The sequence below is a fragment of the Caretta caretta genome, chromosome 3, assembly GCF_965140235.1.
Source record: "Caretta caretta isolate rCarCar2 chromosome 3, rCarCar1.hap1, whole genome shotgun sequence".
Lineage (NCBI taxonomy): Eukaryota > Metazoa > Chordata > Testudines > Cheloniidae > Caretta > Caretta caretta.
This window is the reverse complement of record NC_134208.1, coordinates 205,138,581-205,260,476: the sequence shown is the minus strand read 5'-3', so window position 1 is coordinate 205,260,476 and position 121,896 is coordinate 205,138,581. Positions and strand designations below refer to the sequence as shown.

The window sequence follows — 121,896 nt, the reverse complement described above, 5'->3', positions numbered from 1 at the left end:
GCAGAGGGGCATTGCTGGCACATGATGGCATATATCACATTGGTGGATGGGCAGGTGAACGAGCCTCTGATAGTGTGGCTGATGTTATTAGGCCCTGTGATGGTGTCCCCTGAATAGATATGTGGGCACAGTTGGCAACGGGCTTTGTTGCAAGGATAAGATCCTGGGTTAGTGGTTCTGTTGTGTGGTATGTGGTTGTTGGTGAGTATTTGCTTCAGGTTGCGGGGCTGTCTGTAGGCAAGGACTGGCCTGTCTCCCAAGATTTGTGAGAGTGTTGGGTCATCCTTTAGGATAGGTTGTAGATCCTTACATTGGTCAAACTGGACAGTCTCTACGTAAAAGAATAAATGGACACAAATCAGATGTCAAGAATTATAACATTCATAAACCAGTCGGAGAACACTTCAATCTCTCTGGTCACGCAATCACAGACATGAAGGTCGCGATCTTAAAACAAAAAAACTTCAAATCCAGACTCCAGCGAGAAACTGCTGAATTGGAATTCATTTGCAAATTGGATACTATTAATTTAGGCTTAAATAGAGACTGGAAGTGGCTAAGTCATTATGCAAGGTAGCCTATTTCCCCTTGTTTTTTCCTACCCCCCCCCCCCCCCGACGTTCTGGTTAAACTTGGATTTAAACTTGGAGAGTGGTCAGTTTGGATGAGCTATTGCCAGCAGGAGAGTGAGTTTGTGTGTGTATGGGGGTGGGGGGGGGGTGAGAAAACCTGGATTTGTGCTGGAAATGGCCCACCTTGATTATCATGCACATTGTAGGGAGAGTGGTCACTTTGGATGAGCTATTACCAGCAGGATAGTGAGTTTGTGTGTGTGGTTTTTGGAGGGGGGTGAGGGGGTGAGAGAACCTGGATTTGTGCAGGAAATGGCCCACCTTGATTATCATGCACATTGTGTAGAGAGTGGTCACTTTGGATGGGCTATTACCAGCAGGAGAGTGAGTTTGTGTGTGTGGGGGGGTGGAGGGTGAGAAAACCTGGATTTGTGCTGGAAATGGCCCAACTTGATGATCACTTTAGATAAGCTATTACCAGCAGGACAGTGGGGTGGGAGGAGGTATTGTTTCATATTCTCTGCGTGTATATAAAGTCTGCTGCAGTATCCACGGTATGCATCCAATGAAGTGAGCTGTAGCTCACGAAAGCTCATGCTCAAATAAATTGGTTAGTCTCTAAGGTGCCACAAGTACTCCTTTTCTTTTTATATTTCCATAGTTTGCTTATGAGAAGGTCATGTGAGACAGCATCAAAAGCCTTACTAAAACAGATATCACATCCACTGCTTCCCCTGCCTCCATAAGGCTTGTTACCCTGTCAAAGAATGTGGTTAGGTTGGTTTGTTATGATTTGTTCTTGACTGTTACTTATCACCCTATTATCTTATAGGTGCTTACAAATTGATTGATGGAGCAAATAATTAATTATCTTTCCGGGTACCAAAGGTAAGAGGACTGATCTATAATTCCCTAGGTTGTCCTTATTCCCTTTTTTATAGATAGGAAGGAACTATATTTGCCTTTTTTCCAGTCCTCTGGAATCTCTCCATCCTCCATAAGTTCTCAAAGATAATTGTTAGTGGCTTAGTGATCCCTTCAGACAATCCCCTAAGTATTCTAGGATGTATTTTATCAGGCCCTGCTGACTCGAAGATGTCTAACTAAATTCTTGTTCTTTTCCTATGTTAGCCTCAAATCCTACCCCATTTATACTCATGTATGTTCACTGTGTTAGTCTGAGCAAATTCACTGCTAACCTTTTTGGTGGGGAAAATAAAAAAGCAAACACACACACCCCTCTCCCCCCAAGGCATTTAACACTTTGGCCATTGCTTCTTTTCAGTTATTATCTCTCTCTTGCCCCTGAATAATGGGTCCACCCTCCCTGGTCTTCCTCTTGTTTCTAATGTATTTGTAAAATGTTTTCTTGTTACCCTTTGTGTACCTAGCATGTTTAATCTCCTTTTATGCGTTGGCCTTTCTAATTTTGTCCCTATTTGCATGTGTTAGCTTTTTATATCCATCCTTTGTAATTTGACCTAGTGTCCACTTTTTGTATGACTTTTGAGTCATTGAAGATCTCCTGGCTAAGCCAGGTGGCCTCTTACCATACTTCCTATCTTTCCTACACTTTGGGATAGCTTGCTCACGCCCTTAGTAACATCTCTTTAAAAAACTACCAACTCTCCTTACCTCGTTTTCCCCCTTAGACTTGCTTGCCACAGGAACTTACCTACTAATTCTGAGTTTGCTAAAGTCTGCCCTCTTGAAGTCCATTGTCTTTACTTTGCTGTTTTCCCTCTTACCATTCCTTAGAATCATGAACTCATCATTTTATGATCACTTTCACCCATGCTGCCTTCCACTTTCAAATTCTCAACCAGTTCCTCCCTATTTGTCAGAATCAAATCTAGAACAGCCTCTCCCCTACTCGCTTTCTCCACCTTCTGTAATAAAAAATGAACTTGTTGGATAATCTGTGCCCTGCTGTATTGTTTTCCCAACTGAGGTCTGGGTAATTGAAGTCCCCCATCATCACCAAGTCCTGTGCTTTAAATGATTGTTAGTTTAATAAAAGCCTCGTCCACCTCTTCTTCCTGCTTAGGTGGTCTATAGTAGACCCCTACAATGACATCACCCTTGTTTTTTACCCCCTTTGGTCATGATCCAGACTTTCAATAGGTCTGCCTCCCACTTCTGTCTCGGCCTCAGGGCAAGTGCCTTGTATACCTTTAAGTTCCTTTTATCCCCTGCCTATCCTTCCTCAACAAGCTGTACCCTTCTAGATATTCCAGTCATGTAAATTATACCAGCAAATCTCTGATGCCAACTATGTCATAATTGTGATTATTCACTAGTATTTCTAGTTCTTCCTGTTTAATCCCCTTACTTCTTGCATTAGTATACAGACCTTTAAGATGTTCATTAGATTTCCCCTCTGTATTCCCTCTAGACTCTCCTTTGTCCCGGCTTTGATTGCCCATGTTCCCCAGATTCCAATCCTTCACCCAGGTATCCATGTTACAGACTCACCTGTGGGCTTTTGTCTGCTGCCCCACTAGATTAGCAGATCTGCATCTAAAGATACTCTTCCCTTTCCTTGATAGGTGGACTCCATCTTTGTTAAGCAGTCCTTCTCAGAACAGCATCCTGCGGTCAAGGAAGCCAGTCATCCTGGCAACACCATCTGTGGAGCCATATGTTCACCACCAGGGTGTGAATGTCTGTGCCTGGGCCCCTCCCCTTGGCCAAAAGGATCGATGAGAACACCATCTGCACCCCCATCTCCCTCGCCCCTATGTAAAGATCAGAAACAAAGCCATCATGACAACATCTCTAAAGAAGTTAGAAAAGTTTCTTTACTGAATAGCTGGCCAATTGTGAGTATTCCATGGCTCTCTCAATCTTCGGTTCGTGATTTGGGTGAAGAGCTGGATCATTTGCAATGGGTGTCATTGGCGAAGGAAAAGATCTTATCTTATTTCTAGTTCTGTCCCAATCCCACAGAGAAGCCTTTGCTAAAGGATGTGTGTAAATTTCTGGAGGATGTGATTTTACATTAATCCATGGTAACCCAGCGATGTGAAACACTCTCCTACCTGTAAGACTAGATGGTGGAGATTTTTTAAAATCTCACTGTTATTCTATTCAAAGACTTTGCCTTATCTCTCAGTTATGTGATTTTAATCCCCAGAATGCACTTACAAAGATTAACAATCTATCTCTCTGGCTGTTCGTTGAGTGAAATGAAAATCTTAAATGACCCTCAATCCTGGGTACCCACAGCCAGGTTCTACTATAGAATCATAGGGCTAGAAGGGACCACAAGAGTCATCTAGTCTAACCCCCAGTCAAGATGCAGGATTTGGTGTGTCTAAATCATCCGAGACAGATGGCGATTCAGCCTCCTTTTGAAAACCTCCAGTGAAGAAGCTTCCACAACCTCCCGAGGCAGTCTGTTCCATTGTCCTACTGTAATAGAAGTAATGAAGACAACAAAGACCAAATATACCTGTTGATATTAAAATAGCGTTTTATTTATAACACTAGAGAAGGAGAAGGAAGAATCAATGAGTGATGCTTTCCAATGTCCTCGAGCCTTTGTTATGCAACAGTTGTCTCCAACCAGACTTTTGTTACCACTGGAGTAAGGTGCTGCCTTTAGGACTGCGCTCTCTGCTCGGTATTACCACTTTGAACATCAGAGTTCTTTGTAAAGATCAGAGCTAGCGACTTCTTTTCTCATGTTCAAAATATAACCTTCAGTACAGAGCTATACATAACTCTCCAAGATTTTCTATTACATCCCACTCCTGTTGTCATGTTTGTCAAGTCACTATGCCTTTTTGGTGCGAGAATGAGGATAGGTTGCCATCAATGACCTGACCTCAAGTAGTGCATCACTTTTGGTCCATTATCAGGATTGCTAACAAACCAATGTGTTGCTTCTCTGCATGTAATTAAAAAAAATTAACGTCATGTCCTGAAGTCGCTCACAAAAAATCCCGAGTCCACGATTAAAAAGCCAATTGGTTCATCAAGGTAGGCTGCAAAGAGTGGTACAATCCATGGTTCTTATCTTGCCATCAAAATTCTAGCCACTCTGCCATATAAATGCAGTTTGATGGAGAAATCTCACCACCTTCATGGCAGTCATCAAAGACCTGTGGTAAAATGAAACCAGGTGTAAGACTTCCTTACATGTGGTGAGCACAACACAATTGGAAGTAAAAAACTGAACTGTTTGCTCCATGGAGGAGTAAAATGAACACAAGACTGGGATCCAGGAGATCATCTAATCCCAACCCTGATAGAGATTATTATTTATATTACACTAGCACCAGAGGCCCTCACTCAGGATCAGGGCCCCACTGTCCTAGGGACTGTACACACAGTGATTGACTGTCCCGGCCTTGGACAGTTTATAAATTAGCAGACAAGACAAAGGGTTACAAAGAGGTGAAATAACTTGCCCAAGGGCATACAACAGGGGAACAGCGCTGGGATTAGAACCCGTTTTATGACTCCCCATTCAGTTCCGTATCCACTAGGCAAGACCACAGTGCCATCGCAAAGAACAGGAATAATCAACAGCTATGCTGGGGCTTTGATGTGCAAGAAATCATTACATCAATACAAACAGCCCATTGTAAAAACTCCATTCACACATTATACTAATAAATGAGTTGGATGAGGGTAAAGATGTTAAAAATGAGAGAGGGGCTTGAAAAAAGCTAAATGGACATTGTCCAGTTAAAACCCTGGTTTGAAAACATTTCCTACTCACGTTTTCAACGCCTTTGATTATTACAGCTAAAGAGTGTTAGAACCATTTAGTGTTTATTTCTGCTTTCTTATTGCAAGGCTTTTTGTATTTCTGATCTTGGACAATGAAAATAAACCAGGTAGTATCTCTTTTTGGTTCCCATGCATTATAACAATGCAACAATGTTTGGGCTGTCACTCAGCTGGGACATGTGCTTGTATAAACTTCCCATTGAAACTAAAAATCCAACAAAACAAAAAATTATTAAAACAGTTTCTACTGGTCTTAGATCTCCCAGACATTTGTTTATAAAAAGACTACATTTTGGAGCATGTTTGACTTAACAGTGTCCTTTTACCATGCGATCAAGGGATGAGATGCAGTGTTTAAATAGGAAACATCATGGCCTAAATAAAAGTATCGGTCTTTTATTTACTCCATAGCCAAGGCATGTGTGACCTCCACTGACTTTTTGAAGTCAATGGGACTACTCCTGTGTGTAACGTTAAGCATGTGACTAAGTGTTTGCCGGACCCGGGTCTACATTAGTAAGTACTTCTTCCTCCACATACACAATCAGTAACTTACTGGGCAGAGTCCACAGGGTGTTCGGATTAACCCAGTGGGTTGGATGATAGGATTGACAGATCTGTACAATTTCATGTGTCCATCCACACTGCCAACTGTCCCTTCTTTTGCAGCAATGATGGTCATCTCCACCTTTCCATCGTATATTAGTGTGTTTAAAATAGTTTCGATATCCTCCATTGACAATTCGACCTAAAGGCAATTTTGTAAAAATATAACAAAAGATATTGGTAACAACTAGAGAAAAGGTGTAGCAATAACTCCTGCAAAAAGGAAAATAAACTCTCATTTATGAATGATGACATTCATCCCTCATTCCTAAGGCTTTAGAGGTCTGGCGTAGCCTTGATACAGGCACAGAATTCACTGAATCATGGATACTGAATGGCAGTTATGCGGAAAAGGGGAGAGCAAAGAGAGTGAGGTTTTCACTGTTTTTCTTACAGTTCTTTTAAAATAATGCTGGGCTTTCAGATACATTTGCCAAGTGGAATTCACCCATACTCCTCAAGTGTCTGCAACAATTCAGATACAATGCAATAACCCTCTGATGATTTGGGATATCTAAGCACAGGTTATGAATTCTGTTTGAGATTATGAACTAATGTTCAATCATAATGTTTAAGCCCTTATGATTATCATTGTGATGTTCGTGCCTCTAAGGAAACAGGGAGGAGTGCCAAGTCTCTATTGCTGACTAGGATGGCCTTTAGAGACCATCAACACCTGAATATAATCTTGCCCAAACAGAACAGGATGGCTGTATCCTCAGAGAAACAATTTTTCTCACTTGTCTGCATACAGTTAAGGTTTCAAGGAGCGGAAAATCCCCAGAAAGGGGACAAAGAGAGGTATCAGGGCAGAAGCTTAAAAACACAAGGGTGAGAAGTTGAAGGAGGACTTAGAGGGAGACAGAGGAATAAAGGGCCAGGTGTCATAAGCTAGAGGGAATATTGTTGACTGTCAGATCAGCTGGAGCTGAAGGACACTGATTGAAGGGGAGAGAGAGAAACACACACACCATGGTTTAGAGAAGCCTTGAGCTGGAGGATTGCAGTTCAACAGAGAGCACTTGGACCCTGAAAAGACACTGATCCAAATCCCATAGAACTCTCAAGAGTGGTGAGGAAACTGAGGCAGGGAATGGCACACAGGCATTTGTTGTTGTTATGGGTCTGTATATTCCATGCTGTCTAAAGCAGAACGACTGTTTTTAGAAGTCCTTTTACAAAGTCTGTGTCTAGTCGCTTCAACTATCATGTGTCCCTGAAGGTGACACCTGTAAACTAGAGTGTTCACAAAGCAAAAGCTCTGGGAATGGGCATGCTAAAGCAACTGAGATATCTCGGGGGTCAGCACCGGTCCTAGGGCCAGGACAGCAGGGCCCTGGGGTCCCACTTCCAGAAAGGGCACCAGACAGAGTCTGCAGCCAGGAAGGGTGCCAGAGAGGCCACAGCCAGAGAGCGCGGCTAAACCAGAGCCTACCCAGTGAGCAATGGGAGCTTTAGAGCAGATATATCCAGCATGAGTCCGAACACAGCAGCCTGGTGAGTGGCCAGCAGGGGAAGCTTGACCAGGGCTGTGCCAGATCTTCACTTAACAGGGAACCCATGGCTGTTTTCTTGCTCTTACATATTATGATGGAGCTTTTCGAAGGCAGCTAGGAATTTGTTACACATCTTCCATTAAAACTGTGTGGCTAAATTCCTAGCTGACTTCAAGAATCTCAGTTTATGTTCATAGGGAAATTCCAACAGAGCAATTATAAAACTCCCTATGGCTGGGATTGCCAAAAGAAAATGGGTCCCAACTCGCATTGACTGGGCACTGGATGCCTAACTCCCTTAGGTGCCTTTGGAAATCCCAGACTATATTGGCTCTGGGCTGTAATGCAGCACAAACCCCCTACTTCATACACACTGCAATATAAGACCCCAATGTGCAAACTTGGATGCATCAAGTCAGGCACCAAAATTAGGACTTAGGGCCCAATTCCAAATGCTAGCCATTCAGCACCAACTTGAAAGGTGGTAAGTTAAACGCCATTCTGACCTTACTGATGCCCAGCTCGCAAATGTATTTCCACACCTCATGGGATGATGCAAACGAACTGTTTCTCTGTATCATAGGGTTCTGTTTGCTGTCGCGAGCTGCTTCTGCCTGGGGAAGCATGGAGGGGAGAGAGTGACAAACGCAGTCAGTGCTCCCTGTGAAAAGAATGTCTCTAGGTATACAACAAGCTGCTTTTAAACCATTGTAGAGGCAATTTCCAGACAATCTCTCCCAAGTTTTAAGCCAGGGTGGGAATCTGGCCCCCTGCTTAATTTCATCCAGCCCGTGGCAAGTCTTGGCGCCATGGGCAAGAAACCCTGAGCCTCCACACTGCCCCGCGGGGCTGGACCTGCGAGCACCGGCTCACCCCGCTGCGGGGGGAAACTAGGGTTGCCAGGCCATTAAAAGTCCAGTCAGTGGCACAGCAGGGCTAAGGCAGGCTTCCCGCCGGTCCTGGCTCCGCACATCTCCCGAAGCGGACGGCATGTCCCTAGGCGCAGGGGTGATCAGGGAAGCTCCGTGTGCTGCCCCCACCCCCAGTGCTGGCTCCGCAGCTCCCATTGGCCAGGAACCGCGGCCAGCGGGAGCTGCGGGGTCACTGCCTGCAGTGCACACTGCACAGAGCCACCTGGCTGCGCCTCTGTCTAGGGGCTGGACACAGCAGCTGCTTCCAGGAGCAGCGCGGAGCCAGGACAGGCAGGGGGCCTGCCTTAGACCTGCTGCGCCGCCGACCAGGAGCTGCCTGAAGCAAGCACTGCCTGACTGGAGCCCGCGCCCCAAACCCCTGCCCCAACGCTGAGCCCGCTCCTGCACTCCAAACCACCTGTCCCCATCCCAGAGCCCCTCTCACACCCTGAACCCCTCATTTCTGGCCCCACCCCAGAGCCCGCACCTCCAGCTGGAGACCTCACCCCCACCCGCATTCCAATCCCCTACCCCAGCCCAGTGAAAATGAGGGTGGAGGAGAGTGGGCAACTGAGGGAGGGGGGCTTCAGTGAGTGTAGGGCGGGGTCTAAAAGAAGTGCGGGGGGTGTTCGGTTTTGTGCAATTAAGAAAGTTGGCAACCCTAGGGGAAGCCCAGAGCCTCTGCGCCCACCTTCCCCACCACCGGCGGGGCTGTGTGTGGCCCACAATTGATTTTTTCTGGGGATCAATGGCCCCTGATAGGAAAAAGGTTCCCCACTGCTGTTTTAAGCAGGTGATTATCAACAAATGGAATAATCCTAGATATATATTGCACAGTGAACAGTAAGTGGCAAATTACAAGTTAACACTATATACAGTAACATGAAACACCATATTGACATGAGGAGTTAGAACGTAGGCACCATCATTCTGAGTTTCCTGACTATGGAAAAACCTCAGCCATAGCCAGTGGCCTGTAATATATATTTTGGAGGGAAAGGGAAATTGACACGATCTGACTAGGACTCAGAGGATGGAGGTTGGGCTTTCCCTGTAGCATGGATAGGGAGTAACACTTTCTAGGCACAGTCCACAATAATCAGGGCTGACAACCTTTTTTGCACAGCTGAAGTAGTATGGGAAAGCTGACCTTTCCTCATTTGTTCCTACATTCTTCAATACTCAGTTTGAGATATGAATCTGGGGGAATGATGCTTCTTTTCTTTTAAAAGTACAAATTATGGGTTTATTAAGGTGAATGATCCATTGCATGCATTTGCAGCTACAATTAAATTAGAAAAATGCCAATAAAGAATTATGGTCCAGCAACTACATAACAAAGTCCACCTATTTTTATATTAACAACTGTATACAAACTTTTCTTCCACCAGTTTTTAAAGGAAAAGCAATTACTTGTAAAAACAATCAAAGATGGGTTAATCTGTAGCAATCCCTCACCTTAGTCTGTAAGAATTTACAACACTGTTGGTTCAACACCTCCACAAATTCAGATTCAAAGTCTTGGTCGCTGTACCAGGCCCCACCAGTCACGGACCGGTCAGGCTGCAGGTTATATAACATGTACACCTTCTTCTTTGAGGCCTATTGAACAATACACACTTTTTTTTTAATAGCTGAAGATCTTCCATGAAAGGAAAATTTCATTTAAACAAGCATAGGAACGATCCATGTAGTGCCATGTGCCCCGAAAGATGGGAAGTGCATAGCTGCAGCAAACCATTAGAAGCACTATCTGCACTCCAAGAATACCGGGGTTAAAGAGGAGGTCGTATTTTTGGATTCTGACTCTCAGACTTGTTTTATGGAGCAGGGTTGGAAAAGGGAAACAAAACTACACAAAGATAAAGGGCTTTAAAGAAAATGGGACAGATTCAGGCTCGGGTGCGAATCGCTACAGCTTCATTTCAATGAAGCTGCAAAAGATCTGAATTTAGCCTGTTATCTGATGTCCTTCCAAGTTCTGAGCCTGGTTTTGGCCCTCCTTCAGGTCAGAATGTGGTTCAGCTATCCCTCCTATAACAGTATGATGATTAAGCATGCCTGATGACCTAGTCTAAAGGGGATGAGAAACCGCTTTTAAAATTGTTTAATGCAGAACTAGTCCTAGACATAGCCAAAATGCCTGCTATAAACATTTCCCAGTTAAATCAGCTTCCATTTTAAAATAACTTCTGAGAGTTTACTCTTTGTGGAAAGGACACTCATTATTCTGCTTTTTGACTCATGGCAGCTACAACAGGACATTGTCTGAGATGAAATACAGAGTCAGGTGACTTTACACATACAATACAGTGGGGCTATGAAACTTCAGAGGGTTAACTTCTGAAGTTATACAATGGCATCTTTAAATTAGAGAAGTTAATCTTAAGATTTTTAAATATAAACGTGTATCTTTAGCCGTAAATTATAAATCTTGCTCTGGTAATTCCAGAACGATGTATTATGCTGTAGGCAATAAGCGGTACCCAAGCTTTTGCACAGGATGGTGAACATGAATTCAGTACTATGAACAGGAAAAGGGTTTTATTACATTAAACAAGTTAGAAAGACAAGGTAGGTTAGGTAATATATTTTACTGGACTAACTTCTGGTGGCGAGAGAGAGACGCTTTCAAGCTACACAGAGCTCTGCTTCAGTCACAGACCTCACGTAGAGCTCTGTGTAGCTTGAAAGCGTCTCTCTCTCTCTCTCACCAACAAAAGTTGGTCCAGTAAAATGTATTACCTAACCCACCTTGTCTCTCTAATATCCTGGGACTGACACGAAGGCTGTAGCAACACTGCACTAAAACACAAGTGCCTAATGAACACATTTGAAAGTGAGCCTTTCTGAAGCTTCATTAACTATGGCAAGAGATGAAAAAAGCTCAGAACATGCAGCAGCCCCCCAATAAAGCCCCTGGATTCTGCAATAAATGAAGGATGAAGACACTTCACAAAGCCATCTCATAAATGGCTTACATATTCCAAATCAAGTATTTATAAACTGGGTTAGATGCTTTTTCAACTCCATTGAAGTCATGTTATTAGTATAGGCTTTGATTCAGGAAAGCACTTAGGCATGTCTTTTAAGTTTGTCCTGAATAGGAATGTTTTCCTGAATCACAGTTATAATAATCAGCAGGTTAAAAACTCTCCCCCACTTAAGAGAAATTACGTCCAAAGAAAATTCTGGCTGTGGGATAGCCTGGAAAGAGCAAAGCACAGAAGTTTTAATTTGGCCTAAGCAGTTCACTCCTAATAGCAGAAGAGACAATTGTGATAAGGGTTATTATGATTCCTACTGTTTTGAATAAAGGATACCAGCAACTCTTTGCTAAAGTTATTGCACCTCTACCCTTCTCTAATATTTGCACTTAGATAGTGCCTTATGTCTGAGACCATCAGTGCTTTACAATGTAGTTAAAGTATTGGCTCCATTTTATAGAGGAGCAAACTGAGGTACAGAGAAGTTAAGTGATCTTCTCAAGGTGCCAGAGAGTCAGTGACATAGCTGGGAGAATAACCCAAGTTTCTTGACTGCCAGTCACCTGCTCTAACAAACATGCTTTGCAGTATATACAGTATTTCAAGTATTTAAAACTATAGATTACTCACTGCCACAGACTTAACAGCTTTAATAAGTTTCTTGCTCTCCAAGTTTTTCAGTATCTTGTTGATCTCTGTTAAAGGTAGATTACTTTTGTATCTAATATCCCTGCTCCAAATACCTGTTTAAAATGAAAAAAGGAAAGCTGAATTCAAATGAATATGAACAGAGCATGACAAGTCTCAGGCACATTACATTTGTTCTTATGTTCCAAGCCAAGTCTCGAGCTGTTCCTTTCCGATTCAGAATTCGCATCACAATGTTGCTTGAGCGCTACCTAAATAGAATGCACATACTTAACATAGTATATACATACTTAAGCCAAAAATTTCAGATTGTGCATACACACTAAAGATCCCAAACCTCCTGCCAAGTGCCAAGCGCCGTCAACTCCCAGTTAATTCAGGGGGATTTAAGGGCACTCACTGTATCACTACCACAGTTAGCACCATGTGCAACATGCAACACGTCTGTATTATTCCAACATCTCCCTACAGTTGTTATAACACAAACTTGCCTGCTCTGAGAGCTCATACAGGTGAGTTCTCTTTTGTCAACAGACTTGGCCAAAAAATGGGGAAAACATTTTTTCTGAGGGCCCCTTGGTTCTGGAACTCTCATCCCTTCACTCCTCAGTCTGACAGAATCCCAGTTTCTTGGCCTTCATATGCTGCAAGGCTCATCTGATTTCCTAGGCTCTCTCAGAGAGTTTGGGATATGAAACAGTCCGGCAGGGGAGGGTATTTTATAGGGAATTTGTACTTTTTAGTCACAGAAGGAGCTGGGAGAGGAATTGACTCAAGTCCTCATGTGGATACAGATACTTTACTTGTTTATTTTTAGTGATTAGTTAAGCATGTAATACCTCAAACAGATGCTTTTAAAACAACTATAGTAAAGAAGCTAGAGTTAATAATGCTTTGGTAGTTTATTACCATGCTTTTAATTCTTGAGTATTGAGAAATAGTACACACTGTTTTCCCCAAATACATGCTAAGCAACGAGTCATGAATAAAATTATAATAGCCCTTGAATAAGTCACCTTTGTTGGCTGCATCCTCTATAATTTGATAGACCAGCTTCTCTTGATTGTCAGATCCCTTCATTTTACTGTAAAGGACAGATTACAAAAGGGAAAGGAGTTAGTTATTGTGAATGTCCAGCAGGTTGGATAGAAGTAAACTAGATTTGTTTTAAACTGTGGAAAGCAAAACTATAAAATGAATTCAATTACACAAAAAGAAAGCAGCTGGCACTAGCTGGTTACTGCAGTTCCTTGTTATTACAGACAGCTTTTATCATTTCTTACATGTCATGGCAAGTCAGCCAAAGTAACTGTCAGCATTTTGTTGGTGCAGTACTCCAGTTTCCCCACCACTACCATGACCACCAATTGCTCACCTACAACTGCAGTAGCTCAATCCTGAATAAAATCTTACCCAAAATAAGCAGCCCCCGGATGGAACATCTGGGAAGGTGCAGCAAAGTGCTCTCAGCTCTGAAGTTTGCTTTCCCCACTGGTCTAAGACAGCCTGATTCTGCCAAGCTCCAGGCCACAGTGGGAGGTTCATCTCTTTTTTGAAGCATTTGAGAGTGGTGGTGGAGGAGTGGGGAGGACTGTTAGGTTTGGGGGATTTTCCTTCTTTGAAGCAAACAGAGTATGTCTTTACTCAGTTTTGTACAGGCACATTTTATGAACCAAATAAAACTTCCATTTAGTATACAGAGTAATATACTTGGGGTTGGATGACTGTTACAAATATAGGGCCTGATCCTGCACTCTGCTCCATCTAGGCAGACCCCTGGACCCACAGCAGAGCTCCACTGATTTCAGTGGGACTCCACTTGGGCATACAGGTCTGCCTGCATGGATCAGATCACCTGATGGGGGGCTTTACTACCAGCAATAGTGCTTCCCACACCATGTAATCCCACTTCAATGCAACTATTCACAGTGGGAAGCATGACCTCCAAGAGCATTTACAAGATGGGGCCCAAAGTAAGTAAATGAATGAATGGGTGAATAACACTTGATGATTACTACCATCGCCATGATTGCACTGGGAGAGTGCATGAGAACTATGATCAAATGACTGTCCCTTCAACAAAATAAAGCTTACCCAGCATTTTGAGACTCTTTGATCCTGTAGAGAAGGCCAGTGTTGCTCCTGAGAAGGTCTAGCTGTCCCTGAAAGAGACAGGCATAAATACTATTATTAAGAGCTTGACACTTACCTTTTAAACATGAAATCTCATTTAATTTTGCCTAAATAAAAAACAGACCAAAATACATTTTCATCCTTTGGAAACACTAGGACATTTTAGACAGCTCTGCTCAGGAAATATTCTGTTCATTTATCATCGAGCTGCTAGAGGTTATTGACATTGCTCCTGGTCTCTTTCTGCAACACGTGTCATTAACTAAAATGTAGAAATCTACTCTTTCATCTTCCAACACGGCACAAAAGATGTAAAGCTCCAGCATGCACCTCTCTCAGCCTGCAGTAACATGTCCATTGAATCGTTTTTTTAATTGCTCATTTACATAGCCAACAGTTAGCTTGAAAACATAAGTCAACGTAAAAAAAAATTACTTTGGCTCAGCTCAGGTAAGATGGAGGTGATACATATGGTATGAGAAAGCATTCTAAACTGCAGTAAAAATTGTGACAGTTCCTTCAGTTGAGTGAATTTACCCACCTACTGTCAGAATAATTCACATTCTCAGGATGCTGCTAGATTCTCCTCCTTATCATTCCCAGACTCCCACATAACAGCTGTGAGTAAGAACACATTCTTTCATCTTCAGCTGGCCAAGAGATGGTGGCAGGCTTTGCCATGATTACCTATGTCTGTTACCTCTAGGCAGGAAAAGTGCAACATGGTCTAACTTGGACTAACTTTGAAGATCTACCTTTTTAGATAGGGCAAACTGACAGAAGCAAACTATGCCAGTGCATAATTTTCTACATTGCCTGCCAATTAATTTACAGGTGGAAACCCTAAATACTCTATGCTCCCAGTTATCTCAAAGAATGCTCTTCCCATGTACCACATAACTGTGCTCAGAGGGAACACTTGCTATCTATGCCAAGCGTGAAACATGTGAGAGATGAGTGCAGAGTATTCTCAGTGGTGGCTTCTTGCATCTGGAGTTCAATTCTGACACATACATCTATATCAGGACTCAGGTCTGGTCACTTTTAGAACAAGATTCAAGATGTCTTGTTATTAAGGCTTTAACTATAACAGCAAGGCTTGGACTTTCCTGATGGTCTGCTAAATTGTTAAACACCACTTCAAATCCTTACAGGGAAGCTGAGTATCCTACTGTAGAGAAATGCAGGAAACATTGTCGCCATTTTGGGCAATATGTTGGTTGGTTCCATGCTCGCATATGAATGGCACTCAGTTATATTGGTTACATGTGTCTTATAATAATAAGTGCAACTAAAACTACAGTAAGTCAAAAGGTATGAGATAATCCCAGACACTTTGACCTAAAAGCTGGAATCTAGTAAACATTGGGTGAAATCCTGGCTCCACTGTAGTCAATGGCAAAACTTCCTTTGACTTCCATGGGGCCAGGATGTCACCCTCCCTCTAAAAGCAGATACCAACAGGATTCAATAACGGTAGGTAAATCTATGGCTCTTTCAGGTTATCCCTATATTACATAACAATACCAATGAGGTTTGAGATGCAGTTACAGTCGTTAACAGAAACGCACTCATATTGCTTTGCTAGATCGCAGAAGATTAATACACAAGGCCCAACTCTGCAGCTGCTCTATGTTGGTAATGGCTGATGAAGTCCATGGCGTGCATGCATATGAAAGGGCGGTGCGATCCCTCCGGCACCGCAGAACGGGCTGTCCTGATGGGGAGGTGAACCCTACCACGGAAAGCAGCCTGTTGATAGCCATGGCCCGCTGCTGGGGTTCCATGTGGGGCATGTCATTCTGGATCACTTGGTCGGTGATGCCGTGAGGGAACTGGTGGCAGAGCTCGATGATCCTGGAGGCGAGGAGAAGAGGAGCAGAGTCAGATCACAACACACAGACACAGCCCCACCACGACCCCTCTCAGGCCTAACCCCAACCCCAGCTGCGCTCCAGCCCTGCCCCCATCTCAGCCCACCCCGCTACCGTCTCCGCCCCCCAGCTCTGTCCCAGGCCACTCCCCAGGCGCTGCGGGCCCGCACCCCACCCAGACAGACCGGCCCCAGCCCCGGCCTCTCAGCCGCACCTGTTCTCTATCTCCAGCGGGTCCGGGACCTCCGGCTTCACCTTCACCTCGGCCATGGCAGCCGGGACCCGGGCGGAGGGGGGAGGGGGGGGCAGCCCGCAGTGACGCGGGGCAATACCCTGCCCCGGCGGCGCAAACCCCAGCCAGGTCCCCCAACGCCGGGGCGCGGGGAGATGACGTCACAGAGGGGACCCGGTTGCCATGGAGCAGCCGGAGGCGGGCCAATCCGGGGCCGCCTTCTTGCCGGTGTTACAGCGTCTCTAGTGACGGGGACGGGGACGGGTGAGTAACGGGGAGGGAGCCGCGTGAGGGGTGACTGGAGTCTGGGGTGGGAGCCCGGAGTGGGGCGGGAGCAGCCTCATGGGGGCGGGGTCCAGAGCCTGGAGTGGGGCAGGAGCCTGATGCGGGGGGGGGGGGATCCAGAGCCCGGGGCGGGGCGGGGCGGGCGCAGTTTGGGGGGGGGGTCCGGAGCCCGGGGAACCTGATGCGGGGCGGGGGGATCCAGAGCCCGGGGAACCTGATGCGGGGGGGGGGGGGATCCAGAGCCCGGGGCGGGGCGGGCGCAGTTTGGGGGGGGGGTCCGGAGCCCGGGGAACCTGATGCGGGGCGGGGGGATCCAGAGCCCGGGGAACCTGATGCGGGGCGTGGGGAGCCGTGTAGAACAACCAGAGCCAGGGGCTGGGGGTGGCTGCCCGGCTTTGGCATTTATTCTGAATGCGGTAAAATAACCTACTCGGTGCACCAACAGAATTACCATTTTTGGTTCTGCCTCCCGCAGGTGCATAAGAGCCATCCAGCTTCTCAAATAAACCGGCGTGGTCAGCTGGCCACCTGAGGGTGGTAGAAAACCAATCGGAATGGTTCTGCCATCTGTTAATCCTGCGCTCGAGGTGGCAGATTCTGGCAAATGTGCTGCACCAGGGCGTATCTGGTGGGAGGAGTAAAGGCACTGCTGGAAATTGCTCTCACAGTGCTTGCTGTCTGTACAGGCAATACAGAAGTTCAGACTGACACTATAGTTACCCTTGATCAGAACAAGTGCAATCCCAGCGTTCTCATGAATGAATGCCTGTCTCTGCAGAGTGGGTAGTAGTTTTATGTGTGACATGTTACAGACATGTTGGGGGGTTGGGAAGTTGATTGTAAAACCAGAACTTGCTAGTGTAGACAAGGCCTTCGGCTGTGAACATAACCACCCAAGACCTACATTAGGGGCTTGTCTATATTATACACTTTTATCATCTCTAAGCACAGTTGTTCACAATTAAGTTCATTGACACAGTGCTGGCCATTGTAAACCAGGACAAAATCATGTTCAGCATCATTTGTCCTAATATACTGCAGGCGAGACACCACTCAGGAATACCAGAGAGTGCCTTATTTTAGTCCTGTTCAGCAAATAATCTTGGGTTCCATGTAGGCACTCATATAGACATAGTGAAATAAGTAGCTGATTTCTCTTACATGAGATATTAGATGGATGGAGCCACATCTATTATAAACAAGGCCAACACTCTTCGTGATTATCTCATGAACTGTCACTCAGATCCAGCATGTATCACTGACACCTCATGGACAGGGCTGACCTTGGCAAAGCTGGTTTCAGCTGTGTATGCAGAGATCAATTAAACTCGTGCAATGAAGATCAGATTGGAATGAAAGTAGTGGTACTTTTCTCACACTCTGTCCAAAATTGCAGAGTTTCAGAACTGGTCAAAATTTTGATTAGCTTTTAGCATGCTCAGATGGGTTCAATAGGAAAAAATGTTCAATGGACAGCAAAACAAATAAGAATGTTATTGTTATAAGGATTAACAATTTACTGCATCTCATGTTCTCTTTTTTCAGGGAGGTGGAATAGGGGTGTGAAATTGCATGAAGATTCATTTCTGCTTTACTCTTACATTTTAAAAGAAACATTTGCTATTTTTTCAGATCACTACAAAGAAAAATGACTGCTGGTTCAGTGTCAGTGCCTCAGATTATACCACTTCGACTCCCTCTGCCAGGGAAGGCTAAACATGAAATAGACACAAATACACATGTAGAAATAAAATCAGGTATAAACAACAGCTTTAAATCTGTTCTATAAACCCTGTTCTTTTTATTTTGTCATTTGACTCTCACTTTTTGATACTGTGTTTGCGTTCACATTTTATCGTGATTTTGATGAGAATCTATTTTCATAAATACCTTGCATAAATTAATCCTTTACATCTCTATCCTGCAAACGTGCACATGCTTAATTTCGTTCATGTGACTAGTCCCGTTGAAGCTAATAGGGCTACTCGTGTGTAACGTAACTCAAATTTTTCAGTGTTTGCAGGATCTGGGCCTTATATTTCTGTGCTATTGTGTCTGTTCCATAGTCACAATGAAATATGAAAACCTTAGAATTTGATAATTTTGTGTTTTGTGATTTTGCAAAACTGGTACTTGAAAATAGCATGGGTCCGTTTCACTGAAAAGGCCCTATCTGTTAGCAAGAGTCTCAGTTTTTGAAATTCCAACTTTTATATTTCAACCATGATCATTTTTCATATCCGAACATGCCACATGTAGAACCTGTGCATATTTTCACATATCCTTTTTGCAACTTTTTTGTGAGAAGATGACTGGCCTGTAATGAAATTGTGATTATTTTGTCACCAAATTTTGTGAGGAGAGAGGGAAAGGGAAAAAACCAAAACACACATTATGGCCCTAATCTTGCAATCCCTTACTCACATCCTTATGTTGCTCATGTGAGTAAATTAAGCATGTGTGTAAGCATTTACAGGAGTGAGGCTTATTTTTGAACAGCTCTAATACAATTTTGGTAATTATCTTATTCATGTCTTTCAGATACTCCTGATGTCACTATATATTACACTTTAGATGGAAGTAAACCAGAACTCGTTAGGAGACCTGGCTATGGAGAACATAACACTTTTAAGTATAAGGGACCTATCAGATTACCTGATGGGAAAATAACAGTAAAAGCTTTGGCAGTCACCAAGTAAGTAGCAACTGTCTATATTGCATTATAATTATGGTAATTTATTTGCATTACTGTAGTGCCTAGGAGTCCCCGTCATGGGCCAGAACCCCATTGTGTTAGGTGCTGTATAAACACAGAACAAAAAGACAGCCCGTACTCCAAAGAGCTTACAGTCTAATTAATATTCATGTATTCCTCTGTATGGACATCAGTATCTTCTATGCCAGAACATTTATTATTATTATTATATAGTAATTACTTGTATTGCAGTGGTGCTTAGGGCCCCAACCATGGATCAGGGACAAACTGCCTTTGCTCATACGTGTCCTGGAGTGAAACTACCGTGTATTCCCTGGGCAAGGACTTGCAGAATCAAGGCTTATATATAGTTCTTGGTATCGCTGTCCAGACCATACATTATTTTTTATTGTTGTGATTGTGAAAAGACACATTCTCAGCTCTTCATCCCCTGCTAAATGAATGGCATGGACAGTGAATGTGTGTGGTATCAAATGTCAGCAATGACATATAATGAATGGTATGGAATGGCAAGCTGAATGTGGTTCAGCTTTGGAGGTAAGGGCTCCCATTCCATGTGGCATTATGTATAATGTGGAGCATATCACCTTTTCGCCCCCACAAGGGAGTTGTACAGTAACAAGGACAGAAAGAGGACATGGATTAAGGTATATCAGGAATTTCTTATATGAAAGGGAACCAGGTATTAAAATTATCCATATTTTCATCATTTTAAACTGGTAATTTTTTATCATACATAGAATTCCTGTCGTTTTTTAAAAACACTGATTGATTGGGAGTATGAAGGGATCATGGCAGCTTGCTGAAATAGTAATCTGGCTAGCAGGAGGAGTTTCAATAAACGACCCATTTTCACCACTGATTTCCTTTCTAATAATACCCATAATTTTGTGCTCTAGCTATCTGTATCCTTTTGATTATTAACTTTCAGAGACTGCAGGGAGAGTGCCATTGTAACAAAGGTATTTCTGGTAGAATATGAGCCACCAAACATACTCTTTGCTGATGAAGATAATGATGAGAATTTTCTGAAAGACCTCTCCAACCAGGCAAGTTACAGCAATGGTGAATCCCTGTTTGACCATAACATTTTGTATTCTATTACAGAGAGACAAAATCCAGGTAGCTGTAGAGTTTCATTACTTTTATTTCTTTATCTGCCCATCTTTGTTGTTTTCAATCTTTTCTGGTATTGAAATCTATGAAAGTTCAAATGGTTGGTTCTTTATTGGGACAACCAATTGAAACTATTGTGATACATCTCTTTTACTTATGAGCTGCTGACATTATGCAAGAATGGTTTCGTTTCAGTTTCTAGTAACTTACAACATTTACCATTCATCGTGCTCAGGGAATGTTGTGTTTAACTGAAAGGTTTATACAGAGACTTCGTTTGGAAATAACACTTCAACGTGTCCTGTAATGTTTTCTCTGGGATTGTTCTGATCTCATTAGAAAAATTAACCATCTGAAAACGAGAAGTCCAGAAAGGGCCAAATCTTGAAATTCTTACTCAGAGCCTGGTTGTGCCCTGCTGCTTGGGTGTGCAAGGGGGGAATGTGCACAAGAAATCTGGTCCCACTTGTACACCACCACCACCAAGTGCAACTGCCTGGCACTACTATAGTTCTTGCACTCCACCACATGCTGAGATTGCACCCACTTTCTATCTCCACGGGGTACAAATCTCATTGGTAAAGAAGAAATTTATATTATGAGGGTGGTCTGGTAGTGCAGTGACAATCCTCCTCCTTCCATACTTTTCCTTTCCCAACCCAAAGACCTGGACACCTCATAAGTCCCTTCAGGGGAGTTTCCATGTAGTTAGGGTAAGGGAAGGATGATCATTTTAGCATCTGTGTTTTAGGCTATGTCTACACAGTTTTGTTGGTAAAACTTTTGTCGGTCATGGGTGTGAAAAAAACACCTCCTGACTGACAGAAGTTTCCCTGACAAAAGCTGTCGGCGGGACACGTTCTCTTGCTAACATAGCTAGTGCCACTTAATGGGGGTGGTTTAATTAAGCCGACTGGAGACCTCTCTCCCATCAGCATAGAGCAGCTACATGAGAGACCTTACAATAGCGCTGTAGTGTAGACATACCCTAAGGCATACTGGAGGGAAATGATATTGTTATCAGGGAAGCCGAAGGAGATGAGGCAACAATAATTGAGGCGAGTGATGACTAGACTGAGCACAGGCATGTGTTTGAATTCAGTGTTCTACGGAGTGTGCATGTGTGACTATAGACAGGTAATCTTTGTATTCGTAGGAGCTGGAAAGTGGACTGTCTGTCACAAAATTAAAAAAGAAAGGAGTGAAAGTGGAAAGCAAATCCAGCTGGAATGATACAGCCCAAGAGTTTCAAGGTATGACTGTATTAAAGCCAAATTGGACCTTAACCCCACTGAAAGTAGTTGGTAGGAGTGTATTTTTCTGTTCTCTGCAGGAAACTGCAGATAATTTCACAGATATCTCAGAGACTGAGCATTCTCTGTGAGTTCCCATGTGCTGTAGAACCCCTTATGCTTAACAATCTGTCCCGATTTGTATTTAGCTTAGACACTCTGGTTACCTTCCCCAGACCTGAAGAAGAACTCTTTGAAGCTTGAAAGTTTGTACTGTCCACCAACAGAAGTTGGTCCAATGATAGTTATCACCTCACCTGTCTTGTCTCGTACCATCTCATATCCTGGGACCAACACAGCCACAACAACACTACAAACATTTAAGTTAATGGGAGTTTCAGATGTCTTAGACACAATTGTGTCGAGGGCCTTCAGAGTTTTGCCTGCATAAGGAGTGCAGGATTATACCACAAGGCAAAAATGAAAACTTAGCTCAGATTTTGATTCATGCTATAAATAAAGCTGATTGTTCCATAGCTATGATAAATGAGCCTGCTTAAGAGCATAAGATCCTAATGCCATCGCTCACTAATTTACTTTTGGGTGGAGGTTTTAGGAGAGGAGAAAATCTTAATTTAGGGGAAAATGCAAAAGGAAACCCTTCATTCGTGAGGAACTTGTGATAGATTTCCACTACCAGAAAACTGTTTGCCAAATAACCTTTTCGAAAATGGCGAGAACTGTTCTTAGATGTTGGGATGTGATCCTGGGATTACATGTGTCATAATGTTAATCAAATCTCATGTTTTTCTGAAGTGCATGATAGAGGAATGATGGGATGAAATTTGCCTGTAATTTTAGACTTGGAGTTAGAGAGAAGAACTGTCCACAAGTCTTTGAAAGGGCCACGGTTCGTGAATGGTCATTTGGAAACACAAGGTTATGGAGAAAAGTCCATCTCATCACCACCAACACACCAGTTCCAGGTAAGTTAAACAGTTACTGGGGGAAACAATAAGGGCCAGGCTGAGAGTTGACTCTCAGCCCAGTGTGAGGGAATAGCTCCAGAAAGGAGCTGTGAGTCAGAGAGAGGCCTATGAATCACAGTTCCTCCAGCGCTCCTGCCTTGCACCCAGTTGGAGGCAGGGGAATTTGGTTGGGTTGGCCCATTTCCAGAACCAGCATGGTTGCTGGCTGGTGTATAAAGGGTGCAGGTTGAGGGCCCTTCCTGCTCCCCATGCACTAGCTTGGTGGGGTCAATATCAGGTCTATGGGCTTTACTGTTCCGCCAGATCATGATTTATGATGAGTGAGTCCTGCAGGGTGGTCTGAGATCCCTTTACTCTCCTGCACAACCATGCAGGACTGGATGAGAACTGAGCCCTAAACAATTAAAAATATTTGAAGCTTTCGTAGTCATCCTCATTCCTTTTTCCATCTAGTTCACTTCTCTGCCTATACTGTACAGTACTGATTTAAACAAGCTGGTGGTGACAGGCCTGTAATACATAATTCAAGGACCGTCCAAAGCAGAACTCAGCCATCAGTAAAGACTGATGAGGCAGAGCAAATAATTGATGACTGACTCTTACTGTTTCTCTTTCTAACTCGATAGTGATTGATAGACCTGCAGCAGTAGTAGTTTGTTTGTTAAATACAGGTGAAATTGTTAAAATGTAGGATCTGATCCTGCTCTCATTAAAGTAAATAGTAAGACTCACATTTATTTTATCAGGAGCTGGAGGTCCTTATTGTGGATCACAGATGAAATTCACTGGTTTAGCAGGCCTTACCTGAAGCCTCTGAATTGCAGTGAGTTTTACCTTGAACAATAAGCATTCATATGGGGATGTAGCTGGGTCAACCTAACTTTTCAGTGTAGACCAGCCCTTGTTCTACACTGAAAAGTTAGGTGGACATAGCTACATGGTCAGGGGTGTGGAAAAGACATACTCAGACATAGCTATGCTAACCTATACTCAAGCGCAGACTCAGCTATGTCAATGGAAAAATACCTCCATCAACATACTTAATTTAGTTCAGGGAGGTGGACTTCCTACACTGATGGGGAAAAAACCCCTTCATTGGAGTAGGCTGCATCTACACTTTGGGGTTATGCTGGCATAGTCTCTAAACTGTAAATGTACTTGGAGACTAATGCAGCGTACACACAGCCTGGACTGAGAGAAGGGGTTTTCTGTCAGTGTCGGAATGCCACCTCCCCAAACGAAGTCAGCTGTGTTGACAGCTCTCTTCCACTGCCATAGCTGCATCTATTCTGCGGGTTAGGTTGGCTTAGCTACAGTGGTCAGGGATGTGGTTTCTTACATCCCTTGCCAAAGTAGCTATGCCAATCTAACTTTTCAGTGTAGATCAGCCTATAGGTAATGTCATTTATAATCAAATTAATATTTTTACCGTGCATGTTTCACTATCTTAAAGAACCATCTTTATTTCAGTTCATTAGTTCCGCAGTGTCTAGCAGGAAAAGTCTAACAAGCACCCAGACAATGAGAATCCAGAGGGAAACAGACTTCCTCAAGTAAGGTGTTTTTTTCCCCCGTGCTGTTTGTGGTAGGGGAATCACAGAGAAATTGCTTTAACAATTGAAGGGACAATGCTGTTAAATTAAACTAAAATGAGGAAGGTAAGTGTGGACATTGGTTAATAAAAGGGGATTGCTGTTGTCATATTGTTTTAATGTTACAGTATCTTACTGATAATGTCTTATTATAGTGAGATGTCAACTTAATTAGTGATCTGACATCCCAAAGAATGGGGAGGGGGAGGAATTGGGTTTAAAATTCCAGTATGTAGCCCTTTCTCGTGTTGGTGAGCATTTGCCCAGGAGTAGTCCCAGACAGTGAGTGTGAGTAAGTGCTCACCAGTCTAGGCTCTTTGATTCCCTGCGCTGGGTTTCACTACAGGAGGTTGCAGGATTTAGCAGCACAAATTGAGAACAAGTTCAACCAGTTTGCTGTTATTTCTAGGTGTGCACATTGCTTAGCTCCTCGCCCATCTGATCCCTTTGCTCGCTTCTGTCAAGAATGTGGTTCTCCTATCCTGCCAGTGCCAGGGTATCACCTTCCACCCCCTGAAGGAACTCAGGTCAGCAAAAAAATTGTAACCAACTCCCTCCTATTTTGAGAATCAGCCTCCACAAATTATATACGTTACTGCTGAGGGAACTGTGTTTTCATCACACTTTCCGTTGGAAAATCCTTCTCTCTGCAATTCTTCATATCGGTCAGTAACTTTGACAGGAGGGACAATAATAATTCTTTCTGGTTTGTTTTGCCTGTGGCTTTCAGCTGACCAGGGCAAGTTTCTAATGGGATCTGTTATTGTAAGCATATTCTGGAAAAATAAATTATTTTCTCTTCATCTGTGCCAGAAAAGAGCAAAAATATAGATTCCCATTAGAGCTGCAGTGACCAACAAATCTTCAGAAACTGTAAAGTTACGAATACTTACATTTCTACTGGCTTCACTGAGAGCAGTGTCAGGCTCTGATTGGAAAATAAATTGCTTTTGCAACTAACACTTTTGCTCCTTCTGTCTCATACAGGAGGCGGTATCCAATCATGAGCTGGTCAGGCCAACAAACAATGTAACTTCCACAAGAACGTATCTGCACCCAGGATTGTACTCTTGGGTTCTGCAGAAATCTGACTGAATTAGCAAAACCAATTTCAGATTTTGCTTATTCATGAGTTTTTTTTGCCTCAGTGAGCAATGTATAGGGTTAAATACCATGGGAAGAGTAGGTCTTGTTTATTTCAGCTCCATAAATGGCTCCTACTTGAAAAGCAAATGCAATTACTAGAGTCCACACATAAATCTATCAGCAACCTGATACTGAAAGGGGAATGGTATAGGATCAGTTGTAACCCTTCCCTTGTGCTCATGATGGGGAACAAGAGTCAGTGGGACTGGACAAGGGAGTGTGACTTAACTAGAGAGCAACGGATCTTCATCACGCTCCCGCTATGCCCAAGAAACCCCTCTTCAGGTACTGTCTTGGGTTTTGACCTCTGCAGGTCTCAAGGTAATATATCAGGCAGGAGGAGCTAAAATGGAGGATCAGCTACTGTACAGTTCCCACTGAGCCCAGCGGATTTCTTAGGATAAATAAACCTGGGAGTTAATGCTGATCCATTTTAATACAATACAAAATACAGTGTGATACAAAGTATAGTGTAGCCCCCTTCCTTTAGAATTTTGTGAGCTTGTTATTTTTTTTAAAATATTAAAAATGGACCAAACATGCGCGTGCTGTTAGGTGGTTATAACTCAGCCAGGGTCACTGAGTTGCAAGAATAATGTTATCATGGCAAAAGTGTATTTTTTTTACTCTTTTAGTTCTCAGAACTGTTGCTTAACTTTCTGCCTTCAGGCAGAGACGGGATCTGGACAATTTCAGCCTGAAAAGTGAAAGTTTGAGACAGTTGTCAGTAATTAAGGAACAGCCTTTAAAATGGAACTACTTCGGTAACTTTAACTATAGCTGGAGCACACCCCATTAGCGATAGTTAGGTTTTGACATTGCCGCAGTATCATTAATGTTGAACTTGTTGCAGTTGGAAATGAATATTATTCTTTTGATGGACTGCATGTATAGTTTAATTATTTCTCTGATGGGGCACACACTTCTCCCATCCTCTTTGCATAAGCTGCTCAGAGAGTCATAAGATAGGCCATACTGGGAGAGACCAAAGGTCCATCTAGCCCAGTATCCTATCTTCTGACAGTAGCCATTGCCAGGTGCCCCAGAAGGAATGAACAGAACAGGTAATCATCAAGTGATCCATCCCCTGTCGCCCATTCCCAGCTTCTGGCAAACAGAGGTGAGGGACACCATGTAGATACCACCGTACAGTTCATTTATAGTGTTTTACTCCACCACCTTCTGTATACTAGTGCAGTCACAGTATTTTATGTTATCCAGCTTTACTAGCCCTGTTACAAAGGGTAGGGGAGAAGTTGTCTCCCTCCTCCCAGAGGGCTCCTCCTTCTGCACTCTTCCTCTCCTTCTCTTTCTTGCTTTGCTTTTTCCTTTGCTTCCTTTCTGTGCTCTTTTATCCAGTCTCCGTAATGTGCTAATTAGCTCATTAGCTCCCCAGCCCCAATCAGAACATCAGGAACTCCTCTTCTTAATCCCCTAGGCCTAATTGATTAAACAGTGACCATAGTGCTTCAATAGGTGCTGATTCCTAGCACTCTGTCACAGTTTTAGGATTTTGCTCACACATATAATAGTCACAATAACACAATGAGGCTGATTTAGATGCACAATTCCCATTGGAATTAATGGGAATTGTGTGTCTAAATCCACTAGGTGGCTTTGAAAATCTTAGCCTAGAGCTCTGTATAGCTCTATTTCTTATCTATTAAGCATAATCAGGATGTTTGATCCTCTACAAAACACAGAGATAGTCATTGCCACAAGTAATAGTCTAAGTCTCTGATCCTGAAAACACTCAAGTAATTTCACACATGTAAGCAGTCCCATTGATTTCAATGAGACTGGTCACATACTTAAAGCTACTTAGGTGTGTGTTTGCAATATTGAGGCCATAAATGCAGACACATGCCAGATGACGGACAAAGTGTAGATTTCACTTTCTTTTAAATGTTACATTAGACACTTAGCATGAACTCCTGGCCCCACTGAGATCAGTGAGAGTTTGGCCATTGACTTCAATGGGGCCAGGATTTGACCCTTATTACTTTGTGGTGGAGATGATTTGATGAAGAAGAGGGAGTTCCAAGCACAAGGGGAAGCATAGAAGACAGTGCAAAGACAAAGGTGTGAGGACATACAGGGACATTTTGTGGGAGATAAGAGTAGAGATGTAGGCAGTGCCCAGCTTGAATGAAGGGAAAGATGCGAAGTTTGAATCTGACATGAATGCGAGTGGAAAGCCAGTGAAAGGGGTGGTATGGTCAGAGTGACAGGAGAAGAACAAGTTTGGCAGTGGCATTTTGAATAGACTGTAGGGGTTGAAATAAGAAACAGTGAGAACAGGAAATAGGAGGTTATATCAGATGAGAGCTGACCAAGGCCTGGACAAGAGTTACAGTAGTAGGAAAGAGAAGAACTTTAGGGACCTTGAATAATATGGTATATCTATGGAATAAGTACACCATAATTACATGGGTAACATTGATTCTGCTGTGTTAAGACTGCATGGATCAAAATAGGTAATGTTGTGGGATTCAAATCACTTGTCCCATTATCCTAAAAAATGATTCATGGCAGGGTAATGCTGAATGACAGACACAGAAAAGCAACAGGTATTTTCTGGTAAGAACCCATCCTGTAATCTCTGAGATCACATATGAGGAGAGAGAGATTGTTTGAAACAAATGAGAATATTCTCCCTCAAATACTGTCTTACATGTCAGTACAGTACTCGTGTTGGACTTGTGTCAAGGTTCCTCCCCCACTCTGAACTCTAGGGTACAGATGTGGGGACCTGCATGAAAAACCTCCTAAGCTTATCTTTACCAGCTTAGGTCAAAACTTCCCCAAGGTACAAAATATTACACCCGTTATCCTTGGAATGGCCGCTACCACCACCAAACTAATACTGGTTACTGGGGAAGAGCTGTTTGGACGCGTCCTTCCCCCCAAAATACTTCCCAAAACCTTGCACCCCACTTCCTGGACAAGGTTTGGTAAAAAGCCTCACCAATTTGCCTAGGTGACTACAGACCCAGACCCTTGGATCTTAAGAACAATGAACAATCCTCCCAACACTTGCACCCCCCCTTTCCTGGGAAATGTTGGATAAAAAGCCTCACCAATTTGCATAGGTGACCACAGACCCAAACCCTTGGATCTGAGAACAATGAAAAAGCATTCAGTTTTTACAAGAAGACTTTTAATAAAAAAATAGAAGTAAATAGAAATAAAGAAATCCCCCCTGTAAAATCAGGATGGTAAATATCTTACAGGGTAATTAGATTCAAAAACATAGAGAACCCCTCTAGGCAAAACCTTAAGTTACAAAAAAGATGCACAGACAGAAATAGTTATTCTATTCAGCACAATGCTTTTCTCAGCCATTTAAAGGAATCATAATCTAACACATACCTAGCTAGATTACTTACTAAAAGTTCTAAGACTCCATTCCTGTTCTGTCTCTGGCAAGAGCAGCATACAGACAGACACAGACCCTTTGTTCCTCTCCCTCCTCCCAGCTTTTGAAAGTATCTTGTCTCCTCATTGGTCATTTTGGTCAGGTGCCAGCGAGGTTACCTTTAGCTTCTTAACCCTTTACAGGTGAGAGGAGCTTTCCCCTGGCCAGGAGGGATTTCAAAGGGGTTTACCCTTCCCTTTATATTTATGACACTTCTGGTAAGAACCCATCCTGTAATCTCTGAGATCACATATGAGGAGAGAGAGATTGTTTGAAACAAATGAGAATATTCTCCCTCAAATACTGTCTTACATGTCAGTACAGTACTCGTGTTGGACTTGTTTTCCTCTAATAATAGTAAATAAACACCAGGCCTTCAGAACAGCAGCAGCCTCCTTATTTAATCTGCTGAGCTGGGTATCTAGATGAGAATGTGGATTGACTTGTTTTTGAATGGCAGCATTACTCTGGAATTAACTCTTATAATGGCAACATTAGAGGTCATCATTAATTCCAATGAAACCACTATTTTGAGGGGGGTAAAATTTAGCTCTAAAATGTGTATAAATGGGTTGACAAATGAAGTTACAAATTTCCACTCAGGCATCTATTTTTTGAGCAAAACTTACCTTGTATGAGTTTGTCCTTTGTTTTTGTTTTCTTAGTTTTACGGGACTCTGAAAAACCGTCCCTGCCCTGGTTTCCAGTCTCTACTTTGTCTCCCCTTTCCCCCAGCTAAAGTAACAGTAATCTTTATTATTTGCATTGCAGTGGTGCCAGAGGGCTTGATCAGGACTTTGTGCTAGGTGCTTTGTGCTAGGCATAGGAAGACCAGCCTCTGCCCCAAGGAGCTTAGAATCCACTTTTTAGCAGAGCACTTGTCTAATGGGAATAGTTCCTTTTGACAGTTATAGTTCATGACACTTTTTAGTATTCACTGTGTATTATACACTGGTTATTTTGATTATTGAGGAAAATCTTGCCCCATCTATTGCATGGCTGTAGAAAGTTCTGGAACTCGCATGGTTCCTTGTATGGTGGGTGGATTGCAGCAGATCCTGTTTGGCACAGGGCCCATTCCTACGAGGCTCATGGGGGAGGTGTAATTTATGGGCATGGCAAGAGCAGCTGATGTGTGGAAGTATGCACATACAACTGTTATTCTCCTTGTGCAAGTGGCCCTTGGGCACATATCATCTCCCTGGCCTACTGGAACCTTAAAGCAGCAATAAGTGCTGCAGAATGGCACTCTGCAGCCTGGAGGGAAGATTCTTTTCCCTTCTCCTGAAGCACCCATAGATGTCCTAGGTATACCCCTGTGCAATGTAAACTCCAGCTGGGGCCGGGGGGGGCGGCTTAAGTGAGGGTGAGGTCAGAGGTCCCTGATGTTCCCTTCCTCCTCCCTTTCCCCACTGTGTTACTGTTGCAGCCATAAGAGCAGCTGTGAAGCTTCCCTACAGAGGCAGGATGTTGTCAGGGGAAAGGAATCCTTCCCCACCACAACCACGAGGGCTACTCCAAGCATAGCCTAAGGTTTATCTACTCAGGGCATAGCCCAGGATTTAGGTGTTTAGGAAGCAATTGCCAGAAGTTGGGAATGGGCGACCAGGGATGGATCACTTGATGATTCCCTGTTCCGTTCATTCTCTCTGGGGCACCTGGCACTGGCCACTGTCAGGAGACAGGATACTGGGCTAGAGGGACCATTGGTCTGAACCAGTGTGGTTGTTCTTAATTTCATTCCACTTTCCTGCAGTGTGAATTGCCATAGATATTTCATTGTAATGCTCCGTGTGCTGCAGTGTGTACTTTCCTTAGCATTCCCTGACACCCTATCTCAGAGGAAAGGAGCCAGTCCTTTGTGAGTGTGTTATGACTCAATGCTGAGTAAATGTCCCACTGGAATCAGTGTGAGGCTTTTTTCCTGAGTAAAGACTAAGGATTACAGGATTTGTCTTATAAAGAACCCTAGTAATGACAACATCTTACCGTTTGTAGCAGGAATAATATATAGGGTAGGTGCTTCCTAATATCAGGTCCCTGTACCTACTGCTTTACCCTCTGCTAAGTGATAATATTGTGAAGTCTGATATTAACTTTCGTGATAGTGTAATTTTCCATTATAAAGAAACATCATGTTGTCTTTTGTACAGATGGGACTATGTGTAGAATGCAGAACTATGGTACCAATGAACACACCAACTTGTATTGTATGTGAGGCCCCTATAGCTCCACAGCTGCAGCCCCAGGCCAGCATCTGCTTAAAGGTAATGAAGAATCAATGTAACCAATAAGTAAATTACCTAGAGCTTTGTATGTTTCCTATAGACGATTTTTTGTCACAGATGTTTTGATTCCATTTGGCTTTGGGTCTTTACCTTGCCGCAACTTTGAGTTAGTAGGATTTAAAATATTTATTGAACAGTAGCTGTCATTAAAGATAGACCTCAGTAGCATGACAAAGCATGTTGTACAAGAGCACAATATGTCAGTAATATCTATTTGAGTGAGGTAGGGATACATTTCTTCTGCACAGTATAGAGTATGTTAATTTGATCTGTCTAGGCATTTATACCTTACTCATAGCTATTTTAACTCTAATAAATCTGTCCTCACAATTCTATTTGCCTCTTTTGATTGTGAAATATTACTTATTCTATGAGAATGGCACAGCTGGAGCAGTTACTGGAGATGGGGTGAGGGGGAGACAGGTTCCGGGGGGTTCCTGTGGGATGTAGAATGCAGTCTCAGCTGGTGATTCTCAGCTAGCTTGTTATCATGGGGTATGATGGGCTGGGGAGGCATTTCTGGGAAAGGGAGGAGGCTGCTGAAGGAAGAACTGTGGGAATGGGGATTGTCAGAAAGTGAACTGAGGATGTTCACTGGCTGAGGACTCCTCGTTGTTGTTTTTACATTTGTCATAGACGTCAGCCCACGCTTTAAATGGTTTAGAGCAGCCCTAATGTAGGTAGAGAGCGGCAATCCTAAACCAGTTGAGCATGGCTAGTGTGGACACGCTTGTCGACACTAGAATTTGTCATACTCATAATTCCTAGCACTGGTGGAAACTCACACTCCGTAGCAGTAACCAGGGCTGACCAGTGAGATCTCCCCAGGAAGAGTAGCCCAAAGGTAAAGGTGGCTTTCTTTTGATTTTCCCTGCAAATAATAGACTGTTTGCAAGGAACTGTGTGTATAACTAAGCAAATTGGCACTAGTGTATAAACAGCCTGAAGGGAACACTGATGTTGGAGCCCCTGAGGCAAATGTATTGCCAATTCAACAACACTGCCATCAGCTGCAGATCTGCATGGCAGCTGGGCATGGTAGCTTAACTTTATTAAGGAGTTATTTGAGCACTGTGTGTGCACACTTGAGGGAGTTCCTCCATCTGTAGGACTAAGCTACGCGTACCTCTGCAGGCTCAAATCCCTGTTGAGCAGATGGTTTATCCTTACCATTCTGTTGGCTGCAATTTAAAATTATCCGGTGATTAGTCTGTTTTTTCTGTATTTTAAAGGGCAAAGTAATCTGTCGGGTGTGTGGCACAGGAAATCCTATTCACATAAAACACTGTGTGACCTGTGAAAGCAGACTGCCTGAAATACAGACGGTAAGGTTCATGTACAAAACAGTCACACTTGGTTACATGAGATCAGTGAATGAACTTAGTTTTCTTATTCTTGAAAACATGGGGCCAAATCTGGTCCTGTGCTGGGGACTGTGCTTTCTCTTGCATAGCCTAGGACAGAATTCTGGCACCTAGCAGCTCTCCCTTTGAAATATCCTGCTCCGAGCTCTGCAAGAATACTGGAAATCCCATCATACACCTTCTTGTATCTCTTGCGGGAGCCACAATTGTACAGTGCTGCTGTCTCTGCCAAAAGGTGCTTTGAAAATGTCTGTTAAAGGTGATGGTCTTGACTCAAAGTTTCCTTAATTTAGTGAAGCTTGTGTATGTTCAGTTCTCTTTTAAATTGCAATTAAAAACTATAAATCTTGACAACAATGATGGGTATTTGCAGCAGGAAAGACCACTCTTATCAATTTAAAATTTTGTGTGTATTCGTGATCTTTTAATTATTTTTATTATGTCCACTTCCTGCATTCCCTATCAGCGTACAACTACTATGCTTGTTTTTGGCAGTGACTCTGTCCAGAGGTGAGAGAAACAACAGTGAATTTTCCCTCTAAGATTGCTGTCTGTGTCATCTTCCAGTTTAGCTGTGTTCATTTGGCTGGGTGGAGTAGTTATTAATTTCTACCCCTTAGGCAAAATCTCTTCTAAATGCCCAAGAAGAGATTTTCTTTTGCTAAGCAGGGAGAGATACAGAGATGAGAGAAGACAGTAATAATTTGGATCTCATTGCCTACTGGTCACTATGACAACAATGCTAGATCTTAGCTAAAACTACCAGGACCTGGGTGTAGAGGTTTCCTGGACAATCCCTGTAATCTTGAAACTTCAGTGGGACTACTCACAAGCTTTAAATTAAGCACATTGTGCACTCTCACTGGTTCATTGTAGTAGGGTTACACTGAGGAGCTGGCTTGCTGGCAGTGAAACAACTATAGAAGATGAGGGCTCAAAATAAATGTGAAACAAGTGATCTAATCCCCCCAGCCCTCCACTCACGCCAACATTTTCAGATGTACATGAATCTTGCAAACAAATAAGAAAAATATTGGTCAAATTTTCTATTGTGGAATGTAGTTTTTTCAACATAGCCTGTTTTAATTTCAGATTTTCCTTATGCCGCCATGTTTCTAGGTAAATAATTGCACTATTAAGAAAGGACAAAATATGTTAGGAAATAAGGTTTTGTGGTCAGATTTCTCAGAGGATGAATAATGGAAAGTTAGAAGCACAAAAAACTATTTAAAAACATATCTTATTGTATCCTTTTAATGAGAAAATTCCACATTAGATCAGAGTAAACCCAGTGTTAATTCACTGCTGAAAGAATAGCTTTAGTCTGAGCATTCCCTTAGATTGAACATTGCTTTGTGCTTTCAAATTGGCTTGCTTTCGCACTCCCCTTATTTCCTGTTTGGTTTTCTTTTACTGTAGCCTATGAAATTCTTGTTTTGCTTTACTAGCTTGCACTCAGTGGAGATACACCCCCACCTTTATCTAGTCATCTAGGGAGAACAATATCCTGCTCAAAATGTGGCCGTGATAACCACTGTGATGCTCGTTTCTGTGACTGGTGTGGAGCCAAGGTATGCTTTTAGGCTCAGGCTTCTGTAAAGACTGTTTTCTCTTTCTGTTTCATTGGCATTTGGTGTTTGTGTTGACAAGCCTGGTTTTACTCATCTGTGACCTGAAGCAATTACATAGCTCCATTTCCAAAAATCTTGTGGGTTAGGGCATGTTTTTATATTGTTATTATTTAATGTTTGTATAAAGTGCTATAGATGTGCAGAGCTCAGTAAAGAGAAATTAAAGACATAGGATGAAATTGTGATCCCATTAAAGTTAATGGCCAAACTCCCATTGCCTTCCAGAGGGCCAGAATTTCACCCATGTTCCCTGACCAGAGGAGTTTTTACCTAAAATAGTCAATGTAAAGATGTCCCCATGTAATGTATTTCTGCAACCATATTTCTATGTATTTCTACAACTTCTTGTGCTAGATTCACCCCCACCAGGATAGGGAAGTTCAAACTGTATCTTCTAGGGCCACATACAAATTAGACAGGTTTCAGAGTGGTAGCCGTGTTACATAAGCTTACACAAGCTTATGCCCAAATAAATGTGTTAGTCTCTAAGGTGCCACAAGGACTCCTCGTTGTTTTTTTATAAAAATTAGAAACTTTGCTATATATGCCAGTGAAATCATGCTTCAGAGGGGTAGCCATGTTAGTCTGGATCTGTAAAAGCGGCAAAGAGTCCTGTGGCACCTTATAGACTAACAGACGTATTGGAGCATGAGCTTTCGTGGGTGAATACCCACTTCGTCGGATGCAAGGTGAAAGTGAAATCATGGGTCTTCATAGAGAGAGGGCCTGGGGAGGAATACCATTGAACAGAATATTAACTGAGATGCTTTGACGTTCCAGAGCTCCACAGTACTGATGACAGGGTTTCCAAGAGGAGAATAATATTTTAAAAGTGCATTTGATATCAATAATTTAAGGTTGGTAGGCCTAAAAATTAACCTATGTAGTTGCTGATTCCATCTGCAAAACCCTACCTCTGCATGGCCTGGTTCAGCCACAGTTGACGGTGATGAGCTGTATATTTGGTCTGGCTTTTGTCAGGGTGTGAGCCTGGTTTAGAACTGGCAACCAAGTCACCAGTCTAACAATTGTAACCACTATTACTCTAGTTTCTCTAAATTCATACTGGTTGGTCTGATTGGTAGTTTATTTCTGGGAGTACAAGAAGATAGATCTCCATTGTGCTATATATTTATGTGCTCCTATGGTGACAACAGTTCCATTGTACTTTTCAGCCAGGTCCTCCTCCAAGCTACTTCACTTGCTTCAAGTGTGGTGCAAGCAACCACCCATATGCTAGATTCTGTGGATCTTGTGGTGTTTATATTGAGCCTCCATCAAGACTGGGCTCTCAGAATAGCATGCTATTGGGTGCTGGAGATACCTTTGTGTTTTCTGAGGTAAGTCACATAACGTCACAAACGAGGCTGAGCCCACAGTAGAGAGACTGGTATCCTCAACTGGTATAAATTGGTGTAACTCCATAGACTTCTTCCATCTGAGGATACCATGTTCTGCTTGCAAGCATTCTGTGAGCAGAAAAAGAGTTTACATACGTTCACTGAGGGAATTGTTTACTGTGGATATTTATTCATCCCTAATCATTATTACGTATAGCAAAATGAGAAGCAATCCATCTCTCCTTAAAGTGTTTGCTCTTTAAGTACTTTTATCTGGTTCTGACACAACCACTCACAAATTATATCTGGCTAATTTAAGGTTTTCTTTGATTAATGCATATGCCACGTTGTTTTAAAAAAATATATTTTAAGAGAAGACCGTAATACTTAGCAAGCACAAATGTAAGGTATTAGAACATAAGTCCATTTCTGTTTACAAGAAATAGGTTGCATGGATTTTTCTGAGTATTTCTGATATGTGAGGGTGGCATTTTTCCCAAATGTTAACTGTAATTGGGCATTATTAAAATTCTTCCTTTAAACAGTTTGCATCTCTGATTACTTTTTTTCATTCTAGGGTTGTTTTTACAGACATAGTTTCTTTCCTTTTTTGGTGATTTTTTTTTCTTGTATAAAGTTATATAGCTATTAATTACACTTTATTATCACTTTTATCATCTGGGCACTGATCGTTCCCAATAGGATAAAGGATTACAGACTCGAGCTGCCTGGGAGCCTCTGGTTGTTTCATTACCAAAGTCAAGGCTAGATATAACAGAAAGAAAAGACAAAGGAACCCAGACCATTGGCCTGTTCTACCCATCCAGCACACTCTTGGAGAAGAAGGAACTTGAGCTGATTTCTCAAAAAGAAAAACAGGATAAGATGAGTGATCGCAAGCCCCTGCTCACAGCCATTAGTCCTGGAAGAGGTTAGAAATAGTTCATGATTGCACATGGTCAGCAAGGAAAACTTCCTCTGGTTCTGAAACAAAACTACAGTACTTTACCTTGTATTGTTTTAAAACGGGTCCTCTGTGGAATAATCCCTTGAAAAGCCACTCTTTTACATCATTACTCTGGTCTCTCTTCCCACTAATAACTGTATACCCTGTGTCTGGTGCTTTGATCTGAGACTGCAGCCATTCTCTAAAGCACAGCAAGCCTTCACAGAATGCACGAGAATTATATTATAAGGCCTTTGTGCAGCTTTACTATTTGACTGTGATGTCATCAAATCTCACAAGCGAAGTGTCAGACTTGGTCAGTATTTGGATTGGAGACTACCAAGGAAAACTCAGGTTTTGTCTGAAAGTGATGTTCATATAATCAGTGTTCTTAGTCTTTCTGGCAATAGTGGCATTTAGTGCTGCTGGAGGCGCTGTCTTTTGGAAAATATATAAGGGAGGACAGGAGCATTGACCTGAATAGTTATTGCAGAATAAACTGTGGAAACAAATTAAACGAAAAAGGCACTGTTATTCCAGAATAAAGTGTCCACACAGGGAGCTCTTCTGGAATAACTATTGCAGAATAGATTATTCTGCAATAACTATTCTGGTCAATTTTCCTGTATAGACAAGCTTAAACCCAACATCTTGACAGTTTGTGGTCATTAAAAATCCTTTACTGTTAGGGATCGTAGCCCCAGTGTCCTGGCAAAATTCCAGTTTAGGGCCAAAAGAAGCCTTAAGATAGACTCCTATAGCTATATTTGAGCACCTAAATAAGTGGCTTAATTTTCAAAAGTGCTGAACACCCAGCAGCTCCCACTGACCTCATTAATCTCATGATGTGTTCCAGTCTGTCAGCCCAGAGGATATTTTAACTTTTAAAGAGCTAGAGCCTCAATACAACTAATTGTATTGTTTTATTGTAGGGCAGTGGTTCGGTGGGTTGATTTTTGACCCAGCTGGCTCACCCATCTGTAGCTATTCTCCCATTCAGTAGAGTACCTAACTCTTAGAACACTGGTGTTTTTCAGTGTGCCAACCAAAGGACTGGTTAGAATGATGTATATGTCTGTAGTGTAAAAAAAGGGGTTAATGCATCTTTCAGGCCTTCCTAAATTTTTTGTAAACATCTAGGTGAGGCTTTTTTATTTTTAACCTATTACAGTACTTGGGGAATAACTCTTTACACTGCCTTGCAATGAGGAATCTCCTCATAGTTCCATCACTGCAGTGAATAGAGTACTTGACTCAACATGTGAAAGAAGTTATCAGATAAAGGTAAGGGATTGGCCCAAAATAGGGCTGAGAAAATATTTAACTCTAAAGACTTTTGTGTCTGTGCATCGGAAGTGCAGCTTTCACCATGTGAAAGAGAACTCCCTTCACGGGCAAGTTGAGGAGAAGCTTTGAATTGCTTTGTATTACAGTTGAACCTCATCAGCTGACATAGAGTTAGAGTCCCCAGAGGCCTTTGCTGAATATAGAGCAGGGGTGGCTGGCAGGTTGTTCTCCATTAGAATCCCCTAGGCTTTGTCCCACACATCCATAACAGTTTGTTTGTTAGCCCACAGGACTCGCCTTCCACATCATCACCCTTGCTTCATGCTAAGCTACGTAGGCCAGAGACACTTGTACTAACCACAGCCATTCAGTGACACCCAGGCCACATACATACATCATTTCTTCAATGCAACTGTATTTGATTTATGACATTATTGCTAAATTAAAAAGCCAAATAATTAAGGTAATTGTTTCCTCCCTAAACAAATAAGCCTCCTGCACTAAATAGACAATCATGCTTCCAGGGGAAAAATGTACAAGTATAGGACAATTTAGAGAGAGAGAAATAACAAAACAGAAGTTTCAGTTTTCTGATCTGAACTCTGTTTTTTCTGTTGTATTTTCAGTTGGTTTTGAACAGTAGCCAAAAGCATTTGCAAAGTAAATATCACAGAGAAGCCATCCCTTTATTTACTGTAATATACAGAGAAGCCATCCCTTTATTTACTGTAATATACAGTAAATCGGTCCGATCTAGGTGTAACCGGTTAATGACAACATGAGTTCAGATATTCAGTCAAGGCTGCCAGAAATCCTTTAAGATACATAACGAACATAAGTAGCGTGAAGCCAAGCACGCACAAGTGTATTTCTGGCGTCCTGGTTTTACATCTTGATTTTTATGGCATGGGCTCCTGGCCCAATTTAACCCTGGCTTTACCTAGTGCAACTATCACTGACTTCACTGGGCATTGCATCCACAAAGTAGTAGCCCAGTTGTAACGTTTAGTTGTTACTTTAAATTAGTATTTATTGCAGTCTGTGATTTAGTTTAAAGCAAAATGCCTCTGCTTTGGAAGCCATTAGGGGAACAATTTTGGGTCCTGTAGAGATGAGTACCCCTTCTTAGTTTGTTTCTTTAAAGCTTATCTTGATGATCAATCAGTCTGTCTTTTTGCTTTACCATAGTTTCTACATGGCCAACCTTTGAACTTGTTGATTTTTCTTCTAAGCTTCCTTACCTTGATTTCCTCAAGGGCAAAGATGTTTAGAGAATCATTTCTTTGTTTATACTTTGACCTTTTATATATATATAAAATAAAATAACATTTATATGGCAGTAGTGTCCAGAGGCCCCCGTTGGGTTGGGCCCCATTGTACATCCTGATATTAAATCAGGGATGACTGTTTTTATCTACGTATATAACAGCTTATTTTACTCTCTGTACTCTCCACAGTTTATTTACTCTCTGTACTTTCTATAAGTGCACTCTACAGTAAAGTTGGCTGGATCCTAATACACAGCCACTTAAGGTTTAAAACAAGTCCTTCCATCCTTTTGTCCACTAAACACAGAATATTGCCTTGGAATTAATGGATTCAGATTGCAAAAGAATTTAAAATAAATCCTACTCTGACTTCTTATTAATTATTTAGATTGTGGCGGCACCCAGAATGTGCTAGATGTTGTTCACCCCTACCTCAAAGAGCTTGTAGTCTGATAGACGAAGAGCAGACAGAAAGAGATACAGTATACCAGGGGTGGCTAACCTGAGCCTGAGAAGGAGCCAGAATTTACCAATGTACATTGCCAAAGAGCCACAGTAATAGGTCAGCAGTCCTCCATCAGCTCCCCCACCGCTCCCAGTGCCTCCTGGGGGAGGGGGTGGAAAGGGGTGGAGTGGGGGCAGGGCCTGTGGCAGAGCCAGGGGTTGAGCAGTGAGCACCCCCCAGCACATTGGAAAGTTGGTGCCTGTAGCTCCAGCCCCGGAGTCAATATGCTGGGGGTGCTCACTGCTCAATCCCCTGAGCCTGCCGTGCCCTCGCTTCTCCCCTCTCCCCTCCAGAGCCTGCTGCACACCATGAAACAGCTGATCGGGAGGTGCAGGGAGGTGCTGATCAGCAGGGCTGCTGGTGGGCAGGAGGCACTGGGAGCAGGGTGGGGGAGCTGATGCGGGACTGCTGATGTATTACTGTGGCTCTTTGGCAATGTACATTGGTAAATGCTGGCTCCTTCTCAGGCTCAGGTTAGCCACCCCTGGTATACTGTATCTCTTTCCCCAGTTTTCTGTCTGCTCTTCGTCTATCAGACTACAAGCTTTTTGAGGTAGGGATGAATAATATCTAGCGCTGGAGGGGAGGGGGGAGAAGCGAGGGCACAGCAGGCTCAGGGGAGGGGGTGGAAAGGGGTGGAGTGGGGGCAGGGCCTGTGGCAGAGCCAGGGATTGAGCAGTGAGCACCCCCCAGCACACTGGAAAGTTGGCACCTGTAGCTCCAGCCCCGGAGTCGGTGCTTATACATGGAGCCGCATGTTAACTTCTGAAGAGCCACACGTGGCTCCGGAGCCCCAGGTTGGCCACCCCTGCAATATACAAGCAGAGAGATCAGTGTTAGGACTGGAACATCTAATGGCAGCTCCACACTATATGCATAAACTGTCTCCAGTTACCCCCTAGATGCTACCTAGCAATTGGCTAATGTCTCGTAGGTGTTGTCTCAGAAGTGGGTCTGGAAAAAGGCTCTGAAAGATGAGAAGGCAATTGTCAGTTGTATCAGCTCAGTCCATTTCAAGTGGAGGGGCCCCTATGGAAGGAAATACAGAGACAGTTCATCTGGAGTTAATGAGCCAATATTGATTTGTTAGAACTCCTCCCATTCCCAACAAATTGCATGTCAAAACTCATCCTTATCTGTACTTCCTTCTGTTTATGCCTTAAAATATACTTTGTCTTTAGGAAATTATAAAGTATTTGTCCAATAATACAGTTTATAATACAAACTGGAAACCCTTATACGCTGTTACAGTGTATGCAGTTTTCAGACCTGGCTTCATTTTTACTCTCTGTGAGATCTACAAAGCAAGCCAAATTTCCTGAAAATCAGTTCAGTCATGCCTGATAACTCCGGCTTAATATTGCACTAATGCAAACTTTTTTTCCCCTAAAATTGTTTTACATTCTCTGTCACACGGGGCTAACGTGAGTCTTTAGACTCAACACTGAATATGGGCCAGCACATAGCTTTTCCATCCCAAGAGGAGCACTGGGAAGGAATGACTCAGTGCTCCACTTTTGATCTGAGAGGAAGAGTATTATTTCACCCCTTTATGGGGTGCAGCTTGCTTCTCTTCCTCCTCCGTGGTAAACTGGATTTGCTACAGAAAAACGCAGTGTTCTTTGTCCTGGTCAAAATCTACAATTCTTTACTTACTCCACCACATCAGTGGAAGCGTTATTGATGACAATTACAGGGTATTTTCATTTTCATAACTCCTACTTTTTAGGGTACTGGAGAAAACAGTTAGATCATGTCTGCGCTCACCTTAGAAGCTATGCTCAGAACAACCCAGAGTTCAGGGCTTTGATTGGAGAACCTCGAATGGGAAAGGTAAGAAATAGCTTGTGCACCTAACATTTTTCTTGTGATTGAACAATTGAAGAGCAAATAAATCTTATCAAAATACTTTTTTATTTTCTAGAAAATTAGCCCCTTAGGCCGTGTCTACACTAGGAGCGCTTTACCAGTATAGGAATACCAGTGCACTATACCAGCACAGTGCTCCTAGTGTGGATGCAGCCATACCAACAAAGCAGCGCTTTGTACGGGTATAGTAAAACCACCCCCATGAATGAAACAAGTGACGCCGGTTAAAGTGCAGCCTTGCTAGTGGAGCTATATCTACCTTAGGGGGTTCTGCTGGCATAGCTGTGTTGTTCAGGGATCAGACACCTCTTCCTGCCCTGACTGACATAGCTACACAGCAGAAGTCTGTAGTATAGACCTGGCCTAAATAACTGTGCCAATTATTGTCTTGATTCATCTACCTGTGTTTTATTTCTGTCCTACTTTTTTTCCTGCTTGCTCTTTCTAATCCCATTTTGTTCTCTCTTTCTCACTTCTTTCATTCTATTGTGTTTTTTTCTTCTTAGTTTGCTGTTGAGCTCTTTCTGCTTTCTCTCTAGTTATAATTTCCTTCCTTCTCTCACATATTCTCTTTGGAACCACCCCTGAAGTTAGGGGAGATGGTCACAACAACCTTAAAGGCCTTGCTGACCTATCAGAGCAGAGGTGTTATTCAACTGATTTTATTATAGCCCAGAGCAGATGTTCACCCCTGTGCCTTGGGTCAGCACAAGGCCAATGCACTATTTAAGTCCTACTTATAAGTAGTGCATTTGCCTTGGGCTGGCCCTCTGCACAGGGATGAATTTCCCCAGTAGACAGCAGCAGGTCACTTTGTGTCATACACTTTATTTCTGCCACAAACTATGCCATTATTGGAACAATGTGTTTTTACCTCAGGCACTTGGCTTGTGCATATTAGGGATATTAGCTGACTTAATGTCACCAGCCAACACTAAAAAATGGTTAGCTGGGGCTGTATTGATGGCTAAAATGGTCATACTGGGGAGATGGAAATTTGAGGTTCCTTCTACGTGCTGTGACTGCTCTCAATGGCACAAATGCAAAAATCATACCAAACAGAAACAGTTGAAAATGCAGGTGGCTGGCAGCAGGAATGGCATAGCCATATGCCACTCTTTGGAGGTGTGGCATCCCATCACGTCCTTATTACCTCTCTGACATTGCGCAGGGTCCTGCATGTGAGTGGTGTCTATTTTAAAGCCTTTTTACACTGCCAGAAGGTGTAAAGTGACTTTAGTGAAATGAGAATCAGGTCCATTGCAATTTGTTTTCTTTGAGAGAAGGTTCAGGCATATGCAGTTTGGAAAGATATGGAAAACATCTCCAGGAGGGATATTTCCTGCAATTTCTAGGCCTCTATCATCCTACTGTAATGAAACCTCTGCCAAGAAAAGTATCAGTGTTGATTCAAGGCAAATGCCATTATTTGGTCTTTATTAATGCTTTTTCATGTTTCATGAAGAATATATCTACAGATATAGATAAAGTTCTTAGCCTGCAGTGATGCCAACCTGCATTGTTATCTTATCAGCTTTCATAAGCCAACCAGCTATGTGCCACTTGTCTAAAGTCTCAATTTTATAAATAACACCATTTCTCCTCTTGAAATCACTTTCATAGAGTGTTTATATGGTGTGGCTGCCACAGAATGGTGCCGTTTCCTCTCCACAGCAGGCTGCATTTCAGTAGCGGGTGACGTTAGCCCCCCTGTATATACAGCACTCTGCTCATGTGCTGGCACAAACTGGCACAACCCAGGTGGCAATTGTCCGACGGTGATAAGTCTTCCTGGAGCAGGGTGGCACAAGCTGCCCATAACTCATGCTCCACTGCGGCTCTGTAGCCATATGGTGCAGCCCAAAAGTAAGTGGGAGAGAGGCCAGGTCAGCTGAGAAATATGCTTACTTAGCACCAGCCCTCCTTCATGGTAAAGCATCTCTATTTATCATATCCGTTGCATCTACTGTATTTATGGAGCACTGTGCACCGTAGTATTTGCCAGTAGCTGCCCCTCTGGGTGCAGGGTGTGTGTGTGTAAATGCCATCCCTCTGCAGCCCTGGGTGTGAATCTGTTTCATGGCATGTACAACATTTTGGGATAAGAGTATGAGGAATCATTAATATCATTTTTAGACATTTGGCATTTTCAGTCATTCAGGTTTCTCTACTTATCTCAAAATATCACCTGTTATAAATTCTTACCCCTTCACTCAGTTACAGTGGAAAGATTATTAGTTAATGTGCGTACAGTGCTGTAAAGAAGTAAAGTGTGAATTATTAATTATTATTATTACTGTATTATTTATTTATGAATGTACTGGTTCAGTTGATAAATACTTTCAGCCCACATCAGGACTACTTAGCATTACTGAAACTGTCTTCCTGTACTTTTATAAGAAGAGATGCTAACTTGTGCTTTTTTCCTTATAGATTATTTCTGCTACAGTCCATGAGGATGGTTATGAAGTCAGTCTCAGATTAAATTATACTCTTTCCATAAACAAGGTCAGTTTACGGGACTAGGCTAATCATTGGAGAAGTTGACCTACTGAGCCAATAGCCATTGTTTGACAGCTCAGCACTAATATGTATCTCTAACCCTATTCCAGAATGTCTCTTGTTGGGAGGGTGTTATTCCTTTCTAAAGTGAAAGTCTTTTCTTTTTCTGTTTGAGCTAAGTAAACAGGAATCCCTATTGATCAAACCAGACTTCATGGTCATGTTGCTGTTATCTTGTATTCATTGCCAAGGCATCTTATAAAGTATGCTATTCATATTAACATTCTTCTTTCAACTGAGAAGATTTTTAATAGCCTTAATACCACTTTCCTCCTGCTCTCAAATCTTCCTACTCTCCAGACTGCAACTGGTTGTCTTGTGGCACAGGTTTTCTAATTCCAAATACAGGTCAGAGGCAGCACATGCCAGAGCTTTTTCTAATTTTGCTCTGAGGCTCTGCGTGTTCCTGCAATATTACCTTGTTTACCCACATTCCCAATCCTTCCAAGGAATCCAGCTCAACTCAGAGATTATGTCTTTTGGAGGGCACCCTGATGAAAGCTGTTTCAGAAGGTGTATCATTTGGCTTCTTAGTGCTGTATCTCATTTGACAAGCAATATGTTAAGAGGTTTTCTTAATCGATATATATATATAATGGTTTTCCTTGGATGTGTGTCTTCATTTCACAATATTGAGGTGGTGATCAAATTTTTGCATTAAAACAAGTCTTGAATAGTGAGGTGCTTTAAAAACTTGTTTCCTTTGCCTGTGTTGAAACAGGATTAACTAAGATTGAAGAGTTTAAATAGCTGTATATCTTTTCTCATATATAACTTCCTCCCATTTCATGCCACTGAGGATATTACTGAATTATGTGATCATCTGATTAAATGTCCACATGTTATGATTCCCCAGGATATTCTCACTGGTAAACCAATGAAGTTTGACAATCGTTATCTGAGCACTGTGACAGAAGGCAGAAATGGATGGTATGATAGTCAGGCTAGTTTGGGTGAGTTTTCCTATATCTTTATAATCTGACCTAACTACAGCAGTCAAGAATAGGAATCTGAATAACATATTAGATGCTCAAACAGGGAAATTTATCACTGTGCAGACAGCCTGCAACATTTAAAACCTCAAAATAGGGTGTAAGTGGGATTTAGAGGTGGGATGCACAGAGGGACTTAAGCATTGCGGCACCTACTTCTTAGGTGCCTAGAAAAAATCAAAAGAACAACAACGGACTCCCTAAAGCCTAGTTAGGTGCCTAGGAATGGGAAGAGAGCAGTGTCTTAGAATGCAATCCACAAAATCCAGCATGAAGCAGGGAGCCAATGGGAGATGCCAACGAGAGGGGGCTGTGCTAAATTCCATCCCTCTCAAAGATGTAGGCACCTAAATCTGGGCTGCAGAGAAGCGCCTGTCTTTACTTAGTGGTGCACGACCAGGAACCTCTCTCCTGGAGTCAGGTGGCTTAGGCTCCTGAAGCGTTTCTTGAGGGAATGAGTTAGGCCTGCCTTTCTCCACACAAAATACCTGGAGAAGGAGGTGGTGCTGCTGGTACCCACCGTATAACTTTTATCCTAATGATTAGAGCACTCCGGTGAGATGTGGGAGACCCAGGTTCAATTCCCGCCTCTCACAGGAATGCTATAATCCCTGAGCTCTCACGTTGGAGCTGTTCCACTGTGGATAAATACTTAAATAGCCACTGGGCCACAGAGGGAATGACTCTGTGGTCCAGTGGTTAGGGCATCCACCTGGGAGGTGTGTTACCCAGAGTCCAGCCTCCGTGCTCCACTCACTCTTTCATTATTTATTCACAGAGGAAGAGCTTCAGCAGGACAGACTGAGGGACCCTACCCTCCTCAGAATAGCCACAGCTCAGTGGTTAGCGCACTCTCCTGAGAGGTGGGAGACCTTTGTTCAAATCCTCTTTCCCCCATCCCAGGCAAGCTCTTTGACCGCTGGACTAAAAGTTATAAGGCAGGCACCGCTCCCACCCACCCTAGTTTTTGAATGGGACCTGATCCAGTCAGGGGCCTCTGAGTATGCCTACTTGATTGAGCCCTGCATGCAGGTCAGGCGTCCATACCCCTATCTTGTGACTCACTCTAGGGCTTAAGTGGAGAGACAGGAGTCTGAACACCTAACAGGATGCAGCAGTGTGCATGCCCAGAGGGTGAAACATCGGCACCAAACAAGTCTGGGGTTTAGGTGCTTCAGTATCTTTGTGGATCTGGGCCTAAGTGGTTTATAGGCATTGTGCAGGCTGTGTTGAGTGCTCACAGACACTGAATTACATCAGTGGAGTTAACCCATTTTCAATGCTATTCAAATCCGAAACACTCCAATTGAAGTTCATTTCCAGTGCAAATGGCCAGTACAAGGGGCCACTTAAATGGGGTGTAGGCTTCATGCTGGTGCTCTGGATAGGGGTTGATTTCACGCTGCTACAACAATGTATGAATGTATGTACCACATATGGCTCCTGAGTTCTTGCTACACCACTAATATGACTTTTAGTTTTAACTCTGGATTCTCCCATTTTAGTGTGTGAAGAGGGTCACAGCATCACAAGCCCCAGAGAAAAAGTAAAAAGAACAAAGAAGACAAGAAAATTGTTAGAAAAAGATAAGTTATCTGTATGTATATGTACAATCTGTGAGTGTAGGAAGGATAGTGGGACTGCCAAAGTGCTAATGCTAATCGACACATCCAATGGAAAAACTGGGCTGCTTTATTTTTTAACACCTTCTAAATGCATTGGTCTAGGAGAACATTTTGGAAGGGAAAGGTGGAACATAGTCAAATTTGGTTTAAAAAATGGCTCTCTTTCTAAATAGGCATGGTTGGTTGGCATGTGTATATTTTTGTAGAAGTTGGATTTAACCAAATTTTCCCCTACTCCCTGAAAAAGTTTTTTTTTAACTAGATAGCTTTCATTTTTTAACGAAAGCATTACTGTCTGGACAGTATGCAAGTAGCTTAATTAAAGTATTTTGGACCCATTCTTCTCCCTTTGAAGTGAATGGTAGCACTCCCATTAGAACAGGATCAGGTCCAGAATCTTTGTCACTGTTACTAATTGGGAGTGTTAATGCTACAGAAAATGTGTTATGGAAACCTTTAAAGGCAACCTACCATGGACGTGGTTACATCATTTATCCAGTGGGGACAAGAGGAGACTTGCTATGTTACATTGTAAGAAATATAACACAAGTACCTGAATTTTCACAGCTTTTAAAAAAATAAACAAACAAAAAAACAGAGAACTGATTTTCAGTGCAAAAATAAAAACACTTCCAGTGAATTACACCCCAAATAAAAGATCACATTTCTGCAAGCCATACTTCACAAGAACCTCTGTGTGGCAATGTGATGGGGCCACTGTATGTGTTTTACATGCTGAAGTGCTTCCCTCACTCCTTGCTATTTTATAGTCTCTCCTGGGCTTAGCACATATTTAGGCTCAGCCGAAAGCCACTGGGCCATAGATCTAGGGAACTGTGGGGTGAAAATGTTTGTATAGGCTAATCCCGCCATTGGCTCGAGTTTGCATGCCATAGAGTGACTCTGAGGCCTAGTAGGATTTCCCACCTCTTTCTGTCCTCGTGTCACCGATGTGCAGCCCAGATTTTCAGGCTGGATGCTGGAGTTTGGCTTAAGTGAACAAACACAATTAAAAAGCAATGCTAGCAAATCACAAAGTGTATTTTGTTAAAGTGCTTTGGCAATTGGAGTTTAGTTTTATTTGATAAAACTTCATAGTATGCTAGTAAATATTATGCAGTGTATTTTGTAAAAACAGGAAGTCGAAGGCCCTGAATTCTCAAAGATATATATGTGCTTAACCTTATTATCTTGTGTTTTATTTTATTTCAATAGGATTACTCATGGTAGTAATGTTAAGCTCGTGTATAAGTGATTACAGGATTGGGACCTTAGTAATATGACCATTGACGATAGCATCCTGCTGTTCAATATTTGCTCAGAAGTAGGGCGAGACAGCCTTTTTTTGTAGAAATTGTGTGTGGATTAGTGAAGTTCAAATACCTAACATACATAAGACCAAATTCTGCCCTCAGCTACATTTACGCTACTCTGCCAGTGTGAGTTCCCTATGATCATATTTCTACTCTGTGAAATGTTATCGAGTGTTGTTGATTTCTGTATTTTCACAGCCTGAGGCTAGACAGCTCCTGAAAGAAGTGGGTCCAGAAGGGGAAGGAAAAATTTCATTGGTAGAACAATTGCTTGATGAAGTAAGTTCATGAAGTAAATGGGCCTGGATCTGTGTCTTGAAAACCTGAACTAGAAATTACTCTTTTTTAAAACTTTAGTCCTGCCTTCATGACTTTTAATAAGAAAAATAATAAACATAACCCAACACGATTGTTCCCAGGGCAATCGCTGCAGTAGAGCTTTTAGGCCTAGATCCTCAAAAGTACTTAGACTTCTAACTTCCACTGATTTCAATGGAAATTAGGAGCCTAAGGGAACCTCTACACTAGAAATGCTACAGCAGCTGTGCCACTGTAGCATAGGCACTTACGACAGCCACGGAAGGGGTTCTTCTGTCAGTGTAGTGAATCCACCTCTCCAGGACGCTGTCGCTAAGACGACAGATTAATTCTTCCATCATCCAAGCAGTGATACACTGGGGTTTAGAGCAGCTTAATTACATTACACATGGCATGATGTTTTACACAGCCCTGAACGATGTAGTTAAGTCAGCCTAACTGTGTACTATAGACCAGCCCTAAATATTTTTGAGGCTCTGGGCCTTGCTGCCCCCAGTATTAAAGAAAATGAAGTTTAAATAAAAAGAAACAGGAAAATCTATTTGCATATATCCTAGTTCAATCCTCGAGGGGGCCATTTAGGGATCTGGGGCAAAAATTGGGGATTGGTCCTGCTTTGAGCAAGGGGTTGGACTAGATGACCTGCTGAGGTCTCTTCCATCCCTGATATTCTATGATTCTTCCAAAATTGATAATGAACAGATACATGAGAAGTTTGCCCCGCTTCCACCAACAGCATGGTAGTAAGGAAAAAAGTAACCTTTTCTGTAACCATTTTATGGGTTAAGGTCAAATCCTTAGAAGAACTGCCACAAGCCTGCCCTAAAGTGGGGCATACACCTTAACTGCATGGTGATATACTGCACAGTAGAACGCAAGAAGAGCGAGAGCTCTGAGGTGAAAGCAGGTTGGGGAGTCCTCCATTGGCCAAATCCATCATCACAACACTACCGCCACCTCTGCCTGGAGTTGTGGCCACAAAGCAGCTGCAATGTCTCTCCTCCAAATGGGTGGGGAAGCCTTTGACCCTCTCTCCCTCCCATGTGATTACTCTGGTTTTGTGCTAGGCACAACTACAAGGGCTTGACCGAAAAAAGACAAACACATGAAAGTTGAATTTTCCAGGTTTGGCTGTTTCTTTAGTGTTTTGAATGTTAAAGCAGATTTGAGAGAGACTGTGACAGTACATGTGACAACTAAAGCTGAATTTGTTATATTAAATCAGGGAGGCAAGTTGAAACATGTATAGCTTGTAATAAGCTAGTCCTTTTCTGCACATTCCAGGGAGCTGACCCAAACTGCACCAACAGTGAAGACCGACCTGCTTTAACAGTTGCTGTCCTAAACAGACATGATGAAGTGGTTCCAGTTCTTGTCCAGAAAGGTGCTGATATTGACCAGCAGTCAGGACCGTAAGTGAGCAATTTCTAACAAGAATCCTCTCTAGAGTTTGACCAGCAGGGGGACTTGAGACTTACATTTCACCAAAAGGGACTAAAATCTCCTAAAGTGACCATGAATCAAATTTTCAAAACCAAACACACACAGCTGCAAACTGGTCAATCAACAGACAACTACCCCTTTTATTGCTTCACTTTAATTGGCCAGCTTTAAAAATGTGGCCCCATATTTTAGCTCTACAAAACCTCAATCCTCCTCCTAAACCCTTCCCCTCAATCTTCCCATCACTGGTACCTTCCTTGTCGTCGCCCCCCCCCCCCCCCGTCTTCTCCTCACCTACACCATTTCTCCCTATCAAAAAGGAGAAGATAGCCACCTCACCGGAGACTACATTTGTTGGTCCTTGATTTTCCCACCTAGTTTGAGGCAGTTGATATACTAGTAGAGATAAAACATTCCTTTAAATAAAGTCATGACTTTCTTTTTAAATAATATAAATTATTTGAGTACACCCTGTTTTCCACCTATACAGGCATAACACCACTGCTCTTCATGAGGCAGTTTTGCTTGGATTAGAGGGAAAGAAATGCATCAAAGTCTTGTTAGGGTAAGTTCTGCTGTTGTGGCATCCAGTGCAACTCTGGGCTACATGTAATCAGTAACAGGTATGGGCTTCATCCAGCAAGGAGCTGAGTGCCCGCAACTTAATATTGTGCTGTACATGTACAACAGAACCCAGGGCCAAACTCAGATATCATCACTTACATTGTAACACGAGTAAGCATCAGAATCTGACTGTGATTTACTTTTGAGTTGTAGTGAATTGAAACAGATTCCTTTTCTAAATTAGCTTAAGCAGCCTGTTCTTTATTTACAGCTGTAATGCAAACATTAAAAAGAAGAATGGAAAAGGCTTATCAGCATATGACTTGGCACTGAAGACTGGGAATGAAGAAATAATTTCATTGTTTGCTAGTAAACTTGGACAGGGAATGCTGGACAAACTGACCAAGCCCAAGAATATCAGTCTGGCCATGGCTTGATTGGAGCTTTCTTATCCAAGGCAGAGCTGGATGCTGTGTGTATGTGTGTGTGTGAGGAAGAAAGTGGGTTTTTTTGGTTTTTAAAAGACAGCACGCCTTGGTGATGCATTTTTTTTTTTTTAAACTGACTAAGGGACTTTGAATCAAGCAAGTAGCTGACACCTTTTGATAGCACAATCATAAGTAATCTTCTTATACTTGTAAGAACTACAGGATTGAGCCCAAGGAGAGTAATTGTGCCTTAAAGATTAGGGTGCTGTTGGAAATATCTTAAATGGATCATTCACCACTTTTGCAGTGGTGCCCTTAAGACAGCAGTTACTGTGATTAACTTACATTTTAAAATAAAAAGAATGCATGTGAACTATTCTAATAGGAGAGATTGATACACTTCACTAGAGAATACTCAGTTTGAGCAGTTAAATAAATCATTGTGCGTTGTTTCCTTGAGACATTTATTTATGTGTCAACATGAGACAAAATAATTTCAAAGGAGGTTTGCAGAGTCATGTAAGAGATTTAGGAACACAAACGTCAATGGTAGTTGCAGTCCTAAATGCCTTAGATGATTTTGAAAATCTCCCCCTTTGTTTCTAAGTATACATCCCTTTGATCCTTGCATGAAAGGGACGTGAGCTATGACCACCACGCAGGCACAAAGAGGCAACTCTAGAGAACATATATACAAGTCAAACACTGCACACAGGCAAGTCGCAGGGGCCTAGGAGACCAGCTTCTCAATATCACGACGTGCACGCTCTGATTCTTCCTTAAACTCCGTCACTTTCTGAGAGATTTGCTTTTTCTGGAAAGATCAAAAATAAAATTCCTTCAGCTTAGTACAGGCAGTATCATACTCAGCTTGGTGGAAAAGGACAAGGTACTGCAGCTCAGCACTCCCCCCCAGGGCAAAGGGAGGGAACTTCAAGGTGACATGCTGGCTGACCCAACAGGTCCTAGGACTGGAGGCTACCTTAGCCTTTTGGAATAGAGGCCTAACACACACCCCAATTCTGAGCTGTACGTACAATCACGTTTCTTGTTCGTTCCTTGTCCAGTTTCAGGAACTCCTGCAGTGTCAGGTCAACAGGGTTCTTACGGAGGGAGAGAAAAGCGCAGCCAGAGGAGTGTTTCCTGTGCTCATCCCTAGGAAAGGGAGACCAGGCTCATGTTAAAGGCACAAATAGTTACTTGCTTTCACCCCATCCTCCACCACAAGAGTTCTCAAATTGGGGTCCTTAGAGACTGCACATGGGCTCCACAAAATGTTATGAGCAGAGGCGATGTCCGGGGGGCCATGTGGGGTCCTGTTTGTGGAGTCAATGGTGTGGGGCAACCCCTTCTGATGGCAGGGGGAGCCATCAAAATGTTCATGGGCCCAGGGAGGGAGTGCCACCTCCACCTCACCTGTCACGCAACTAAAAATTGCAGTGTGTCACTGCAGAAGAGAGATCTCCCCCTGCCATCAGAAGGAGTTGCCTCACAACTACTGACTGCATGAGCAGGCAGCAGCTAGCCAAGGAGAGACACCACTGTTTGGCCCTGCTACATCAGCTCTTCAGGTAGCAGGGCCAAAAGGAAGACAGAAATCTGGCAGGGCACATCTGCGTGCACACACACATCCATTGCCTCTGGATAGAGGCTGCAGAAAGAAGCAGGCACACCCATCTCACAGATATCTCTTACACTCTTTCTTAAAGCATTACTAACAGTATATGTTTATATGAAGTATACATACTTTTGTCAATCAGTTTATCAGTTGGGAGTTTGTGATTAACATTACATTTGAAAAGGGGTCTGTCAACAAAAAGTTTGAGAACCTCTGCTCTACCATATGTCCACTAGTCAGAGCCACAAGTGAGTCACTCCCCGCAATACTGAGAAGATACCAAGTTACTGGTATTTTGCTAAAACACTCCACCATTGAGGTTCAGCTGGCATTTCAATCCTAAAGTACTTTCCTCACTCTCAGCCACTTCAGTCTCCTCAGGGCTCAGTCCCAAACCCATAGTAGCAACTGGGCTGTGGGTTCAGGGAACTATTTAAAGGATCCTAGTCCTCTGTTCTGATTGCTATTAGTTAAGAAAAGTAGAACGTAACCATGTCTCACTTGGCATGAGTGAAGAACAAGGTCCTAGAGGAGGCTAAAGACAGGAGTGTTCCAGTTGCTGCTCCGTGATGTGCTGTCTTGCACAAATAAATGGGTTAGTCTCTAAGGTGCCACAAGTCCTCCTTTTCTTTTTGCCAATACAGACTGACACGGCTGTTCCTCTGAAACCTGTCTTGCATAGTATGGTACTCTGGCTTCACTCCCATATTTAGCGGACCTCTGTGTTTGTGACTTTCACACGCCCCCAGAGGGGGAAAGCTACTGTGGTTCCTACAGTGGAACTCCTTCTATGGAGGTCCAATAGACTGGCTCCACTCCTGAGTAAAAATTCAAGTTACTTACTGAGGACACACACAGGACATTCGTTTTCCTTGTGATACTTAGGAGAACGTTGGGCCCAGCTACCAAAGCAGGCCTGGGGCAGCAGAGGCGCCTTGTTCTCCTCTGAGGAGCATAAACCCAATACATAAGCCTGCAGTCCTGCAATAATCAGGAGACAACTCCACCCAAGAGGCAGATGCTGGGTAGCTTCAGTGATGTGTAATTAGACAAGGTGCCACATGGCCGAGAAAATGAATGCTGCCATGGGACCTTTCGGCACCCTGGTTTGCAGGGGTCTCGCCTCCCCTGTTACGGGCAGCGTCTCTCTGTGGGCAGAGCGCAGGGCGATGGTGGCCCCCGTGGACGGGGATACTTACATGGGGTCATCCTCAGGCTCCCAGCCTTCCAGCTCCTTGAAGCAGAAGAAGCACTGAACCACATCAGGCCCATTCTCGCTGGGGCAGTGGACGAATCCGGCTTCTGCCATCTGGGGGGAGAGAGAGGAGAAAGCCGGATCAGCAAGACCACCGCGCTCCTTCCCGACAGGTGGGACTGACCGCCCCGCGGGGGCTGGCGGCGGGCACAGCAGGGGCCCGCGGGAGAGGCCGGAGATCCCCGCTCCGGAGGGCGGGGCCCCAGTCCCGCAGGCTCCGGGGTCCTGCAGTCGCCGCCGCCCGCAGCCGCGGGGAGCCCGGGGCCGGGGAACGGGGCCCGCCCCCGGGCCGCTCGCAGCGCGGCGGGCGTGGGGAGGGCCCCGGCTCCCAGCCTCACCCGCTCCGGGGTGCAGGCGCAGCCCTCGGTGAAGGGCCAGCTGCGGTAGGTGGCCAGGCGGGCCTCGCTCAGGTAGAGCTGCCACTCGGCGGGCAGGAGCGCGGCGGCCGCGGGGCACTTCATCTTCAAATCCCGGCGGCGCGGGGGCTGCCGGGACGGGACGGGGCGCGGCCGCGCGCGCGCGGGGCACCCTGGGAGCTGTAGTTTGGGCGGGGGAGGGGTTATGCGGGGCGGGCCGTTATAGCGGTTGCACCCTCGTGCGTGGATTGCGCGTCACAGAGAGACGGGGCGGGGCCTGGGGGTGTTGATGAGGGGGAGGTGTGAGTGTGAGTGAGTGAGGGGGTTGATGTGAGGGAGGGGCTGTGGGGACATCGGGGCCATGAGGGTTGTGGGGGTGTCAAGGCTTTGGGGGTGTTTAGATGAGAGCGGGACCGTGGGGGGATGTTGGCCTGAGGGAGGGGCCATGGGGAGGGCATCGGGGCCATGCGCAGATGTGGGGGTGTCAGGGCTGTGGGGGGGTTGACCTGAGGGGGGGCATGGGGGATGTGGGGGGTGTCAGGGCTGTGGAAATCTTGAGCTGAGGGAGGGGCTGTGGGGGGACATTGGGGACATGGGGGGTATTAGGGCTGTGGGATTGTTGACCTGTGGGGGGGCACTGGGGCCAAGGGGGGATGTTAGGGGTGTCAGGGTTGCGGGGGTGTTGATGTGTGTCAGGGCTGTGGGGGATGTCGGCGTGTCAGGGCAGGGGCTGAGGCACTCTGCCCTGAGTGGTGGTGTGACCCTTCTTTGCCCCAGCTCAGCGGCTTGGTAGTTTGGGGAGCAGGACAGAGCTCACCCCATCCTGGGAACAGGGCATGAGCAGTGACACAGGTGGTGAATCTGAAGAAGTGGTGTTTTACCCATGAAAGCTTATGCCCAAATAAATCTGTTAGTCCTTAAGGTGCCACCAGACTCCTTGTTGTTTTTGTGGGTACAGACTAACACGGCTACCCCCTAATACTTGAGGTGGTGAATCGCAACCCCTACCCGTCAGTCTGAGCCTGTAGCCAGAAAAGGAAAGGCTGGAATGAGAGGATGGCTTTGGGTCTGTGCTGGGAGCAGAGATTGGGCCCTTATAGGGAATGGACACAAACAGGTGCAAGGTCAGTTGATTCAGGTTTCATTGGTTCTTGGATTTAAATGAGCACTATTATTATTTGTTTTACCGTCATGCCTAGGAGCCCTTTACAAACCAGGACCTCATTATGTTTGGCACTGTACAAACAGAAAAAATGACAGTCCCCACCCCAAGAGGCTTATGATCTAAGCATGAAAGCCAGTTTTGTTTACTGCTACCTAAAGATGAAATTTTTATATTATAATTGAGGTGGGAGTGAAACCCTTGTATAGCTTGTAGTTACTAGTCTCCCTCTTCTATACAGTCCAGGGAGTTAATCCCAACTGCACCAACGATAAAGACTGACCTCAGACCACAGAACTTGGGGTTGGAGGGGGTGGAGAATTGTGGCCCGTTTGGGGAAAGGTTGCTGATAGGCTGGCATCCCGACTGAGGCTTGATTAATATTCTGAGGTATATGATGGTTGTGCTAAAGATGAGGTGTGTCTTTGAGTGGAGGAGGTTGGGGTATATATTTCTGATAGTCTTAACTTATTTCCTTCTGTTAGATATGCTATGTACAGAGCAACCTTATCTGATGCACAACGTGGTGCTTTTGTATATTAATTCATATATGCTGGCTCCCACAGAATAACACTACGAAAGATGGTGGTGTTGCTACTGCTTTGAAAAAGAACAATACAAACTGTAGCTGTCTAAGTGTAATAACTGCCTGCTAAGATCAGTACTGAGTTTGCATAGTAAATTAACTCTTACTGGTATGTTCTGCTTAACTCCTTATTTAATGTGAAAAGCAAGCTTTTATGGAAAATATGCTGTAACTTTAATAACAGGTACTGTGGGGCACTCAACCCCTTAGGCTAATCCTTAACAACCTAGTCCAAAGGGAGTTCTGTTTTGTGAATGTTTGCCACAATTGGCAGATGAATAACAGCCCTGTGTGGGTGTCTGTAATTCACAAGAAATCAAAGGTTATGCTGTCGCTTTTTTCAGGGAGTTAGTCAAACCCTGTTTCTCAGTTCCACTGAAACTCATTATAAATACACCTAGCTATTACACAACTATCTTGATGAAAACTTTCAATGTCATTTACATGATGTTTGTTCTGGATCATCTCAGAATTTTATGGCTGCCATCACATGTCATGTAGACAGTTGCCATCTTTACTCATAGTGTTGGACACGCTCAAGTCAGGGTGAAATCCTGGCCCCTTTGAAATCAATGGCAAAACTCCCATTGCCTTCATAAGGCCAATAGTTCACTCCTGGTGTTTGGCTCCAGCCTGAAAGCTGAGCAGGAAAATATTATTTCTTTGTCATGGGCTGACCATTGTCTTCTTTATTCTGTCAGGGCAATGACCCTTTTTTGCTGGTTCTGTTTCCAGACCGCCATGAGGGAGAATATTGTTAAGCAGGATGACTGCTCTATCAGTGGTGTGGTAAGATTTTATAGTGATCTTTTGTCTTCTACTATTGGTATGGTGGGCTTCAGACACTTTCTATACTAGCTTCATCTTCATAGGTCACAATGATAGACTGATTCCCTGCAACAGTGGAGAGAGAATATTCCTGGTGGAAGTCTTGTGGCCAGTCTGACTGCTCTGCAGAATAAAGAGCTTTTGATGTTCAAAACTCTATGGTTGCAGGTTACCACACCAGATGGGACTATTGTGATCATCTTTTCAAACGGGTTGGCAATCTGTGGCATGCATGCCAAATGCAGCACGCGAGCTGATTTTTAGTGGCACTCTGCTAACGGCCAGGTTCCTGGCCGCTGGCCCCGCTCAACCCGCTGTCGGCCTGGATGGACGGAACCCTGGGCTGGCAGCGGGCTGAGCGGGGCCGGCGGCCGGGAACCTGGCTGGCAGGGGCCGGCAGATGGAACCCCAGACCGGCAGCGGGCTGAGCAGCTCAGCGTGCTGCCGGTCTGGGGTTCTGTCTTCCGCCCACGCTGCCGGTCTGGGGTTCCTGCCGCCGGCCCCTGCCAGCTGGGGTCCTGGCCGCCGGCACTGCTCAACCTGCTGCCAGTCTGGGGTTCTGTCGGGGGGCTCCTGTAAATGTAAAATTTATTACTGGCACGCAAAACCTTAAATTAATGAAGACTTGGCATGCCACTTCTCAAAGGTTGTTGACCCCTGAAATCTGACCTGCTGCATAACACAGGCCTTAATTAACTGCCACTGGATCTTGTTATGGTGAAGTTGAAGGAAGGCATCTTTTTTCCCATTATAGTGTCCACAGTTACACACTGCAGAACTCTTCCAGGTAATTAAAAGGTTGGTTAATCATTTATATGATTTGATATGGGGGATAGAATTTTTCCCACTGGGAAAAATATTCATGTTACACTGCAGATAATAGCTCACAGTGGATCTGAGAGATATCTCCTGCTGCTGAAACAGAGCAGTGTCTCAGGGGGATAAATGCCAAGTAGTGTGTCCATTTCAGCTAGAGCTGCTCATTGATGCTGTGGAGGTGCTGGGGGGCCTTGAGGCAGATGCACAAGGGAGCACTGTTGCTCAGCCTTTGGAATTTTTGAGTACTTGATTATTTGACCTTTAAATAGTATTATTGATTCCTAAATGACCATTTTTCTGAGCAGGTACCCAGGTTGTGCCTTCTGTTACTGGGTACACATTTTTACCTATGGACTTTGAGTCTTCGTGTTTAAAAACTTGTTCCGTAGTGTGTGCATAATTCATAGTGCACTGAACTTGCAAATTAATATTATAGCCAGGTAGTACCCAGGTAGTAGCCCTTGATGTTTCTCCTTAAGTAAGTGGAATATCTGGCATCCAGCCCAAATTTTTAGAAATATTCACTAATTTTAGGTGCCTCAATTTTTGGGTACCCAACTTGAGACCCAAGGGCCAGGATTTTTGGAGGTGTAACACCACTGGCTTCAGATGGAGCTGTGGGCATGTTTAGCGCCTCTGAAAATCAGACTATAGGTGTCTCAAAACATGTATCGAAAATCAGAGCTTACTGCTGCAAATGTAGGCCTTAAGTTTCAATAAAATTGTTATATATTTCTGCAAAGAAATCAAAACTGCTTTGTCCTCATCCCTGTGTCAGAAAGAATATGTCTCTAATTCAGATTCTCAACACTATTTCCTGTGAATGGAAATAGATCTACTTTAAAGCAGGCTGCACTGTTTTTGAACTCAGATGCCAATCACAAGGAAGAAACTGCCTTGTTTGTCATGAGTGAATGATGGCACAATCAAGGTTTGGAATTATTCTACTTATCAGCTGGCTATTCTGCTGCGGAGGAGGAGGGGGTCCTCTGGTATACCATTACTTGGATAATGCACTGGTATTTGGGGCAGGTTATGCTCTTGGCACAGAACCCATTGCAGTAACTGTGGATATTTCCTCATATATAAAGAAAAGCTTCAGCAGCTCTTCACTGCAGAGTTAGCCCAGGTGATCAGCAGCTGGCTTAGCCTGGCCAATGCGTGAGTTGCCACACCTCAAAGCCATACCCCAGATACCGCACCCTCACTGGTGCTACGCTCACCCATGTGTGTGGCTAGAACTGCTGGGGACTGACTGCCCATGGTTCTTTGTGCTGCAGTAAGGTCAGCTGCTCTTTTATTATTTCCCAGTGAATTGTGTGAGAACTTGTCTGTCCTTTTGAGAACATGGGGGGCGTGTGGGAAGGCATTGGAGAACTGTCTGCATAAAAGTTTCCACGGTATACATCTGATGAAGTGAGCTGTAGCTCACAAAAGCTCATGCTCAAATAAATTGGTTAGTCTCTAAGGTGCCACAAGTACCCCTTTTCTTTTTGCATAAAAGTGGTTTACCTGTGTCCTCACTTCAAAGTGGGCTGGTTGCCAACCCAAGTGAAAGTGGAACCCGGCCTTTAATTCACATCCCCAGCTGTGTCAGACTGAAAGTATAACTAAATTTGTATGAGAAGTTTCTGTGTGGTCGGGAAAGGGGGTAGAGAGGCAACACCAAGTAAGAGCCTGAACTAATTCTGCAGTGAAGACATAGGCCCTTTGAGGGTGGTCTCTGAGTCTTTCCTCCTTCAGCCTTCAGCTTTTGTGCTGATTATGCAGGCCTCATATTTTTCCCATATAAACTTGATTTCCAGCTTCAGAAACAGCAAAGATGGAGAAGTTCTTCAAGGGCAGCGCCAATCTTAAAAGCAACTCTGTAAAAGTGGTGCTATCTTACTTAAAAACATGGTCCCATTTGTAGTCAAAGCTGCTGACCTTACTATCAATAAGTTTGTGCTGCTTTTTATTCCTGTAAACATTCCAGAGACAAGAGAGTAAGCTGGATTGTATTTTTGTTTGTGCATCATCAGTAGAACAATTAGCTAAATTTTGATTGCAGAATTTTTATGGTTGGTAATACATGAGCCAGAAAAAAATATCCTTGAGTTTTAGATGCCAGGCTGAGTCTGCAGGACTGGCAGTTAAAAATCCATTGTTTTACTTATAAACTGAAAGGAAAGCCTGCTCTCTAGGGTGGGATTATGGCGGGGTGCTAGGATTGTTGGCCCTTCTTGATGGTATGGGAAAAATTATATAAGAGCTGGTGTACTCATGATGAAAGCGTGGTGAAGTTCAGTGGGCAACAGCCAGGCACACAAGAACGTTGAAGTTTCTTAGTTCTCTTGAAAGGACAAGGGAAGCCTGGTGGGGTATAGTGGTCACATTGTGAGGCCTGGTTGATATTGATACAGCCCCACATACCCCTGTTCTGAGGACTATTTCTGTTGCTGGCATGAATACTCTCTACGGGTATGGGTGCGTGCTTAATACCACAAAGACAGCATTCAGGGATGCCTACTGTCAATTAAGCCCAAAATGTGACCATTTAACTTCGTATTTAAAGTGGTTTTTTTTTAAATCATGAACAGGGCTCAGTCACAGAACTTTCTGATTGGCCATCCAAGATTTTATACTTATCAGTCATCAAGATATAAGTGTACTCTACGTCAACAGCATGTGTGTTTCAATACATGTGGAAAGGTTTCTTTTGGAATACCATGATAAATCCCATGCCTTACAACTGAATAAAAAGATCTCCTATTAGATTATAATACTTCAGTAGCAAGAACCCACAATAATTGAGAACGATTACTGTGATCACACTATAAGGGTCTGAATAGAACTGTGTAACTTAAAAGTCTCCTAAAGAGGTGTTTTTTTCCTGTCCACTTCAAATAGATGCAATGATCTGAGGACAGTACAAAACTTGAACATGTTTCTTTTAACATCCCTTACAAACTAGACATTAACAATCTGTAACTGTATTCTCAGGGGAGATGAAGAAGTCTCCTGCCAACTGTATTTACCTCTAGGCTAGGCAATAAACTGGCTGGGAACATTGTTTTGTTACTAGGTGAGAATCTGGCTTACTCAGTTAGGAATAGATGAGTTCCTATAAACATTGTTCTTATGAATACATTATATATCACAGAAAATATTATAAAGGAAAATAGGCATTAAAAAAATGTAGGACAAATCCTATCGAGGCAGTGTTATCTGGTGGGTGGAGCAGTGAACTCCATTAGTTAAACCAGTACAACTTCTAAATGTGACTTCTATGTGAAAACAATTGCATGTGCAACTATAAAAGTGAGCTGTACTCACGAAAGCTTATGCTCAAATAAATTGGTTAGTTGCTAAGGTGCCACAAGTCCTCCTGTTCTTTTTTCGAATACAGACTAACACGGCTGCTACTCTGAAACCAGTCTTATTTTGCAAAAAGAAAAGGAATACTTGTGGCACCTTAGAGACTAACCAATTTATTTGAGCATAAGCTTTCGTGAGCTACAGCTCACTTCATCGGATGCATACTGTGGAAACTGCAGAAGACATTATATACACAGAGACCATGAAACAATACCTCCTCCCACCCCACTCTCCTGCTGGTAATAGCTTATCTAAAGTGATCACTCTCCTTACCATGTGTATGATAATCAAGTTGGGCCATTTCCAGCACAAATCCAGGTTTTCTCACCCTCCGCCCCCCCCCCCCCCCCAAACTCACTCTCCTGCTGGTAATAGCCCATCCAAAGCGACCACTCTCTTTACAATGTGTATGATAATCAAGGTGGGCCATTTCCAGCACAAATCCAGGTTTTCTCACACCCCCCCTTTTTTCCAAAAACCACACACACAGACTCACTAATAGCTTATCCAAAGTGACCACTCTCCTTACAATGTGTATGAAAATCAAGGTGGGCCATTTCCAGCATAAATCCAGGTTTTCTCACACACACACACACAAACTCACTCTCCTGCTGGTAATAGCTTATCCAAAGTGACCACTCTCCCTACAATGTGCATGATAATCAAGGTGGGCCATTTCCAGCACAAATCCAGGTTTTCTCACCCTCCCCCACAAACTCACTCTCCTGCTGGTAATAGCTCATCCAAACTGACCACTATCCTTACAATTACTATTACCAGCTATTACAATTACAATTACTGCTATTACCAGCAGGAGAGTGAGTTTGTGTGTGTTTTGGGGGGGGGGGGGGTGAGAAAACCTGGATTTGTGCTGGAAATGGCCCACCTTGATTTTCATACACATTGTAAGGAGAGTGGTCACTTTGGATAACCAATAAATTGGTTAGTCTCTAAGGTGCCACAAGTACTCCTTTTCTTTTTGCAAATACAGACTAACACGGCTGTTACTCTGAAACCAGTCTTATTTTGGTTAGCTTCAGTCAATAAGTAATTGACTGAAGCCATACCAAAATAAGAGTGTCCACAAGGACTTTTGCACTGGTTTAACTAAGTTGATTTAACATCACATTTTTAATTAAACTGGTGCAACACCTGTGTACAGACAAGTCCTAAGTGTTTTGACAGAGCCCAGCATAATGGGACTGCAGTCTCAGCTGGGGCCTCTAAATGCTACTGCAATAGAAATAATATCAAACCCAGAAATAACACGGACTATTAAAAGCATATTTAGGGCAAAGTTTAACATTTTTGACCAACATTTTTGAATGAATGTAACAAGAAGAAAAAGAAGAGTTTAAAACAGCTGGGTTGAAGAACTTTTTACAGCACTTCGCACAATTATATGCTTATCTCCATGGGGAAAGCTAATTAATTACTCTTATTCAATACAACAAGACATAGTGCTTGTACCAGCAGCCATTGCTGCAGGTCAAGTTGCAAAGCACTTCCTATGTAACTCAAAATGCAGCCAAAAGTTGGAAAATACAAATGTTAGGGTTAATCGTGCTACTTGTGTGTATGATCAAATTAGCCTTTAAATATACGCCCATACGTTATTTTAGATTTGTGAGTGTATGTAAGGCTGTAAGGAAAATGGTATTTGAAATCCTGTGTGCTCACATGACTAAAAATCCCATTATAAATGCTTGCATGCAAAATGATAGAATGAAAGTTGCGTGTTAAACCTTAACTTTCTCATTTCCTGACTTTGGAGTGCTTCTTTGTGGAACCTTAACTATACATTAACTTAGTGTTTTACACCAAGGTTGAAATGTTCAAAGCCGACTGGGGCATTTAGCCACATAACTCAATGGTATTTGTGTGGCAAAATCACCTAATTGGCTTTGAAAATCTGGCTCTGATTACACAACGATAGGTGCACTGTACAGGCCAAATCATGCAAGCCCTTTCTCCCATGAGTACGGATTAGTGAATAAGAATTTTGTGGCTCAAGTCCTAAGGCCTTATCTATACAATAACAGCTCATGGAATTTGTAGCCAGTTAATGGTATGGCTGGCTCTAAACATGATTTTTGTGACAGCACAGAACATGGCTAACGTTCTGTGTAGCCCTCATGTGCTCATGGTGTTTTGCTCCTGTCACAGGCCTTGGCTGCCATATGGTTGTCTCTGTAACCAGTTCAGCATGCTGCTTTTGTGCGATATGGACAGGTCCCCTAACTGCCTGAGTAATGGGTTTGGACAGTCATCCTTCTTTGCCCCAGCTCTTTGTAGTAGGGCATCCCACAGCATGTTACTTTACATGTTGTTTGTGATGCTCTGTTTTTGTCCTTAGGCCATTCAGTGCTTCCTACAGCTGAACGAAAACAGGTACAAATCCAGTTTTGTGGGGAAAGGAGGAAACATTTTTTTGTGTCAGGTTGATATTTTTTTAAATGACAGCTATTAGGAGCTGCGCATTGGTCTGGAATATTCTTAGTCTTGGTGGAGAGGGATGAGTGACCATGGTGCACGTGAGATGGGTGATGGCAATTTATCCTGTTAGTCTGCAAACAGTCAGAACGCTCCACCATGTATGTTTGTAGTTGTGTAAAGTACACGTACACACAAGAGATTGAGACACCTTAGAGACGAACCAATTTATTTGAGCATAAGCTTTCGTGAGCTACAGCTCGCTTCATCGGATGCATACTGTGGATGCTCACGAAAGCTTATGCTCAAATAAATTGGTTAGTCTCTAAGGTGCCACAAGTCCTCCTTTTCTTTTTGCGAATACAGACTAACACGGCTGTTACTCTGACACAAGAGATTGTAGCATTATATGAGGGGTTCTCAAACTGGGGGTTCTGAGGTTATTACATAGGAGGTCGCAAGCTGTCAGCCTCTACCCCAAACCCCACTTTGCCTCCAGCATTTATAATGGTGTTAAATATATTGAAAAGTGTTTTTAATTTATAAGGGGAGGTCGTACTCAGGGGCTTGCTATGTGAAAGGGGTCACCAATACGGGAGTTTGAGAACCACTGCAGTATCTGTACCAGACTTTGCCAGTTCCCAGCCTTGTTTGTCCGAAGAGTAATTAGATTCCTCTGTCAAGGTGAAGTGCCAAGCATGATTTTGCCCAAATTATTTAGTGCTCAGATAATTATAAAACAATCTCTTTTGCCTATCCTGCTCATCTTATGTTGCAGATCTAGATGCAAGATGACCCCAATGAAATTCGGGTTTCAGAGTAGCAGCTGTGTTAGTCTGTATTCGCAAAAAGAAAAGGAGGACTTGTGGCATCTTAGAGACTAACAAATTTATTTGAGCATAAGCTTTCATGAGCTACAGCTCACTTCGTCAGATGCATTCAGTGGAAAATACAGTGGGGAGATTTATATAGATCGAGAACATGAAACAATGGGTGTTACCATACACACTGTAAGGAGAGTGTTCACTTAAGGTGAAAAGAAAAGGAGTACTTGTGGCACCTTAGAGACTAACCAATTTATTTGAGCATGAGCTTTCGTGAGCTACAGCTCACTTCATCAGATGTTTACCGTGGAAACTTAAGGTGGAAACTTAAGCTCACTTAAGGTGAGCTATTACCAGCAGGGGGGAGGGGGAACCTTTTGTAGTGATAATCAAGGTGGGCCATTTCCAGCAGTTGACAAGAACGTCTGAGAAACAGTGGGGGATGGGGGGGGGGCGGAATAAACAAGGGGAAATAGTTTTACTTTGTGTAATGACACATCCACTCCCAGTCTCTACTCAAGCCTAAGTTAATTGTATCCAGTTTGCAAATTAATTCCAATTCAGCAGTCTCTCCTTGGAGTCTGTTTTTGAAGTTTTTTTGTTGAAGAATTGCAACTTTTAGGTCTGTAATCGGGTGACCAGAGAGATTGACGTGTTCTCTGACTGATTTTTGAATGTTATAATTCTTGACGTCTGATTTGTGTCCATTTACTCTTTTACTTAGAGACTGTCCAGTTTGACCAATGTACATAGCAGAGGGGCATTGCTGGCACAGGCAGCTTCCCTATCACGTAATATTAACCTACACAGGTAAGGCCACTTAGATGGATTTTTGTCCCGTAGGAGGAAGGTGAAATTCAGTTATTAGTCACAAAGGTAAGATTGCTCAGCTGAATTTGGCTGTGCCAAGGTGCTGGTTTAGCAATTGGAATTGCACAGTCACTGTACAGCTCAGTGGAGCTGCAACATAATTCAAGTTGATGGGGTGTTGTTTTTTTAATCAGTGATAAGATTGCTTGGCAGTCAAATGGCTGAGGCACAAAGGAAAAGAAAGCTCAGTAGTGAATAGCATGCTCTACTTATACTCTACCAGAGGGCTCTAGCTATTCCAGAGAAAGCCAGCTGCCCCATGGAGATTTGTGTGTGCGCTTGTTTTCATATTAGTGGCCTTGAACGGCAAAGAGCCATTTGGAAGTTCAGAGTTCTGGGTCCCTTTTCCATTTACGTAAGGCCTTTTCTACACAACAAAGTTTTGTCAGCAAAAGCTGCCTTTTGCCAACAAAACAGGGGAGGTGTACACACTACAAAGCTACTTTAGCGGTCAAAAATCTGCTGTTTTCCCGACAAAAATAAAACTACCTCCATGAGAGGCATAGAGCTTTTTATAGCAAAATTAAAGCAACAAAGCATCAGTGTAGACACTGCTGTTTGTATTGTTGACATAACTGGCTTCCACCAGTATCCCACAATGCTTGCGGTGACCGCTCTGCTCACTGTTTTGATCTCTGCTGCCCTGCAGGCATGCGACCCTCTCCTTCAAAACTCTGGAAAGTATCTAATAGCTGAGCCTGCTGCTCCCTTGGGGGAACAAAGAGCAAATCATTAGCGGGGAATGCTGCTGTTCTGCCCTGCACTGGGAACACAGGGGCAGGCAGACTGCTGCTGCAGGGAGCGGGGGTGGGGGAGGATGGGAGAGGGGACTGCTGGGCTGCTTTGATATTCCTCAGCACGGAGCTGCTCAGGATGGGGCTGTGGGAGAACTCAGCAGGAATCCCAGAACCATAGGTACGCAGACAGGCAGAGCGGGTTGTTTCGGGAGAGGCTGCTGTGCCAAGCAGAGCTGGGGGATGACTCGGGAGGGTGTCCCCCTCACCTTGCCGCATGGTAGGTCGGTCAGTCTGCCTGTCTCCCACACCCCAGACACACTGCTCTCCTCTCCCTCCCCCATCACACTTCAGTTGAAAAGTGGCTGACAAGGATGGGATTGAGAAACCTGCCCCATGTGATGCTGTACCTGCCCAATGAGGCATGGCAAACCCTTCCCAAAGCACCCTGCGGCCAGTTGCACGGTGGGATAGGTACCACAGTGCAATGCTCTCTGGGTCTGATGCAAGAGTTGTTAGTGTGGATGTGCTCTGCCGCCACAAGGAGCTAGGGTGGACATGCAACAGTGGCTTTAATTAAGGCAACATAACTTTTATGGACAAAACTTTATAGTGTAGACAAGGCCTAAGATAGATTCAACACGTGAGAGGAAAGGAGACTGGAGTCACCCCATAGTACAATCATAGCTGGTGATTGGGAAGACAAACGGTTAATATTCTGGGACGTAAAACTGCCTTTTTACCTCTTCAGGTGGGTCCTCTGAGGACAAAAAATTCCCTCATTGGACTCCCACCCCCTCAAATGCCTCATGGTGTGGTGACTGTCTAATGGGGAAAGGCTGTGCACAGCTCCCTTGGAACCCATCAAAACTGCACCATAGAGAAGGAAGTGCTTCCCCAGGACTGGACATGCTGCCTCCTCAATGCTACCAGCCTAAGGACCTGACCCTGATCTCTCATAGTGGGGACGGCCCAGCCCATCATCTCTAAAGGAAACATCAGTTTAATGAGCTTTTCTGCATTCTGCCTGGTTAGCTGATAAAATAGAAGCAGCTGAATTTTGAGACACTATAGCAGTTTGAGTCACAAGTGAAAACAAACTCCATATCTTATAGAGCCATCAATCCAAACCCACCCTGGACAGGTACAACACGAGAAGCATAGCCCCACCCACGTACTTCAGATTCAACTCGGAAGGACTTTCATGGGGCTCAAGGGTGCTTTCATTTCCATGGCCATTCAGTGCCAGTGATGTCTTGCTAGACTGCCTGTGAGAGCGATTTTACTGCCAGTTCTGGTGGCATCCTGCTTTCACACCAGAAGAACGTTATGATGAATAGAGGAGAACCACATTTCTAAAGGGACCTCAACAAGATAGCACTTTGTGAAAGGGATTTTGTGTATGCATCGACAGCACAATAGCACACTGCAGAGTATATTAATCATGGTAATCAGGTATCTCATTTTAACCCCATAGTTCTGGGAGTACAGTAAACTGTAGGAACCAGGCGCAGAATTTAGACAGCTAACTGGCTGGACAAAGCAATGGACAAGCAATATTTACAAGTCAGAGAATGTAGCCATCTCTGTATTGTCACTTGTGCCTATATCTCACTTGCCCACAAAACTGCAGAGGAATCTATTTAACTTATTTGTCCTCTATTGGCATTGTGTCAGAACACTTCACAATCATGAATATATTTTGCTTAACACCACCCCTGTGAGGTATGGAAGTGCCATTCCCCCCATTTTACAGATGGGAAACTGAGGCACAGAGAGGCTAGGTGACTTGCTCACGGTCACACCAGGAGTCTGGTAGAGCAGGGAATTGAAGCTGGATCTTCAAGTCCTAGGCTAGTGCCCTAATCACTGGCCCATCCTTCCTCTCTTGGATGGGGCACAGTTGTGCACATACAAAGTTAAGGGTGTCTTGAAAATCTCACTGCATATTTTGTCTTAAAATCCAAAAAACAGTTTCATTTCCATGGATTATTTAAAATAACTGCTTGATTTCATCATAATCAAACACTTTTTATGTTGTCTTCTGGAGTGTGTGGAAAGGGCCTGTTAAGGCAAGATCCTCTATGGCCCTTATGCAGTTGCGCAATAGAGGCGAGTATAAGGAGCCCCCGACATCAAAAAAGACGATAGAAGTGAATGGTGGGAAAAATAAATGAACACACCATATGACTGCAGCTGGGCTTGTCCAAGAGAAGGTCTTTAATTTCACCAGAGGACAGAACTTTCCGGAAACAGCTAACTCTTAACATCAGTAACATCAAGGATTTTCACACACAGTCATAAAATATTTGGAAATGTGCACAGATGGCAGGGCAGATAGTTCTCAGATGGTTTCAAAAGTCATGAGTTTTTTCTAGTACCAATTACATATGTGTCTCAGGGAGGGCTTACCTTGGCTGTACAGAAACAGACAGAGTGTCGGTCTCTCTGCCCAGATTAGAATGCAGACCACACTTAGGCACCTAAAATGTATACAAGGTGGATTTAAAAAAACACATCTGTTCTCTGCAGCTATGTGGCTCTGACATTAAGACTACGGAGGTGTGGCTCATGTTCCAGATGCACAGACTGCCGTATCTACAACCTGCTAAACTGTAAAACAATCCGGCAAGCTACCGTTCACCTGCAGTAAAAGGGGAGTAGGAGCTGCGAAACTATGTAGGAAAAGGACTAGTCCTCTGTGTGAGGCAAGCCCTGTGTTTGCTTTTTTTTGTTGCCTTAACACTTTTCTTGGCTTACCTGGTAACGTTTAGAGCCTTACAATCACAGACTGGGCTCTTTGGAGAAAAGTTACTGCCTCATCTTTGCCCCCTGTTTCCACTAGTTACAATAGGTTAATGCCATAAAGCAAGGATCAGATTTCAAATCTCACAACTGCCTCTCCTCTTGTGCTAAGATTCCTCAAGCCAGACTGCCTATGGCATAAGGGGGTGGGGTGCTGGAGCCAGCAAGGCTGGGCCCATGGTTGGAGGGATGCTTTATAGCTTCAACAACTGATAGATGGACTTAAAGATTTCAAAGAGCTGACTTAGCAGCTCTTGTAGCTAACCTCACCTAGCTACGAACACACCTGACATCCTGTTCCTGCTACAGAATACTGTGCACTGCACAAACTTCATACTGAACACACAACCACTGCAACACACTGTTAGGTTTGAGAAATTTAATGTCCTCCAGCCCCTTTGAAGTCTAATTGTTTGTCAAAGGGCTCTCCAAAAAGAGGGCAGGAAATTCCCCTTCCATTGTGTCCCAGTTCATACTCTCAGGCCTGTTGCTCGACACCCCCATGGAGGCCATAAATCAATCTCAGATTGCAAATTAAGCATACAGTATATCATTGCTGATGTTAGCGATAATGGCATTACTGAACCCTAAGAGCCAACCTCCTGAGCTGAAATCCATGGCAACTCTTAATACAGCCTGTCAGGTTTTCCACGGAGCTGTGTATCCGTGATATATTATCGTCGCAATCTCAGAAAGAATGCATGCTTGCACTCCTTGCTATCTAAGGGGTAATATTTGTCGTAAAAATCCAAAATGTATTCTTCAGTCTTAAATCCAAATTTTTGATACAGCAGCATAGCGGAGTTGCTTGCAGAGACGTGAAGAGTAACATCTTTGCCCATGCAGGTCTGCCAAAGAAAAAACACAGCCAGACAATGAGAGCGCCTCCAGGGAAAAGGAGGAGGTGAAGAAACTCTTAAATTCTAGAATTTAACTACTTAGAGAAATGTGGGAAAAGCAGAGGCCTTGAAACAGAGAAATTACAACACATAGCAACAGCTGAAATCAGATGAACGACTGTTTATCAAAAACCTTTGTGATTGAGTAATCAGCAGTTTGAGGGCAGGAACAGAAACTAGACTTTAATTTGTCAATTTTCCTATCTCCTTCTCAGTGTAATTGTTAATTAAAAATAATCTCAAACACTTACTAACAGTGACCGGAAGAAAAAAACATCCAAAAGAGTAGGCATTCTGCTTCTGGGGCTGGACACATCTCTGTCATCAAATACACCTAGACTTGCTAGAATCACACTGGCACCACTAGGTTACCTCCAGGTGTGTCACACTGGAATTCCAGTAGATCCCAGCCTGATCCACTCCCATCCTTGAGCCCCCGGGCTCACAGCCTGAGAAGCCCAGCTAAATATCTGTGTTCAGATAGTAAGTGGCAATTCTGACATTAACTTGTTATTTAGCAATCAGATTATTCATAAAAACTCTCCAATATGTTTAATATAATAATTCTTCTGACTTTTAGAACTCCTTTCATGCCATGCTCTGAAAGCATTTTGCATCCATTACATCCAAACGGTAAGTGCAAGGAAGGAGTAGGATACAGCCATTAACGAATGTTAATGACAGAGCATTTGATCTTGGTGTGCAAGAAAAATTAATTCTTGTTTTCAGAGGCTAGTAATAAGACTCCCACCTGTATGAGGCCAGAATAAAGCAATCAAAATTAGGGACATTTTTGAAAAAGAAAAGTTAGAACCAGAACATTAGAAATATTCAGCCTTGCCCCCAGTGAAATGTGTAACTTTTGGAATTGCATTCACACAGTTCACAACTGCTGATGCCAGTGAACTCGAGGCAGTTAACACGTTTGTAAAATGTGGGCATTCCTCACGTTTGATCCAAGTGACAAACATTTGTTCTTTACCTAAACCGAGATACATTTGAACAAGCACCCTACATGTCAGAGTCTATGGCATTAACTCTGCTTGTGATCTAGTCATCGGTGGCCAGTGACTGGTGTAGCTGAGTTACAGGTAAGGAAAGCTATACTGGTACTGATTGAGCCTTCCCCGGCTTGAAACTGAGATTAGCTCATCCAGTGCAGATCGCAACTTTTCTTCTCTACGCTTGCGGTTTGCAGTGTTGCTGCTGCACAGTTACTGGCTGCTGATGGATGAATTGGAGCCAAACCCAAATACAGACAAGGCCTGTATCACTTGGCTAATCTCCTAGGCCATCCAATCACGCATAGCCTACCCTATTTGAAAATGTCCTTTTAAATCCATCAAAAAATTCTGTTTGAGAATAATGATTTTCACAATAAAAATTCACACATGGTAGCATGTCACCCATGTAAGTACACAAACAAGGTAACAAAGGATGGGAAGGGGAGAGAGAGAGGATAAAAACAAGCGGTATTGACTCAGCACTGTTTGCATCCACACATAAAGATGGGGACAATGCTGGCTCCTTATCAAGGAGAAGAATCTTGCAGCTACCTGAATAAGATGGTAGATCATAAAGGTTGCAATCCCTGCTCTTCTCCACTCAGGATGAACAAACAGAAAAGAGATGTAAGCTTCATTGTATTTCACGTCTGGCACCATGAAGCCAAAGGCAATGACGACTTTTTTGTAAAGGACAACAACACTGAAGTCTGGATACTGTAGGCATTCTGACAAATCAATTCCTACAGGGTGTGAGAAGAGCACAGCTATAAAGCACTGCAAACCAAAGGGAAATGTTAATTCAATACAAAACAGTTCATACAATATTATACAGTCAGGGCATGATGGAATTTAAGGGAAATTAACAGCTTAAAGAGTGTTAAAAAGCAGGCTTTTCAGGAGAATCTGCTCAACTACTACTTTTTGTTGTCATTTTCAAACTCTTATGCATAGAAAGATGCTATCAGCCTGTAAGGCCAGAAAAGAAGTCTTACTGTTGAAGTCAATGGGAGCAGCATTTAGCCCATGTACAGAAGAAAAAAAATCCTTAAAAATGGACTCTACAGCAGCCGGTGCTAAGAAATTAACAACACTGATTCACACCCAAATGGTATGAAAATAAAGACAAAAAACTAACTTAAAATGTGGTTCTGCTCTAAAAAGTGATGGTAAAAATGGCATCTTGTTACCCAACTGATGATCTTCCTGTGTGTATTCAGAGCCACAGCTACTGAATTCATAAAGGGCCCAATTCCAAACACACACATGAATAAAGTTACATGTGTAAATGATAGCTGGACTGGGTCCTAAACGTGTTTGTACTGCTCTTTACTTCTGCCCTGCATAGCCAATAAAGCTATGGGACAGTGTAATGGATTCTATTACAGCTTGCTCATCAACAGGAGTGTATTGCTGGCAATATGTGACTCCAAAAGAATTTCAGATCTCAGGTTGAGATTCCAGGGCTGCAGACTGAAAAACTGTATTTGTATTTGTACACTGGTCAGATCCGGTCTAGAGCCAGGGAGGTACAATCAACGTGGAACCCCAAGAAGCCATGTGTAAGGAAGCCACCTCCTCTCTTCTGCAGATGAGACCTCTTTTCATGAAGAAGGAAGATAGAGTAACACTGGACTTTTTGCAGATGCAAGAAAGGGTTCATAGATTTTGAAATGAAGCACAGAAATTAAAATGATCCTGCCCAGATTTAAATCTGATTTATGGAGCTTAGATTCACTAGAGATTTTTTGCATCAGTTAAATAGAGGAAGTGAGTATCTTTGGTTATGTCTTCATTGGGGGGGAAAAAAAGTTATGGTTTTATGGCAAGAAAACTAACTTAAGTTAGGTTTCAGAGTAACAGCCGTGTTAGTCTGTATTCGCAAAAAGAAAAGGAGTCTCTAAGGTGCTTCAAGTACTCCTTTTCTTTTAACTTAAGTTAGTTTTGTTGATGCACAATCTTAGTGGATACAAGGCATTGTAGTTTTTATCTTAGCATAGCCAGTTAATCAGACCTACAATCCCCACCTGGGGTTTACTTCAGCTAGCTACCTCAAGGGGAAAACTATATTGCCTTATCTCTAGTAGGATTTTATTATCTCGGTGTAAAAAACCCAATCCCCCCTCCCCCCCCCCCCTTTTTTTTTTTTTTTTTTTTTTTGCAGTGAAGACATAGCCTTTGTAAAAGCTAGTTTGGACACTCCTCACATGTTTTTGGTTTACCCTCTGCTGATCCCTCCTAGCCTGTAAACAAAAGATTTTAATTCTCTAAGCCTTTACAAAGGTCTGAACTACCTTTAATTAAGTGGCAACAGACTTATCCTTTAAGTCATTTTTCAGAGTAGAACAGTGCACTTGATCGGTGTCTGTACAGTCCTTAGTGCAATGGGGTACTGGGCCACGCCTGGGGCTCCTAAGCACTATGGTAACAGAAATCATTAATAATAAATATAAGGGCCAGATTCTCCATTACACCTGGGCAAAGGTAGTGCCCAGTACATGTAAGCCATTACCATTCTAATTTGGTAATATTTTACACCCATTTTCCACAGATGGAATTGCCTAAGCAAGATGCAAGGCAGGGAAGAATCAGACCCTTCATGTTTCCTCATATGCTCATTAAAACCATCACAAAAATGCCAACAACGGATGTATTTGCAAAGGTGGAGTAACAGCATATTGTTTTTCTGTAACACGAATTATTCTTGAGATTTAAAACTTCATGGAATACTGGGAGCAAACAGTGGAATTAACCAATCTCTTGCTTGAGAAAGAGTTGGGTGGAGAGGAATCAGTGATAAGGAGAAGTGTTAATTATCTCAGGGCTGCAGTCTACTGTGAAATGACTCAGAGCTTGTCTGTACACAAAGTTGTATGGCTTTGACTACTGGTTATAAAGCAGTACAGCCCCAACATGGCGTGTATACTGGCTTTATATAAGTACAGTTTAGGGCTCATCTACATGGGAGGTGTTTCCCTTATGCTAGTATAATTATACCAGTATGGTTAAAGCACTGTACCTTATACTGGTTGGTATAACTCTCCTGTTTAGACACACACATTCCAGAATGAGTAACTTTTTTAGGCTGTTTAAACTGCTTCCAAAGCTACATAAGCTAAACCAGAAAAAAGCCACTCTTATGCCATAACTACAACTCCACACAGAATCATAGAATATCAGGGTTGGAAGGGACCTCAGGAGGGCATCTAGTCCAAGCCCCTGCTCAAAACAGGACCACTCCCCAACTAAATCATCCCAGCCAGGGCTTTGACAAGCCTGACCTTAAAAACATCTAAGGAAGGTGATTCTACCACCTCCCTAGGTAACCCATTCCAGTGCTTCACCACCCTCCTAGTGAAAAAGTTTTTCCTAATATCCAACCTAAATCTCCCCCACTGCAACTTGAGACCATTACTCCTTGTTCTGTCATCCACTACCACTGAGAACAGTTTAGATCCATCCTCTTTGGACCCCCTTTCAGATAGTTGAAAGCAGCTATCAAATCCCTCCTCATTCTTCTCTTCTGCAGACTAAATAATCCCAGTTCCCGCAGCCTCACCTCATAAATCATGTGCTCCAGCCCCCTAATCATTTTTGTTGCCCTCCGCTGGACTCTTTCCAATTTTTCCACATCCCTCTTGTAGTGCGGGGCCCAAAACTGGACACAGTACTCCAGATGAGGCCTCACCAATGTCGAATAGAGGGGAACGATCACGTCCCTCGATCTGCTGGCAATGCCCCTACTTATACATCCCAAAATGACATTGGCCTTCTTGGCAACAAGGGCACACTGTTGACTCATATCCAGCTTCTTGTCCACTGTAACCCCTAGGTCCTTTTCTGCAGAACTGCTGCCAAGCCATTCAGTCCCTAGTCTGTAGCGGGGCATGGGATTGTTCCTTCCTAAATGCAGGACTCTGTACTTGTCCTTGTTGAACCTCAGATTTCTTTTGGCCCAATCCTCTAATTTGTCTAGGTCCCTCTGTTTCCTATCACTACCCTCCAGCAAACCTATCCCTACCACTCCTCCCAGTTTCGTGTCATCTGCAAACTTGCTGAAAGTGCAATCCACGCCATCCTCCAGATCATTAATGAAGATATACAACAAAACTGGCCCCGGGACCGACCCTTGGGGCACTCCGCTTGATGCCGGCTGCCAACTAGACATGGAGCCATTGATCACTACCCATTGAACCTGATGATCTAGCCAGCTTTCTATCCACCTTATAGTCCACATAGGGAGTCACACTGGTATAATTAGAGCACTTTAAATTCACACCCTTCCTTATACCGGTATAATTTCCACATGTAGACAAGACTTATTTGTGGAGGTTCTTGTATCAGTATCAGGCACCTTTATACCAGTATAATTGTATTCACACTAAGGGTGGTACTGGTATAACTATTTCAGTAGAAAAATCTCACCTTTAACTGACACCCGGTGTGACTGCAGTTTGGCTACACATACCCACGCTATCTTTAATCTCATTAGCTCAGGTACCAGAGCAGGGAAGCCAGGGCAGCTGACCAAAACCCTGGGTAATTACTCACAGGGCTAGCCCACTCTGTCGCATCTTCAGTGCTCTGGTACATGAGCTAGCTAGATTAAAACTAGATAGATGTATTTCCACTAGGAGCCTAAATAACTGTGTATTTGGGCCTTGGTGCTTATCACAAATTCCTGTCTGTGCCATAAGGATAGGCACTGAGTGGATGGGGGACTGAGGGATTTGGAGGGATGTGGGGGAGAGTTGTGATAAAGGTGTTCAGTTTCTGTTAGAACCAGAGGGTGTCTCATGCTTTCCAAAGTTGCATGTGTAAAGACAGACATGCCAATTTATTGACTACTGATTTAGGGCTTAATGGTGCTATTGCAATACAAATAATATCTAATAATAATAATCGACCAAGTGTAGTGCAAATATTGATTTTAAAATATAGGTGTGGACTGCTTGCTTGTGTGTTATGAAAAACTTAGTTTGCAGTGTTAGAGATGCTGAACCACATAGCAGATCATCATTACTAAGTCTCTACTGCCTAGGAACCACACCCAAGATCAGGGCTGCATAGTGACATGCATATAGTAAGAGACAGATCCTGCCCCAAGGAGCTTACAATAAAAAAAATAAATAAAAAGCAACACAGACAAATAAATACTATAATCCCTATTTTACCAAAGGGAAACTGTGGCCCAGAGAGATTAAGGACCTTGCCCATGGTCACATAGGGAGCATGTGGCAGAGGCAGGAATCCTACCCAGATTGCCTGAGTTCCAGTCCAGTGCGTTGCGGCCTTGTGCTTACTGGGAAGAAACTTTCTTCTCACGCCAGTTAGGAACAGTGTCTGGTAAAACCTCTGTTTACTATGATAAGGCCCTGATTCAGCAAAACACTTAAGCGGGTGCTTAACTTTAGGCATGCAAGTAGTCCTCTTAGCTCACACGCTCCAAGCACAGTACATGCTTAAGTGCTTTGCTGACTCAAGGCCCAATTGCCCAGTACGGTTTGATCTCAGAAATGTAGAGGCTGACGTCTTTCCACCACAGACCATCTGACAGAATTCCTCTTAAATAAATATTTCTAGAATAACTGAGGCAAACAAATAACCACTGAGGAAACAGACCTGCTCCAAAAATAATTTTTGAAACAAAACCTTTTCTTTCCTAGAAAACCGTACTGAGGGAATCCTACCAGGCCAGAAGAATTCATGGCACATGGAGTTGATCGTGGGGATGTGGTTCGGGCGAACGTAGCAGTAATCAATGGGTGCTTCAGGCTCAGCCTTCCAGTCAGGATCGTTCTTGTGTGGATGGGCACAGATTTCTGCCAGCAGCTGCAGTTTAGGAGGCTTGGTCTCATGGTCACGCCTGCCAGTACCACAAAAACAATCAACAATGTGAAAGACAAGCTGGTAACAATAACTGCCACTGCTACTAAATGTTTGCTGCACAGGAAATATTCCTCTGATATACTACAAGTGCTACAAGAGGATGTTGTGTTCCATTCATTCCTGTGGAAACTTGTGCCCAACCAGGCAAAAATACAAGCTATTCACCAGAAGCCAGGATGCTTTTGCAATCCTGAGCACCCTGCACCAGTCTGCCCCTAAGAATGGGAGGAGAGAATGACAGAAGTGAGATTCAGACTCTAGGAGTCTGTACCTGATGTAAGGTTTCAGAACGCGAGACGTGTAGGGACTGACGATGCTGTGGTCTGTCACCAAGTCTTCTGAGCCTACCAGTCGGTACAGAAATTTTGTTGTCTGGTGCCTATATCCCTTCATAGCAGGCAGCGTAGTCTACATGGCAGGACAAAAATAAATGGTCATGTCAGGGGAGCTGCCAACTGTCTTATGTTTGGAACCCAAAGCTACAGAGGGGAAAAGACTTCTCACAGTCGGGGTTTCCACCTGTCCGACCAGGGAGTCTGGCACCTACAGTCCAGTGCTCCTGCCCATAGTGACTCCACAGCTCCCCCAAATTTCAGAGCCTGATCCTGCAAGGTTCTGAGTGCACCCATCACCCACTGTCATCTTGGGAGTGCCCATGGTCCTGGATGGTAAGAAAGTAATGCAATTTGTCAAGGTACTTACACAGGCTCCATCACCAAAGTGTTTGAGTGTAGAAGGAGCATGAGCAACTGGAACTTAGCAACGGTGGCATCTACACGTGTTTGGATTTTATAGAGCAGGGGTGACCAGCCTATGGCTCCGGAGCCACATGCGGCTCTTCAGAGGTTAACATGCGGCTCCTTGTCCAGGCACCGACTCCAGGGCTGGAGCTACAGGCGCCAACTTTCCAATGTGCCGGGGGGTGCTCACTGCTCAACCCCCGGCTCTGCCACAGGCCCTGCCCCCACTCCACCCCTTCCCGCCCCCTTCCCTCAGCCTGCCATGCCCTTGCTCCTCTCCCCTCCCCCGCAGAGCCTCCTGCACGCCACAAAATAGCTGACTGGGAGGTGCGGGGAGGGAGGGGGTGGTGCTGATCAGCCGGGCTGCCGGTGGGTGGGAGGCGCTGGGAGCAGGGTGGGGGAGCTGATGGGGGACTGCTGACCTATTACTGTGGCTCTTTGGCAATGCACATTGGTAAATTGTGGCTCCTCCTCAGGCTGAGGTTGGCCACCCCTGTTATAGAGTATTATCCAACTGTAGAATGGAGCTGGGAAGTGCGCTGGTGTGGATACAAGTCCTTTAAAAAATGAAGCTCATTCTTGTAATCCTTTTTACTTTGGGAGCCAGATTTCCTCAGTTTGATGTCTACTACATGTAACAGAAACCCGGATACAGCTGGCCCCAGGAACTAACTTGGAATTGAAAGCACTCACCTGGTACCTGTCCAGGATCCTGAAATCCTGGCTAGTCGTTCTGTATGTTGCATGCCCTGCTGGCAGCCTGGAAATGCCTCTTTCTTTGGCTCCATAGATCCCATCAACCAAGAGCAGAGCAGCATTCACAACCTGGTCCAAGTCAAAGAGTGGCAGGCCCCTTTCCCTCTTGGCCTGCCGGACTATCAGCTTGCGCCTCAACCTCCGGGCCTCTGGGGTCATGCTCACGGCATTGGGACAGGCCTCCAGCCTCTTCAGAAGTAGCTTTTCCTCATAGATGCTTACAGATGTGTACTTGGGAGCTTTGGGCTTATTGTCCTTCTCCACCTGTGGCTTCCTCTTGTCTCGTCCCCTGGCCTGTAGGGATGCATTTGAATCTTCAGGGTCTTCGCTGTCAACTTCCATCCTCTCTGCTTTCTCTTCTTCACTCTCCACCTCTTGCTTGATCTGCTCAGGCGTTTTCACTTTCTTTCGGCTCACTATCATAGGCCCAGCACCCATTGGCCCACTAGGAGGGGGAATGTACTCTATTCCTGGATCTATGACTCCATCTCCTTCCATTTCTTCATCATCTGTACAGAAGACCAAAATAACTCAATAGACACACACAAATGCAAACCCAGCATAGCAAGAACATCATCACCCCAGGGGGTTTGTGGCTTAAGTGTGAAGGAAATATAACGTGGCGTTTACCTGTAATAGCCTGCCTGTCAGACACTCCTGGGCCTACATTTTCAAAAGTAACTAGTGATTTTGGATGCCCAACTTGAGAAATCTTAAAGGAGCCTGATTTCAGGAAGTGCTGAGCACCTGCCATTTAAGGTCTCTTTAAAGTGTCTCACAGTTTGGCCCCTTCAAACAGGGGCAACCGAAACCAATAGTCCCTTCAAAATGTAGACTCATTTTTTTTTCTATTTTAAAGGAACACTTTTTAAAATTGTTCTTTACTTAATGTCTTCCTTAAAAATTCCTTAAGAGCATGAAAACTGATGCAATAAAATGGCAGAGCTGAGCTGAAGCCTTACAGATTACTGGCCAGATGTTCAGCTGGTGTAAGCTGGACAAGTTCCACTTAAGTTAATGGAGCAAAGCTGATGTGATGTCCTTACTTACAGTGAGTAGTGCTTATTCCATGTGTTCCCCCTATTCATTTCAATGGACTACTCATGGTATAAAGTACTATTCAGCTTCAGTAAGCATCTCACAACCTGACCCAGAATTCATCTCTTTGATTAGGGAATGTTACATGTCTGTACTCAGACAAATGAAAGCACTAGAAAACAAACAAACAAAAACCTCAATACTTTACTGATGTGAAAGACTCTTTCCTTTAAGAGAGCTCTCTAATTTTGCCTTGACCTGACATTGCAACACTATTACCTGTCATATTGTTTTATGCAGAAATTACTGGGTGAAATTCTCTGCCCTGTGTTATAAAAGATGTCACACTAGATGACCAAGTGGTCCCTTCCTGCCTTAGAATCTCTGACTACATCTGTCTGTGAAAATCTAATTTAGATTGTCATGTAATTAGGAAGAAAACTGCACTTTGCCAGTTATTTTCCATCATGCCTTGAAGTAAAGCAAACAGGGTATTCTTTTGTCAAGGTAACTATGTCAACACTATTGTTAGAAACTGCTTGTCACTTCCTATTAAACACAGCACATGGCATCTCTTACCATGAAACAAGGCCTGTGGCGGCATTACATCCGGGATGAGATCTGCTTCTGAGAGCAGGCTGGGAGTAGCTGAATGGGAAGCTGGCGTCCCAGGAGCAGAGAAGTCCAGAGATGGGGAAGGAGACGGGCTTGTCAGAGGAGTTCGATCCGAGGAGCTCAAAGATGAGAAGTCAATCACCTCTCCCTTCTCAAGGACCATGTCAGGGCGACGGCCTCGGCTGGTGAATTTGACGGGAGTGGAGGAGGTGCTTCGGTCCAGGAAGCCAGCTGCCTCCTTCTGGGCTCTCCTAATGTCCTTGGCTTCTTGAGTGCGAGACCTCTTCTCCTTCAGCTCCATGGCTGACTCTACAGGATTGCGGCTCACCCGCTTCCTCAGCCCCTCCACTGTAATGATGGGATCCAGAGGTGGTTTTGAAGCTGCTAGAGAATAAATAGTTTATTTATTCTAAAAGGCACTGAGCTTTTGATGCCCCTTTACTCATCATTTGTATCCACATGAGCAAGTTTTGATGGTAGTCTTTTAAGAAGGGCCTTCAAGCCATGGTTGAAATTCTCCCCTGTGTAGAGCATCGAGCATAAAGGTTAGGCACCACTGAAGTCCGATATTGGCCCTTTGCACAGGAGTGAATTTCACTCCTTGTGACTAAACTGACAAAAGATGCTTTAAAAAGAGAAGAACATCAAGGTAACAGGGAGTAGAGAAATTGTGGTAATTACAGAGACAGGAATGCAATACAAAATACAAAAGCACTTGGATCATTTAAATGACAATACGTGTATGTACGCTACAAAGAGGGTGTAAAAAACTATGGGTCTCTTCTCACACTGGTATAAATCTGGAGAAACTCCTCTGAAGTCAGTGGATTTACACCAGTGTAAAACTAGTGCAAATGAGAGCAGAATCAGGCCCTGTAACCCCACCCACCCCATCCACAGCTGTGCCATTCCATTCTGTGTGTTGTCATCATGACAGTTACCTTTTGCTTTCAGTGCAGATGCAGAGAGCTTCTCTGCTTCAGGTTTCATCGTAGGAGGCTTATTGTGAACAAGTTTCCACCATCCTGGTTCTCCAAATTCCTGTGCCCCTGAGCGGAAAAACAAGGGGCTCCCTACAGAAAGACAACCAGCAACAGTGCTCCACCAAGTTGAAGTCTTCTTCCTAAATCAAGAGAGGGAAAAATGAGAGACACCAAGAACATTTTAATTAGACTTTATTCTCCTTTGCCAAAAAGACTAGGGTGAATGCTTGTGCCATTTACTCTGATGTAGTAGTTCACTTGGCCTCCAGACTTGAAGCATTTCAGCAGTGCCACTCTTTCTGATTTCCACTGGGTGATTTCCAGCTGGAATCTGGGACACCAAGTTCCAAGACCCAGCTATGACTTATCAACTAGACTCTGCTCTGAAAAGCGATTCCATTTTGATGCTCTCTCAGGGACTTGCAATATCAAATATGCGGAGTTTACAAGTAAAGAGATGGTTTTCCTAACTGCTGGTGCTTTGTTTATTCCGGCTTTCACATCACCAACCATAAAGATTCTGCAGTTGGGTCTTAATCAACAGTTCTATTGACGATAAAAGAGCCAGAACAGAATCCAGCTCACTCTCCAGTAGCTGTGCTAACTTAACAGTGCTAAGAAGAGTAAAAACTTACTCTGTTGTTAAAGTCAGTAGATAGGACTCAAGACACATAAGGGAGAGGGGTATTGGAAGGGGGAGAGAGAGAGAAGGGAGAGATCTACTGAGTAAGAAGGTGTCATTTTACATGAGGGGTCGGCAATCTTTTAGAAGCGGTGTGCCAAGTCTTCATTGATTCACTTTAATTTAAGGTTTCGCGTGCCAATACTACATTTTAACGTTTTTTAGAAGGTCTCTCTCTATAAGTCTGTATATTATATAACTAAATTATTGTTGTATGTAAAAAGGTTTTCAAAATGTTGAAGAAGCTTCATTTAAAATTAAATTAAAATGCTGATCTTACACCGCCGGCCCGCTCAGCCCACTGCCCATCTGGGGTTCCGTTCACCTAGGCCGGCAGCGGGCTGAGCAGGGCCTGCGGCCGGGACCCAGGCTGGCAAAGGGCCGGCAGCCACAACCCCAGACTGGCAGCGGGCTGATCAGGGCCGGCGGCTGGGACCCCAGATCAGCAGTGGGCTGAGCGGCTCAGCCCGCTGCTGGTCTGGGGTTCCGTCTGCCGGCTCCTGCCAGCCAGGGTCCCAGCTGCCGGCCCCGCTCAGCCCGCTGCAAGTCTTGGGTCCCAGTCCTGTCCACATAGAGTAGGTACCTACCTTCTCCCTGGTTCTGGCCCATTCTCTTCCTCTCTCTGCACTGAGATGAGGGTGGGAGTGCACTGAGAACAGAGCTGGGGGTGAAGAAGCAGGCTAGGGGTTGGGGTGCAGGGTCTGGCCAGGAGCTAGAATGAGGGAGGAGGCTCAGGGTTGGGGCAGGAGGTTTGGGTGTGGAGCACTTACCTGGGCAGCTCCCATTTGGTGCGAGGGGTGCAGGTGGGAACGTGGGGGTGTGTGTGCAGGAGCTCCCGTTTGGTGCTGAGGGTGGGGATGTGGATGTGGGGGGTGCAAGAGTCAGGGCATGGGGTGTGGGGGGGCTGGGTATGTGTGGGGGGTGCAAGAGTCTGGGCAGGGAGTGTGTGAGGAGGGTGCAGAAGTCAGGGCAGGGGGCTGGGTATGTGTAGGGGTGCCGGAGTCAGGGCAGGGGGCTGAGTGTGTGTGAGGAGGATTCAGGGTCAGGGCAGAGGGCTGGGGGTGTGTGAAGGAGGTGCAGGGGTCAGGGCAGAGGACTGGGGGTGTGGGGGGTTCCGAGTCAGGGCAGAGGGCTGGGCGTGTTTGAGGGGGCTGCACAATGGTGCTGTTTGAGGAAAGGTAGTGGGGATGCTCTCTCCCGAACCTGCCCTCGCCCCCCTCTGCTCTTGGGGAACGGCAGCCACCTCTGTAGTATTTTGAAACAGGAGTCAGGCAAGGGGGAATGAGACATGGTGGGGACAAAGAACAAGGAGGAGGAAAGGAGCAGAACTTCTCCTTCCTTTGCTTTGCTTCCACTGGGTATTACCGCTGGTGGGATTTTTTTTAAACTGCCTTTTTTCTTTTGTTTCTGCACTTGTAAAGAGTATGTGCTCTTTGCCTGTGTAGCAGGCCTTACCCATTCGGGCTTGAAGCACTGTCACTTCCTCGGTTTCCCCTTCTTCCCCAGTTCATCCAATTTCACCCTGTGGGCATTTTCTCACTAACTCCCCTTTTTGGGGGAACTGGCATGATGAACACAAAGTTCACAACAACACAAATCTTCCATCCAGCCCTTCCTAGCCGGCTCCCATCTTTCATACGTGGTACTTAGTCCTGAACATGCTACAGCTCTTCTCCTCAGGCTCACAATCCTTTCCAGCCCTCCAAGCTGTGGCTTCTCTCCCAGCAGCAACCCGCTCCTGCAAGTCCCTCAGCTAAGACTTGTTCCTCAATAGGCTCTTGCTCCCTGCAGGTCTCTCTCTCTCAGGCCTTCTGCCTGGGAGCACTGGAGAGTTGTTACCAACCTGCCCTCTTCCAGCAGACTCCCTGAACTCTCTCTGAGTGCTCTCTCAGGCTGCCTTTGCATTTCCCAGCAGGCCTGGTTTTGAGTCACATGCTCTCATCACATGATCTAGTGGACTGAGAAGTAACCTAGTCACATGTGAGACTGAACCCAGGACTCCCTTTAAATGGCCACCTCAACCTGTGACAGCAGGTCAGACGGTGTTGAGTTTTTTTGTAGGCTGCCACAAGGCAAGCCAGCCATTTAAGAGAGTTCTGGGTTCAGCCTCACCTGTGATTAGATTCAAATGAAGCAGCTGCACCACCAAGTTCTGGGACAACATGCAGGGCAGAAGTCATTTTGCAGGAGGCTGTTCTGGTTTCTCTCCTCCAAGCAAGTGGAACCATCCTCCATTCTCCCACAGGGGTGCATGCATGGAGGACAGGAAGCATTCCTGCTGGAGGCTAGGTGTAACAAGGAAAGGAGAAGAGTGCATGCAACGTGTCTCAGAATCGAGTAGCACACACAGGAAGTGATGGATCTCACAGAGAGGGAGAATGAGCCATCAGCTGTCTCCCTATCATGATGCTGCTGCCTGCAAAGAAGTCAGTCCTAAAACCTCTAGAAGCAGAGCCTGGTGGGACAGCTGCCTCATTTGAATCCTGTTTTATTGGTACCTTCAATGGTGGTGGTCAGGGTAACACAGAAATCAGGTACCTGTGTTTTAAACAGAAACAATAACGCAAAGAAATACCTTCCAATTAGACTGAAAGGCCAGATACTTATGTCCATTCTGTCAATCCAAACTATAACTCCAGAGGCTTGTTTTGTCTCCCTTGTGTCCCCACTGGCATATGCGTGTCTCTTTTCATCAGAATCAGAACAGATTCAGTGAGTTGCAGGGCATACTTAGAAAAACACATTCCATGCTCTGCGTGCCTAACAATGTCAAACTACTGTGCTGAGAGAGAAAAGGGTTATCAGCTTTGAACAGGACCTTTTATTCTGTTAGCTACTTTCCTGACACCATTAAATCAATTAGAAAATAGAATGATCCCTGCTGCTGAAGGAAAATCTTATACTGACTCTCTCCTTATCACAAAAAGAAAAGGAGTACTTGTGGCACCTTAGAGACTAACCAATTTATTTGAGCATGAGCTTTCGTGAGCTACAGCTCACTTCATCAGATGTATACCGTGGAAACTGCAGCAGACTTTATATACACACAGAGAATATGAAACAATACCTCCTCCCACCCCACTGTCCTGCTGGTAATAGCTTATCTAAAGTGATCAACAGGTGGGCCATTTCCAGCACAAATCCAGGTTTTCTTACCCTCCACCCCCACACACAAATTCACTCTCCTGCTGGTGCTAGCCCATCCAAAGTGACAACTCTTTACATAATCAAGTCGGTCTATTTCCTGCATAGATCCAGGTTTTCTCACATCCTCCCCACCCCCATACACACACAAACTTACTCTCCTGCTGGTAATAGCTCATCTAAACTGACCACTCTCCAAGTTTAAATCCAAGTTAAACCAGAACATCGGGGGGGGGGGGGGTAGGAAAAAACAAGGGGAAACAGGCTACCTTGCATAATGACTTAGCCACTCCCAGTCTCTATTTAAGCCTAAATTAATAGTATCCAATTTGCAAATGAATTCCAATTCAGCAGTTTCTCGCTGGAGTCTGGATTTGAAGTTTTTTTGTTTTAAGATAGCGACCTTCATGTCTGTGATTGCGTGACCAGAGAGATTGACGTGTTCTCCGACTGGTTTATGAATGTTATAATTCTTGACATCTGATTTGTGTCCATTTATTCTTTTACGTAGAGACTGTCCAGTTTGACCAATGTACATGGCAGAGGGGCATTGCTGGCACATGATGGCATATATCACATTGGTGGATGTGCAGGTGAACGAGCCTCTGATAGTGTGGCTGATGTTATTAGGCCCTGTGATGGTGTCCCCTGAATAGATATGTGGGCACAATTGGCAACGGGCTTTGTTGCAAGGATAAGTTCCTGGGTTAGTGGTTCTGTTGTGTGGTATGTGGTTGTTGGTGAGTATTTGCTTCAGGTTGCGGGGCTGTCTGTAGGCAAGGACTGGCCTGTCTCCCAAGACTTGTGAGAGTGTTGGGTCATCCTTTAGGATAGGTTGTAGATCCTTAATAATGCGTTGGAGGGGTTTTAGTTGGGGGCTGAAGGTGACCGCTAGTGGCGTTCTGTTATTTTCTTTGTTAGGCCTGTCCTGTAGTAGGTAACTTCTGGGAACTCTTCTGGCTCTATCAATCTGTTTCTTTACTTCTGCAGGTGGGTATTGTAGTTGTAAGAAAGCTTGACAGAGATCTTGTAGGTGTTTGTCTCTGTCTGAGGGGTTGGAGCAAATGCGGTTGTATCGCAGAGCTTGGCTGTAGACGATGGATCGTGTGGTGTGGTCAGGGTGAAAGCTGGAGGCATGCAGGTAGGAATAGCGGTCAGTAGGTTTCCGGTATAGGGTGGTGTTTATGTGGTCATTGTTTATTAGCACTGTAGTGTCCAGGAAGTGGATCTCTTGTGTGGACTGGACCAGGCTGAGGTTGGTGGTGGGATGGAAATTGTTGAAATCATGGTGGAATTCCTCAAGGGCTTCTTTTCCATGGGTCCAGATGATAGTGTTCTTGACGGCTTGTAATCCATCTTTGTGTGGAAACACAACTCTGACATCATAATCAAAAAGGCTGACAAAGGAGGTGCTGTTGTCATCATGAATAGGTCGGAATATGAACAAGAGGCTGCTCGGCAGCTCTCCAACACGAGTTTCTACAAGCCATTACCCTATGATCCCACTGAGAGTTACCAAAAGCAACTACAGCATTTGCTCAAGAAACTTCCTGAAAAAGCACAAGATCAAATCCCCGATAATGTCACGGCTAACCTGGTGGCTGAACTTTGTGACTTTGTCCTTACCCATAACTATTTCACATTTGGGGACAATGTATACCTTCAGATCAGCGGCACTGCTATGGGTACCCGCATGGCCCCACAGTATGCCAACATTTTTATGGCTGATTTAGAACAACGCTTCCTCAGCTCTCGTCCCCTAAAGCCCCTACTCTACTTGCGCTATATTGATGACATCTTCATCATCTGGACCCATGGAAAAGAAGCCCTTGAGGAATTCCACCATGATTTCAACAATTTCCATCCCACCACCAACCTCAGCCTGGTCCAGTCCACACAAGAGATCCACTTCCTGGACACTACAGTGCTAATAAACAATGGCCACATAAACACCACCCTATACCGGAAACCTACTGACCGCTATTCCTACCTGCATGCCTCCAGCTTTCACCCTGACCACACCACACGATCCATCGTCTACAGCCAAGCTCTGCGATACAACCGCATTTGCTCCAACCCCTCAGACAGAGACAAACACCTACAAGATCTCTGTCAAGCTTTCTTACAACTACAATACCCACCTGCAGAAGTAAAGAAACAGATTGATAGAGCCAGAAGAGTTCCCAGAAGTTACCTACTACAGGACAGGCCTAACAAAGAAAATAACAGAACGCCACTAGCGGTCACCTTCAGCCCCCAACTAAAACCCCTCCAACGCATTATTAAGGATCTACAACCTATCCTAAAGGATGACCCAACACTCTCACAAGTCTTGGGAGACAGGCCAGTCCTTGCCTACAGACAGCCCCGCAACCTGAAGCAAATACTCACCAACAACCACATACCACACAACAGAACCACTAACCCAGGAACTTATCCTTGCAACAAAGCCCGTTGCCAATTGTGCCCACATATCTATTCAGGGGACACCATCACAGGGCCTAATAACATCAGCCACACTATCAGAGGCTCGTTCACCTGCACATCCACCAATGTGATATATGCCATCATGTGCCAGCAATGCCCCTCTGCCATGTACATTGGTCAAACTGGACAGTCTCTACGTAAAAGAATAAATGGACACAAATCAGATGTCAAGAATTATAACATTCATAAACCAGTTGGAGAACACTTCAATCTCTCTGGTCACGCAATCACAGACATGAAGGTCGCTATCTTAAAACAAAAAAACTTCAAATCCAGACTCCAGCGAGAAACTGCTGAATTGGAATTCATTTGCAAATTGGATACTATTAATTTAGGCTTAAATAGAGACTGGGAGTGGCTAAGTCATTATGCAAGGTAGCCTGTTTCCTCTTGTTTTTTCCTACCCCCCCCCCCCAGATATTCTGGTTTAACTTGGATTTAAACTTGGAGAGTGGTCAGTTTAGATGAGCTATTACCAGCAGGAGAGTGAGTTTGTGTGTGTATGGGGGTGGGAGGGATGTGAGAAAACCTGGATCTATGCAGGAAATAGACCGACTTGATTATGTAAAGAGTTGTCACTTTGGATGGGCTAGCACCAGCAGGAGAGTGAATTTGTGTGGGGGTGTGGAGGGTGAGAAAACCTGGATTTGTGCTGGAAATGGCCCACCTGTTGATCACTTTAGATAAGCTATTACCAGCAGGACAGTGGGGTGGGAGGAGGTATTGTTTCATATTCTGTGTGTGTATATAAAGTCTGCTGCAGTTTCCACGGTATACATCTGATGAAGTGAGCTGTAGCTCACGAAAGCTCATGCTCAAATAAATTGGTTAGTCTCTAAGGTGCCACAAGTACTCCTTTTCTTTTTGCGAATACAGACTAACATGGCTGTTCCTCTGAAACCTCTCCTTATCACACGCATCCAAAGGTCACACATGGTATAAGCAAACTTTGGTGTACATCCCTGAAATTTTTAGGCTATCCCAGAATGGTTAAAAATGTAAAGTAAGCCACTTTTATTTAACCCCCCGAATTTATAGCTAAAACATATACTTAGGGCCCTACCAAATTCGTAGTCCATTTTGGTCAATTTCACAGTCAAAAGATTTTAAAAATCATAAATTTCATGATTTCAGCAATTTAAATCTGAAATTTCACGGTGTTGTAATTGTAGGGGTCCTAACCCAAAAACTGAGTTGGGGGAAGGGGGTTGCAAGGTTATTTGGCGGGGGGGGAGAGGGAGGGAGAGAGGATCGCAGTACTGCTACCCTTACGTCTGCGCTGCTGCTGGCGACACTGCCTTCAGAGCTGGGCAGCTGGAGAGAGGAAGCTGCTGACCAGGAATTTGGTAGGGCCCTACATATACTGTGAAAAACACCACAGTGTCACAATATTTTGTAGTGACTAGCAAACAAGAGATTTCATTAAGAAAAGATCCAAAATAAGATGAAATAGGAAAAATTAGTTTCTTTCTCTGTGGGTTCTGATCCCACATCTATTTTATGTCAGTGTAATTCTATTCATTTTGATGGCATCCTCCCTTATTTACACCTGCGTAAATGAAATTAGAATCAGGCCCTATGTGTTCAGCAATTAAGTGAGATTTTAGGGTTATGATTTTGGAGGGTTACGCTGAACGGAAGCTGGGAAATTCCCACAAAAGTACAAAGCTCTGTGTCCAGTTCTGTACAACACTAACTCTCTTTCACTATGTAACAGGTTTATTCCTGAGAAATCGCTTTGTACCCCTGTTTGAGCTCTGCAGATCAAACCCTCCACTTTCTTCCTTCTTGTCCGCCCTGAATTGAATAGAGAGAGAAATCTCTGAATAGTCTGGAATTCCTGTTTCCTAACTGAGTAACACAATTTCTTCCCTCTGTGATCTCCATTCCAAGTTTCAGGGAAATATTGGCTTTACCTGTTCCCTAATAGGAAAGTCCAGTGTTTCTCAATAAAAGCACAAATATCTTCTTTCCATCTGAAGTATCCTTGACGGCCAGTTCCTTCCAGAGACAGGTTGTACATCGCCAGCATGACAACCTGGAACACAAAAGGGAATGGATTCAAATAGTCCATTAACATTTTGTCTGGCGGGGAAACACCCCCTCCACTCTTTGCTGATTTGACCTATTTATGTAAAGCTTCCAATTGATTCACAACCACACAGCCAATCTATGTAATCCATGATCTTGTTAATTGTACTCATCCTTTCTTCCTTCCTATTGTTTGTCACATTCACCTGCTTTATTCACCCAGGGACTCTCTCATGCCAGGGGAATCCTCAGCTATCTGGTGATGCTGCTTTATAGCCCCTTTGCACAGCTTGAGTGGCATAAAAGAGCTATATCAGGGGGTGAGGATCCAGACTGGGGACAAGACGTCTTTTCTCTCCAGAAAGGATGGGTACCAAATGCCCCAGTTTGCTAATCTCATAGAAATGTGTGCACAAGGACAGACTCTTCAGGTGTTTTTATTTGCTTAATGTCTTCTTTCCACTTAGAATCCAGTAAAAGCAGAGCAATCTATAAAAATACATTGCATCCCATGGATCACTCTGCTTTTGCTTTGTCTTTATTGAACACAGTCCTTTTAGAGCACATTTACATACATCACAAACAAACTCAATTGACTCACTAAGAGCCTAAATTAAAGCACAGTTTTGGAAATCTGTCTGTTTGTGAATAAATCTAAGAGGACAAACTATCAATTACATTGAACCACTTCAGCCTGGAATACAAATATTAATGGTGCAGATGAGTTTGGAGCTCCTGCTGTCAACCACTCAACTCCTGTGGAGGCTGTCTCCTATAGAGACTTATTCTCTTCTTTCTTAGGGCTCTGGAACCTACTTTGGCAGGAGATGGTCTCCTAACCAAGTACTACTAATGCTAACGGGAGAATACATACAGTCTTTAGGTTTTTTCCAAAAATCCTTTCCATGTTTGTTAACTGCTGCTCTAGAACTTTACACACTGAACCCAGGGTCACTGCAGAAACAGCTAGGTGGGAGTGTGTCCCACCAATGACAAAACACAGGTCAGAATTTTAAAAACGCTGCTCCTTTCAACAGGTGAAATTAGATGGTCACAATAGTCCCTTCTCACCTTAAGCTCAAGGAATCCAAGGAATCTCACCTTAAGATCAAGGAATCTGGGTTTTTTCATATGCGAGCTAAGGTGATTCTGCCACTTCCCAATACCAGACTTGGCTATCCTGGAGGCATTGCTTCTTGTCTAAACTGCCTCTGAGAAGGTGCATTTTCTTTGTTTTCTCTTGTCTTTCTTCCTTGTTACCTCTGACTTTTTCTCTCTCCCCTTTGTCACTCTCCTTCTGCTATTCTAGAAACCGATGTAGTCTAATGCTAGTAGCATTTATTGGACCAGAATCTCCAGACTGGCCAAGCTGAGCTCAGTGCACGATTAGAGCAGGAGAGGTGAGGGGGGGCACCTGTGCATCCCAAGATCCTATGATTTCCTGGCACCAGCCTAAATCCCTGACATAAATTCAGCTGTCAGGCTGGTCTATCTTCCACCTGCTGCCAATGATCCCTAGAGGCTTTTCTGGATCAAGGGATTGCTGATGATCACGGGGGGTCTCAAGATGCCCTGACTGTAGCCCCTTTCACCAGGCCATACCAGGCCATACACCCATGCTGGTTGCTAGAAGAGGGTGACATAGAAGTTACTACAGAAGGTCTAAGCCACCCGAAGGAGGACAAATCTTCAAGTGGCTGGATCTGCCAGCTATGAGTCTGCTTAGTGCCAGCTGGAGTAGCACAAAGCAGCTCTCGTACTCTGGGGCATCGAGTATTATTCCTAACTTCATTTAGAAGATGTGCACACACAAAACGCTGGGCCCATGAGCAGCAGCAACGGACAGTGAAGTGGACATTTCTAATGATCCATGCTGAGACAAAGCATCGCTACTGCTCAGAGGGCACAAACATATGCCTCAGCACCACAGCACTGTACATATTGGCTGGGATCCTGTATCTGAAATAAAGAACGCTGAACTGCAGCAGTCGCCACGGCTGGATCAGATTCACCATTCTGTGATGCAAACATGGATTTGGGGCAGCATGTCTAAGTTGGCTAAATCCTTCTCTTCCGTTTCCCTAATGGAAAGGTAAGACAAACATTCTAACTGTTTTACTCAGATGATGTACCTCAGTCAGACTCAGTCCTATTCCAGCTGAGTGTTTTGCTGTATTACTTTTCCAACAATGCCCATATGCCAAAAAATTGTTAAATGCACAGCAGCTAAATCACATTCTCTTTGCTTTTCTAAAATTGTGTTCAGTTGTATTGAGCAATGCACAGTATTGATGAAAAATGGGGAACTTGGCTTTTTTACAACACATTAAGACAATCTTTTCAATTTACTCACAGAAGTCCCACTTTCTGATAAGCAGGTACATAGCAATCCACAAAAAACTCACAGGTAAATTTCTTCACCACCTGTGACTAACTCCGAACTTCTAGGTGTTATGCACATTGTACACACAGCAACTTTTGAAGGTCTGGTTTGTTGGTTTTATGCCTGAGTGAATGCTTTTACTTACTTGCTGCCAGGTTAGTCTCAGCCGTTCAAACTGCTCCTTTCCATCTTCTGAGCAATCAGAGCAAGTAAACCTGAAAAAGTTATCTCCCTTGAGGTAGCTGAGTTGTTCTCTCAGCTGACCTAAAACAAACAAGCAAAAGGGATATGCCTCAGTCCTTTTATAGGAAAAATGGAGCAAAGTAAATTTGGATTCAGAACAGTGTTTATCCGCTGAGCAAGAGATCAGCAACCCTGATAATTCCATAACAGAAGTATAGAAACTCAGTGTGATGCTTAATTTACAGATACAGAAGTCAACAAGGGATCAACAGCAAAAAAACCACACATTAAAGAGGGGCTTTCCTACCTAATACTTGAATACACGTAAAAAGGCAAAGATTTTAACACATGCAATGTTATTGGAGACGAGTCAGTCCCAGGATATTAGAGAGACAAAGTGTGGGAGATATTATCTTTTATTGGACCAACTTCTGTTGATGAGAAAGACAAGCTTTTGAGCCACACAGAGCTCTTCTCAGGTCTGGGAAAGGTACTGACACACTCAGTACCTTTCTCCGACTGTAAATGAAACACTAACTGAAAGAGATTAGAAAAAATATATTTCCATTTTTTTCAGCTTGTTTACATTGCGCATTTGACAGCACTTTGTGTCTAGTCACTTTCACTAATCATTCTAGTGATCAATTTCCCTTGTTTGGGTCTTTCAAATAGCAACAGAAGACAGAAAAAAAAAGTATACATAAAAAACTGATTGTCAAACCACAATAACTGGCAAAAGGACACAGGATCAGATGTAGTACCTAAACAGACTAGATTTCACGTTGACTGTGTCCCTTTAACTTCTTCCTACTGAACACCTTTCAGAGTAACAGCCGTGTTAGTCTGTATTCGCAAAAAGAAAATGAGTACTTGTGGCACTTTAGAGACTAACCAATTTATTTGAGCATAAGCTTTCGTAGATCTTCTACACTTTCCACAGTATGCATCCGATGAAGTGAGCTGTAGCTCACAAAAGCTTATGCTCAAATAAATTGGTTAGTCTGTAAGGTGCCACAAGTCCTCCTTTTCTTTCTTTCTGAACACCAAATGTGAAATCCTGGCTCTAGTAAAGTCAATGGCAAAATTCCCAATGACTTCACTGGAGAAAGGATTTCACGCTACAGCTTTTGGCAAACTGGGCAGTTGAACTAACTGACAGGTGTGCAGCAAGCCAGAAGAATTCAGTACTTCCTGCCACAAAATGAACAGTGTTCAGGTAGATCTTGATTTTGGAAAGGAAAAACTGCTGTACTAGAATATGAAGAAAGCTAAAAGAGTTTATATAATGTTAAATGGAGATATTGGAAAGATCATTTTAGCTATTTAGCACAAAATACCTTCTTCCCAGGACTGCTGCTACTGGTTGTATATTGTTCTGTGAATACTAATCTAAGTTCAGGAGACCACGGAACCATTCCTATATACAGAAGGCTGAAATTTATTCATACATCCCGCTGAAATGACAAACCAATCAGGAAAATAATAGTTACCTCTTATGTAGCACTTTTCATTGGTAGACCTTTACAAAGGAATTGTCAATATCCCAGTTTTACAGATGGGGAAACTGAGGCACAGAGAGGGGAACTGACTTGCCCAAGGTCACACAGTAGGCCAGTGGCAGAGCTGGAAATATAACACAGATCTCCTGAGCCACAGACCAGTTCTCTATCCACTAGGCATCCCTGCCTCCCATACATTCAGGAAAAGAACATGCATTATTTTCTGGGAGGAAAAGAACCAGTAAACCCAGAAAAGGAAAGTGACAAAGATAACAGAGGAAAATCTTGACCCTTACTTGCTGGTATCCACTTCTGACACTTCTCACAGTAATAGGACATCTCCTCCATCCAGGATGCATCCCCCTCATCACTGTTCAAGGAGTCTCCACTCTGATCATGGGATAAATCGACTGAAGCCTGATCCTCAGATTCTACAATCAGGAGAGTCTCCCCTTCCACCTCACCCTCCTCCAGCCCTTCTGAAGTTGATGTCCTTGTAGCTTCGTCATCATGACGACTCATCAGCCCACTCATGTGAACGTTATTATCCATCCCTTCCTGGCAAGTAGAGGAAGATTTTTTTTACATTACATGGGGCTCTCCCTCCCAGCATTTAAAATACTATCCATATAAGGTGAGCCAGCCAGGTATGAAGCCTCCTACACAATAGTTCTGCACAAGTGAAAATACAGAAGCTAGAGAAAAAACTTTGTGTTTGCACTTCTTAATGTATATAATTTCCTGGACTTGATTAAAATGTATCTAAAAGAGATGGACTTTCAGAAATGACTTCTGTTTACTCAAACACCTGGGAATAGTCAAATACAAATCTTTGCTGTGTTCCTCAGTCCAAACTCTAATACTTCTGTTCTAGGTCTAGGATTGTGGGGACCCCTTTTCCATTAATATCTTGTCTCTTTCTGCTTCAAGTTGCTTGGTCAGAGTAATCTGTTCTTGTAAAAGACGAATGTTTTCCAGTTTACGGCTTTGTCTCTCAAGGTCTCTGATTACTCCTTCGTGCAGCCTCTGAAAATACAAGAGACGGTTCATTATAGTGTGTCCTGGGTTGCATAGGACTAATGCCCATTTGCATTCCAACCTCTGTCACCCTCTGCCAAGCGTATAACTGTTACAAACCTTTAATTCTCTGTAGCAACCTGAGCTACTTTTGGAGTCTACAATTACAAGAGCTGAGATCTGATGTGTGGATGTTGATAAACTACTGGTAGTATGCCAGGAATACTGTATTTGTTGGCTTAGCTGTATGATCTTAATATAATGATAAAGCGTTGGACAACTGTAAATATTGTATATTGATAAGCTCCACAAAATTATGGAGAGACAGCAATCTCTCCATAGAAGATTGACTTCTCCCCCATCCTTACCAGAACTCAACTAATCTGCCCCAAATTTCTCAACCTGTGTTCCTCTGCTTGAGAAGAATTTCTAAGGTGACCTGAAAAGAATGTTAAGAAGAACTTTTCTGCTTCTTTATGATGTATAAAAGCTGGCTGAAAAAGTTTATTTCAGCTTGTTTTTTTTTAACTTAAAAATATCTGGTATGTAAAGTCTTCCCTGGTTTTGCTGGAGATCCACTGGAGGTCCCACAGCACGTTTATTGTGGGCTCTTGAAAAGGTAGGACGTATTTGAAGAATCACATATTTTCTTCAAAATGTTCATTAAAGTTAAATAGACATTGGTATACACAACATGGAGGCTACATTTTTTTTAAATGAAAATTTAATAGGATTACTATAACTGAAAGAAAAACAGTTTTTCCACTTTTTTATTTTGTGCACTTGACAGCATTTTGGTCCTAATCCCAGGGACAGACCTCTGCACCCATGCAGAGCCTGCAAATTTCAGTGGGGATTCCAATGCACACATAGGGGTCCACCCACACAGAGCTCACAGTATTTTGTATATAGTTAATTTAACTGTTTCCCCTGTATAGTAAGTCAGACCTTGATCCTGAAACTGGATCCCTGCAAGTGGATCCAACTGCTGAATCTGGGCCTTTGCCAATTTCCTTTTTTGTTTATGTGGGTATTTTGCATAACAATAGGGGAAAGAAAGGCATGAAAACAAGAAAATACATCTGCAAAATCATAAAAGTTGGCAAAGGAACTATGTGGCAGGAGTAGTACCTGAAACTGTTTATAACTCCTAGTAGATTTCAAGCTGATGGTGGCACATTTAACAGAAGATATTAAAATATGATATTTGATTAGGAAAACACATGAAATGGTTGCATTGAAGCCACTACTGTAACAAACACAGGGTTCTGTCCACATGGATCCAACTTCAGGATCAGGGCCATATTTTTTACTACCTATGTATGATCTTGATCCTTGAAAGGCTTATATGCCCGCCTAATTTACTAATTGATATATGTAAAGTTAAGCTTTGCATCATGGATGAGGGTTTTTTTTAACAATGAACAAAATCATCCAAAGCACAGGACTTAGTAGTGATGGGGGACTTCAACTACTCAGACATCTGTTGGGAAAATAACACAGCAGGGCACAGATTATCCAACAGGTTCTTAGAATGTTTTGGAGACAATTTTTTATTTAAAAAGGTGGAGAAAGCTACAAGAGGAGAAGCTCTTCTAGATTTGATTTTGACAAATAGGGAAGAACTGGTTGAGAATTTGAAAGTGGAAGGCAACTTGGGTGAAAGTGATCATGAAATGATAGAGTTCATGACTCTAAGGAATGGTAGGAGGAAGAACAGCACAATAAAGACAATGGATTTCAAGAAGGCAGACTTTAGTAAACTCAGGGAATTGGTAGGTAAAATCCTATGGGATGCAAGTCTAAGGGGAAAAACAATTGAAGACAGTTGGCAGTTTTTCAAAGAGACATTATTAAGGGTACAGGAGCAAATGATCCCACTGTACAGGAAAGATAGGAAGTATGGCAAGAGACCACCCTAGCTTAACCAGGAGATCTTCAATGATCTAAAAGTCAAAAAAGAGTCCTATAAAAAGTGGAAACTCGGTCAAACTACAAAGGATGAATATAAACAAATAACACAAGTATGTAGGGACGAAATTAGAAAAGCCAAGGCACAAACTGAGATCAAACTAGCTAGGGACATAAAAACAAGAAAACATTCTACAAATACATTAGAAGCAAGAGGAAGACCAAGGACAGAGTAGGCCTCTTACTCAATGAAGGGGGAAAGACAATAACAGAAAATGGCAGAACGTGCTTAATGACTTCTTTGTTTCGGTTTTCGCCAAGAAGGTTGGTGGAGATGGGACGTCTAAAATAGTGAATGCCAGTGAAAATGAGGTAGGGTCAGAGTCTAAAATAGGTAAAGAACAAGTCAAAAATTACTTAGACAAGTTAGATGTCTTCAAATCACCAGGGTCTGATGAAATGCATCCTAGAATACTCAAGGAGCTGACTGAAGAGATATCTGAGCCATTAGTGATTATCTTTGAGAAGTCATGGAAGACTGGAGAGATTCCATAAGATTGGAAAAGAGCTAATAGAGTGCCCATCTATAAAAAGGGAAATAAGGTCAACCCAGGGAATTATAGACCAGTCATCTTAACTTCTGTACCCAGAAAGATAATGGAGCAAATAATTAAGCAATCAATTTGCAAACACCTAGAAGATAATAAGGTGATAAATAACAATCAGCATGGATTTGTCAAGAACAAATCATGTCAAACCAACCTGATAGCTTTCTTTGACAGGGTAACAAGCCTTGTGGATGGGAGGAAGCAGTAGAAACAGTATATCTTTAATAATGCTTTTGATACCAACTCGCATGACCTTCTCATAAACAAACTAGGCAAATACAAGCTAGATGGAGCTACTATAAGGTGGGTACATAACTGGTTGGAAAAACGTTCCCAGAGAGTAGTTATCAGTGGTTCACAGTCATGCTGGAAGGGCATAACGAGTGGGGTCCTGCAGGGATCAGTTCTGGGTCTGGTTGTGTTCAATATCTTCATCAATTATTTAGATAATGGCATAGAGAGTACATTTATAAAGTTTGCGGACGATACGAAGCTGGGAGGAGTTGTAAGTGCTTTGGAAGATAGGATTAAAATTCAAAATGATCTGGACCAACTGGAGAAATGGTCTGAAGTAAATAGGATGAAATTCAATAAGGACAAATGCAAAGTACTCCATTTAGGAAGGAACAATCAGTTGCACACATACAAATTGGGAAATGGCTACCTAGGAAGGAGTACTGCGGAAAGGGATCTGGGGGTCATAGTGGATCACAAGCTAAATATGAATCAACAGTGTAACACTGTTGCAAAAAAAGCACAATCAGAATACATACAAACTGACTTGGGTCTGGTCTATACACAGAATTTGCACCAGTTTATTTTTTACATCAATTTAGTTAAACCTGTGCAAGTTTAAATTCAGTTGGCTTATCTCGAATTAGTTCATTAAGGCCAAAAATTTCTTAAATTAAATCAACATAAAGCAGACATGAACTGATTTAAGTGTCCACATTCGGGGGTCTGCCTTGGGTTTAACTAAATTAATTTTTAAAACAATTTAGATAAACTGGTGCACTTTTGAGCATAAACAAAGCATTAGTAAATGCTGATTACCAGGCCCTGGATTAGACAGGCCATTTTTGCTTATACAGGGCAGGAGAGCTGGGGGAAGAGTACACAGATGTACAAGGTTTCAGCCATGTCTACACTATGGGCTCTACAACAGCACAGTTACAGTGTTGTAACAGTGCCGCTGTAGCATCATAGCGTAGATGCTTTCTACAGCGACAGGAGGTGTTTTTCCATTGCTGCAGGACACCACCTCCCCAAACAACAGTAGCTAGGTCGACGGAAGCATTCTTCAGACCCTTGAGTACCATAGCTATGCTGATCTAACTTTTAAGTACAGACCAGGCCTTAGTTATAGCTAAGAAACTAGGGAATCTATGTGAACCTTTGAAGGCTGTATCCATCCACACCTCCATCCCACTCCACACCATCTTTTTCATTTCATGTCTCTGCTTTCCCCCATAGCCCTAACCAGGGACTCTGCTCTCCTTGTAATCTTTAGGTCCCCATAAAGCCTGTGGTCATCAGTCCCTGGATCTGGGGTAACTAGAAATGTAATGGAGAATCTCACCTTTCATTTAAGAATGATAAGTTTTTGGCCCTACTGCTTGTCAACAGAGCCTTGAAAATGTGAACCAATTTAAGTTGATCACTAGGGTTGAAAGGATCAAGCAGCTGGAACCCACTTCTGCATCAGGGCTCTGGGGAATGCTAAATATTGCCCAGTGCACACAATCATTTCATGTAAAATTCAGTTAAGTTTGGGGTATATCCCAAAGAATCATCTCACTAACCCTCCCTAAAATTTCTAGGCCAGCTGTGTGTGCCTAAAGTAGTGTGATCATGATGGATGGAGGAACAGATTACAATTTGGGTGGAAAGGGATGGGGACATAACATTGTTTCACAGGCCACCCAACAAAATGCTAATGCTGACTGTGCCCCACGAGACAGATTTTCCCAGCTAACCAACAAGCTCCTCTGTACCCTCCACCTTTAGAGGGTTTCACTCAGTCCATCAGATCTGGCAATACAGTACGTCTGCTAGGCAGCTGGACAACTGTTTCAATTATTCATCCTCTGGGATTTCCAGTCAGAAGTACAGTGGCAATCTTGAACGTGCCTGACCAAAGACACTCAATACTATTCTGTGAATGGAGCCGAAGTTGAAGGTAGTAGCAGAAACACTTCTGAACCTACAGGAATCTTCATAGTTCTAAGGAACGGGACTAGGGAGAGAAGCCTTATGGTCAACAGAGAAAGTCTAAAGGAGGAATTGTGGCCTGGGGCTATGGAAATTATAGAAAGGGAGGGGGCATTGGAAATGATACAGAGAAAGATGGGGACAGGGCTGTTTGGAGTCAGGCTAAGTCCCCATACTTTTTGTAATCTTAAAAAATATATGAGCCATCTTGAGGGACTGACCACATGAATTTATCCACTACACAGTTCCCCTTTTACATACACATACATGCGCAAATTACATTAGAAGAACACTAAGTTTGCATAGTTAAGCACTCAAGAGAGAGGAAATGCCAGATGTACCACCTTAATTCAGCCCCTTGCGTGGATGCAATATGATACAGCCTTTAATTACATGATCACATGCTATTTTTCCTCACAGCATCCCTGTGCACAGAATGGATAGTGCTGACTTAATGAACACCTTTTCTCCCCATGTGTGACTCCTGTTCCAGTCCTGTCTCCCTCATCCAGTCCCAGTCTAATGCCCTACCCAGTCCATCTTCCCTTCTGGGTTTCCCATTCAAGTCCTAGTTTCATCCCAATCCCAGTTTCTTTGCACAGCCACCAGGTTCCTTGTCTCAATCCAATTCCCTCAACAACCCCATTCCTGGTCAGGCTCTTGTACCTTCTGCATACAAGTCAGGCAGCTTCCTCCTCCACACTGTTTGGTGATGAAGCAGTGTGAGGAATGAGAGCACAAGACAGTCGCCCTGTTCTCAGTTCTGGTGCCCGACCCCACCCCAGCACAAAGCAGTGGGGAGCAGCAATTGCAGCGAAAATTCTGCTCAGCTTCTAATCTACAGCCCCAGGATGGAGCATACTCAATGCTGACTGAATCTTCAATTAAATTAGCTACTAAACGCCACCAACTCTCTACTGAGCATGTGCGAAATGAAATATTTCAAAGGCTTATAATTTGGCCAGTTTTTCACAGAACAGAAGAAAGGCACATCCATGATACAAAGGCCAAAGGCCAACTCTTTGCTCCAAAGCAAGGAGGTGCTTGGTACTTCTCAACAAACTGTTTGAAAGAATTATTTTAACATGGACAAAACAGTGCATTTTCCCCATTGTTGTCCTTGAAAATGGATGAATGATTTTAGCTCAAAAAAAAAACCAAAAAACAAAACAAAACAAAAAACACCAGACCAAGACATACAACCAGCATTGAAAATTTCAGTCTGAACAACTACAGTTTGGCAAAGTGATAAGGAACTGAAAACGGGATCCTATAATGGGAACTGTTGGACAACCCTAACTATAGGTGGTGCTCCCAATCCCACCTACAAGAAAGTATTTCATTCAGAATTAGAACACTTTTAGTCAGGTTCTTCCATACAAGGACTCGGCATCTTCTCAAGTGACATTTCATAGCTTGTAGGAAACTACCTTCAGGGTTGGGGTTCACCAGCAGCTTTCAGATATGCATGTAAAAGGCAAAAATCTTCTCAAGTTTAAAGCCCATGCAAAATCTTTGTCAGCTATGAAATTGGATTGCTAGACTGCATATCCATCAGTGCAAACCGTGAAATGCAAAGGAACAAGCAGTTAAGGCAGTCAATGCCCCATCAACTCCTTTCCTCAACCACCTCCCATAACTTCACCCAGATCAGCAACCAACGTGCACCCTTAAACAAGACAGAAGTCTACCCCCATATCGATTTAATACCCGAGTGCCTATCTACAGCCCTTCTAGGAGATGAGATTGAGAATGTGATAGGTGCTTGGAAAATTTACTGGACATATACTAACCAAACAGTCAAACTTACTAGCCTAATTCTGATATGAACTAAAAGAGGAGGGCCATGACAGAAGAAGGGCTGGGCACAGAAGGGGGTGAATGCAGTTAAGGGGAAGCCACAGGAATGGGCAGGACTCCAGAAGGGAAGAGGCAGGGGGAACAGGCAAGACTGGGAGAAAGGGTATTATTTGGATATGTGACAGACAGGTCTAGGCCCGCCCAAAACCAAAGGCCCTCACGGCGAGGAACTGCTAAGCCCAGGCCACAAGTGAGTAAATAGGGCAACAAATGAAAAAACAGGAACGGAAGTGAGGTCAAAGTTTGAAACTCAAGGAACCAGAATGGGACCCCAAGCAGAGAACCCTGGACAGCACCCATTGCATCTCAAAGGCATCTAAGGACTCAGTGGACACTGCCCAGAAGAACTCTGCAAATGGACGTGATCAAACAAGGGAACAGAAATAGGCCCCACAAAAACAGAGCACCCCACTTTTCAGCTTCCAATGGCCATCTTGGCCATTCCAGGAGGAGGCGGACGAGGAGGTCCCACATACAGACTCTCTCAGCATAGCTCAGAGGAGGGGAAATGCGTGAGTCACGAGTGGGTTCAGACGCTCTCGGCACAGCTGGGAGGAAGGAGATGCCATGGAACACGAGCGCGTACAGACGCTCTCAGCACGCCTCGAAGGAAGGGGATGGCGTGGAGCATGATCAGGTACAGACACTCTCGGCACGCCGTGGAGGGAGGGGATGCCACAGAGCATGAGCGCACTAGCGAGGAGAGTCTGAGACCGCTACCCGGGGCCCCGCGAGATTCGAACTTGTGACCCCAGCATTCTGGGCACCCTATGGAAACAGCCCAGCTGGACACGTGCGGGGGGGGGGGGGGCTTGCGGGGCAGGCAATCAATGACACCTTTGGAGGGCACTGGGCAGAAGAGCGGCGCGCTGGGTGGAGCTTGGACTATGAGGGGGCAGGACTCAGTGATGGACGGGGGTCACTCTACTCGAGGCTCAGGGCCAGAACCTTGCGTGGGCGGGGCCAAATGTAAGGGGCGTGGCTATGAGCGAGGCGCAGTGCTCTGAGTGATGGGGCAGGACAGGAGGGGGGGAGTCGCTCTCACTGAGGGGCGTGGCCAGAACCTCGTGGGGGGTGGGGCTGAGTGAGGGCGGGCCGCGCGGGCGGGGCGGGGCCGGACGTGAAGGGGCGGGGCTCTGAGTGAGGGACAGGGTCGAAGGCCGGGGGCGGGGCTGCGGAGGAGCAGGTGACGGGCGGCCGCTAGCACCTACATAGGGCGGGGCGGCCCCTCTCCCCCCAGTCCCCGGCCCCTCAGCCAGGGCGGCGGCAGGTGACGCTCACTCACCTCCTTGACGCGCCTCTGCTGGATGTGCACAGCGGCCACCGTCCCGGCCGAGAGCAGCACGGAGATGCCCAGCGCCACCTTGGAGGCCGTCGACATCCCCTCCCCGTCCGCGGCCGTTGCGGAGCGCGAGCCGCACAGCTCGAGCGGCCAGGGCATGCGCGTGCGTGCCAGCCCGCGGCTGCCGGGGGGCGGGACTCTCTGCGCGGGCCGCGTGCGCGCGCGCGCACGCTCACTCGCGCAATAAATAGAACGCGGAGAGCAGCGATCCCTCCGCTCCACCCAGCCCCAGCCCGAAATAATCGAAACCCGAGATAGGGATTGGGGAAGGGCTGGAGCTCAGCAGGGGAGGGAGTCTTGCTGTTTGCCCTGGGCAGGGGCTGAAGTGCCTCGCTGCGCAGGGGATGCTGGAGGGGGCTGAACTCCCGGTGCTGGGCCATTGCCCTGGTACGAGGGGAGGGGGCTGTCGCTGTGCTGGGGATGCTGGGCCGTTGCCCCTATGCATGGAGGGGGAGGGGGCTGCAGGGCGGGTGCTAGGCCATTGCACTGGTACATTCAGAGGAGCTGTCAGCCCTCGCCCCCACCCCATAGCTGTCCTCCCCAGCACTCCTCAGCTCTGCTGTTGGCCTCTTCCCCGCTGTGAGCCTCAGCCCCCCCGAACCCGGGGATGAGGGGAGAGTGATCCCCACCTTCCGTCAGTGATGTTACAGCCCCGTGATATGGAATGGGCCTGCTGTGGTGCAGAGACACCCCACAGCACGCTCCAGCTCCTTTGCCTTGGGCAGAGTGCCTGCTGCTACCTTCTCCCCACCTTAGGCCTTCCTGTCATCTCCTGTCTCCCCCGGCTGCCCGTCTACACGTGGCACTGGCCACCTCTTCTGCTCCCACACCAGCTCCCTAGCTTGTGGGAGCTCAGTGCTTGGACCACCATGGGCCTCTTCAGGGAGTGCTGCACCTATCTGTAGGAAGGGGACTTGTGGGGGAGGGTTCTTAAGTCCTCAGGCTGCCACCAACATCACCTCAAAGCCAAGTGCATCTCATCAACACCTTCCTGTGCTCCCATGTGCATTGTCTCAAGGGGGTACCATGCTTGGCCACCTACCCCTGTAGTAGCTTCACTTACAAAGGAGGAACAGTACCAGATAAGTGCAGTTTGTTATTTGTGCTGATATTCATGCAAAACACACAAACCACATCTGAAGAGTCAACTCTGCTACTCCTTGTTTTAATTTCCCCTCCACTCCCTGTGCCTTCTGCTTCCATCTAAGCCCCCCTTGTTACACCCCTCCTCTGCTCCCTTCATAAGTGATTGGGCCTTTTCTCATATTGCCCCCCTGACTGGAATCTCCTCCCTGATCCCGTGAATTGCATAACTTCACTCTCCTCCTTCCGATCCTTCCTTTTGGAGTCTGTTCTTTTAAGCCCTGTCTGCACTGGAGACATTTGCATGGCGGGAGCTACAACACTCTAAACCTAGCACAAAGATGTGCTGCACTGGCTCAAAACAGGGCTTGCCCGGGTATAACTTAGCCCTGCATGATCCCCATTTGCATCTTCGTTAGGAGGTTGCACTGCTGCCGTTGCTCCCTCAGCATGAGACTACATGGAAGCCTGGGTCGTGGCTGCTGAAATGGGCAGGTGACTCCAGGTGCCTGAGCTTGCCACAAGCTGGCATCACTCAGGGGTACACTTGCCTGCATGCCGGTAGTTAAACAGGCAGGTAACATCTGATCAAGATGCAGCAGTGTTAGTGGTGGGGGAGAACCAATCCCTGTGGCACCCCCTCCCTGAAGGGCTCTCTTGCAGCAGGGCAATAACTGCAATCCTTGGTATGGAATCTCAGGTTTCCCCAGAGACCAAGCATCCCTCTCTGGGCAGGTGTGCAGTGCAAGGTGAGAAGTAAAGGAGGTACAAGGATCAGGGTTTTTCCAGCAGCATCAACAACCCCAGCAAAGCATCTCTCCATGCAAGGCACATAGGAACAACAGCAAATTCCTCCCCGCAGGGCGATGGAGCAGCCTGCCGTTGATGTTAAATTGGGAGGGAGCCAGGCTCCAGGGTGGCGGTGGTGGTCTCTGGGGGCAGTGCAGGTCCTTGCCAGGTGGGACTGGTGTCATCATGGCCGCAGTGGGGCCAAGCAGATGGGCCTGGGCATGCGGCAGGGGAGACTTGCTAAGGAGCTGGTGTGGACAGCGCTATGTCAGCCGACCCAGCTACCACCAGTCGTTGGGGGTGGTTTAATTATGCCAACTGAGAGCTCTCTCCTGTCAGCATAGAACGGCTACACGGGAGACCTTATTGTGGTACAGCTGTGCTGCTGTAAGGTCTGTAGTGTTGACATAGCCTAAGAAGTTAAGCTATGAGGCTGAGGGACCTGAAAAAATCCACAGCCTTGAATGATGTAGTTAAGCTTACTTAACCATCTCTCTTCCCCTGCTGTAGACAGCCTTAAGTTGATGGAAGAATTCTACTGCCTTTCAGAGACGTGGGTGAACTACACTGATTGGAGAACCCCTCTCGTCAACAAAGGTAGAGTCTTCACTGAAGCACTACAGCAGGGGTAGGCAACCTGTGGCATATGTGCCAAAGGCGGCAGGCGAGCTGATTTTCAGTGGCACTCACACTGCCCGGGTCCTGGCCACCGGTCCGGGGGGCTCTGCGTTTTAATTTAATTTTAAATGAAGCTTCTTCAACATTTTAAAAACTGTATTTACTTTATATACAACAATAGTTTAGTTATATATTTTAGACTTATAGAAAGAGACTTTCTAAAAAAGTTAAAATTTATTACTGGCCCACGAAACCTTAAGTTAGAGTGAATAAATGAAGACTCGGCACACCACTTCTGAAGGGTTGCCGACCCCTGCACTACAGTGATGCAACTGTAGCGTTTCAAGTGTAGATAAGCCCTCAGGATGGGGAAGCCACAAGACTACTGTAGATCCCTTTGAAACTGACTAGATTGCCAGAGGGCATCCCTTTAAAAATGCTAAGAAATACCTCAGGTTGGGTATTTTAAGTGGATAATTCTCCCCCCAAAAAATCATATTAATGGCTGAACTGTTTCCCTCTGGTGTTCTGCAGATTGTATCAGAGCAGAAACTCAGACACAATTTGTTGAGTAAAGCTCCATTTGCCACTGTTAAAATCACCAACAAAAGAAGTTTGATTTACTTGTTGCCCGTAGTTCAAGGAAGGAAGGTCAGTAGAAGCTGGCCAACAACTCCAGTGCTGTGTGGTTAGGACACTTTTCAAGATCCATGGGTCTTGCACATGCCTATCACAACATGTGGTGTACCTCATCCAGTGCACTAAATGCCCCAACAACTATATGGGAGAAATCCAGACAATCACTCTCAAATGAACTCACACAGAGAAATTATAAAAGATAAAACACCATATCACTTGTGAGCAAGCACTTTTTACAAAGGTTTCAGAGTAACAGCCGTGTTAGTCTGTATTCGCAAAAAGAAAAGGAGTACTTGTAGCACCTTAGAGACTAACCAATTTATTTGAGCATGAGCTTTCATGAGCTACAGCTCACTTCATCAGATGCATACTGTGGAAACTGCAGCAGACTTTATATATACACAGAGAATATGAAACAATACCTCACTCCAAGGCTGATCTCTCAGTCCTCATCCTGAAAGGAACCCTGCACAACACATTCAAAAGACAAGCCTGGGTGCTAAAATTCATAACTTTACTAGATACTAAGAATCATGGACTGAATAGAGACACTGGATTTATGGCTTATTACACTAGTGGTTCTCAACCAGGAGTACACGCATCCCTGGGGATACTCAAAGGTCTTCCAGGGGATACATCATCTAGATATTTGCCTAGTTTTACAACAGGCTACATAAAAAATACTAGTGAAGTCAGTACAAACTAAAATTTCATACAATGACTTGTTTATACTACTCTATATACTATACACTGAAATGTAGGTACAATATTAAATATTCCAGTTGATCTATTTTATAATTATATGGTAAAAATGAGAAAGTCAGCAATTTTTCAGTAATAGTAGGTGTGACACCTTTGTATTTTTATTTCTGATTTTGTAAGCAAGGAGTTTTTAAGTGAGGTGAAACATGGGGGTATGCAAGAGAAATCAGACTCCTGAAAGGGGAACAGGAGTCTGGAAAGGTTGGAGCCACTGTATTACAGCAATCTGTAACCCACTAACAACCCTCCCACACACACTTCCCTTCTTCCCCTGTGATTGGAGGGGTGTTAACAGTCCACTTCACTTTGAGTGGTCCCTTGAAATGTGTTAACTACTTATGCTAAGTTTCAGAGTAACAGCCGTGTTAGTCTGTATTCGCAAAAAGAAAAGGAGTACTTGTGGCACCTTAGAGACTAACCAATTTATTTGAGCATGAGCTTTCGTGAGCTACAGCTCACTTCGTCAGATGCATACCGTGGAAACTGCAGCAGACTTTATATATACACAGAGAATATGAAACAATACCTCCTCCCACCCCACTGTCCTGCTGGTCACATGATGAAGTTATGATGAAGCTCCGATGAAGTTAGCTGTAGCTCACGAAAGCTCATGCTCAAATAAATTGGTTAGTCTCTAAGGTGCCACAAGTACTCCTTTTCTTTTTGCGAAGACAGACTACCACGGCTGTTACTCTGAAACCTCTCTTCTGACTGTGGCCAATACCAGGTGCCCCAGAGGGAATGAACAGAACAGGTAATCATCCCCTGTCACCTATTCCCAGCTTCTGGCAAACAGGCTAGGGACTCCATCCCTGTCCATCCTGGCTAATAGCCATTGATGGACTTTACATCATAAAGTGCTTTGGGATCCTTCATAATGAAAAGCACTAATCAGGCTGTAGAGGAAATAACTTTTGCACAGAGAGCATTAAATGCAGCTCTCAAAAGATAACCACACCCTAGTAGGGCAAAAGAGTACATTTTAGTCTCTCCCTTTACTCCAACCTTTCTGCTGCTCCTTAGCAATAAAATACAGTGAAGAAAACAATTGCTGGAGAGAAAGAATGGAAGGGAGAGAAGAAAAGAAAGTGGGAGAGGTAGAGGAGGGGAAGAGAAAAACAGAAAAAAATGGAAAAGGGGAAAAAAAAAACCTATGAGCCATTCCCATGGAAGGTTATGAAGTTGTATTTCCCTCTGATTTCTTCCTGTTCACTCTAGCTCGTGTTTTAGGTGGGACACAAGACTCTGGTGTAAAATGATAGATCGGGGAGGCAAGGCCACATGGGCTAGTTAGTAGACAGGAGACCTGCACTCTGCCTGTGGTGTGATGTGACCTTGGGCAAGTCACTTCCCCATCTGCCTTGTCCATTAGCTCTTGAAAGCAGGGACTGTCACAGCACCACGACTAAGGGAGTTCTGATCTCCATGGGGGTCTCCAGGTGCTACTGCACTACAAATAATACATTACACACACAGCTGCATTGTTCGGGTTGAGAAGTCTGGCATTTAAAAAATATCGGAAACTCACTGACATCTTTATCTCTGGGGTGTCCTGACTTTTGAGTGCTGGGCTTGGCAAGCTTCCTGTTCTTTTAATGCATTTTTGTGTATGTGCATGCAATTTCCTAGGATTTTGGGGTTTTTTTTTAAAGCAAACTGAAAAATCAGACATTCCATCATGCGGCAATACAGACTCCCACAAGAGTCAGCAGCAGGTTTGGAACCTTGAGATCCACCGCACAGATCTCTGCCTCTTGGACTAATGGAGTAACCGATAACAGTAGTAGGTTGTCATCCTCTGTGTGGACCAGTGCTGCAGGGGGAAGACACTTTCATAGATATTTGCTGACAGCAGAGAAATCTTCAGCCACAGGAACCTTGGGTTCCATTCTAGGCTCTAGAGACGAGTGTTGCCTCATGGGCAGACTCTTCTGCCCATTTCCTAAAAGCCTGACCCCTTCTGTCCCAACCCCAGCCTGTCCTGGTTTCCCCCTGTCCAATTTCCCAGTCCACTTGCCCAGCCACTCCTAGTTCCCCCACTTCCCAGCTTCTTGTTCAACCTGTCTGTCTGCCCCCCAGCATCCAGTCTACCTTCCACCAAAGTTCTCCATCCTTACTGGCTCCCAGGGTCCTTGTCCAATCTTAGGATAGGTGTACACCTAAAACACTACAGCAGCACAGCTCAAGCATTGATACTCACTACAGTGACAGGAAGGGTTCTCCTGTTGCTGTAGGCAATCCACCTCCCTGAAAGGCGGCAGCTAGATCAACAGACAAATTCTTCCATGGACCTAACAGCATCTGTACTGAAGGTTAGGTCAGCTTAACTACACATCTCAGAGCATGAATTTTTCATCCCCCTGAAAGAGGTAGCTATGCCGATATCGCTTTTTGGTGTAGACCAGCCCTTAGCATCCACAGTACCCCCTAGCTCCTGGGCTCAGGGCTGCTCCACACTGGGAAATCAGATTGGTATAACTATGTTGCTTAGTGGTGTGCAAAGTTCACATCCCTGTGGTGCAGTTAAACTGACCTAACCCCGAGTGAAGACCATGCTAGGGACAATTCTCCTGTTGAAGTAGCTACCTCCTCTTGGGGAGGTGGAGTACCTACAAGCCCTCCCAGTCCTTCTGTACCTACCCAGTCCATCTCTTCTCTCCTCTGCATTCAGGTCAGTCAGCTTCCTCCTCACTGCCTGGGCATCAGCAGAGGAGGCACTGAGTGCTAAGAAAAGAGACTTCCTGTTCTCCATACCAGCTCCTGGCCCGCACCAACCCAGAGTGGCAATTGCAGGGAACATCCTGCTCCTGGATGGAGTTATAGGGGATGTAGCTGCAAAACTCTATCCAGACTGAGCATGTGTGGACTGCAGTTTTTCAAGAGCTTATGATTCAGCCAGAGTTTCACAGGGACAGCAAAAGGTGCATACCTGACTATCATGGGATCATGACTGCCCAATAGCACCTCCTGCTGGCCAATTGTGGCACTCTGTCTCAGTTTCATTTCCCCCCACCCCCAGGATAGGTCTCAGCTTTCCACCCACCAGTCTCGACTAGAGCCATGGCCAGCCCAGTAAACAAATGTAATCCCATCCAGGCTACCAAAAGTCCAGCTAAGAAATTCCAGTGGAAAAAAGAGCTCTTCTGGATGTCAAGGGCTTCCTTTTAGCCCCCACTCCCTTCACAACTCCTTTCTAGGCTATCTTTGAGAGTCCCTCTGGCTCTGGAGTTCAGCACTCAGACCCCAGGCTGGTTCATCTGGAGCACCATTCTCAGCCCCTCCTGGACTCTGTCCCTTACATCCTCCCTTGCCCCAGTACAGAGCACTGGGCTCCTAGACTGTTTGCCCTGAAGTACACAGCACTCTGCCTATCCTAGCCCAGAGTTATCCACAACAGCATACCCACTCCCCATAGCTTCACACCTCACAGACTGATCTCTTTCTTGCCCTCACAAGCCCTTTTTGTAATGCCCAGGCATCCCTTAAGCTATCACCTGACTCCCTTAGCTCCACCTCCTCTGGCTGGGAAGCAGCTAATTAATTATGGCACAAGTGTGAGTGAGCTCATCTCCCCTTAAAAGGGCCAGTCACCCTTTGAAACTGACACAAAGGTCACTCTTCCGCCAAATTTCCAGTCCCTGCTCCAAAGAAAACACTGAGGTGCTGTGGATTCTCAAAGAAAAGATCACTGGCATTTAACATGGGCAAAAAAACTTTTTTCCCCTGGGCCTTGTTTTTGGAAACAACTGAACCATTTTGGCTGAAATTTTCCAAAAACAATCAGCCTGAAGCAGACACCTAACACAGAAAAAATCAGCCCAAATTATTAAAGTTTGGGAAAGTTATAAGCAACAGAAAACAGGGTCTTACAGTGGGAAGGGTTAGGCAACCTTAATTGGTGGCACTACTGGCCCTGCCTATAATATAATCAATTTTGTACCAATATTCTGAAGGAGGAATGGGCATCTTACTTTTTAATGTATCTTTGTTGCTTTCTGTCTCTTTCTTTCCTGTAAAACAAAGTGGTGTTGGCATAAACAAAATACTGTATGATTTTATTTACATCTCTTGGGATTGAATGGTGTAGTTGATCCCAAACACAAGCTAGGAAACTACCAGTTCAAAAGAAGATTTTTTAAAAAAGATTATGTTTTGGAAGTTGTGAGCCTGTGAAAGAGGAGGGTTATACTGCAAACAGTTTTGCAGTTTCAGCTATACTGTTTTGCCACCAATTGAATGCTGCAGTGTGTCTGAAACCCAGCCATGATCTGAATGGGAAACCAAACATCATGAAATGTATAAAGCCAATCATTGTTCTCAGTTATAATCTTCTCATATCTGTATATTGAGCAAACATGATTAAACCAGAGTGCAAAATTGGCTTGGCCGATAACATCTGAATTTGGCATAACTGTTTTGTCCACTTTGGTATGTTTACTAATTTATAGAAGTATGAATAATCATCTGTCTGGTAGCAGGAAATGATATTACATGGGATAGCTCAGTGGTTTGAGCATTGGCCTGCTAAACTCAGGGTTGTGAGTTCAATCCTTGAGGGGGCCATTTAGGGATCTGGGGCAAAAATTGGGGAGTGGTCCTGCTTTGAGCAGGGGGTTGGACTAGATGATCTCTTGAGGTCCCTTCCAACCCTGATATTCTATGATCACTAGCACTATTATACTGCGAGCTACACTAAGGGAGGGAGCCAGGCCAGATCCTCAGCTGGTGTCAATCAGCATTGCTCCATTGACATCTGGGGAACTCCATTGGTTTACACCAGCGGAGGCTCTAATATTAGCAGTGCAAGGGGCTAAAATCCAAATCAGGATGGTTTAGTGAGAATGCAGAAACATATGAGCAAATAGGTCTTGCAGGGTATTGCACAGCCAACATGGATCTTATTGGTCCAGGACTGCCTCAGAGGTGTTGCACGGGATCTAAGTTCTGCAGTGAAGAAAATCAGACATCCAAGTGGTAGGATGAAGGCTGTCTACTTCAGGAGATCACAGTACATTAGTGGGGCCCAGTCTACACTGAAAATTAGATTGACCTAGCTATATTGCTCAGGGCTGTCAAAAATTTCACATTGTGTAAAATGTAGTTAGATTGACCTCACCCCCAATGTAGACAGAGCTAGGTCCTAGCTACCACCTCTCGGAGAATTGAATTAACTACTCTGATGGAAACCCCCCTTCTGTTGATGTAGGAAGCAGCTACACTATGGCCCTACAGCCTCACAGCTGCAGTGGCTGTAGTGTAGACAGCCCAGGTCTCTCATATAACAGAGTGGGGTACGGGAGAAAGGACGGCGTTGTTAGGGCAGTGGATTGTGAGTGATTCAGGAGAAATGGGTTTAATTCTCTCCTCTGCTACAGAATCCCCCTGTGACCTTTGCCATGTCACTTAGTGTTTATGTGCCTCAATTCCCCCTGTGTACAAAAGGGATAATAGCACTGCCCTACCTCACAGAGGTGTTGGGAGGTGCTTATTGACATGGGATAGGACAGCAGACCCTTTTCCCCCAGTGCAGACAGGCCTGACCCATGTACAGTTGCCCTCTGTAGCATGTCTGAGGTCAGATGCTGAATGGACAGCTTTTTTTTAACCAGGTCTTCAGAGAAAAGGGTCTTTGGCCAAATGAAAAAAAAAAAATCATTAGGATGCTTAGTCAAGCACTTCTTACGGGATTTTCAAAGGTTCTTGCTGAGGTCAGAGAGCCCCAGAACAACATGAGCCCTTGATCTTACCTGATGTTTGTGCCATGTGCAGGCTGATAATGAATTGCTAACTCTATTTGCTTGTTTGGAGGTGCATATATACATATATTAAGTATTGTGCAATTCACCGAAGGTGGGTCTACTAGAAGAGGCCTTCAAAACCAAAGGCCTGTCTGCAATGTGTGGCTACAGAGCCAATGAGGGCACTTCTTCTAGGAGTGGGAATTTGCCCTGGAGTCCTTAGCCAACATTTTCCCTCCCCAAACTCTTGTGCTGTACGCTATGGGCTGGCGTCTGCCACTCTTCATTCCACCCGGCCATGTTCCAGCGGTGCACTATGTTCAATCTGTGAGGTGCTTTGGAATGCAATGCCTTACATAAAGCTTTATTATTCTTTATTTTTATAATTACAGACAGAGTAACTGATTCTTCAACTTGCATTTTCTCCCCCAGATGTCTTTTATGAATCTTAAAAACTGAGGTCTTATCTTTTTTCTTTTTCCTGGAAGACACTGTGCACACCTGGAGAACAGATTATGACAGCAGAGACATCATACAAGTAAAACATGATTAACTGGAGCAGGGGCAGGTTTATTCAGACTTTAATTGTTTGTGTTTGTTTTGGGTTATTTTTGTTAGCACCTTGTTAACCAAAGAAACACTTTAAGAGAAGATTCTTTACTACTGATTCATTACTCACTCTTTCACTTAAGAGCTGCAGGCTGTACTCTGCTATCCCTGTGCCTCCCAATGAGTTCTCCAGCAAAGCTAGGGAAAAGCAAACTTGACATTTCTGATATTTCTAAGGCTAAAACAAAGCAGAGAAATACACTTTTCTGACAGAAGCTAATAATCATAGTACCTGGCTGTTATACAGCACTTTTCATCAGTAGATCACAAGACATTTTGCAAAGGCGGTCAGTATCATTATTCCCATTTTACACATGGGGAAACTGAGGCCTACACAGGCAAAATGACTCACCCAAGGTCATCCAGCAGGCCGGTAGCGGGGCTGAGAACAGAACCCAGGTTTTTCGGTTGAGAGCACAATGCCACGCTTTTATTTTCTATTTTATTCACCTTGTAAAAAAGTTACTTTTAATTTGCCTTTGCCCTTCCTGGTTCAGGCCAGAAGCAGGAAACACTAGAAAGCCAGCAAGGAACTCTGTTCTTGTAAAGTTTCCCAACCCCGTTTTGTAGAGACAAGGGGTTCATATACATGATGGACAGAAATCTACATTTTGGGGCAGTTTGCTGACTTGAACCAAACCTCTGACCCCTGTGAGGATCACCCAACACATTTCCAAAGCCTCTGCGGCTATAATGAATTCTAGGAGGTTATAACTCAGTTAGGGGCCAAAGTCTTGTAGTCCAATAGGAGGAGGTGGGTATACAGACAGAGAGCTTTATAATTACTGTACATAGACGTTTTATTTCCCACAACCTTTTCCATAGGTAGAAAGAGAGAGGCAAATACAGCAGCTGTAATGCTGGGAATTTAGTCTGGGCAATACATTTAGAGGCGTGTTGTATCTGCAAACATTGTAAAACACAACGGTGATAAAGGCCCCTGTGCCAAAATGGTAGTGAAGTAATCCAGAAAGAACTAGGCAGCAGCTTGCATGACAAAGGGAATTCTCTGTGTGGTTTGCATGCTGAGCTGAGAGTTCCCCAGGATGGAATTCTGGGCACCAACTTATGGCCCCTCAGTGTAGGTGCACTGGGAGGGCAGGGGGGAGAGCAGTGAAATCCCCTCCCACAAAATGCCAGGCAAGGACGGAGGGATACTAGTGCTGCTGGCAGCAGAGGGAACATATCAGGGAGGATGATTAGAGCCATGGCCTCACTCTTCTGGGCAGTAGCAGAAGGGCTGTGCGGGAAGCAGTACAGGTGAGGGGCTGCTGGTGAATGCACTCCCCTCAGGGCAGATCCTCAGAAGCATTTAGGCACCAAACTCCTAATGATTTCTTTGGGACTTAGGCACCTAACTACCTTGGAGGGTCTGGGCTGTTATGCTTGGCTCTCTGTTATGCAAGCTGTGTACCCCTAGGTACCACTTGCTCTTGCAGGGCACTGCTGCCCCACCCGACTCAGTTCCACATCTTGGAGCCTTAATACAATCCTTAATATATAGGGGACATTGGTGCATATATGACCCTTAATATACAGGGGACATTTCTCCCCGACACCATCTGCACTAAGCAATATGGGCACAGAAGGGAAACCGATCATATCAGGGGAGAGTATTCACCTGGCTGAAAACAGGAGCTGGGCCAGCACAAAGAAGCCAATAAGAACAACGAGGAGACCAGTGGCACCTTAAAGACTAACAGATTTATTTGGGCATAAGCTTTCGTGGGTAAAAAACTCACGGACTGCATCTGAAGAAGTGGGTTTTTTACCCACGAAAACTTATGCCCAAATAAATCTGTTGGTGCCACCGGACTTCTCGTTGTTTTTGTGGATACAGACTACCTGTATGTTAGCTAGAATAGGGCATGTCTAATGACCGGCACCAATGGTCCAGCGGGCAAAGCCAGTGCTGTGCTAAGAGATCTGAGTTCAATTCCTGGGTCTGCCCCTGAGCAGCTGTGTGATTGTTTCCCCTCTCCTCCCTTGTAAGCTGTTGGGTGCAGGGCGTGTCTCATGTGGGAGTACAACTCCTAGTGCCACAAAATCCAGATCTCAGTTCAGGCCTCCAATCACTATTGAAACGATTTAATAGTATCAGTGTACAAGTGGCACTCAGCATATCACCCCCAGGCTGAGAGAGACTTTCCCAGAATTACTGAATGCAAGGGCGGTAGGATGTTAGATGACAAGCATGCTTTCTCTAATACAAACTATGTGCTTTCTTGTTCCACCTGTTTTTGTGGTAAAATAAATTTGTCCAATCAATGCAAACAAAATCCAGGTTCCATTTCTGTTTCATTTCTCCTATTTTCCTGTTATATTCCCCTTGGGGCAGGGCTGCACATACCAGATACAGGTGATGATAGACCGTTGTGGTATAAGGACCTAGATTAGGCTGAAATCTGATAGCTTTACTCATGTCCAGTAGTACCTTACTTGGCAAGTAGTCTCATTAAAATCAATAGAGCATGGGGCTTACCAACATGCATAATCTAGCCCACGATAAAATCCTAGTCTAAAGCCATGGCCTGCGAAAGATCCGTGGTTGTTCAGTTCTGTTCTGCTGCTGGATCAAGTCTGATGCCTTTACTCTGGACTGTTCACAACATTACAAAGTTTAAAAGTTCATAGCCCTGTTCCAATTATGCTCTGCTCTAATATCAATTAATAGCTATGGCGAATTAATGCCCAAATACTCGCCTCCCTGCTAACAGAAGCAGTTAAAACACTTAATATGCTTTACCCTCTCTGGGAATTCCTGATGTATTATGTTGTGCCAGGGCTCAAAGACCACAGGACTGGTTGGGCATGGAGGCATTGTACTAGGCACAGTGGTACAAACCCATAGGGCCAGATCCTCCGCTTGTCTATGCCAGCATTGCTCCATCCATTGACTTTAAGGGAGTGATGTCAATTCACATCACCTGTGGATCTGGCCCTATACACTTGCCCCTTGCATAGCTGTTTATCTCTGTGCAGACTGAATACAAAGCGTAAAATGCTCTCATTCTGATTTAGCAGCATTTTACAAGGCACTCGCTTTACATGGGAGTAAGACAGAAAAGAATCAGGCCCACTGGAAGGAATGGGCAATTAGCAAATAAAAGCCTTATGCTTCACAGATGCTTCTGCCAAAGAGCTTCAAATAGATGACCCAAGTACCACACTTGACACTTGCATTGCTTTAGGCATTTGCATAGCAGACCTATACCCAGGTCTTTTCCAAATAGTGAGCAAACCAAGGATCACGATCTGTCACAGGGCAGGTGAATCATCAGTCAGAGCCATTTCCAAGCAGCCTGGGGCATCCACCTTAGCTTTCCCCCCTAATGTTTCCCCTTGCTGCTACCACCACCAGTGCAGGTCCACCAATGGGAGTGCTGGCGTAAACCAGGTGCCAGGGTTGTAGCCACTTTGTCATCTAATGCTCAGGGCAGATCTGGGAGACAGGGGGCTTAAAACACCAGAAGCTGCCAGCACGGTCCTGTCTACACTAGCACCCTACCACTGGTACCGCCTGGGGAAACGGGCCAGTGACAGCAATGACGGGAAACTTCAGGACACAAAGTCCAGTGTAGACCATGCCCATGAGCCTCTCAATACGAATGCTACTGGAGAAAATGACCAGCAGGTCCTGGGTGGGGACTATACACCAAGCACAACCTGGCAGACAGTCTGATGTAAAGAGAACAATGTTCATTTTAAACTACAAGGAGATTCAATGTTCGTGTTTGCGTACAACTGATTTTATTACAACTGATTGTATGACATGTATGAGGAAGTCCCAGCACAGTGTAATAGTTGCCATTTGTACTCCTTGTACAGGAAGTTTCTATAACGCAAGGTTTATGCTTAAAGGGGATTGCTAACACAGATATATTGTTCGCAGGGGAGCTGAAAATGCAGCTATCCTAAAATACAGCCCTCCCTCCGCTTTGTACAACTTAATAGAGATGTTTGAACTGTAGAAAGTGTTTTAATTATTTTTAGGAACGGCTACACTGGATCAGATCTGCAGAAAGGGATGTAAAAGGCAGTTATGGAGTAATCTGCCACTAAGGAAAATTTCCTCCTGACCCTTATTAGTTAAAGGCTGAATTATGCCTTGAAGCATGCGTATTTATATCCCCGCCATGTTCTTGTTGTGTTTTTTAAAATGCTTCCTGTTATAACGCTGGATGTTCTCATTGTCCATATAAACATCTGCTCTCATTCTGACAGGTTTCAGAGGAACAGCCGTGTTAGTCTGTATTCGCAAAAAGAAAAGGAGTACTTGTGGCACCTTAGAGACTAACCAATTTATTTGAGCATGAGCTTTCGTGAGCTACAGCTCACTTCATCAGATGTATCGGTATACATCTGATGAAGTGAGCTGTAGCTCACGAAAGCTCATGCTCAAATAAATTGGTTAGTCTCTAAGGTGCCACAAGTACTCCTTTTCTTTTTGCTCTCATTCTGAATCCTGCTAAGTTATTGGTTTCAATCATCTATTGCGGCCGTGGGTTCCACAGGCTGTGTGCCTTGTGAAAATGCCTTTTCTTTTGTCCATTGTAAACTGATGGCCTTTAAATTGCATCGAATGTCCCACGGTAACAGGCATCGCTAGGAGACCAAAATGCAAACAGTACAGAAATACTTGGTGTGTGGGGTTAAAAGTAAAGGGTTATAATCCGCTTTAAGGAAGACATGTCCGTGCAGAGTAAAGTCAGCCAGAGCACTGGGTTTATGTTACTATGATGCAGACAAGTGTGTTGCATACTCATCCCTTCAAAGAGTGGCCGGTATCTCTGTTGATACGCTGCCTTTTGTGAGCAATTTGTCCAATGCGATTATGGCCAGGAGCAGCCATTTTGATAATGGGTGGACTGGCAGGTCCCGCCCCCTTGGGCTCATCAAAGGGGTCGGTCTGGGCACTTGGCCTCCCTCCAGCAGCCCCTGTGGCTCCATGAAACATGGAAGGAAGGATTCCATCAACGGCCTCCTTGAGGAGCAACCAAAACCCCCAGGAGGCAGCAAGTCTTCCCTGTGCAGTGCTGGGAGCAGTGGGAGGGAGCACAGCAAGCAGGGACCCCTCCCCAACCCACACCCCAGCTCTCAGCAGGGAGGGACCCTGGTGCCATGAGGGCCCCAGCACCCACCACTCTGGACCAGATGGAGCCCTAGCCACCATCTCCCAGGGTTGGAGCCAGAACTTCAGAACGGGGCAGTGGTGTGTGTGTGTTTGTGTGTGTGAGAGCACTTGATTATGTGAGTCTGCGTGCATGACTGTGAGCACGTGGGTGTGAGTGAGTCTGGGGGTGGGTAAGAGTGAGCAGAGATGTGTGTGAGAGAGTGGGCATGAATGAGTGTGAACACGTGTATGAGACAGTCTGGGCGTGAGTGAGTGTGAACACACATGTATGGGTGAGTCTGGGGGTGAGTTCCAAGCTCAGAATTTCCTGTATTTATTCATGCAATCCCTACATTTTGGGGGTTGCGGGGGAGGGGGATTAAGGCACCCCAAGAGAGAGAGAGAGAAGGTGACCATACACCCCCTTTTTAAGCCCTGTCCTGGCTGTCCCAACTTTTTTGGCAAAAGTGGGTATTTGTCCCATTTGCTCTGGCCAACTTGATCGGTTGGCCAGAGCAAACGAGACAAATGCCCACCTTTGTTGAAAACGTGGGGTGCAGGGAATGTGCAGGGGGGCAAGCGGCAATGCCAGCCTTGCGCGGGGGGGGATGGCAGGGCTCTGGCGAGCAGCGGTGCCAGTCCCAGCCTCTCACGGGGGAAGGGGGGACGGGCAGGGCTCGGGTGACCCTGTGCAGGCAGGGGGGCTTAGGCGAGCGGCTCGGGCCAGCCCCACACAGGGGTGGGGAGGTGCTCAGGCTAGCCCTACGTAGTGTCCCATTTTCCCTTTGGGAAATATGGTCACCCTAGAGAGAGGGAGAATCTATCCCCTCCTAATATTGGAGTAAACTTAGCCAATACGAATCATGGCTCTCCTTGTCTACATTTGGCATTTGCCCTGGTGCAGCTACACTGGTTACTGGCCACTGATGGCTAAATCGCAGCTAATCTCAAATACAGAAAAGGCCAAACTTTTCATTGGTTGGTGCAGACAACCTTTCCCCCCCGACCCCCCCCTTTCCCTGCTGCTAAATAAAAAGAGAAAGGATCCAGTAATGTATTCCAATAGCCTGGGGAGCTGAATTGTGGAAGAACAATGTGCAATTGTAATCTCTGCTGGAATACACAATAATTCATCAGGCGGAGAAAGCTATCCAAATGTGATAATATACAGCAAGGCAAACTTGCTTCACACCCACTCAACGGGAGCAATTTCACACTGTTTGACAAGCTAAACTGCAATTGAGAGCTTTGATGCCGCATTTAAAATGAAACAGACACAAAAAGAACAGGTGCAGCATGATTTCTTTTCTTTTCACTTGGCTGGTTTGTTCGGTTAATACTGGATGGCTCATGTGAAAATGTAACTTAAACTACAGTGATAAAAAGGCAAAGTTAGGCTCCTTTTAAAAATGGAGTGAATAGAACCTGGATTTTCAAAGCGGCCTAAGAGACAGAATACAACACACAACAGGGTCTTCAACAGCAGGAGGGTCTTTGCAGCCTGAAGGTTTCCAATGATCATCTTTCTACTCTTTGCTGATGAATTAACCAGAACAGGCCAGTTTTTATGCCCTGTTGTCATTTTATTTTTAGGTGCCCAACTCCCATGGGCTCCGGCCTTGTCGTTTATGCAAGGTCTAACCAACATAGCCGTTCACTCCCTGGACCTGATCTTTGGCCTAGACATTAAAATAGAGGACATCGCAACCCAGCCACTTTCTTGGACAGGCCTCACATCCTTAGAGCAGTGGTCAGAGACCTTCTGTTATCCAGGCACCAAGAAAGACCAATGATCCTTCTTCAGCCATGAAGATTCATGGACTCCAACCAATTCCATAGCCTGCTAAATCACAGCAGTATCCCACCCTTAGGACAAGGAGTTGAGGACCTGGTGAATCATTACTATTTACACTGGCCTCAACCCTTGATACGCTTGCTCCCAAACAGCTCCGTCCTCCCCATCTCCCACGGAGGTCTTCTTAGTTTTCTGCCATCCTGTGCTAAATGACAAGAGAGGGGCAGAAACTTTTCGATGATGAAAAACAAAGGCTGATTCAGACAGGATGAAATTTAATTAATGCCTCAACGCCTATGCTGAGGCTGTATTACAGGACAAGAGAACCTTCCTATCAGCTTGCTTTGAGACTGCTACATCCCACCACAAGTTGCGATACACGGTGGTAAACTGCTTCTTCAATCCCGAATGCCTAGAACCTGCATCAAAGCCAAGCACGAAGTGGTGCGAAGAGCTATCACTCTACTTTGCTGAAAAGATCACATGGATTTGGGAAGCCTTCTCAAAGAGCCTGGATCTGCTTCACCTGCACCCAACCCTCAATACCCCACCTGCATTCCCAGAGTTCAGTACATCCACTCCTCAAGAAGTTCTGGACACCCTAAAGGAGTCTTGACCCAAGACTTGTGAATCCATCTCATGCCCTTCCTGGCTTGTGAAAGAGAGCCATGAACAACCCATGCCAACTTAGCCAACACCTCATTCAGAGAGCAAATCTTCCCTTCATCCTTCAAACACGCAATAGTGCGACCAACTCAAAGAAACCCACCCTGGACACTTCAGTCCTAGCCAACTACTGCCCAGTGTCAAACCTCCCATTCCTGAGCAAGGTCATAGAGAAGCTAGCCAGAGGCCAACCAGAAGCTCAGCTAACTGAAGCTAGGCCCAGCACAGTCTGGATTCAGGCCAGGCCCAGGACGCAGAATAGAAACCACTTTGGGGGACTGATGGACGATATCTTCCTGTCAATGATTAAAGATAAACATCATTCTCATTCTGCTGGACCTCTCTGCAGCATTTGACACTGTTGACTATGAGATTCTTCTGTCTCACCTTAGAGAGGTGGCAGGGGTCAAGGGTAATGTGCTAAAACGGTTTGAGTCCTTCCTGGAAGGACACGCTCAACAAGTAGTGATGGGAAATAGCACCTCCACCACTAGAGCCCCCACTTGTGGAATTCCACAATGTTCAATTCTCTGGTCCTTCTCAGCATCTACTTGCACCCATGAGGTGAGCTGGTCAGAGGCCACGGATTCAAGGGCCAGCAATGTGCAGAAAATACACAGTTTTACCCAGGATGGCCCAGCACTGACATGAGATCAGCTCATGGATGAACCCAATGAAGACAGAGGTGATGCTGGTGGACAAAGGGAAGGATTTTGAAGAGGTTAAACCAAGGAGAGGTCTCCGTTGGTTGAAGACGCACACCCACAACTGGTCAATTCAGTCTATAGTCTATATGAGTACTCTTGGGTTCCTCACTGATGTTGAGATAATACATAGCAGCATCTGTGAGTAGCGCTTTCTGCCATCTTTGCTTGGCTAGGAGACTCCATCCCATCCTCGTGGACAAAGACCAGTCCTCTGTTATTCATGGCTCCGTCACCTCTTGGCTAGACTACAGCAATGGAGTATATCTGGGCTTGAAGCCTTCAGTGTGCTTAAATTCCAGCTCGTACAGAACTCTGCAGTGCATCTCCTCACCAACACAGGCTACCAGGAATATATCAGACTTGCCTTCCACTCTGCACACTGGCTTCCCACAGACTATCGAATCACGGTCAAGGCCTCAGTACTTATCTTCAAAGGGCTGCACAACCTGAGCACAGGGCCAGTAAAAGATTGTCTAAACTTCCGGGATGAAGACCTTGATCAACAATTCTGTTCTTCTGGGACCATGGAATTCCCAACAAGAAGAGTGGCACTCGTCTGTATGGGAGACAGAACTTTTTCTGGGGACGGGGGTCTGACACTGGGGAAGAACTCTCCCAGGAACTTAAGGACTATCACAAACTTCACCACCTTCTGCTTCAAGCACAAGGTGCATTTCTTTGATCAGACCTTCTCTAACACAAACACTGAGCAACGGGAATATTAAAAAGAGAGACACACACTACCAAAACAAGACATTCTGCTGCACAGGCTTCCCCCTCAGGGAAGAGGATGAGAGAACAAACAACACATGACAGATGTGTAGTCATGTGGCTTAATGCACCACTGGAAGGCGCACAGATACTATGGTGATGCGTGTGGTTTAAAAACCTATGTAGAACAAACTAGAATAGAAGGTGTCCCGACTGGAGACAGATGTTTTTATTTCGCCACAGAAGAAGCACAGCAATAGCAGAACCCTCCCTGCCAACATTTTTCAAACCTGGCGTAAGGGGATCAGTCACTTTCCTTGCTGATTCTGTGCCTGCCCTTTCTTCTGAGCCAACCAAGGAAGATGTCAGTTGCAACATGGAATCATAGGACTGGAAGAACATAAGAACATTAGAATGGCCCTACTGGGTCAGACCAAAGGTCCATCCAGCCCAGTATCCTGTCTTCCGACAGTGGCCAATGCCAGGTGCCCCAGAGGGAATGAGCAGAACAGGTAACCATCAAGTGATCCATCCCCTGTCGCCCATTCCCAGCTTCTGACAAACAGAAGCTAGGGACACCATTCCTGCCCATCCTGGCTAATAGCCATTGATGGACCGATCTTCCATGAATTTATCTAGTTCTTCTTTGAACCCTGTTATGGTCTTGGCCTTCACAACATCCTCCGGCAAGGAGTTCCATAGGTTGACTGGGTGTTGTGTGAAGAAATACTTCCTTTTGTTTGTTTTAAACCTGCTGCCTTTTAAAGGGACCTTGAGAGGTTGTCTAGTCCAGTCCCCCGCGCTCAGAGCAGGACATAGGCGTTTATATAACGCCAACAAGCAACTCCCCTCATACAGACCACCCCAACTTCATTTTTATACTAACTTCAGCCACAGACAGATTTGAACCGGTGGCTTGGAACAGATCTACCCCCTTGAGCAATCTAGGTCCCCTAACAAAGTCTATGAAGCAGCCAGTACTTTGTACAGACAATCTGCTACTGACTGTACAGTGTCCGAGTGAGGAGTCGGGAAACTTTGGGATGTTTCTCAGTCCTTTTAGCCTTCCAGGTTCTTCAGAAGCACCGCCCATACGAAACTGCAGGGGCCACAAGCTAGCAACATCATTCGTGTTCACTGACAACTTGTCTGCCCCTTTTCTTGACTTGATCGTCTGCGCAAGGTTCGTACGCTGCGTATTTTCTGTCTGTCTCCGAGGGTGCATGGGAGGACTTTGCTATCAGTGGAGTGCAGGGGCTGGTAATTTGGGGGAGGGGTCTGAAAACCAGGGAGTTTGGGAT

The 121,896-nt window shown here is 44.4% G+C and overlaps 5 protein-coding genes and 2 long non-coding RNA genes across 12 annotated transcripts; 3 read left to right on the top strand and 4 right to left on the bottom strand.

Annotated features, from left to right (window-relative positions):
• The first annotated feature begins 1,272 nt into the window (after nt 1-1,272).
• Nucleotides 1,273-5,564, top strand: LOC142071662 (uncharacterized). The gene is made up of 2 exons (XR_012667884.1): nt 1,273-1,460; nt 3,122-5,564. It is a non-coding gene; the product is annotated as an uncharacterized LOC142071662 (long non-coding RNA).
• POLR3F (RNA polymerase III subunit F) lies at nt 4,030-16,357 on the bottom strand. Its single transcript, XM_048842478.2, has 9 exons — nt 16,182-16,357; nt 15,833-15,950; nt 14,055-14,122; nt 12,977-13,044; nt 11,943-12,055; nt 9,784-9,927; nt 7,921-8,028; nt 5,869-6,060; nt 4,030-4,678 (listed from the first exon to the last, which is right to left on the bottom strand). Exons 1-9 carry the CDS (start codon nt 16,235-16,237, stop codon nt 4,601-4,603), a joined length of 945 nt encoding a protein of 314 aa, XP_048698435.1. The 5' UTR covers nt 16,238-16,357; the 3' UTR covers nt 4,030-4,600.
• Nucleotides 16,358-16,381: 24 nt separating this feature from the next.
• On the top strand, nt 16,382-50,888 carry DZANK1 (double zinc ribbon and ankyrin repeat domains 1). Of its 5 annotated transcripts, none has more exons than XM_048842472.2 (22): nt 16,409-16,463; nt 16,960-17,071; nt 18,117-18,241; nt 19,026-19,179; nt 20,132-20,249; nt 21,473-21,569; nt 22,410-22,534; nt 24,008-24,090; nt 24,539-24,656; nt 30,847-30,960; nt 32,214-32,306; nt 33,794-33,916; nt 35,152-35,316; nt 36,019-36,247; nt 41,052-41,155; nt 43,625-43,699; nt 44,610-44,706; nt 46,251-46,342; nt 47,882-47,962; nt 49,286-49,413; nt 49,935-50,009; nt 50,280-50,888. In XM_048842472.2, the coding sequence occupies exons 3-22, from the start codon at nt 18,133-18,135 to the stop codon at nt 50,443-50,445; spliced, it is 2,346 nt and encodes a 781-aa protein (XP_048698429.2). In that variant the 5' UTR covers nt 16,409-16,463; nt 16,960-17,071; nt 18,117-18,132; the 3' UTR covers nt 50,446-50,888. The 5 variants fall into 5 exon arrangements, with proteins under 5 accessions (XP_048698430.2, XP_048698429.2, XP_074983364.1 ...); XM_075127263.1 differs by having other exon boundaries at nt 16,960-17,263; nt 46,251-46,332; nt 47,881-47,962; XM_048842468.2 differs by having other exon boundaries at nt 16,960-17,263.
• Nucleotides 50,249-53,816, bottom strand: BIRC5 (baculoviral IAP repeat containing 5). Its single transcript, XM_048842481.2, has 4 exons — nt 53,648-53,816; nt 53,254-53,363; nt 51,474-51,591; nt 50,249-51,250 (listed from the first exon to the last, which is right to left on the bottom strand). Exons 1-4 carry the CDS (start codon nt 53,768-53,770, stop codon nt 51,167-51,169), a joined length of 435 nt encoding a protein of 144 aa, XP_048698438.1. The 5' UTR covers nt 53,771-53,816; the 3' UTR covers nt 50,249-51,166.
• A 559-nt stretch (nt 53,817-54,375) lies between these two features.
• On the top strand, nt 54,376-68,032 carry LOC125633345 (uncharacterized). Its single transcript, XR_012667883.1, has 4 exons — nt 54,376-54,789; nt 56,115-56,202; nt 64,399-64,484; nt 66,030-68,032. It is a non-coding gene; the product is annotated as an uncharacterized LOC125633345 (long non-coding RNA).
• KAT14 (lysine acetyltransferase 14) lies at nt 67,476-92,968 on the bottom strand. 2 transcript variants are annotated; one of them, XM_048842464.2, is made up of 10 exons: nt 92,713-92,968; nt 90,880-90,998; nt 88,237-88,358; nt 79,966-80,147; nt 78,989-79,408; nt 77,309-77,880; nt 76,147-76,283; nt 75,677-75,852; nt 70,539-70,729; nt 67,476-68,931 (listed from the first exon to the last, which is right to left on the bottom strand). In XM_048842464.2, exons 1-10 carry the CDS (start codon nt 92,966-92,968, stop codon nt 68,758-68,760), a joined length of 2,349 nt encoding a protein of 782 aa, XP_048698421.2. In that variant the 3' UTR covers nt 67,476-68,757. The 2 variants fall into 2 exon arrangements, with proteins under 2 accessions (XP_048698421.2, XP_048698422.2); XM_048842465.2 differs by having other exon boundaries at nt 78,989-79,405.
• A 324-nt stretch (nt 92,969-93,292) lies between these two features.
• On the bottom strand, nt 93,293-101,520 carry PET117 (PET117 cytochrome c oxidase chaperone). Its single transcript, XM_048842466.2, has 2 exons — nt 101,309-101,520; nt 93,293-93,442 (listed from the first exon to the last, which is right to left on the bottom strand). The coding sequence occupies exons 1-2, from the start codon at nt 101,462-101,464 to the stop codon at nt 93,293-93,295; spliced, it is 306 nt and encodes a 101-aa protein (XP_048698423.1). The 5' UTR covers nt 101,465-101,520.
• Nucleotides 101,521-121,896: the final 20,376 nt, after the last annotated feature.

Coding starts and splice junctions, on each gene's coding strand:
- POLR3F (XM_048842478.2), bottom strand. CDS start 16,237: ATGGCCGAGGTGAAGGTGAAGCCGGAGGTCCCGGACCCGCTGGAGATA. Junction 9,928..11,942: donor AAGCTGTTAAGTCTGTGGCA/GTGAGTAATCTA, acceptor ATTGTTCAATAG/GCCTCAAAGAAGAAGGTGTA. Junction 6,061..7,920: donor GCGAGCTGGGCATCAGTAAG/GTCAGAATGGCG, acceptor AATTGCCTTTAG/GTCGAATTGTCAATGGAGGA.
- DZANK1 (XM_048842468.2), top strand. Junction 32,307..33,793: donor GACTGCCTGAAATACAGACG/GTAAGGTTCATG, acceptor TTGCTTTACTAG/CTTGCACTCAGTGGAGATAC. Junction 35,317..36,018: donor ATACCTTTGTGTTTTCTGAG/GTAAGTCACATA, acceptor CGTTCCCAATAG/GATAAAGGATTACAGACTCG.
- BIRC5 (XM_048842481.2), bottom strand. CDS start 53,770: ATGAAGTGCCCCGCGGCCGCCGCGCTCCTGCCCGCCGAGTGGCAGCTC. Junction 53,364..53,647: donor GCGCCTGCACCCCGGAGCGG/GTGAGGCTGGGA, acceptor CTCTCCCCCCAG/ATGGCAGAAGCCGGATTCGT. Junction 51,251..51,473: donor AACGAACAAGAAACGTGATT/GTACGTACAGCT, acceptor TGATCTTTCCAG/AAAAAGCAAATCTCTCAGAA.
- KAT14 (XM_048842464.2), bottom strand. CDS start 92,968: ATGGATAATAACGTTCACATGAGTGGGCTGATGAGTCGTCATGATGAC. Junction 79,409..79,965: donor ATCTGCACTGAAAGCAAAAG/GTAACTGTCATG, acceptor TTTATTCTCTAG/CAGCTTCAAAACCACCTCTG. Junction 77,881..78,988: donor GCCACAGGCCTTGTTTCATG/GTAAGAGATGCC, acceptor TCTTCTGTACAG/ATGATGAAGAAATGGAAGGA.
- PET117 (XM_048842466.2), bottom strand. CDS start 101,464: ATGCCCTGGCCGCTCGAGCTGTGCGGCTCGCGCTCCGCAACGGCCGCG. Junction 93,443..101,308: donor AGCAGAGGCGCGTCAAGGAG/GTGAGTGAGCGT, acceptor TTGTATTTTCAG/AGGCTGCACGAAGGAGTAAT.